The 138,045-nt window shown below is 41.7% G+C and overlaps 1 protein-coding gene and 1 long non-coding RNA gene across 6 annotated transcripts; both read right to left on the bottom strand.

Annotated features, from left to right (window-relative positions):
• Nucleotides 1-44,994: 44,994 nt before the first annotated feature.
• On the bottom strand, nucleotides 44,995-132,677 carry CDC42SE2 (CDC42 small effector 2). 5 transcript variants are annotated; one of them, XM_051642329.1, is made up of 7 exons: nucleotides 132,435-132,677; nucleotides 131,541-131,593; nucleotides 104,982-105,084; nucleotides 72,797-73,110; nucleotides 54,130-54,231; nucleotides 52,135-52,197; nucleotides 44,995-45,108 (listed from the first exon to the last, which is right to left on the bottom strand). In XM_051642329.1, the coding sequence occupies exons 4-7, from the start codon at nucleotides 72,848-72,850 to the stop codon at nucleotides 45,010-45,012; spliced, it is 318 nt and encodes a 105-aa protein (XP_051498289.1). In that variant the 5' UTR covers nucleotides 72,851-73,110; nucleotides 104,982-105,084; nucleotides 131,541-131,593; nucleotides 132,435-132,677; the 3' UTR covers nucleotides 44,995-45,009. The 5 variants fall into 5 exon arrangements, with proteins under 5 accessions (XP_051498289.1, XP_051498290.1, XP_051498291.1 ...); XM_051642330.1 differs by having other exon boundaries at nucleotides 104,996-105,084; XM_051642331.1 differs by lacking the exon at nucleotides 104,982-105,084 and adding an exon at nucleotides 57,185-57,264.
• Nucleotides 132,678-135,328: 2,651 nt separating this feature from the next.
• Nucleotides 135,329-135,958, bottom strand: LOC127395399 (uncharacterized). Its single transcript, XR_007891794.1, has 2 exons — nucleotides 135,742-135,958; nucleotides 135,329-135,447 (listed from the first exon to the last, which is right to left on the bottom strand). It is a non-coding gene; the product is annotated as an uncharacterized LOC127395399 (long non-coding RNA).
• Between the last annotated feature and the right edge of the window lie 2,087 nt (nucleotides 135,959-138,045).

Genomic DNA, 138,045 nt, shown 5'->3' with positions numbered 1-138,045 from the left:
GGACCCGAGCGTGGGGGGTGGCGGGGTCCCCGTGCACAGCTGCCCAGGGCTTCAGCAGCTGCCTAAGGGGCAGTGGAGAGAAGAGGGCGCTAGAAAGAAGCTTCCTTTGGAGTGAGGTAGCACTTGATAGAAAGACAACAAGGGACATTGCTGCTAAAGGAGGTGCTTGGGAGCTGCTTCATTGAAGCTAAACAGCTGTGGTGGGCCTCTGATGGTCTCCTGGGAGAGAGAGCACTGTGGAGCTGCACACCTTGGGTGTCACTTACTGGTCTTCACCATGGTTAAAGAAGAGGAACCTGGGGCAGCAGCTGGTTAAACAGATGGCAGTAAAATCCCTGGGTGCTGTGGCCAACTGCAAGCAAACAGTACGCCATAGTTTCACCGTATCAGATGCTTAAAATCAATTAATTTCATTTCCACACTGACTGAAATGAGTGAAAGTTAGTCTTCTCTTCCAATTTCTGAACTTAGTGATACACTTCTCAAATTCCAAGCTTTACACTGTAAAGAGAAAAAATGTTGTTTGAGACTATCTGAAAAGTCAAGATTTGCCCCTTTTGGTTTTTAGCTGCAGGAGGATTATTCTGTTCACAGTTAAATACTTCTGTGGCAATTGCACCATGCTGGAGAGAAGTCTTGGGCTCCTGGGAGATAGCTGCTACTACCAGCCTCAAAGAATGTGTCTGTTAAGCATGCCACTCCCAGATTGCCCTCAGAAGAGTGGGCCACATAAGGTGTCTTGGTGGGGTGCAGATTAAGTTACACCCCTGCTCTAAACATCAGATACTGACTTTCAGCGTTTGATGTAAGTATGATTGAGAGACTAAGGAACACATTTTGTGAAACACTGGATTAATTGTTTCCAGCTTGAAATGCAGTGAAGATAATAATGTACTAAGCAATAATTCTGGCAGTGAATTTGGAGTTTCTAGCCTGGTTTATCACAGGCTGGGTCTCTCATAATAATTAGCCTGTCCCTATTGTTCATTGGTTTCACCAAGGCAGCTGGTGCTAATTGCTTAATGCTGTACTTCTGACACAAAAAAAATGCGGAAGATGAAGGGAGAGGTCCTTTACAGTAGTGCATTACAGCGAGGAAGAAAGATGAGGAAAAATCATATTGAGGTTATCTCTAAACTTAAAATCCTGACCAAAGCTATTGAGAAAGTGCCTTATGAAATTTCATGTTCTGGAAGTGTTAAATTTTGTCTTCCCCCAGCCTCCTGCAGTTGCTCAGTATTCCTAAGCTGCTCTTATTCTGGGCCTTCCTCATGAACCCACTCATTTTCCATGCCCTGCTTTGAAATCCCTGCTCAGTTCCCCTGGGTCAGCATTGGCATGCCAGTTATCTGCAGTTGTTCTCAGGTCACTCCAGAAGGAGAAAAATGGGACTTACTATATGGATATGAGAAATTTTATTTCTCCTAAATATCACAGAAGTAGCCAGTGCCAATTATGTTTGGTCCTCTTTGCTCTGTTGGCTCATCCTCTGGCTTCCTCATTCTTACTCTGTCAAGTATGAGACAGATAACAGGAGCTAAAAATAGAAGTGAGGGAATGAGGGATGTTAACCCTCTTTCTGCACTCTTGGATCTCCTTACCTCTTTCAGCCTGTTATTTTATCACACAGAATCATAGAATCGTCACAGTTGGAAAAGACCTCTAAGATCTCCATGTCCAACCATCCATCCAGGGAAAAGAAAAACTACAAAACCACTACCACACACTCTGCAAAATCAGCAACACACAACCCAAAAAAACATACATGTTTCTTGAATACCTCCAGGAATGTTGACTGCCACCTCCCTCAGCAGCCTGTTCCTGTGCCTAACTACTCTTTTGTACAGAAATTCTTCTTAACATCTAGTCTAAACCTGCCTTGGTGAAGCTTCAGGCCATTTCCCCTAGTCTTCTTGATACTTAATTGGGAGAAGAGACCAATGCCCACCTCACTACAGCCTCTTTTCAGGTAGCTGTAGAGAGCAATTAGGTCTCCTCCCAGCCTCCTCTTTTCCAGGCTAAACAATCCCTCTTCCTAGGATTTTTTCACTAGGCCCTTTAGACGGTTCACCTAGGAACTGAGGAGAATGGCAGAAGGAAGTGACACACAGCTGTGAGGGGATGGCAGTGGTTGCTACCATCTTGCTTACTTTGCTATGTTGGAGAGAGATGCACGTGGAAGAGCTGGTGAGAAGAGAAATGAGGGAACTTGTGGGAATATGTCCTGAGAGTCATTCACTTTCCCCCTGCTTCCTCCAACCACATACACAGAAGGGGGATAATGGTCAAGGAGATTAGGGACATTAGAGAGTTTTGCAACCATTCTCACACATTCTGGGTGGTGAAAACTTAGCTTGTATTATTGTGGTTTTAGTGTGCCTCCTTGTAACTTGTTGGTGCTGTGGATACCACAAAAAAAATAAATAAAGCATTGAGAAAGCAATCCTGTACTGGCAAGAAGAATAACAGCATAGTACCAATTAGATTTTTTTAGTTTTTGTTCCCTTAAAACCTGAGAGTTAACCAAGATGCTGCTGGCAGCAAGCACAGAAAATGTCCAATGTCAGTTGGAAGCTCAGTATTAAGCCCCAAAATCTTATCCCAACTCCCATTTCTGCTCCCTGGGAGGCAAAAATATATTGCAAGATTACTGTGTGAATGTTAAGAATAACCCGAATATCAAGTTTTGTAATTTACCTGATATGTAGGGGAGGATAAATTTAGTGCTACCTAAAGCCATGAACCACTGTATCTTGGAAGTGTGCTAATCCTAGTTCTATATTGAATTAGCCCTGGATTAATACTACCAGCATAAACCTGATTTAGGTCTTCCTGGGAAACATCTGGAGATGGCAACCTTTGACACAAGCTTTGTGCAGCAGTAAGGGTGCCTACTGGTCAGAGAACTGATGCATTCTAGCTATCCCAAACTGTACCATGGTACCCTGAACAGCTGTAGTGACAAAGTGGCATAAAGAGGAAATGTTGTGATGCTTTCCTGCCATACAATGGGGATCATATTTGACCTCAGCTGTTTGGAGTTAATGACTATTGTAACTGTGTAAGTGTGGCCAGAGTTCTATTCTTAAAGCTTATTCAGCTAAAGGTAGACCTTTGGAACAAAAAGCCAATTTATCACAGAGGTGGATGTGGACACAGCAGTCTGTCTCCTGCCTATGCTTCTATTCAGTGCATGTTCCCCAGGTGGGCTTGGCAGCACTGGACTGAGCACCTAAGTTTCCAATACACAGCAGAACTAAGTGTCTCAAAATGGAACTGACAACAGATAGGCCCAGTTATGTGATGACTAATGAAAGCTTGTATTAGAAATTTGTAAAAGCAGCACAGCCCAGGCTAGTTTTACCACTAACAGTGCAGATGCTGTTTAAATGGGAATGTTTGCTTTGCAGAGAGCCAGTTACGTGTATGCACTGTTGCAATACTGCTGTTGCAGAACTAGATTTTTTTGTCCTGTGTGGTTCAATCCCACGTGTTCAGATTGGTGGTTTTCAGCCCCAAACTTTCTCCTGGGCTGGTTTCCCATACTGAAGAAGGAAATAGATGGTGGCTCATCTGTTTCTCTCCCGCAGCTCAATATGCAGCTGAACAGATGTCCATCCGTTACTTCAAAACCTCAATCCAAATGGCAGCTGACTTACTCCCAGTTGTCAGTTTAAATCTCACTTATTGTAGAAACACAAGTGCTGTATTAAACAGAACAGCTTGGAATTTATGTTCTTCACTTCTTCCAGTTGTGGTCACACTGAATTGACAATTTGCTGCTTTCCACAGCCTATTTGAACTAGAAATATGGCAGGCATGATGGGCAGACTTGTACCCAAAGTTGTTTTGATGAATTTAAAGCAGATTGATCACGATGAAGTTGGGATCACTTCAGGAAGATAATTCAGCCAAAATAAATAATGCAGCATATTATGACATGCTATCAGTTCTTTGCATGCAAATTGTCCAAACTGACTAGATTCAAATAGTTGTGCAGAGTGATATGTCACAAAGGTATGTGTCTGCATGAGACTGAAAAACTATTTTCAGGCTTAAAAGTAAGTTTCATATGCTGTTTTTAGAAAGCTGTCTAGTAGCTAATCTGACATGAATTTTAGGAAACTCACATAGTATGCAACATACGCAAGGCTGAGCTTATGACCTGCCAGATGAGAAAGATAAACATGATTGGCATAAATTCTAGACATTCGTAAGGTGGCCAACAGAAGCTCGTGAGGTTTGGCTCCAAATGTTCACATTCCACACCTCCTTTAACTACCACTACACAGCCTTCTCTTGTGAGGATGAAACTAGACATGAGCAAAGGGATATTAACCGTGAGTCAAAATTTGCCTGAAGATTTGGACTCCAGTCTAACACAAGATATCTAAGAAGCTTTCTTATTAGCAATGTTTTCCATGTCTTCTATTTTGCTGTAGAAGTTTTAAATGAGGAGTTCATCCTCTCGTGCTCTGAATAGGAAAAAAGCTGTCTCTTGGGGCAGCCTGCATAGCCATGTGTCCTTACAGAAAGGTCACAGTGGTTTGAATGAACCCCTCTACTTTACAGTACTGTTATAGCTGTCTGTCTTAAATAACAATTAGGTCTTTAATGAGTGCTGTTACAACAGCAATCAGTGTTGTTATTTGCAGATTATTGTGATGCCCACAGCCTTAGGCATTGCAGAGAAGCAGAGAAGTGTGATGTATGAAGCCTTCACTTCACGTAGTTGCAACTAGATGCCTCCAAAAAGGATGCTTTAAAATAAGTAAATGAACACAAAACTGCACATTTAAAGTTGTGAGTGCCCTGGTATGCTTTAAGTCCTAGATGGAGGTGAGATTTGGTTGTCCTACTGAGATGCTAGAATATTTTGAAGACACTTAAGTTTTTGTGGGGGGTTTTGTTGTTTTTTTTTGGTTTTTTTTGTTTGTGTTCTTGTTTGTTTGTTTTGTGTTTTTGTTATGGAGCAGTGTGTACTATAGATTTCATTTGCCTGCAATTGACCAGGCAATTACACAGTCATTGTGTTATAGGTAGGCGACTACCTCTTATTTCAGGTTCAAAGGAGGACTTACACAGAGCCTGTGAAAGACTGTGTTTAAATCAGAGAAAAGCTCTTTCCTGCGCTGGGCTGTCACTGTAAGTATTCCTGAAAAACTCAGGTTTAGAGTGTGATACATGTACAGTGAACCTTATGGGAACAGCGTGTACTGGATTTAAAGCTGCATTTTTAAGATTAAAAGGCCAATTTTGGCATCTTGATACAAAGAGATGCAATAGATACCTATTTTCCAGCACCAGCCTTAATTAATTGGTTTTGAATCAAGTATCACAAACCTAGTTCCTAGTCTTAATTTGAATGCATGTTAAATCCATTTAGGTAGCAGACCATACTTAAAGATTAACAACAGATTTATCCTCCTCGTTTTTCCGGAGTTAATTGCCAGCAAGTCTTTCTGATGAAAAGTAGAAAAAATCTATTGAACTCCTTCAGGCTTGCAATATTCAAGAACTCAGATCAAAATTGCCATTAAATTTGGGCATGTGCAGTCACTGATTTTGTTGCCCTTAGGAAGCATGGAATGACAGCAAGTAGTTACAGATTTTGGTGAAAGCAAAACTGTGTTGCATATAGCTCAATTTCTGGTAGCTTCTTACAACCATGTAACATCATGGGGCATTGAAGTATTTTAGTATCCCATGCTACCTTGCATCCTCAGACTGTCAAAACTGAATGTTTACTCCAAGTTTTAAGCAAGCTTCATGAACCATTTCTAGGAGCTTTAGCTTTCTTCTAATATCTAATCTAAACCTCCCCTGGCACAACCTGAGCCCATTTCCTCTTGTCCTATCACTTGTTACTCGGGAGAAGTGACCAAGCCCCAGCTTGCTACAGCCAGTTGTAGAGAGCGATTAGGTCTCATCTCAGCCTCCTTTTCTCCAGGCTACACCACCCAGTTCTCTTAGCCACTCGTTGTAAGATATGTGGTCTAGACCCTTCACTTCTAGTCTCTTCTCTGCACATGCTCCGGCACCTCAATGTCCTTCTTTTAGTGAGGAGCCGAGAACTGCACAGAGTACTCGAGGTGCAGTCCCACCAGTGCTGAGTACACAGGCATGATCAATTCCCTACTCCTGCTGGCCACACTCTTCCTGATACAGACCAGGATGCCGTTGGCCTTCTTGAACGCTTGGGAACACTGCTGGCCCATGTTTAGCTGGCTGTCAACCAGCACCCCCAGGTCCTTTTCGTCTGGGCAGCTTTCAAGCCACTCTGATCCAAGCCTGGAGCGTTGCCTGGGTTGTTGCGGCCCAAGTGCTGGATCCAACACTTGGCCTTGTTGAACCTCATACAATTGGCCTCAGCCTATTGATCCAGCCTGTCCAAGTCCTGCTGGGATAAAATTATAATGCTACGAAATTGACTGAGAAAACCTCTGTGCACCTCTTCCACCTGAAGTAATTGTTGAAATGTGACTTTCAGAGGGACCTGAACAGTATGGTTAATCAGGGAATTGAGACAACAATGGAGTCCTTGTTAGAGGGTGAATCTTGGTGGCTTTATAAGACAGATTTTGATGTTTCTGTCACCTCTGAAGATCAAAGTGAATGTCTGCTGGGATAAAAAGTAATTTCTTGATGCTTTTCACAATTACCCAGTACACTCTTCAGCATTGTGAAATACTTCCTGTTTTTGTAGCTTTCCTTCTCTAGTGTTTCCACTGGAAGACCAGTCTGCTGCATGCAGTTGGTCACATCAGCTGCTGAAGCTAGTGCACAGTTTCAATGAAAAAACAGTGCTATGTCTGCATATCATCCTAATGTTTTCTGATGATCTAAATGATGATCCTTTCTCTTGAAGGAAATGTCTGCAATTTTTTTCTACAATGGTACAATATTGTAAATAAATATTCCATATATATTTATACCACTGTTTTACTTTAGAATTCATATTGAAAACAAGGACAGCTGATGCCTTAGAACAGTCTTCTGGGAAAATGCAGTGGACTGTAGCTTGCCTAGCTTGTGCTCTTTTGCTTTGGAAAACAAGCAAGCTGATTTTCATTTGCTATTTCTTCTTTGTGACTTTTATTTCTGTACTCCTGTATTTTAAAAGATGACACTAGTCTTAAAAAACGTGAAAGATGATAAAACAACTTAAAATCTGTTGGTCTTTTCTTAAACATAGTAACGAAGTGGAACAACTCTCCAAAGATTCTGATTTATTTTTCCAGGAGAAAGAAGGGACAAACATGTTCACTCTCTGGGCAGTTATCAATAAGAGAATGTGAGATGAAAACGTACTTCCTCTGGCCAGTATCAATAACAGGAGCCACTGATTGATGCAAATATTTGATTCTTTGGGGAAGGGGAAGAAGTCTGCAGAAAAATCTAATAAATGCTTCATTCTTGAAAAAGATTCTATTTGCTAAATCTCTGTGCAAAGAAGCTGATAAACTTTATCAGCTCTGATATTTGGTATCAAATCCAATAAGTAATCCAATCACTTTATATCTTGCTTGGTTTACTGTGTTTTTTAATTATACCACATTTACTTTTCATCAAAAAGAGAAAACTATTGAGAACATTTAGAAGCACTTCTAAGCAAAACTTCGTTCTTTCTGTACCCGAGCGGTAAAAGGTCTCTATCTGATTATTTGGATCATGTCTATATTTATGTAGAAAGAAAACAAAGCCATTAAGTAGATTCTCCAGTATTTTTCTTTCAGCAGTTCTTTGGATTTGTGTGTTCATTTTTGTGATTCTGTAACGTTACCTGTTTTTCCTTTTGTTCCAAGCACAGCTGATGAAACAGAATCCTACATTGTTAAGTGGCCCAACAGTCTTTATGTGAAATGGGCAGCTTGAGCAACAGAAGTTTTTACAGTCAATTTTTATTTCAAGACTTTTTGTATATGGATCTCACCAGAAAGTGAGTGAGACAATAACAGTTTGGAATTGTGCTACCAGCATTGCCAGACACATCTTTATTCCATATGAAGAAACAAATGTGTAAAAACCATTTTCAAAATTAGAATAAATTTGCCACATTCTTTGGGGTTTTTTGTTAAATATTAACCACAATTGGACAAATGTGGTAGCTACAGAAGAAAGGCTTTTTTTTTTCCCTCTTAACTGCATTTGTATTGCCTCATAGAGAAACTTGTGCAAAATTTCTGTATGAGATCATTGTCCCTAAGACTGCAAAGGGACATGGCAGGTTTTGAAGGAACATTATTATTGGCTAGATTCTGAGACCCACACCATCAAAGCAATTATTGGTGAGTGTTGTAAATGTAGAACTCCACCTAAGTATCCCTGACAGCTCATAGGGGCTGTCTGTTGTAATTGACTCAAGAAGATTACCCCTGCTTCCACTAACTTAGAAGAGCTGTAGTATTCTAGTAACAAAAGCTGTGAACTTAGGCTTACTTAAAGTTGTGCACACTCAGAAATTAATTCTGCTGCCTTCAGAAATGCAGGGTCAAGTACAAGAGATCAAATAAAATATTTTTCAATTAGTTTACTTGCTTTCTGATTTAGATCTCTATCCTGCCAAAATGAGGATCTGAGAATGGATGTTTAGGTGCCCAATTAAGAAAAGTTGTGTATTAGAGAGGAAATTTATTTAAATTCCAGCCACGAAATCCCAGTAGGGTGTCTTTTATGGATTGGCTCATTATTTTTGTGGAAAACAGGCAAAATTAACTAAGACTAATCAGCCTAATTTTCTTTGTTTGAAAGTAAAAAGTAAAAACTGGATTGAGATTTACAAACTTTTGAGATTTTTATCCTTCGATTTTGCAGTTGTGTATGTAGAAGCAATATATTTTGCGTATTCCCAGACCTTCGTGGAAATAAGGTAAAAAAAAATTATGCTGTTCAGCAGATTAAAACTCTTCATGTAAATGTGCAACTTCTAGGTGTTTTTTACAAATGCAAGGTGATGGGCACAAGGGGACATCTGCTGCCAGCAAGAGGCAATACACTGAAGCCACCTGATGTCCCTGAAGATCCTGAAAGCCTTTTCACTCAGCTAAGCGAGGTGCTAGCCTAACCCTAAAAGGCTTCTACACGGAACAGTTGTTCACTGCTTGTAATCAGCAGGACCAGAAAGTTACCAGTTTGAGTCTAAACCGGCAGTGGGCCCATCACAACTAAGTTATTTTTCAAGTATATGTGACTTTCATATGTTTGGTTAGCAATCTTGAGCCAGTCCCTAGCAAATATATCAATGGTTGAAATGCAACAGTAATACTGACAAACTCTTTCTAAATGTATTTAGTGTGGAAAGAGCATTGTTAGAACAATTGTCGGAGGGATTTTAGATTGGTGCACATTGATATTTCACTGGAAAAACTATATACTATTTATTCCTGGCACCTCATCTATTTGTAGTTACAGAACTTTTGGCTGACGCAGTTATGTTAGTTTTCCATTTGGAACCATTTCTCTATTTTTATGGTGTTTACTCTTTGGAGGGACTAAGAGTGTCTTTCCTATCAGCAAGATTATTCCTGTTAGTAAGGACATTTACCCTAAAAGATAAACAGGTTATTGTATAGACAAAACTAAGATGTGTATTTCTCATGTTTGCCACAGGTTTTTTTCAAGTGTCTTTTGACTTCCCAGTGTAACACTTCACCGATGTATTCCCTATCATAATTGTAACAGCATTTCATGTGCTCTGCAGATGAAAATGTTATGACAGTCAGGAACTGTTTAAGCTTAGCTAGCTAAAGCAGTTTCAGAGAAGCTAAACAAAATAATCACAGGGATCAGAAAAAATGTGACACTGATACCAGTACTCTGGACTATATGTGGCTGGCTCTGGGGTTTGGTTTTCTGGTTTTGGTTTTGGGTTTGGGGTTTTTTGGTGGGTTTTGTTTGTTTGTTTTGTTGTTTTGTTATTAAACAGAAACAAAAAAACATGAAACAGTGTAGGAGAAGGTTCAGGATACAAGATGCACCCCCTTTGTTAGATATTAATCTTGTTAGATGGCCACTGTGATTAGGTGTATTTTCTGTGTAAGTAAGATGAGCCATCATGACAGAAAGAAAATGCATACAACACACAATTAGGCTCCTATAAACACCATACATAGATCTTAACCTTAATACTAGTTAGAAATTGAGGAAGTATCTATAATATTGAGGTAATTTTGTGTCTCTGAATTTCTACATGAAACTCAGGGTCTTGGGGTGTGACCTCTGACACTTTGATGGGTGGGGATAAAACCATCTCCCACCTACCATGTAATACTGCAGTGGTGATCAGGCAGCTCTTGAGGTGTGCTTTGCCATCCACAAAGAGAACTTTGTTGACTTGGCAAAGCTTGTCAGGCTGAGTCTGAATGAATTTCCCTTGTCTGGGGCCAAAGCTCTGATAAGTTAATTTTTCACATGTGCTACAAAAAAACCCCCACAAAAACAACTGCAGCAACAAAAACAGATCCCTGTGAAAACAGAACACTTTATGGCATGTTTGCTCCCCAGGGAAGGGATGAGAGTACAAACAACATATGGCAGATGTTAGCCATGCTGTTTTAAGCCCTACCGAGAGCTCAGACACTACATGGATAGGTGCTGAGTGAGAGCATGCAAGCAATAGGAAGTGGTCTTCTCCAGGTGATTTCTGAGAGGGGTTGCACAGTGCTGAAAAGGAAAGATACACCAGTGTTGCAGAAAGCTTTTATGCTTGGCTTCTAGGGAAACAGACTGTTGAAGTGGGAGCTTAACATGTGTAGCATAAGTAATTCATTACCTGTTTACCTTTTTTTTATTATTAAAGTCACAGCAGTGGGGACAAAAACACTTACTTGATGTTTAATACACTTTAATGTTTCTACTGCTGGGATAATTTTTTCTTTTCTTTTTTTCTTGCAGAGGGGGAGGTTGGTTTGTTGAGGTTTATTTCAGGAGCAGAAGAGTTGGGATATGTTTTGTTATAGTGCTATTGATTTACATTCTAGTCAAGGAATTAGTTAAAGTTTTATTTGGATGAGGAGAAGTGGATGGAGAATTGCAGTTGCCAAATTTCAGTTTTGGTAATGAGAGAGGACCAGAATGAAAACCAAGCTATTATCTCATTCCAGGCCTAGTTTTTGGGGTTAGACAGTCAAGACAGTTTTCCATTCTTATGAACCATGCTTTACATTTTCTTACAATACTGTAAACATGAATATTCTAAAGCAATGAATGCCCCAAACCCATTATCTTTTATCCTTGATCAAACTGCCAATTATCTTATACTGTCAAGAACAATCTTTGTGTAATAGTTTAAAATTAGAAGTAACTAATCGCAGGAGGAAGATCAAGATAGAAAAGATTAAATGTTGGCACAATTTAACTGGGAAAATACCTACTTCCTGAATCTGACATACTGCCCTACATTCTTCCTGTGGCTCATAATTCCTAACTGTCCTGCTGTGAGGCATGTTACCACAGCCACAGGTGGTCGAGGACATTCTCCTCCACCAACCCTCCCCGGCTGCCAGCTCTCTGCTGGAGAGTTCTACACTGCCAGCTCTGCCCGGACAATGCTAAGTGGATTGGCAGATGGCACATGATCCACTGGTCACTGTACACACTCCAGGGTACATTATAGTAGGGAGAGGAAGAGGAGGGAAAGCAGGGGGTGCGAGAGGTAGGAAGGCAGGGGAGGGGAAGCCAGACAGCTGAGCACTGCCTAGCAGGACAGCCTTGCCATTTTGAAAGACAAAAAATTAAAATTTTTGCCTAAAAAAAAAAAGTGATGTTCTGTAGTTTGGAACTGAGATACGTCATTGTCTTCTGATGGCAGACTATAAGATTTCCTTGTACACCTACCATGTGTATGTACACTTACCATGTGTATGTACACAGATTAGCCAGGGAACAGCAGGTTCTTCTGTTTCTTTAAACTGTCCCAGGAAGTTCAATTGAAAAATTCAGATAAGTTATCTGAAGTAATTTTTTCTACTGAATGGGAAATAATCTTTAGCTTTTCTTATAAACTTGTGTTTTCAAATTTAGCATCAGTCCCGATGTAAATTTTTCTGGATGTAAGTTGAATCAAGTTGAGTTGGTATCACCTGACATCGTAGCTTAATCCTGAGCCAAGGTGGGTTTGAATTTAGTAATGCAGACTTTTTTTTTCATGCTGTAGAATAATACTATGGGTAGAAATATCAACACAAGCCTGAAGAGTGCCCATCTAGGCTGTCTTTGGGACAGAACAATAACATGTCCTGTTCTTTCAGAATGTAACAGCTTACTTCCCTAGGCATTAGTTTCCTACAACTACTTGTTTTGCTTGTTTGTTTTCCATACAGAAAACAAAGTACTTATGTCAACTTCACCCAGAACTTTATTGACTTTGTACAGCAATCAGTCATATCAGGAATCTGCAAGTACTGCAAAATACAAGGAGCAAGGACAAACACAAAACAGCCTTGTTGCTCCCTGTATTTCCCCCAGCAGGTCATCCTTTTACACCGTGTCAGCGTAGAGCATTTTGGCTAGCTCGGCAGTTGCTGCCCTGTGGCGGCTTCTGTTACGCAATCCAGTCGGTCTCTCTCCCACACTCTGTTAATTATATTCAGCTGTTGTCACATTGTTCCTTTAGATTGCTAGCTGTTTGGAGCAAGGATGAGCTGGTTTTCAGACAGAACTGTTGCCTAGTTACAGTATAAGAAGTGCCAATGGGCAAGGAGGAACTATTGTGCACTCCTGCAAGACAAAACATAACAGGGGGAAAGTGCTAAAGAATTAGCAAACTATATGTGTTCTTTACCAGCAGGTGCACAGATTATACAGATGTGTGCATTTGCACATCTGAATGAGTTTTTGGCTTGGAAATCCAGAATTGGATCTTAAACTGATGTAAACCTTTCACTGCAGTGCCTACAAAGAGTTTCCAAAAGCTGTTGGTCTGTCTTACCTTCCCAGGCTTGAGGGCTGGCAATTAAGAAATCAGTGTGCTCTAAGAAGGCTCCATTTGTCATGAAGTGCTACCTCATTTTGTGTGTTAACCCACTCTTTTTCTAGTCTTTCTCATATTCATTTTTCTGAGTGTCTGAGAAATCCACCAAATACCATACAAATAAATTGGTATAAGGAGAAGTCCAAATACTTCTTAAGTCACTTAAATCCTCTTAACTCCTTATAAAGCTCAAATTTATCCTGCAATATTCTTTCAAGTATCAGGTCTGTTGGAAGCTATGGCAGAACTTGTCATCACCCTCCTTTCTGTGCCAGCAGTTGAAAATGCACACCTAGCTGCTGCTGAATTTTTGCATATTAAAATGGGCAGGTTTGGGTAGCCTTCACTTCCTGGACTGGAAACTGGCAATTGATCCCTCAATCTATGTGTGTATTTCAGCCAAGTACTGACATGTAGGAATCATGGTCAATGTAGCTATTCTATTGTAGTTTAATCTACTAGGGTTCATAAGTGAACACCCATTTATGTGTGAATTACTAAAATGAAGAATGGTAGCTGAAAAGCTGTAAACAATTATGCTACTCAGCCTAATATAAACATAATCATAATTTCAGGAGCTAATAATAGGGTTTACAAGCCTCCACAGTGAATTGAGTAGAATCTCTTAAGTTCAGTTGGGCAACATTTCTTCCCTGTGTTTCTTGAACTCTCTCTCAAAAACTTATGCAATAAAAGATATAACTGGGAAACTGTTAAAATTACCTACTTGATGTCAAAGTCTTTATGGATGTAATTTTTAATTAATTTAAGAAACAAAAATAAGTAACTGATGTTAAACCTCTTGACAAGAAAATGGGGTAGAAGAAACATACAGACATAAAAAGAGGTACTAAAAACTTAAGTGGGCTGATTACCCAAGAGGCTTGGCTGTACTGCATGAATCTACTAGAAATGTGCTCTTTAACATGACTAATTTTAATCTGAAAAAAAACACCTCCAGAAGTTAAGCCCTCACCCTCTGAGCTTGTGTAGTAAAATTAAAAGACACTGTACCTTTAAATGAAGGTGAGAATACCCTGCACCGATTAGCTTTAAAATGAGTGATTGTAAGCACCCGTGAAAACCTAGTGAACAAGAAATATGCTAAAAATGTAAATTTACAAATCTAAATGTATGACTGTTCCAATGTTGTGTGTGCTAGTTTTTTGGGAATACCCTCTAGCACCCCCTTCTGTTTGTAAAGTGCTAATATCTCGACTCTGTCTTTATTGGCTGGCACACCAGGTAATAAAACACCATTTTGGAACAATAGGTATTGCTAGCTCCTATTTCTACGGTTACTTCTCATCTTTCAGGGGAAAAAGTGTTACTGACATAACATGCATGTGCATGGAGACTTAACATTCCAGTCTCGTAAGCTTTCAAGCTTGCTGATTTAAAACTGTCCTGCACAGTTCACATCAGCAGTAAATTTTCTCTTTGTTTCGTAAAATTTCTTCTAATTATTACCCAGCCTACCTCTAAGGTGTTTTAAGTGTATATTACAAAAGATTGATCTGGTACTGCCAGAGAAATGAACTAGAGTTACGACATCTAAATAGAGTTATATATTCTTAGTTTCAGTTGCTCAAAGTTTATTTGTTTTTATTTTTTTAAATTCCCCATTCTTGCAAAATAACAATGGGTTGTCTTCATTACAGCAGGATTAACTAAAGATTTTCTTGTAAAATTGGTGTAGTGATTTTTTGCCACTAGAGAGCAGATGTGCACCATGAAGTCTGTATCCTCACCAGATATGTCAAAGGGCTGGAAGTAGGGTTCTGTAAAAAAATCTTTCAAATACAGTAACTTGGTAACATGTATGTGTGACTGTCTTGTTCTCAAATGGACTTTAGAATCTTCCCTGATCAAAGTATGTATGTTGGAGGATTTCATTGAAACTCTTCTGGTTAAGCTGAAATTCAGGAAAGAACAGAACGTTAATTCATACAGTTTTTAATGAACTACTGTATTAGGTCTCTGTGGTGAGGCTTTGGTAGTGGGGGAGGGTCCAGCCCTGTGGTTCCAGGGAGAAGCTCCCCTGGCTCCAAAATCCAGGCTTGGCCCCTCAGCTAAGGTGGTAACACTTCTTCTATTAACATATTGAGGAAGGGGAAATGGAAACTATTAGACGTGCAGTGCAGAGGAGAGGCGGAGGTAAGAGCAACATGGGAGCAGAGATACCAAAGCCATGGAAGAAGGAAGAAAGGAGGTGCCCCAGCAGAGTTTCCTCTGCAGTCCATGGGGAGACAGCAGCATATCCCACCTGGTGGGATATGACAATGTGCTAAAAAAGCAGCAAGATATTTAACTTCAGCTGCAGAATTTAAATAGCTGCACAGAAGAGCCAACAGAGGAGAGATCATTATCCTCTCTTTACCTTGTAGATGTTTAAGTACATTGAAATAAGCCACCTATAGTAGGTGTGAGTAAAATCACCATAGGTAATGTATTATCTGCAAGCTTTCTTAGTATTTGTAGCATACAAAAATAAAATTGTGGTTTTGTTTATCTGACATACCAGTATATTTTTAAAATGTTTTCAGAGATTAACTGTGGGCTTTGTAGGCATTATTTCTATAACATTCCCGTCCCAAGACAATTTCAAATAAACTGAATAAGTAGTGTTATCTGCCATTATTAGCAGTCATATTCCTACCATGCTTCCATTCACTTCGCCATTTACATGTTGAAGTGAGCTTAAAATTATATATTCATAGAATCTAGGCCACTCTTTTGTACCGTGCCTTAGACTTAAACAGTTGCGTGGTATCAAAGTTATTAAAACTTCTCAGATACCTTGGTCTTTTTCCTTTGAAGCTAATGGAAGAGTTATTTTTAAACCACTAAGAACAGGTAAGTATTTTTAAAGGGCTGTGAACTTCCTTTCAGCAGTCCCAGTTCAATTTGTCCATATAATCTCTCTGTTATTTTTATTACACTCATGATTTACACTATTTAGTGTTGTGAGATGGTTCTTTTGAAGAAATGCATTAGATTTTATTTTTTTAAAGTGTAGTAAAAGAGTGATTGTGTGAAGTTAAAAACCTTCTGTCTACTGAGTTTCACTCATAACTTTAGAAGTCAAAAGCTTCTTTTACTTGCTCTAGACACCTCTCCTACCTCTGCAGGTTGCAGGGCCAGTTCTGCTTTGTCTAGCCTAGGTCACTTGTTCCAAAAGCGACTGTGGAGAAAGGGCAAGTGCCTACACAGATAGCTGTGGAAAAGTCATTATAAACTTATGTTTAGAGGCCCCTAAATAAAGTTTTGTTTGGTTTGGTTTGGTTTTTTAAAAAGCCCTTTATGGGTGTTAGCGTCCTTTACTAACGAAATAGTTTACACTTATGCATGTTAGTGATTCGTGATCGTGATCCATGTACACAAACCTGGGAAAAATGTGAGAAAACATTATTCTCTTAGCATTGATCTCACTCAAACCAGAGATCCAGAAGTTTTGGGTTTTTTGAGAATCTATGGCTATATGCTCTAGTGCTTTATTGCATTTAAAATAAGACTTAATTATAATTAGCTCTAAAATCCAGAGCCACCTCCATATGAGCACTGTTTAAGTGGAAGGGTGACCACACTTTGATGTTTTCATAATTAAGCACTTTAAAACTAGAAGATGCACTCAGGTTGTGTGTTGAAGGGAACTGGGAAACCTGGCATGGTATACCTACTCCGAGAGTATTTAATGTGTAGCATTGGAAGTTTATGGCAAACTGAAAGGTCAGTCCAGCTGAGAGCAGGATGCCTTCTACCTTGGTGATAGTTAGGTCCAACTCCCTCAAAACTTTACAACCAAAAAAAAAAAAAATAAAAAAAAAAATTTAGTCTTATTTACCTCCTGTGTCAAGCACAAACAGCAAATGCATGAAGCCCAACATAGCTACACATCCTGAAGTGCACACCAAACGAGCAAGTACCCTGTAGCCATCAGTGGGGAAGAGGATTCTGCCAGATCAAAAGCAGTGAAGCTGCGATCAGTTAGTGGTATTTCTTGCTCCTGCAAGCATGGGATATTGGTGAAATCTGTCATCAAGAATTAAGAGATTCAGGACCAGATCCATCTCTATAACTCATGGAAGATGAAAATAACCAGAACAATCTAAATGTGGAGCATACTTCTTCTGCTTTGTCTGGTGCTGCCACTAAGGAACAGGAAAAATTGTTTATATTGCCATAGAAAGCACAAGCAGGATCATGACAGTTGTCTAATACTGTTTGTGATAAACCCTGTATTATTGTTCCTGTTTCCAGCCTCTAGCTTTTGTTTGTTGAATTTTTTTTTCTTTTTGTTTTTAAGAAATGTCTGGTCCAAAATAAGGTTTCAGTATTAAATTGGGCTATGAAGGACACAGTGAGATTGAAGATGTGCTGAAGCCTTGATCTGTGTTAGAGAAACTAAGACTGATTAGAGATTTGATTGTCATCCTTCTTTTTAGTATCTTGTCAGCTGTTGCAGAAAAAAACAAATATCATCAACCTTACATCCCCTAGCCTGTTCCTTTTAGAAACTATCAGAAGTATGGTTTTACTGCATTGTTAACTGTGAGGAGCTCGTCCTTTTCTGGGTGCTAAATACATGCAGGTTTTTTGGCAGCCTTTCATCCTGTGCTGGTTTTGAAAGGATACTTGGCTGAAATTGAATTTTATCTTGCAGCAACATTTAATTAGCCTTTGTCCCTCTGAGATTAAGATTAATAACTGTCTGTACATCTGTTACCTACTTCAGTCTTACAGCAATTTTTTCACAGAGCTGACAAAATACTCCATCAGAATATGGTGAATTTTGGTAGAAATCTGAGATAAACTAATAATTCCTAGTAAATCTATAGGGGCAGTAACTAGTGAAACAAACATAACCATCACACTCTTAATATCCTGTGTTCATCTACTACTGACCAATCAAGCTCCTTTTCTTCACACAACAAAGTCAGGATTATTAGCTAAACTGCACATCCTTTCCCACTTAGTATTGTAAGTACTGTTTAAGACACAATCCACAGCCTGAAATACTGCAAAGGGTGAAGCTGTTTGTCTATCCTAAATAACACAAAATGCTGAGTTAAATGCTACATCACGTTATTCCCAAATTGTGTCAGTACTACGTTATAGCCCTGTCTCAGCAAAGATGACTCAGCATTTTAAATAGTGGAATAATTCCCTAAATTGTAATTTAGCTGTAGAAAGTGGCATGGATTGCCCAGAAATTACAGAGGGAGGCAGGAGGAAAGAGGAGTGATGCAATAACTTCCCCAAGTTTCTCCCTGATTTTTTATTCTTTTGGTTTTTGCAGTCTCCCAGGATGATTCTGTTAAGAAACACACTGGGTATTTTACTTGTCATTGTGCAACCTGACTCCAGTGACTTCATTTTCTCACAAACTCTGGGGCCAGTAGCCATCTGCTGTTCTTGGTGACAAGTCTGCCTACCCAGAAGATTTCTGTCATCTACAATGAAGCTGCTCTATATAAACCGTATTTTAATAGATGCTAATCTGGCCTGCTGACTCTTTCTTTTTACTGTAATATCTGTGGGAATTTGAAACAGAAATTGAGAGTATTATTGTCTAAGCAGAATTATTCCTTCATCACTTGGTACGAATACATAAAGGGAGTAGCAGGACCCAATTTTTTGCCTGTTATAGCACCTCAGTGATGCTGACTGACACAGGAGAAGGACAGTATTAATCACAGAATATATTTATGACTTTTTTTCTGAAAAGAGGTTTTATTCAAGAACTTAATTGAGTCACATGAAAATGCTCAGTCCTTAAATTTGTGTATTGTTTGCTTTCCCTGTGAAAAAAAAAGTGTCAACACATGCATGTTTGCATAGCCTTTCTAGGCATTTGGCTATCTCAAGAAGTTTTAGCAATTTTAACAACAATATTGTTTGTCTTCTTTTTAAAAAACATTATGGTAAACTAGCTAGTAAATTCAGTGCAGAATGCAATGCATACAAGTTTTATGCTTATGCAGGCTGCCAGGTTACATATCTGGAAACATCTTCTGAACCTGAATCAGAAACCATTACAAAGCTAGCTAACTCTCTGTTTGAGGGCAATAAAGGTCTTCTCACTAAATGTAATGAACTGGCAGCATGTTAGATGCAAAATTTATGCAGGCGGTCATTTAGAAGTGCTTCTCTTCCAGGCCCATTGACTTCACTTGCATAGAACTGGTGTTACTGCTTGAATATAGCACAAGAAAATGCAGGTGCTCAACTTCAGTGCTTAGTTTTTATTTACATTCTGTGCATGCACTAAGGGTCACAGTAGAATTTTGCGTATAAATGACAAATGCAATGTTTTAAATGTGACTCCAGTATTGTACAATTTTATAAGTATTCTGTAAAACAAAACAACCCCCCCAAAAAAAAAACAAAAACAAAAGACAACAACAAACAAAAAAGCCCCACAAACCAAACAAAAAACCCCATGTAATTACTTTTCAATACTACATAGCTATTAAAAATCTCCACTGGAAGCTGAAGGACACTATCCTACCCTTTCTTCCATCCATGCATCATTTACTTGGTACACTTTAGTGAATTGTTGTATTTAAAATGCATTTTGATTTTTCAGATTGGTTTGCTTCTTTTAAAAATATAATGGGATTTTAAGGTTTTAATGCTTTCATTGTTACGTTTTCAGCTGTCCTCAAGAAATAGTACTTAAAGCAATATTATCTTTTCACACTGTTCTTTGATTTCTTTTGTCTGATTTGTCTAATGGCAACAAATTGGGCTGACATCTATTTTTCAGATTATGTATCAGAAAAAGAAAATATTAAAACATAATGTTATTTTTTTTTTTTTAGTTCTGGCCAAGTGTTCCTATTTTAGATGTAGTTCCCAGGATCACTACAGGAGAAAATCAGTTAGCATTGTATGGGAAAAATACCGCTTTGTGCCTTCCTCAACCTAAGCAGGAGGAAAACATTCTTTACAAGGAATAATTTGTTACTACAAACTCTCACAAACAATAGTTTAGAAATTAGGCAGTCTCACATGAATGATGCAACGTAGTGTGTGATGGAGCACAGAGCTCCAGATTCCCCAGGAATGAGCTGAGGCCTTACCACCATAAACTAATTGCCTACTGCTGGAATATTAATTACTTTCAATAAACACTGTTGCGAGCCGGTACTGGGGGGCTACGGACTGTCAGGTGCTTTTGCGACTCCCCCCCCCCGATGTGGAGGGGTTTGTGAATAAGACCGAGGGTCACACGCGGCGCTGCCTCTCACAGAGGAACGGCCATCGCGGGACCGTATTTCAGGGTGGTAGTTAAGAGAGCACCCCCACCCACCATGCTCAGAAATTGCCTCTAAACCTAAGGTTTACTCCACAAATTAATGGGTTTATTAAGGGTTAACACAAACCAAAGGATGATGTTTAGGGACAATGCAAATGTAAATGGCTACCAGGGATATATATATACAGTGAGAAAGTGTCCTTTAGGGAGGCAATGCAAGAGGTCCTGTGCTTTTAAGGGAGAGGGTTAAGGACCAAAGGGAGGAGGGAAGGAGGGAAGGAAGCCCGACGTCAGTCCCCGAATGCTCCGTTCCCAGCGGCAGAGTTGTTCGGTGGCCCCGCCTCGCCAGGCAGGACGGCAGGTCCGTGGTGTCGGAGGGGCAGCCTCTCGGCAGCGGGTGCAGCGGCCGCTGGTTTCCCCTCCACTTGAAGCAACACGGGGCGGGGGCTCCGGCCCCGACCCCAGGGCTCGGGACCCCGGCACGCTCGGCGCTGAGGCTCAGGCTGGACCCGGGGCAGGCAGGCAGGCAGGGTCCCAGCACCAGTGTCCACAGCAGGGGGGTGTCCCACGCAGAAAGCGTCCGAACGGGCCTCAGGGGGGAGAGAAGGACTCACCTGCTGCCCTCGCTGCCTTTGATACCCCCCTGACCCACCGGTCCAGTCAGTGTCACTGTGCAGAGCCAATGAGCGTCCATGAGCCCCACTTTAAGGCAGTGACTACCAGGGGCACAGGATGGCTTGTCACCCATCCTTTCTGTCCCGGACCACATCTGTTGTTTTGGGTTCAGTTGTCCTTGAGAAGCAAGTCTGTTTTAGTTCGTTAGCTGAGGATAATCAGGAGAGGCCTTTGCTGGCTTAAAAGGCATTTTGTTTAGACTTACGTGGGGAAGACAAGAACAGTTTCCCACAACACTTCAACAAAAACTGAAAGAAATTCTGTTTAACTATAATAAACCTTTGCCTGCTGAGAGTGAGTTTTTTGGGAGGCAAGGATGTTTTCAGGAATGTGCAAATGCCTCTTGCCTCTCCCCACCCCCAGCAATTCCCTCAGCATCTCCTTAGTGCTGAACAGTTCCAAAATGTCCCAGAGCTGCTGGAGAGAGCAGCAGAGCAGACAGGAGCTGAGGGGAGAGTGATGAGGGTCAGGAGTGCATGGGCCTAGAGGTCGACAGTGATGGATGGACGGAGTCCTCCCTGGATGCCAGCCATGGATGGAACAGAAGGGAAGAAGAAGAAAGAAGGGAAGAAGAAGAAGGAACAAGTTGTCTTCTGTGATCCCTGACCTTACACTGAGCTTACATAGATATATGGAATGGAATATCTCTGGCCAATTTTGCTGTCCATCTAGTTCAGCCTGCCCTACATGGGAGTCATAGTGGGACAGATACTGGAAAAGAAATGTAAAAGAGAAGGTCCATAGTATCCTGTCTAAAGTGGTTTGAAGAGTATTACTGACTTGAAAATATTCCTGAACAACTTGGTTTAAATTTGAGACTGTTTCCTAGGGAAGACCATATTACACAAGAAAATAAACTTCCAGCATGTACAAATACACTTTCTTGTGGTACATCCACTCCTATTTAAGTGAAGCATATGTTAATTTAACTCAAACAAATGTACATATCTTCTATTTATTTGTTCGAATATCTTTGACATCTCTCCTGTGTTCCAGAGTGAGGTGTTAGTCCAGCTTGTGAGACAGTAAGGGTACTGATCACAGAATGGGATTTAATTTTAAAATAGGTGTTGTGTATTTCTAAATATGAAAAAACATTGCAAAATATTCCACAGTGCTGGAATTGCATTCTTAATTCGAAGGAACCCAAAGTTACCTTCTTTGTAACTACTTCTGAATCAGAAAGGGCTGATGAATTTAACTTTTTTTGGAGGTGAGAGAAAGGAGAACAATTTTTTATAGGCACAGATCCTTGACATAGGCCCAACCTTGCTGTTCCCACATAGCCTGCTTGTGGGGAGAAAAGCAGTATGTGACCAGCCTGTGTCTGCCCAGCCTGGGCAGATGAAGAACAATCTGCCTCAGTCTCCTTTTAGGCTGCCACAGGGCAACAGATACAGGATACTGCTCTAGTCATTAGCATCATGAGAGAAAAAATGCATAGCTTTCAGTTTCCTCATAATTAAAAATCTCAGATGTGCCTTCATTGTCTTGTTGATTTGGTCTAGAGAGTAATAAATCTCTGCTTACTTTGGCGCTAAGTTGTGCTACACAGTAAGCTCCAGACTATGCTAAATTAATTCTATCCTAAAGGAAAGTAAACACTAGACATTAAAAAAAGCAAAGCATTTTTTTGACATACACTCACCTTCTCAGAAGATTTCCCAAGTCTTAAATTACAGTTATTTAGAAATATGTTGCTGACTAACATGACACCTTGAAAAATTGGAAGGCCAGTTCTAGATCTAGGTTTTGTCACAGTCATTAACTAAGCAATAAAAAAGCCAAGTGTACTTCTTGGTGGTTATTTCAATACATTTGTTTCTGAAACAAGAAGCAGAAGACTAATTACTTGAACCATCTGAGAAAGTGTAAGAAGCTGTGTGAGATTATCTGCATGGATTGTTTACTGCTCCTTCTGAACAAGTGAGCTTTTATACTGGAAAGATAGCTTCTACTCCTCCTTACTGCAATAAATATGAAATTTACTTGGACCTTCCTCTGCATTACTGTTAATGTGCCTTTGAAGCCCAGAAGGCAGGAAAAGGGTAAGTTAAGGTTTTTTTGCTTCCCTTCCTCACAGAGAAATCTTTTAATCCAAGTCTCTATTTTTGTGTGTGAGAGAGATATGGTTTAATTTGTTTTCAGGTCTTTTTCATCCTAAATAGTCATACCAGCCTTCTTTTCCCAAGTGCCTCTTACGCTGTAACGACATGTAGCGTCTTTAATTTTCCAGAAATTAGCTATTCTTGTTGTTTTTGCTCCCCCACAATGACAGTTTTACTGCCAATTACTATCATCTGTTGCTGCCTGAATTCTTGCTGTGTGGTACACTGCTTCTATGTATTTGTTACTTCCTAATGGAATGCTATAAAAGTCGCTAGCAGTTGGACTGAAGCAGTAACAACAGACTGACAGGATAGAAACTGGCCGAAACAGTACATATGGAAAGCAACTCCAGAATATACAATGGGCAAAAAGCTCCTATTTGAAGGGGTTTTGTTTATTTGCTTATTTGTTTGTTTGCATTTTTTTTTCTTAACTTCTATCATGAATAGTTGATGTTGGAGAAAATATATTTGCTTCATCAAATTTTCTCCAGTCTGTTGGCCTCCAACAGAGCTCAGTCTTATTGTTTCTGTCTAATCTCTAACAACAGAGGTCTGAATGGGGCAGAATGTGAATACATGCAACACAATGATGCTGTGATGTTTCCCGAAGATTTGACCTAAGGCTTTATGGCACTTAAAGAGCTGTGTTTTCCCTTTGGATCAAGCAAGTCACCTAGCCAGACATCCCATGAGAGAGTTAACTTCTTTCCCAGCAGGTTGTCTGTGCTAAAATTTGTCTATGTATAGCAGTTGGTGGGATATCAATTGTCTCCAACACTGGGGAAGCCATTTCTATTTGTATTCAGATTCCTGTAACTATTTGATAACTATGCATCAAATGCACTTGAACTAAATTTTTCACATTTAGTAACATGAAGATGCAACAATGTGACTCATGTCGTTCATTGCCTTTAGGAAAAGTGGCAGTTGTCAGCCAAATGGAAGTCAGTGTGTCAAACTTTTAGAGGTAGCTTTAGTCTACTAAAATGTCAACATATAAAAATTTAATTATTTTAAAAAATAATTCTATTTAGGAGCTACTTTATTCAAGTTTGGTTAGGGAGTGTTTTTGTTTGGTTAGGGAGTTCACCCTGTCTGCCAAATTCAATTAAATTTAGTGTAATATTTTTTAACCAACCAATTTTTTAACTCAACAATGGAGCTGAGAATGCCAAATTAAAATGTCAGTTGGAAACCCTTACTGGAAAAAAACCTTACTTGCCACAGGGTTTAGATAAGCATGAGAGGCTGAAAATCAACAGTATCATGAATTTATATCTGAGTTGCAAAGTGGGGTGCTTTTTTTTTAAAAAAAAAAAAAAGCTTCATCTAACTCAGATTTTAAGTCTTCAGTCAATTGTGCTTTTTAAGTTTTGGCTTGTTACTAGTGAACTTTCCTTGCAGTTAGTATTTGGCTGTTTACCAGCAGGATCAGTAATAAAAGATGTCATGATTTTCCCTACTGAGCTCAGACTTACTTTCCTAGCTATTTCTAAGCAGTTTGTGAGGAAACTGCCACTCTCTCATTGATAATTCCTAGCATTTGAAGTTTTCAATATTAAATCTGTAGTATTTTCAATATACTTTGTAAAGAAAAAAAATAATGAAGAAACTTCTCTGCATTAATAGAACTTTTTAAAAATTATTATTAAAAGGTCTTTTACCATTGAAATATACCTCTCCCTAGCCTTCTGATTAATTCGTTCAGCTTGAAAAAAATCTACATTTACAGATACAAACTTTCTTTTCTAGATTATTTTTGTAAGGTAAATTACCATTATTAAATTATTAGTAGTATTTAACTCATCATAGTTTGGAAGAGATGAGAAAATCAGTGCAAATTTTTCTTGATTTTCCACCCCACCAGCACCACAGGTGTTTTGTGGCATCTTACAATAAAAAAAAAAAAAAAAAAAAAAAAGTTTCAGCTTTTGTGCTCATTTACTGGACTTATGCCTGCTTGTTCTTACAAGTTGGAGACTTGGGTCTGTATATTTAACTGCATTCTAGAAGCTAAAGAAGTGGCACAGTTTTGGTAACTTGATTTGATTAGAAAGCTAGAGTGCAACCAATTTAAAACTAGTCTAATTTTTCATCTTTACCTGAGGCTAAACATCTGTCCAAATGGAAAGCAGAGCTTGCTTTTCACTGAGGTGAGAATAGTGAGACTACTACTTGTCTTTAAAGTTTTAAAAATCTAGAGAAAAAGAGGCTGATTTGGGATCTCATCAATGCTTATAAATATCTAAAGGGTGGGTGTCAGGATGATGAGTCCAGACTCTTCTCAGTGGTGTCTAGTGACAGAACAAGGGGTAATGGCCACAAACTGGCACACAGGAGATTTAACCTGAATATAAGAAAATACTTATTTACTCTGTGGGTGTCAGGTTTTGACTCAGGATCAACAATTAAACCAGAGACAACAATGCTATCAATCCCCTCCCCCTCCTGCCCAGGTAGACAAGGAGACAGAAAATGAGAGAGAGACTCTCTAGATTGAAAACTAAACTAGACAGCTTTAATTACACACTAATGATAAGAAAAGAAGTACAATTACATACAAATGTATTCAGGAATATGCAAACCCCTGTTGCCCCTCCCCACCCCCAGCAACTCCCCCAGCATCTCCTTAGAGCTGAACAGTTCCAAAATGTCCCAGAGCTGCTGGAGAGAGCAGCAGAGCAGACAGGAGCTGAGGGGAGAGTGATGAGGGTCAGGAGTGCATGGGCCTAGGGGTTGACAGTGATGGATGGACAGAGTCCTCCCTGGATGCCAGCCATGGATGGAACAGAAGGGAAGAAGAAGCAGGAACAAGTTGTCTTCTGTGATCCCTGACTTTACACCAAGCTCACATAAGTGTATGGAATGGAATACCTCAGGCCAATTTTGCTGTCCATCTAGTCCACTCCTCCCTATGGGAGGGCTGCAGATACAACTCTTCTGCTCCTCTAGCATCTGAGGCTGCAGATTCAACAAGCAGAGCAAAGTGACCTTGAAGTTCTGGCAGCAACATAAACATCCCAGTCTTATCAGTCCACTAGCTGGAAAACTTGCTGGTAGTTGAAATAGAGCTCTCTAAAGAAGGGGGGGGAGGGGGAAAGAAATAAAAAAATCAGTAAAAGGAAAATTGGCTTCATCCTGCCTTAAATGAGGACATTCCACTCCTTATTCCATACCATATATTATACGTAGACTCTATATTCTACCAACTGTCAAATTAAGGATTCTCCCCCAGACTCAGATTACGTTGAGGTACATATTGTATTTCACCATCCTCCATCATCACACACCAAGTATGTCCAGGTCCCTGAGAAAAAACAACACCCTGGACAGTTTTGTCTTTACCCGAAGCAGGAAAAACCCAAACACTGTTCCCAACAGATTCTTTTCACATACCACAGGGACTTTATCACCACCTACTGCATGTAGAAGGTCTAACTGAGCAGGACCAGGCTGACTGATGGATCCTCTGGTGTTAATTAACCAGCCAAATTTTTGCCCCTATTTTTAAAAGTTCCACCACCAATTGCCTTCAGGGTAGCTTTCAACAAAACATTGTACTTTTCAATCTTCCCTGAGGCTGGTGCATGATACAGGAGATGGTATATCCTCTCAATACCATGTTCTTTGGTCCAGTTAGTCACAAGACTGTTTTTTAAATGGGTCCCATTGTCTGACTCCATTCTTTCTGGAGTACCATGTCTCCCCAAGATTTGCTTCTCAAGGCCTAGGATAGTATTCCGGGCTGTGGCATGAGGCACAGGATATGTTTCCATCCTGTGCTTGTTTCCACCATTGTAAGCACATAGCGCTTACCCTGGCGGCTCTGAGGAAGTGTGATGTAGTCAATTTGCCAGGCCTCCCCAAACCTGTACTTTGACCACCTCCCCTCATGCCACAAAAGTTTCAACCGTTTCACCTGCTTAATTGCAGCACACGTCTCACAGTCATGGATCACCTGCGCAATAGTGTCCATGGTTAAGTCCACCCCTTGGTCATGAGACGATTTGTATGTTGCATCTCTGCCACGATGACCTGAAGTGTCATGGGCCCATAAAGCCAGAAAGAGATCACCCTTATGTGCCTAGTCTAAGTCTATTTGGAACACTTGAGCAGCCTCATCTGCTCGTTGGTTGTGTCGATGTTCCTCAGTGGCTCGACTCAGAGGCACGTGTGCATCTACACGACACACTTTTACCACCAGCTTCTCTGCCCAAGCTGCAATGTCTTTCCACAGGTCAGCAACCCAAATAGGTTGACCTTTTTGCTGCCAATTATTCTGCTGCCACTGCTTTAGCTAACCCCACAAGGCACTTGCTGGCATTCGAGCTCACTGGGTGATTAATGCAGTCCATTTACTCCAAGTCACATCAGTGGCATGATGGGTAGGGGAAAGGTTACTCTGGAACATGAATCTCAGCACTGGTAATCTGGGCACCAGGAGGAGCTGCTCTTCAGTGCAGATCACTTCCGAAGCAGCTCTAACTCCTTCATACACTGCAAGTATCTCCTTCTCAGTTGTTGTGTAGTTGGCCTCAGAACCTCTGTAGCTCTGGCTCCAGAGTCCCAAGGGTTGACCTCGAGTCTCCCCTGGTGCTTTCTGCCAGAGGCTCCAGTTGGGACCATTGTGCCCTGCTGAGGTGTAGAGCACATTCTTGATGTCTGGCCCTGTTCAAACTGGTCCAAGGGCCACTGCTGGCACAATCTCCTTTTTGATCTGCTCAAAAGATTTCTGTTGGTCAGAACCCCATTTAAAGTCACTCTCATAGAGAGGTTTCACAGTTTCACTGTAACCTGGAATGTGCATTCTCCAGAAACCAACAGTCTCTAAAAAGATTTGAATGTCCTTTCTGTTAGTCGGTGGGGCCATATCTGGTATTTTGTTAATCATGTCCATTGGGATCTGGTGATGTCCATCTTGCCATCTAATTCCCAGGAGCTGGATCTCTCGAGAAAGTCCCTTGACCTTGCTTTTTATTGCAAAGCCAGCATCCAGAAGAATTTGGATTATCTTTTTACCTTTCTCGAAGACTTCTTCTGATGTGTCACCCCACACAATGATGTCATCAATGTACTGCAGGTGTTCTGGAGCTCCACCCTTCTCCAGTGCAGCATGGATCAGTCCATGGCAAATGGTTGAGCTGTGTTTCCACCCCTGGGGCAGTCAGTTCCAGGTGTACTGAACTCCCCTCCAGGTGAAAGCAAACTGTGGCCTGCACTCTGGTGCTAGAGGAACTGAGAAAAAGGCATGAACGATGTCAATAGTGGCAACACCACCTGGCTGCTTTTGACTCCAGCTCATACTGAATTTCTAGCATGTCTGGCACAGCAGCCCTGAGCGGTGATGTCACCTCATTCAGGCCATAGTAGTCCACTGTCAGCCTCCACTTGCTATCAGGCTTTCACACTGGCCAGATAGGACTGTTGAAAGGTAAATGAGTCCTGCTGATCACTCCTTGGCTCTCTAATTGTCAGATCAGCTTATGAATGGGGATCACAGAGTCTCTGTATTGTTGTCTATGCACTGTTGAAGTGGCAATTGACATCTGCTGGTCTTCAGCCTTCCAACCCCACTAGAGAAGGGTCACCTGAAAGGCCAGGCAGAGTATGCAGCTGTTCATAGTATCATAGAATCATTAATGTTGGAAGGGACCAGAAAGATCATCAAGCTCCAACACCCCTGCCATGAGCAGGGAACCCTACCACTAGACCAGGTTGCACAAAACCTCATCCAAACTGGCCTTAAAAACCTGCAGGGATGGAGCATCAACAACCTACCTGGGCAACCCATTCCAGTTCCTCATCCCCCTTCTAGTGAAGAATTTCTTCCTAATATCTAACCTAAATCTCCCCTTGGATAGTTTAAAACCTTAGTTTAAAATCATTACCCCTTGTCCTATCACTGTCTTCTCTGATGAAAAGCCCCTTCCCAGCTTTCCTTTAGGCCCTCTTCAAGTACTGCAAGGCCACTATAAGTTTCCCCAGAGCCTTTTCTTCTCTAGGCTGCACAGCCCCAACTCTCTCAGCCTGTCTTCATAGCAGAGGTGCTCCAGGCCTTTGATCATCTGGGTAGCCCTTCTCTGGACCCTCTCCAACAGGTCTATATCTTTCTTTTGCTAAGGGCACCAGGCCTGTACACAGTATTCCAGGTGGGGTCTGGAAACTATTACCTGAAAATAATGTTTTCTACATGCACTACTTGGAGTAGTCCTGCAACAGGTTGCAGTCTAAGGAAGAATTAATAGATACATATCCTGGAGTCAAACGTACCATGCTGTAATTGAGTAATCTCTGTTACTCGTCTGAGAGTAACTGCAAGACCATACAAAAATTGTAGCAGTAAGTAACTAAAGAAATGTTACATAATGTGATGACATCTGAACCAAATTTGTATCTAGTTGTATGAGCATAGTACTGCTCATATGCATGAATACTGAAATAAACTCCAATCAGTACAACTGCAGTGTGCATTCAGCACAGCAGGCCCATAGTGTGCACTGGGATCTAGAATAACTTTCCAGCTCATGTGGCAGTGCAGGGTCAGGCCAAAAACACTGACCTGTTTGGAATACCAGTAATGTCAGTGATCTGCATGTTTTTTTCTATAGAAAATGCAAGAGTAGGGGAGAAACATACCTAGAGCAGCTAACTTAATATTTAACATAGCAGGTCCCCAGCTTGGGTCCAGAGCATAGCTAATTTGGTCTTTTTGGAGGCACAAAAGTTATCTACAGGTTTTCTCACTGTGAGCTGTCCAATAGGCCTTAATAAATTCTATTAGCTACTCTTTTCCCCACACAGACTTACCTCTTCTAACATGTAACCCTCTATGATCATGTTGAGCCAAAAAAGACTGTAAAGCTCACTGGGATGAATTCACTAACTGCTCTGGGCTCCAGCAGAGGAAGCAAATGCATATTGTAAAGATGGACTCCATGTTTCTTTACTGTGTTTTCTGTAGCTCCAGTGAGTGGAACAGAACCTAACCTATTGACTTTTTTTTTCAGTTCAGTCTTTTCATGTGTAATGTTACTTTTTTGAACTAATAATCAATTGCTTTAGTGGGAATAGAAGTCACAACTGCTGATGCCATTTCTTCTGGCATGAACGAATAAGAGATCTTCAGAGCAAATTCTTACTCAAGGAACATCAGGAAATAGGGAAGACTGTATGCTATGCTCAAGCCCTAAACAGCCAGGTACATCCTGAAAGACTGAAGTGATGGATGTCATCTAAGCTGTCCAGAAACAAGACTGCAACACCTGATCAGTGTGATTATTTGCAGTTGTCTACATATGCATAAGGAAAGTTGTTCTGTCTTACTACACTTATGTACTTTAAAAAAGTGTTCCTTACAAAACTATGGCAAACAGATTGCACTGGTTTGTTTCTGGTGAGCAATGTTGCCATTATAGCAGCAGAGGGAAATCTGGAGACGCAGTCAAATCAGATGTAGTTTTACAGAAGTAAACCTTTTTCATTGCCCGTCTCCTGTGGAAATAAGACAGACCAATGTAAAGGTACATCCATAGGGGATTCTGCTGACCTACTTACGTTGGCCAGTGACAGGAACTTAATTTACCTGAGCAATGCCTAGCTGCAGAAATCTGTAATGTAAAACTAATAATGTGAAAACAGAGATTCCTGAGTAGTCAGGAGAGTGTGGAAGAAGAATTAATTTATTAATAATTATTTTTATTATTATTATAGATACTTGATTATTACTTTATTATTGTTAAATATATAGAAACTGGAACAGAAATCACCGCTACTGGGTTGCTTAAAATTAATTTAGTCTTACGTTCTAATGGGATAAAATAAGTCTGGTGAAAACCACCCAGAATCAAGATGGAATTATTCTCAAATTATGGGAAGTAAAATTTTTGCAAAAGCAAAGACAGGCTCTTACCAAATTTACTGTGCAAGTCTTGGCTTTTTGCAAAATCCCTTGCCACAGAATTGCACTCCAGAATTTGAATTTTTATTTTAATACTGCTACTTTGAAAAGAAAAAATAAGTATGTGAGAAATTGAACCAGATGCATAGTGCTACTTAAAGCCCAAGAGCACTGACTCACCACCACAAGGTATTTCAGCTCAACTTCAAGTTGATTTCTCTTCCTCTCTCCAGCCCTCACTAGAGCACTAGAGGAGCAGCCAAGAACATGTAGCTGCTCCTTATTCTCTGTTCATAATATAAGATAAGGTCATCAGCAATGAACACATGTCAGGCTGGAAGCAATGATAGAACTCCAAGGAATGTTTCATTCTCACTATAGAAGTTGTGGGTCAATGGATGGGATGGTTTTTATTTGCTTTTTTAATAGTTGTTTTTAGCCTTAGTAAATTCTGTGGTTTGGTGGCTTTAGAATCAGTCTCACAAGCTACACAACAACCAATACTGGGGAAAAGGCCAGATGATGGGAAGGTAGGAACTGCTTGCATTGTTTTTGCCAGGACAGGTCCGTATTGCCACAGTAAGCAGCAGGGCAACGGATCGTGACTGTGGCTGCTTGTTTGACTGCAGCTGAACCTACTGCAGGTATAGTTAAATGATGTCTGTCCATTCAACAGCATTTGTCCCAAGGATGTCTCTGTCCCAAATAATCAGTCCATAGCAATTTGTGTCCGTAGTCAGCTGCTCTGCAGAATACCTTGCTCCATTTACAAGTGCCTTCTTGAGTGTTAAACTGCTTTTACTTATGTTGAACTCGGAAGCTGGGTGGTTTTGAAGACCATCTTTAGGTTTTCTGTGTTCAATTCACCATCTGTACATAAATCTGCATTAAGCTAAACACATACATGAAAAAAAGACCACTGAAACAAATTGCATCATTGTATGCTTCATTTTAAAAAATAAGCAACTACATTTTCAAATGTAGTTTCTGTTAGTTTCTGACTTGTAATGCTGAGGTGACTTGTGATCTCCTCAAGCAATTTTACTTTACTCCCGAGACCTTCAGCTGTGGTTAACACAGCAAAACATTTTTACAGAATCCTCTGCCAACCCAGATTCCTGTAAACTGAGTATGTGAGAAGTTTGTCTGTCATGTAAGTTCTGAGGTGCTCTTACATAGAAATGCCCTTTTCTTGAGTCCTATTATCTGAACTGCACAGTAGAGCATATTATGTTTTGTTTATATATAAATGAGGATAAACTCCTGGCTTTACATATGGATCAAGTAGATGTAATTCACTTTTTAATTGCTGCTCCACACTTAATAGTTAATGAATATACCAAGTTCATTGTAACTATGCATGAGAAAATGTGCTATTTCTGCATCACCTGGGAAGACCTAATTATTGAATTACCCAAAAATGGGCTAAAGATGAGTCAGAGGTCAAGGAGGATTTTATATCTGCACCAGAAAACATATGTGGGCTAAGTCAGTATAGTATAATTTCCTTTTGCTGCTGTCTTAGTCTTTTGGGTAGAAGAGTCTTTACTCCACATTGTTGGCAAGAAACAAGCTATCTTGCTGTGAGGTAGTATGCCAGAAATTATCCAGAATGTGCACTTTAAGATAGAGAAGCTAGATAACAAGTGTTCCTAATTCACAGTGTAGCCCAGAGCTTTGGTTTACCTGAATGAGGAATTAGTGCAGTCTAACACTTACCTGTGGTTCCACAAGATAACACTTTGCTGTACTGGACAAAGCCTATATCTGATCAGCAATTCTACTCTATCTGCAAGTGCTAAATCAGCAGATTAACTTGTGACTATTTTGTCGATTCAGGAAAGCTAGAGTTATGTCTCACGAGTTTGTATTTTTAAGACAGAAGTGTGTTGAGGTCAGTAAGTCAAAGGGCTCAGAAAAGCATCCCGATATTGTTTCAGTTCCTGTGTCAGCAGAGTGCTTTATGTATGCTTGTAAGTCAGGATGACAGCCCAGTCTTCTGACAGTGTTTGGAAGTTTAGCTAGCTTGAGTAGCTGAGGAAGATTTATATATGAGCCTTCAGAAGTGTACTTCAGAAGTGTTACCACTGTTAGTTTGTGACACCAAGCTCTTGTATTTTGGGCTTGCTTTTAAACAGAAAAGGAAGCATGGAAAAAACAAAGAAAAGGTTACAAAGACCTGACCTGGCTTTGAGTTGTGCTCACTTGGCCAGATACAACAAACCTCTGTTTCTCTCTCAGTCCTTGCCCTTCTCTACTTCCCCCACCATCCCCAAAACTAGCAACAAGAAAGAGCCTCCAAGTTTCACTTGAAAATAATTGTCCCTTCTCAATCTGCTTTCATTTTAGAGCCAATATTGTAGTGTTCATGGATGCACATGGGAATGATTTTCTTAATTTGGCCAGATTAATAGTAAACTTTCGAGATATTTGTTAGCGTAGGTATTGAAAGTGCAACTTAAAAACCCAGAAACTAAGGAAAAGAAAAATCAAATTAAACCAGAACTATACTTCTCTCATTTTTGGGAGAAATGTATTTTTCTGAACCTCTGGCTCCTTTTGTGACACTATTCAAGATTTTTCTGTCAGCATACTCTTGCCATCTATCAAAAAATATCACATAAGGTGTGCAACACTTTCAGAAGTGTCTCAAATTAGTATCCACTGGTGTATGGTAGCACTGGTTGCTAACCACTTCATAGAGTATGAGGATTACACACCTCTATTTCTTACTGCCTTTACTAGTGTGAGGCATGGGAAAAAAAAAAAAAAGGAATGGGTGCTCCAGCACATTGTCAAAACTGCAACAACCAAGTTCCTGTTTGTAATAACTATTTGCTTGCATATACATATTGTATACAGGCAGATTCATTTTAGTCTGACATGATAGGTGAGTATCTTATGAAACACAGAAAACCCAAATGAAGAAATACCAAATAAAAGCATATGGCAGCTGAAGTGTCTTACTGGCTGATGAGCCTCAGCAGAGCTTTAAAAATGCTCCTCTTCTGGTAACTTCATACAAGCCTCTTCAGTCATGTTCTGTGTGATGCAGCTTGTGAGGAAGATTGGACTGGTTTTACCACTGTAGGAGGAGAGTGGGAGTAAGCAGGCTGCTGGAGGAGAAAACAGCTGCTGCACAGTTGCCTTGAAGTTTGTCTTGCTGTAGACTGGCACAAGAAAACAAGCTTTATAGGTATATCAAATGTATGTGTGATATTTGCCATGCCCTGTATCTACAGCATACCTTGCTCTGCTCCTTATTTTATACTGTACTATCTGCATTTTTTCTGCAGGGAGCAGAGGCCTCATCTGTATGATATATGTGCCTGGCAGCTTCCAATAGCCTAAGATGTGTAGGTTTGTGTTTAACAGGGAGTGCAAAATTGGGTGCTGTGTAGATTGATGAAACAATTGCTCCCAATGGTGGCACTGCCACCATTTTCTGTGTGAAGGAAATGGCCCAAGCAGCAGAGCTGCATGAAGCAGCAGGTAAGCCAGACAAGAATTTGTGGAAAGACCTCTCAGTTATAGTAGGCATGACTGCAACATCTCTCCTTCCACTGTTATCCATACTTCTCCTGGAGGTGTTGCTTGTAGAAACCAGAAGAAAAAGAATTATCCTGTCTAACTGTGCCATTTCCTTAGTCTTTCCTCTCGTGATTTGGTGCTTCTTCCATCATGCTAAGATGTTGGTAACAGAACTGTCCCTCTGCAGAAACTTGGCAGAGGATAGGTCTCATTCTTATGTCCCATAAAATTAATATTTTGGTAGAAGTGTCTAGAAGCTGTATCTGAAGCTGTATTAGCAGTGGAAGGTTCTCTCTCTGCTCACACAAGTCACCGTAAATGCTCTTACTGTCATAAACTAGAAAAGTAAATGTAAGATGCAGTGACCTCTACAGAGGCTAGTTGTCCTATCCTGGCTTAGTTCTTGTGTTCTTTTTTCAAATAAATTATTTCATTAAAACAAATTAGGCTTTTTGGCAATCATACTATCACCCTTTTTACTTTTCTCAAAAGATCTATTTTTTCCTTCTTGCCATAATTGCTTGAATCAGTACAGAACTCTCTTGTTACCCTGCTGCTCTGAAGCAGTCTTATCTTTCTGGGTACAGAACACAGGCAAGGGAGAGGACAATTACTTTATGAAAAAAAAATAATTATCTGATTAATGTAATCGTTAATAAAAAATGGATTAGTTTTTCTTTTTTTCCTTGTGTGCTTGTGCACCTCACTAGAAAGTTCTGAGATGACCTTTCAGTAAGTGCTACTGAGTGAAGAGAGTCCTGGGATGCCAGTCCCCCAACACAAGAAGGACATGGAGCTGTTGGAGTGAGTGTAGAGGAGGCCACAAAGATGATCAGAGGGCTGGAGCAGCTCTACTATGAAGACAGTCTGAGAGACTTGAGGCTGTTCAGCCTGGAGAAGAGGAGACTTCAGGGAGACCTTAGAACAGCCCCTGAAGGGGCAACAGGAAAGCTGGAGAAGGACTCTTTACAGGGATAGGGAATGATAGGATGAGGGTGAATAGCTTTAAACTGGAAAAGGAAGATTTATATTAGACATTAGGAACAAATTATTCACTGTGAGGGTGGTGAAACACTGGAAGAGATTGCCCAGGGAAGCTGTGGATGTCCCATCCCTGGGAGTGTTCAAGGCCACGTTGGATGGGGCTATGAGCAACACGGTCTAGTGGGAGGTGCCCCTGCCCATGCAGGGGGGTTGAAACTAGATGATTTTTATGGTCCCTTCCAACCCAAACCATTCTTTGATTCTTTGAACCTCTTGTTCTTTCAATACAAGCCCTTAAGTCAGTGTGACACTATGCAAATTCGCACATAGGAAGGCAGCGGTTTCCCAGAAATGTAATGCAAACAACTTGTTTAGTTTGGGATGAGGCTGGGGCTGTCTCAGTTGCCCCTGGAGCAGGGCAGATGCTGCAGTTCCATGATTTTCAGTGAGTTTCACCATGGCAGACCCCCACTGGTCCGACCCAGAAGCTGAGCTGGGGGCACGGTGCTTGCAGCATGCTTTACGTGTCAATGGCTTCAACACCTGCAAGCATTTAAATAGCTCCAACTATGTCTAGCCAAAGGGTTTTGGCAGTTTGTTGGGAAAAAATATCTGTCCTATCAGTGCTGCACTGGCCTCTGCATTGCTGCATGAAGGATATTTAAAGTGCTTCTGAGTAGGTGGCAGGTGGATGCTTCATATAGCAGCTAAGTGCCTTGTTCCCCAGAAACCATCAGGCACTTTCTTAGAGGAAAATATCACTATGTGTCATTACAACATGTACATTGAGGACAGTATTGGCTGCTGCATCTGTTGTAGGTCAGAACAGTTTAACTTACTGTAAGTGTTTGGATATGCAAGCATAGTCTGAAAGAGGCTGAAAATCCTATTTAAAATTGTTTTAGTAAGTAGTCATCTTGATGTAACTTTGCAGTTCCAGGTTTTACAAAGCTGTTGCATTAGCCACAGTGTTTCCTTCTGTTAGATATTTTGAGTGCTTTGGTTGTGATTCACAGAATGAGTGAGGAAGCTCTTTAAACAAAGCATGGCATAGCATTGGCCAAACTGGACCTGTCTCTGAGGAAAACAGCATCTGTGCAACTGCACATAGATGTAAACAGATAGAATTGGGTGTTTCTCATCAATAAAAAGAAGTACAGGGACTTGGGCCTGTACCAGCAATATCATCCTCATGTTGTCCAGCTCAGGCAAATGAGTTTGGAAATGGACGTCTGAATATTTTTTTGAAAGATGCAGAGCTGCACAGGTATCCATTACAACTTCCTATTAGATCCTATCCATTATTACAGCATCCTATATTCACATTAGGAAAAATAGTTTGCATTTAACACAGACTTTGGAAATTGTAAAAAAAGTTTCCCCTTTCCCAGCTCTGTTTACCATGCAGCCCTGTTTCCCTGGGCTGTTCCTACCCAACTTGTTATGACAGATCCTGCTTATGCCAGCATGTTCTATTGATACTGTAAAGATGGTTTTCTTAGGAAAGCTGTTTCAGAACAGCCATTTCACTAGTGTGTTACCATATTTCATGAAATCTAAGGACCTAAAAATTAATTCAAAGTAATAAAATACTCTTCTTCCTCCTAGAAATTATTTTTAAAGAACTGGTCTTACATAACAGCCCCCCTCACATATTTGATGAGGGATCACGGTGAGTGACAGCAGATGGAAAAGATAAACCCCAGTTCCTTTGTGGTGCATGAGGGCTCCTCACATCGTTGCTGTATCAACAGAAGTCTTTCATCTGAGCTTCCAACCAGGAAATGCAGAAATGTAAAATATGTTTACAGTGCCCAGCAGGTATTTCAAATCAATGATAACCTACAAAGGCTGATGTAATGGTCACAGATTTAGAAAACAACCCAAAAGCCAACAGCGCCTTCGTGACAGTGAAGGCATAGTATGGGCAAAACCAAGCATATTATAGGATCATAGAATGATTTGGGTTGGAAGGGACCTTAAAGATCATCTAGTTCCAGCCTCCCATTCCTGGGAAACAATTGCCCCTGGCTCTCATATGCAGAGCACAGGCAGAAAACCAGCACTCCCTGAATGCTGACATTGACATATGTAGCTTTCTTACATGTATTCATAAAGTGTGGCTCAGAATTTCATGCTGAAACATCCCCTACCCTCAAAGTCACTCTTGGACTGATAAAGATTATCATGACCCTTGCATATACCAACATCCTGATCTGTTGGAAAATCAAAGTAAGGTAATCTCAGTGTTATCTACCAGATCCCCAGCCCTCCTTTGTGTGTGTGTCAGAGCCCACTAGAAGTGTCTCCTACTACAACCCAAGTCCAAAAGTGAAGCATCCACTTCACCTGAAAGAACTGATAAAGCAAACATACAACTCTACTTTTATTTTCCACTAATAGGCTCTGTCACTATATTGTGTCTAAAAACTGATAATAATTATTTTTAGAAAAAATATAAATTTGGCAATTCACACCATGAAAAGCTCCCACAAATCCTTAAATAGCTATAACAAAATAAAACATTTTTTTAAAAGTGCCTTTTGCATGACAGCCCAATCATTCATAAATGTGGTTACATGATTCTACATCTTATTTAACTAAACTAAAGTCACTCCAGTCTTCAAAATGGGCAAAAAAGAGGACCCAGATTGGTCAGCCTCACCTCCGTCCCTGGAAAACTAGAGGGAAAATCTTACAGGGATGGGCTGAGGGAGCTGGGGTTGTTTAGCTTGGAGGAGACTTAGGGGGGACTATCACTCTCTTCAACTACCTGAAGGGAGGTTATAGTCAGGTGGGGCTGGGCTCTTTTTCCAGGCAATGAGCAACAAGACAAGAGGGCAAAGCCTCAAGCTGCACAAGGGGAGGTTTAGGTTAGATATTAGGAAGCAATTCCTCATGTAGAGGGTGATTAGACATTGGAATGGACTTCCCAGGGAAGTATTGGAGGCACCATCCCTGGATGTGTTCAAGAAAGGCTGGATGTGGCACTCAGTGCCATGGTCTTGCTGATGTGGTGGTGTCAGGTCATAGGCTGGACTCGATGATCTCAGAGGTCTTTTCCAGCCTTGGTGATTCTGTGACTCTGTGAAAGGTGATGGAACAGCTTGTTCTTGGTGCCATCTCAAAGCATGTTGAGGAGAAGAGGGTCATCAGGATTAGGCAGCATGATTCATTAAGGGGAAGTCATGCTTGACCAATCTGATGGCATAACTGGATGGATAGATGTGGGGAGGGCAGTGGATGTGGTCTACCTTGACTTCAGCAAGGCCTTTGGCACTGTCTCCCCAAAACATCCTCACAGCCAAACTCAAAAAGTGTGGATTGGATGGTAGAACAGTGAGGTGGATTGGGAACTGACAGACCTCAGAGAATGGTAAGTAGGGCAGAGCCTAGTTGGAACCTGTGTCTAGTGGTGTTCCCCAGAGGTTGGTACTGTGTCCAGCCCGGTTCAATATATTCATCAATCACCTGGACAAAGGGATCAAGCATACCCTCAGCAAGTCTGCTGATTACACAAAACTGGGAGGGGTGTCTGACACAGAATAAGGCTGTGCTGCCATCCAGCGTGACCTGGACAGGCTGGAGAGTTGGGCAGGGAGAAAACTTATGACATTGAACACGGGCAAGTGCTGGGTCCCAGACCTAAGGAGGAATGGCCCCATGTATCAGTACAGGTTAGGGGCTGACCTGCTGGAAAGCAGCTCTGTGGAAAAAACCTTGGAGTCCTGGTGGACAACAGGATGACCATGAACCAGCAAAGTGTCCTTGTAACCAAGAAGGCCAATGGCATCCTGGGGTGCATCAAGATGGGTGTGGCAAGCAGGTCGAAGGAGATTATCCTGCCTGTCTACTCTGCCCTAGTGAGGCCACATCTGAAGTATTGTGTCCAGTTCCGGGCTCTTCAGTTTATCAAGGAAAGCGAACTGCTGGAGAAAATCCAGCACAGGGCCACTAAGATGATTAAGGGACTGCAGCATCTACCATATGAGGAAAGACTGAGAGAGCTGGGTCTGTGTAGCCTGGAGAGGGAGACTGAGGGGGGATCTTATAAGTGCTTATAAATATCTAAAGGGTGGGTGTCAGTAGGGTGGTATCAGTCTATGCTCTCCAGTGTCCAATGACAGGACAAGGGGCAATGGGCACAAACTGGATCATAGGAGGGTCAAGCTAAACATAATGAAAAACTTATTTACTGTGAGAGTAACAGAGCACTGGAACAACTGCCCAGAGGGTTTGTAGATTCTCCTTCTCTGGACAAGTGGAGAAGCTCCCAAAAAGTGGAAGTGGCTTTTTAGTAGAAGTACTCACAGCTGCAGCTGTGGCTAAGTTTTGTCACTAGGCTGAATGTTCTCGGTTGTTTCTTTCTTTTTAATTCAGAAAGCTTGATGCTCTTCCACAGCCAGGTTAAACTATGCTCCCCATAACAGATTATTTCTGATCCCATGCCACTTGCTCCCATGATCACCCTAAGAAACTCATCCAGGTAGAAACTGACCAATTTGGCAAACACTCCAATCTTTACTTTATCTGTCAGTAGCCAATACAGTCAGCTAAGCAGCCAAATCAGTGGCAGTGCTAGCACAAACTGTGAGAGTAAGTAGATGAGACTTACCAAGAGGCCTTTGAAGTACTTCTACTAATCATTGGCAGAGTCAGGACATTTTTTAATCAGCTTTAATGTCACAGTTACTGCATATGGATCTACAGTCAGGACTGCATAATTATTATTCAGGATGCTAAAGACAATTAAATATTTGTAAATTTATTTTTTAAACAGTGCACATTTAAAAATAATATATAGCAGATTTAATAATATTAAGTGACAAGGTGCCCATATATGAGCACTTTACTTCATGCCATGAATGGTGAAAGCAAATGGGCTTGCTTCTGAAATCCTGAAGACTACATGCAGTTCTCTCCATTACATAAACTTTTAATATAAGCTCACCAAAATAATGTTCTCATATCCGCCAATATTGTGTAACATAGGACATCTATCAAGAGAGAGAAGGATGTTATTCTGTGTTTTGTCTGGTCATGTGCCTGTTGATTTTCAAGGAATCTAATCAGAGCTATACATATCCATTGATGATTCCATCTATATGGCTTGCACCTTAACAGTGTAATTTGCTCAAGTCCACGAGAACTTCTAGTTATGTTGGCTTATTGTGTCTTCCCACAGATCACTCCTCATCCTAACAGCAAATATTGAAAGAACCATCTAAAATTTACCTATTGCTACTTTGATACACAGCTTTTGCCAGCAGGAAATAGTTTTATTTTCATTACATCTCATTCTGGGGAATCTTACTCACTGCTTGGCAATTCCCTCACTCAGTATCAATTTGCTTCCCAGTACCACATGTTACATGTGCTATCCATCTCAGGCAGGTGAACTTTTTCAGAAACAAGGTAGTGCCTCCTGCTTACAATTTTTAAATCTTCTTACTATTAGTAGAATAGTTTTACAGTGAACTTGTAGCCTAAGGTTGCAACCATCATGTTTTTATAGACTTAATAAAAAAGAAGCCCCAAACCCACATTCCAAATGCTGAGCCTGTAACATTTTCACTCTGGAAGTGTTTTGTGTCCTGATAAAAACTATTTGTGCTTATGGAATTGCATCAAACCTCTAAATCTGCAACTTAGTCCATATTTCATCAATCTATAATGTTAAAACTGTTTTTAAGGAATAAGAAAATGTTACAAGTAAATAGTGAATTTAATAATAGCAATAATAATAATATTCATTATTGTGCATAGTCTTCCATGAGTAACTATCATCATAGCAAAAGGGATATGGAATAAAGAATGGGAATTTTACTGTTGAAATTAAAATGTGATTCTGTGATTCTGTAAATGCATTATTTTGAAACTGTAAGATGCAGGATCGCAGTAAGTTTGAAATCCTCACCAAAAGCTTTTGATCTGTGTCAATGTGTACTACCAGGTCTCTTCCATTAAACTGTTTTCACAAATATAAAACCTAAAAAACTTTCTTTGCTAAACCCTATACTGATTCCTACTAGTTTCAGAAGGAAACACAGTAATTTTTATTTTTTTAATGCATATAAAGAGAGATCTTTTGAGTGGCATGCACAGGGATCTTCATGGAAGATGGAGATCAGGAAATACAATGAAGCGCTGAAGTACTACAGAACCTTTATGAAGTTCAAAAATCACTTTCCTTTCTCTGGGAAGGGGCCCTATTCACATGCATACAGACAAAAAGACTAAAAAACTAACTTTCTGCATCTGAAGGGTGGGGGTTTTTTGGGTATCAGAGTACAATGCTACTTGGAACCAAGACTATGTTCAGAGACTTGGTTTCTAATGCAGCACTCTCTTGCTTAAAAATTTAAAAAGGTACAAAAGGGATTGACTCATATAGCTTCTTTAGACAGGTAAACAGACTAAAGACTAAGTGTAAATAGGCTGACTCCTTCTTTAATATGTTATTAAAACATCTGCCCTTCAAGACACACCTTTGTAGACAGTACTAAGCTTCTATAACCTCAGCAATGAAAGACAAGAACCCTCTGGTTGATTGGTATCTCATGGTTTTATCTTGATCTTTTTTTCCCTTTAGAACTATCTTTTTTCCTCAACTGTAAATTTCAATAACTTGCCATGAGCTTTAAAATTCATTACCAGTCTTCAAAAGAATTTAGCATGAAGTTTAAAGTTGTAAATGAGTTCTTACAGACTTAACTTGGAGAATGGCAAACATAAAAAAGTGAGTGAAATACAGAGTAGACAATATTGTGCCTTGCAGGTGTATTTAATGCAGATGTGCATATTTTGATGATGAGCTGTACAATTAAGTTTTCTGCTACTCACCACAGTAATCTGCATCACAATCAGGAAAGTAACACACACACCAGCTGCAGCCAAAAGGAAAGAAATCCTGTATATTAAGGTTTCCAATGTGTTTTTAAAAGAAATCTTCCCTTGAAGATCCTCGCAGAAGTCCCTGGTATGCACTCTAAATCAAGGCAACAAAATTGCCAGTAAAATTAAGGTTTAACCCACTGGGCAGCAAAAGGGCCAAGCGGGATGAAAATAAAACCAAACATGCAAATTACTTATCGACACTGATAGGTTGCTCTTCAGAGAATTTTCAGCACAAATATGTCCACAGGCTGGAAGTGCTTTTCTAATGCAAATGTAACTTAAAAAAAAGAAAAAAGGTAGGCCATCAACTGAAAGAAAACATTTATTAAATCAAAGACAATACTTTTCATTTTAGTATCTACAAGTCAACACTGAACTGATTTTATTGAAGAATGAACAGAATGTACAAAAAAAGTATGTCTGTTATAAAAATATGTCATTCTTTTTTCTGGCTATAGAAATGAAAACATTTTGACAAGTGCAAGATAGGTTTGGCAAGCAAATTTAAGCAGCTATTACTGAAGACAAAGTTTTAATAATTATGTAATTGTAGTATATTTAGGACTCATTTATAAAGTGGCACTGGAAATGCTGACCCCTAAAATAAATATCACTGCACTGCCATGTGTTTATGCACCTAGACATTTGGATACCTTGACCTTCTGTTCTAACAAATCAGTACCTTTATCAGTGAAGACCATCCAACCCAATTGGAACTATTCAACCAGATAACTGACACCTATCTTACGGAAGGCAAACTACCTCCACAGCTCTGTATTTTGTTTGTTTTTTGCAAACTGAGAGAGAAGATTAGGTAGGTTCATACATGTTAAATTATACTGACAGCTGTTGCAATAAGAAATCAGGGAAAGGTTGAAAAAAGAATAAAAAATAATCTATGACAGTAATCTATATTTATGAACATGTGAGTTTTAACATACAAAAATGGATTGGACTAGGCTCAGTTATGCTTTATTTGTTAGAATGGTTTTTTTATCACATAAAAATTTAACTCAACCAGGACTCAAATCACTGACTTCCCTCAAACCATCAGCAAAGAGGAGGAAAAGGGACCATTTATAGATAAAATGAAAACAACACAATATCACAATACAATTTCACAATGTGTAAAATAAACATGCTTTGGAACCTGAGCAAAAGACATTTTACTGACTTAGTAAAAAGTTACCCTGTATGTTGTTTTCATTAGCATCTGTTCTGCCAGATTATTTTGTTGCTCCTAGCAACTTCCATAGCCCCATAATATTTAGTACACAGAAACTGCCAATTACTTTGAGAAGTCTACTAAACTTTTCGGCTAATATTGCAGGCAGTCTGACATGCTGCTACTGGAAATGACCATACAACCCCAAATTAAGAAAAACTGTAGAAAGAAAAAGAAGCAGCCAAACATGATGCTTTTCTTTTTTTAAATAGCCTAAAGAACTTCCACAACACTTAGATATGGTACTACACTGGTTTACAGTCTCAAGGTCAGCTCTTTCAAAATAAATATACTGAACATTTACAACAAATGCCTCATGAATGCAAGCTCTCTCTTTACTATTTCAAGACCAGTTGAATAAAAACTAAAATAAAGACATAACTCTGAAGCAGCTAAGTTACAAGTCCTTTTTCAGAAACAGGCAGGAAGTGGTGCTACAGAAAAAAATTGTCAGCAGTCTGCAATATGCATTATTTTTTATCTTCTAGCACCAAGTGGGCCACTATATGAAGTCATCTACTCAGCTGATTTTGTATAAAATCACTGTGCTTGCAGGTCCCAGACCTTTCAAAAGGGGATATGAAGAACAGATGATTTAAGATATTAATGGAAACTCATTAATTTCTAAATTAATTGACTGGATAAAAGATTTAAAAACTAAAAAGCAATGGAGTGTTGTGCATTAGTATTTGTGAGGGGTGAGGGATGCTAGGGTTGGTGCTTTCATTTGCTTTAAAACAAAATAAAAAAAAAAAGCTAAAACCAATCCTAAACAGCTCTATGTCCATGATATCGGTAGAGGCCAACATGTGTATGCCACTGAAAGGCATGGTCAGACCAATCTGAGAAATGGCATCATCAGAGCAGAACAGGAACTTTTAACTGCAGTAATCACAGAGTAAACAATGAGCCATCACTTCTCTTGCCATGAGCACAAAAAGCAGTCACCAAGGCAAAGAGGGGACACAGGAAAGAAGATACAGGAACTCAAATAAACCTGGAAAACAGAAAACACACATTAAACTGAGTTTTGAACATTCTGAGTGACCATTTTCCTACTGTAACATTGCTGTTCCTTCATTTAACATGTATATTATGTTTACATGGTTGGAACTGTCATAAAAATGGTACCCTAATCATGTAACAAAATGCTTCTGAAATTTGTTATACAACTAACTTGACTTGCAAAGATTTGCCTACAATATCATCTTAGGTATAAAACAGGCTTACAGATGAATGATACAGTCTGCAAGGACAATCTCTTGTTCATTGTGTAAAAAAATAAACATGCCTACATTATTGAATTTTTTACTTAGAAATGCACTTTTAAATTGGGCATCATAAAGGCACAGCTATTTATAGGGAGCTAATTATGAAGTAGAATGCTTTTTCTTCCTACTACTCTTAACAGTGCCTAAAAAGCTGAGTGCAGTACTTACTGGAAAGGTTTCCCTAGGGTTATCCTGCCTTTGTATCTACAAGCTGCATCTGAACATTTGCAGACATGCCACCTCCATATCCCCCCTTGGACTGCATTTGGTTCTGAATTGAGCTGACCTGGAGACAGAAGCAAAAGTGGGGTTAAAGAAAACAAGGAAGGCAATTAGCAACTTATGGCATCTTACTTCCAATTTTACTTCTTGTTCAGGTCTGTTTTCCAAGTGCTCCTTTACCATTAAAGCTACATTTACTTTTTTTCATGAGAATATGTGCAGTGTAGGCTTATGGGAATTTTCACTTCTGCAGGCAGCACAGCAGGAGAGATGGAAGAACTTGTTCTCAGGCAGTTGTTTTCTCAGGCCTTCCCTGAGCCACTTTATTACTAAAAAAAAAAAAAAAAAAGCCAACCCATAAAAACTCTTACTGATAACCAACTTCTACAATTTATCCTGCAATATGGAAAATGTACTTGCTGAGTATGATAAAGTAAACAAGTTGACACCATTACTTAAAAAATATAATAGGCAACTTGCAAAATACCTGGGTAGTATCTGCACTATATGGCTAACTTCACATAATTAAAACAGGACTTACTAAAAAAAAAATGAGCTTTTGGTTTGTGGAAGGTTTTTTTATTTATCTGCTTACATTAACAGGACACTGTGCTTTCCTTAATTGCTACTATTCATTTAAATGGCAGGGCATTTATTGCTTAAACCATACTCAGTCTATCAACTTCACTGGAAATAGCTTATTTGAAGGTAGCCTGATGCAAATACATGCATAAAGAAAAATTCCCCCCACACAAAGACATGCAGATCCCTCTATGACTTCCGTTACATTTACCAACAAAAAAAAAAGGGAATCCATAGTTTTTCCCTGCTTGTGCTGCATGAGTGAAAATAACCAACTCCAAGTTCCTGCAGGAGGAAAACTTCAATCCTTAAGGTTTAGCCTTTCTTTCTCTGCACCCCAAGGCATACATAACAAGTACACAATGAGCACAACATTAATTCAAGGCCAGAGCTTCTGAAATAGAATTTGCAGCAAATCCTATGCCTGCAGGGCACCACTTGCAATTATTACATTTATGGTCCTTTACAGAGACCTCAAAACATCACTAGCAAGCTGTATTAAAACAGCACTGGTGAAATATTTCTAAGTAGCTTGCTCAATATTTTTTCTGTCTACAAAGACAAAAGACTGCTTCTCAAATGAGTGGGAAAAAAAACAACCTGCTTTAGGACCTTTGCCTTCAATCGTATGGCATACTGCAGTGCTGTGGCAGAAGATACAATCTTTTTGTGTAGTTAAACAGCACAATGTAAAACCATTACTTCGCTCAATTAAGTGTTGCATCTGCAGCAACAAAATGTCCTATTCACATTTTTCTTCAGGGAAAAGTGTTCAGAGCCAGTACTCTAGTGGGTCTTGACATCAGAGACTACAAACTCAGTAAGTAAGTGCAGAGAAATGCAACTACATTAATGATGTTTAAAAACTTGCACATACAACTATACTGGTAATCTCCTTCACCAAGCATCTTCTGTTGCTCCTCAGAACAAAAGGAGCTTGAATTTCATCTTTCTTTTCCTCAGAAATTAATCTAGATGTAAATGTATTCAAAAGAATGACTTGAAGATGGCATCAATTTCATGTGAATGAACTGTCTGGTGAAAGAGAGCTAGAAAAACATATCCAGGCCATGTCATCTTCTAGACTAACTACTTGCTATAAAGCTTTAACATTTTGGAGAATAGCAAATCAACACAAATTGTAAGGCTCAAGTGTAAGTATTTATGACTACTTCTTCTTACGGTTAGAATAATTTCTCTGGTACTTCAGTCACACAGATATAGATGTTTGTTTTATGGAGCAGGGGGGGATCAGTCTAAAATGCAGAGGCTGTTGCACTTAAAGTACAGAGAATCCAGCAAATTAAACTTGACTGCATTAACAGTTCAGTGGTCACTTCAGAAGAACTATAGAATGATTCAAGTTGGAAGTGATCATCTATTTCCAGTCTCCCTGCTATGAACTAGGGACACCTTCCACTACATCAGGTTGCTCAGAGCCCCATCCAACCCAGCCTTGAACACTTGTAGGGGTGGGGCATCCACAACTTCCCCGCACAAGGTGTTCCAGTGTCTCATCACCCTCACACAACAGAATTTCTCCCTAGTGTCTAACATAAATCTCCCTTCCTCCTGTTTTAATCTGTTACTCTTTGTCCTCTCACTACTGCCCTCTACGGATTTCCTGTAGCCTCTTCAGTTACTAGGAGGCCACTAAAAGGTCCCCCTGGAGCCTTTTCTTCTCCAGGCTGAACAAGCCCCACTTTTAGCTTGACTTCATAGCATTAGTGCTCCAGCCCTCTGATCACCTTTGTGGCCCTCCTCTGGACTCAATCCAGCAGTGAGTGTTGGACTCATTCCTTCCTGTGTTGAGGACTCCAGAACTGGACACAGTACTCCACGTGGGCTCTCACAGAGCAGCAGATGGGGAGAATCACCTCCCTTGACCTGCTAGCCATGTTTCTTTTGATGCAGCCTAGGACACGGTTGGCTTTCTGGGTTGCAAGCACACATTGTTGGCTCATGTTGAGCTTCTCATCAACCAACACTCCAAAGTCCTTTTCCTCAGGGGTGCTCTTGCACTTGGAACTTAGACTTGGAACTTGCACTTGGCCTTACTGACCCTTATTAAATATGCACAGGCTCACCTCTGTAGCCTGTCAGGTCCTTCTCAATAGCATCCCTTCCCTCAAGCATGCCAGCCACACCACGCAGCTTGGTGTCATCAGCAAACTTGCTGAGGGTGCACTCACTGTCTGTGTCACTGACAAAGATGTTAATCACTGACAGTCACAATACCGACCCCCAGGGAATGTCAGTAATCACTCATATCCATTTGGACATGGAGCCATCAAACACCATTCTCTGACTGCAACCATCCAGCCAATTCTTTATCCATTGAGAGGCCCATCCATTCAATCCATATCTTTTCAACTTAGAGACAAGAATGTTGTGCAGGAAAGCATCAAACACTTCGCACAAGTCCAGGTACATGATGTCAGTTGCTTTTCCCTTGTCCACCAATGCTATGACCCCATTGTAAATAGCGACCAAATATGTCAGGCATGATTTGCCATGGGTGAAGACTTGTTGGCTGTCATCAATTACCTCAGCATAGTTTCCAGGAGGACCTGCCCAAAAATCTTGCTGGGCATAGAGGTAGTTCCCTGGGTCTTCCTTTTTTCCCTTTTTGAAAACGGAGGTTATGTTTCCCCATCCCCAGTCAGTGGCAACTTCAGCAGACTGCCACAGCTTTTCAAATATGATGGAAAGCAGCTTTGCACCTTCATCCACCAGTTCTCTCAGGAGGTGTGGATGGATATCACTGGATCCCATTGACTTGTGCACTTTCAGGTTCTTTAGATGATCTCAGACTTGCTCTCCTACAGTGGGCTGTCCTGGTTTGAGCCAGGATGAAGCCAGTTTTTCTTTTGCTGATTTTTTTTTATTTCAGTGAGCTTTCTTCAACTAGCAACTGCGTGTTCTGCTAGGTTGATAAGACACTGGAATGTTTTTGTAATTGCTGGGCTCTCAAGGCCGTGCCTTTGCTCTGCCGGCTCAGACACTACGGGGGGATCTGTGGACCCCCCGTGGGAGGCTGGGTTAGACGAACAGCAAAACTGGCCAGAGATATTCCATTCCATATATCTACGTAGGCTCGGGGGAAGGTCGGAGATGACAGAAGAAAACTTCCTTCCTTCCTGCTTCGCTCTCTCGCCGCTTCACCTTGCCTGTCTATCTGCCTTCCTTTTTCTCTCTTTTCCTCTTTCTTCTGTTCGTGGCCGGCGTCTGGGAAAACACCATCTGCCCATCATCGTCGAACCCTTGACCTCAAGCCCTCCTGACCCTCGTAACTCTCTGCCTTTCTCCAGGAGCAGCTTCGGGATTCCTCGGAATTGTCTCATCTGAGGGAAGTGCTGTGGGAGTTGCTGGGGGTGGGGGGAGGCGAGAGGCTTCTGCCACACTTTCGTATAATCACTATATATATATATATACACTCTAATATCACGTATTAATATTCTAAATAAAGTTGCACGGTTCAGTTTTCAATCTAGACAAGTCTCTCTTTTTTTTCTCTCTCTCCTTCCCTACCTGAATAGGAGGGGGAGGGGATCGAGAGCATTGTTGTCCAAGTGAGTCAAACGTTGACATGGGCAGATCTCCTTTTCTCTCTGCAACTTGGGTGGTGTGGCCAGAGCCCCTGACAGTGAAGAGTGAGGCAAAAAAGTAATTAAGTACCTCAGCCTTCTCCATACCCTGGTCTCCTGGAGAGGGCTCACATTTTCCCTAGTCTTTCTTTTATCACTGATGTACCTGTAGAAGCCTTCATTGTTCCCTTTCATGTCCCTGGCCAGATGGAATTCTACCAGGCCTTTAGTTTTCCTAACCTGATCCCAGGATGCTTGGGTCACTTCTCTGTATTCCTCCCAGGATACCTGTCCTTGCTTCACCCTCTGAAGACTTCCTTTTTACACCTGAATGTGTTCAGGAGTTCCTTGTTCATCCATGCAGGCCTGCTGGCATTCCTGTCTGCCTTCCTCTTTGTTAGGACACATTGCTCCTGAGCTTGGAAGTGATCCTTGCATATTGACCACATTTTTTTGGATATCGCTCCCCTCCAGGGCTTTATCCCATGGCACTCTACGAAGCAGATCCCTGAAGAGGCCGAAGTCTGCTCTCCTGAAGGCCCAAGCTAGTGAGCTTGCTTCATACCATCCTGGTTGTCCTAAGGATCCTGAATTCCACCATTTCATGGTCACTGCAGCCAAGGCTGCCCTTAAGCTTCACATTTTCCACTTGCGCATCCTTGTTGGTGAAAACAAGGTCCAGCATAGCACCTTTTCTCATTGGTTCCTCACCCACGTAAAGAAGGAAAACGTCATCAATACACTCCAGGAACCTCCTGGATTGCCAGTGACTTGCTGTGTTGTCCTTCCAGCAGATGTCGGGGTGGTTGAAATTCCTCATGAGAACCAGGCCTGTGAATATGAAGCTGCTCCTGTCTGCCTACAGAAGGCCTGACACACTCAGTCAGCTCCTCATCCGCCTACAGGTGGAGCTACATGGACTCCAGCTGGTCACTGATGCAGAGGGCAACACCTCCTCCTCTTCTCCCCTGCCTGTCCTTTCTAAAGAGCTTTTACCCATCCATGCCCACGCTCCTGTCATAGGAGTCAACACACCATGTCTCAGTGATGCCAGTAACATCATGCTCCTGCAGGCGTGCACATCTGTAACTTCTCATTTGTCCACCACGCCACATGCATTTGCACAGAGGCATTTAAGTTGGGCCCCCATCAGAGTTGTTGTACTGACTGGAATTACATTATCCTGGATTTTAGGTGTTCTGCTGGCCTGTCATCCTTCTTCAGGCCCAGAGCCAAGTCAAACATTTCAGAAGCCGTAGAAGGACAGAATTCTGAGTAGTCTGGGAGATCCAAGCCGAGATACAGTAATTATCTATATAGTAACAAAGAGGTGTCTTCCACTGATATCACCACTTAAATCCAGGTTCAGATTTTTAGTACAATTCTCTTGGGTTATGTAGAGCTTGGGCTATAACTTGGCTCCATTTAATGCATTTCAGAATTTTTTCTCTATGCTATTTTAACTGGACTATAATCCCAATCTTCCCCAGAACTGAGAGAGAACTGGTAAATAGTATGCAATGCATATTGTCTATTTGTCCAATAATTATTTAGTATATTTCAGCTGGCACTGGATTGGTCTGTCCCGCTGCCCTGGGATACAACCTTGGGCTATCAAGGAGATTTTTCTTGAAAAGATTAAAAAAACCCAGCACTATTTCTTCATAGTGCTAAGCTGTCCCCCCATGGCCTCTGGCTGCTCTCAGTCACATGTGCATGCACTGGCCTCAAAGTGGTGTCAGTGGGATGGATTCAGGATCCCGTTCCCTGGCAAGGTTTCATTTTGTATAAGAAAACATACAGAAGATGAAATTTTTAAAAATCTGAGCAAAAAGCAGGTCTAACTATTGCAGGCTTGTAAGGTAGTATTTTTTCTGAAGCATCTTCCTTTTGAGGGAGTTTGAGCTACAAGAACGAACATCACAAAATGTAATTATTTTTTCTTTCCCAAAGATACTATTGCCTTCCTTTAATGATACATAACAGCAAGGTTCTTCTCTCTCATGCCTAATTTAAATAGATTAAGATTTTGGAAGGGAAAGAGGATTGCACCAATTACAGATCATACAATCTGTTGTACTGCTTATTTTTCTCATTATTTTCCTTTTCACCTTTCCTTTTAGAATTACGAAATAGCAGAGGGTCCTTGAGAAGGAAAATAACAAGAACCTAAGGACAGAAAATAAGAAATCAAGGACTAAACAGAGGATTAGGAAGCAGAAGAAAGTGAGAGTTCTCACCAGGAAATATGAAGGTAAAATAAGAAAGTGAAAAGAATGAGAAAGAAACAGTGGATAGAGGGGTCTTGCTGTTTAAATATACCTTTGACAAAGAAACAAGGTGCTCTACAGAGAAGGCAAACAAAAAAAAAGTGAGATATTTCAGTAGTCAGAAAACTATTGTAACTCAGAATCATAAGGTCATGTAATGAAGAAAAATGCTGATGAAAAAAGGCACAGAGCAGATAGTGGATGATGAACCACATACATTCGGGAAAAGCTAATGAAATTGCAGGATGTCATCCTAAGATGTTCAGAAGAGAGAAGGAATAAGAAAGTTCACAAAGGAGTATAATGTCCACATTGTAAAGGAGATTAAGCAGCAGAAAACCCATGTAAATTAAAGCCTTGATCTCAGAATTTATGCTGTGAAGAATGAACAAGGAAGCTGGATGGAGTATTACCACACTACGTCACCTCAGAAGAAACAGGAAAATAAGCAGTGCGAAAAAGCAGATTTGTGCTTCTGAAGAGAGAGACAAGAAAAAGGATTATTTTTGGCATACAGATTCTTTCTGTCTGGGACCAGAAAAAATATCACTCTGGCCACTGATGCAGCACATTACCCAAATTAAGAAAAGTGAGAGAAAGAGACAACCAGTTATGAGAATTCAAACTGTGTAGAGAGATAATAATTATTACCTGCTCTCTGGAGATGAAATGGATATGATGCAAGGCAAAGGAGAGGGCAAGCAGGGGTATAGTCTGAGGTGAAAGAACAAAGCTTCAGGCATCACAAGAAAACTTGTATTAGGCAGCTCAGCTGTGAGAATGAGGAAGGTTCTCACAGAAGGAACAACAAGCACTTAAAAAGAAAAAAGCCATGCTAAAACAAACAAACAGAAAACCCTACAAAAACCCGAACAAACAAACAAAACACAACAAAACCAAACCTACTCATTTTAGTATCACTTTATTATTTCAATTTATAATGGCTTTAAATATTAAAGTAATATATTGCGTTAAACAGGTAATTAGTTTTAACTGAATGCTACCAAGTTGAAGCTGTGTTTGTCCATTTAATTTGCTTACAGGTATTTTAGTACAAATCACTTCTAATTCACTAGGTTGTTTCTGGGAAAATGCAGTATATTGTTGGTCATGTAAGATTTTCCAGCTTTGCCCTCCCCCAATTCATACTGTAGTACAAAAGTTTATGCTGGATCACAATGTGCTGTAACCTAGTTGAAACTGCAAATGACTTCACTTGCCTACATTATAGCCGCCTCTTTCCTTTACAGCTCTGCTTTCTATTCTGATGCCTCTGACAGAACTCTTTCTTCTCTTTTGTCAAGATGTATTTTTCATAATTTTATTCTCAAAATATTTATTTTTCTATAAAGAGTATTATTAAGGTCAATGAGTATTTTTCATCATTATCTAGGTCCCTTGTAGGTCGAGGGAGCTTCTCCTCCCCCTCTATTCTGCCTTGGTGAGACTGCATCTGGCGTATTGTGTCCAGTTCTGGGCCCCACAGTTCAAGAAGGACAGGGAACTGCTTGAAAGAGTCCAGCACAGAACCACAAAAGTGATTAAGGGAGTGGAACATCTCCCTGATGAGGAAAGGCTGAGGGAACTGGGTCTCTTCAGCTTGGAGAAGAGGAGACCGAGGGGTGACCTCATTAATGTTTACCAATATGTTAAGGGCGAGTGTCTGGAGGATGGAGCCAGGCTTTTTTCAGTGATGTCTAGTGATAGGACAAGGGGCAATGGGTGCAAACTGGAACACAGGAGGTTCCATGTAAGTATTAGAATAAACTTCTTTACTGTGAGACATAGGGCTACAAAGTATAGAAAAAGCTCAACAAGGACACATAAAAATATTTGTAAGCATCATAAATCAAGGTAAGTTAAGAGTTTTTTATGAACTACATTTAAAATAGCTTAAAGCATTTAAGGTAATGCTTTAAGCCAATTTAATTTAAGCCAATTTAAAGATGACATTTTAAAGTTTTCTCTTCAATACTCTAGTAAAAATATACCTTTATTTTGGTACATAAAAGCCTTCAGAGCAGCAGAAAACAATGTGTTACAAACTGACCGTAAACCCCACTACCTGTTGCCCTGCACTGCTGGGGAGAGGAAGCAGAGAAACAAGGAGTGAAGTAATTTGGGCCTGGGAAGAAAGGAGGAGTGGGAAGAAGGTTTTAAAGATCTTGTTTTGTTTTCTCTTTGTCCTGCTCTGATTTTATTTGTGATAAATTAAATAGATTTTTTCCCTAAGTTGAGTCTGTTTTGTCCATGACTATAATTGGTGAGTGAATCCTCCCTGCCCTTGTACTGATCAACAAGCTTTTAGTTAGATTTCCTCCTGCCTGTCCCCCAGTGTGGGGAGAGGTGAGTGAGAGGATGCCTGGTAGTTACTGGCTGGGCCTAAACCACGAAAATTCTACACATAGCCTATATAATTTATACAGCATCTACTATGTGTTGTCAATGAATACAGGAATTTTAAAAATTATATTCCACAGTCTTGGATGCAAGTGTTCAGGGCTTAGAATTAAGACGCTAGCAGGTTGTATCTCAGTTTTCTAGATGTTCTTTCTTATAGTTGAAAGACACATTGCTTCAGCCACAAAATGCATTCATAGTGTTCCTGTAACTAAGATGAAACGCTCTTCATCTGCTCACACTTACCGAATTCATTCCACTGAACAGGTCTCCTGATCCAACATGAGCTGTGTGAACAAAGTTTGTTGGCTCCCCAATCATGCTTCGGTCAATCCGTCGTCGTCTTTTCTAAAAGGAAGGAAAGGACACTCTCACTGATGGTAATTGGAAATGCAAAACCAATGTAAGTCATAAATGTAAAAGTAAATTGTCCCTAGGATATTTCATACAAAGTAACATATTTTCATAGAGTCAAAAAGCAAAGTCTAAATTCCCAGGTTAACCAAAACATCTGTGATACTGTTCTTAGTTTTTAATAAGGGGATCTATAGCAATCATTAGACCTGCACCGATAGCACTCCTAACATTTAGGCCAACAAAGTATCTGCAAATAACCTTACTACATTCAATGGTTTATTAAGCCACATTTGCAACATTTCATACAGTAACCTCTGCCTATTTTTGTACTTAAAACATGTGAAATATCAAATTTGAGATTTAGTAATTCAAAACAAGAATTAATGATCAAATAACATTAGTATAGTCTATGAAACGCTTAACTTACAATTTTTATTTATTTATTTGCATGCCGTGAGAACTTTTCATAGAATCATAGAGCTGTTTGAGCAGGAATGAACCTTAAACATTGCCTAGCTCCAACCCCCGTGGCATGAGCAGGGACACCTTCTACTATATCAGGTTGCTCAGAGCCCCATCCAACTTGTACTTCCTTGGGCATCCTGTCCGAGTGTCTCACCAACCCCACACAAAAGAATTTCTCCCTAGTGTCTAACCTAAATCTCCCCTCCTCCTGTTTTAATCCGTTACCCCTTGTCCTGTCACTACTTCCCTTGTAAAAAGTCCCTCTAGAGATTTCCTGTAGGCCCCCTTCAGATACAGGAAGGCCACTAAAAGTTTCCCCTGGAGCCTTCTCTTCTCCAGGCTGAACAAGTCCTACTCTCAGCTAGTCTTTGTATGAGAAGTGCTCCAGCCCTCTGATCACCTTTGTGGCCCTCCTCTGGACTTGGTCCAGCAAATCAAGGTCCTTCTTGTGTTGGGGGCTCCAGAACTGGACACAGTACTCCATGTGTGGTCTCACAAGAGCAGCTGAGTAGAGGGCAAGAATCACCTCCTTAACCAAAAGAAGTGGCCACACTTCTTTTGATGCAGCCCAGGACACAGCTGGCTTTCTGGGCTGCAAGCACATATTGCTGGCTCATGTTGGGCTTCTCATCAACCAACACCCCCAAGTTCCTTTCCTCAGGGCTGTTCTCAATCCATTATCTACCCAGCCTGTATTTTTGCTTGGGATTGCCCAGGGCAATGTTCAGGAATGTTCTCTTGGCCTTATTGAACTTCATCAAGTTTGCATGGGCCCACCTCTCAAGCCTGTCAGGGTGCCTTGGGATGGCCTCCCTTCCCTCCAGCATCATGACCATACCACACAGCTTGGTGTCATCAGCAAACTCACTGAGGGTGCACTCAATTCCACTGTCCATGTCACTGACAAAGAAGTTGAACAGCATTGGTCCCAATACCAGCCCCTTAGGAACGCCACTCATCACAGATCTCCACTTAGACATCAAGACATTGACTGTATCTCTTTGAGTGCGAGCAGCTAGACAATTCCTTACCCACTGTGTTCCACCTGTCAAGTCCACTTTGAGACAATGACGTGATGTGGGACAGCATCAAATGCTTTGCACAAATCCAGGTAGATGACATCAGTGGCTCTTCCCTAAACCACCAATGCTGTAACCCACTACAGAAAGCCTCCAGATTTGTCAGGCATGATTTGCCCTAGGTGAATCCATGTTGATGTCATCAATCATATGTTTCTTTGCCAGCTGCCTTAGCATAGTTTCTACAAGAATCTACTCAAAGATCTTGCTAGGCACAGAAGTGAGACTGGTCTTTATTTCCCTGGATCTTGTTCTTTTCCCTTTTTGAAAATGAAGGTTATGCTTCCCCTTTTACAGTCAGTGGAAACTTCAGTAGACTGTCATGACTTCTCAAATACGATAGATAGTGGCTTAGCAACTTCATCCACCAATTCCTTTAGGACCTGCAGATGGATCTCATCAGGTCCCATGGACTTGTGCATGTTCAGGTTCCTTAAGTGGTCTCAATCCTGATCTGCCCCTGACCTTGACGGGTTTTTCACTCTCCCAGTCCCTGCTTTTTCTTCTGTGACTTGGGTAGTGCGGTTTGAGCATTTGCCACTGAAGACTGAGCCAAAAATCACTGAGTACCTCAGCCTTCTCCATGTCCTGTGTGACCTGGTCTCCTCTTTCCTTCCAGAGAGGGCCAACATTTTCCCTAGTCTTCCTTTTAATCAGTGACATATCTATAGAAGCTTTTCTTGTTGCCTTTGATGTTCTTGTCCCAGTGGAATTCAATCAGGGCTTTAGGCTTCTGTGGCTGCTTGGACTTTTTCTGTATTTGTCACCAGGCCACCTGTCCTTGCTTCTACCCTGTGCAGGCTTCTTTTCTGTGCTGGAGTTTGTTCTTGTTCATCCTTTTCTGTATTTGTCACCAGGCCACCTGTCCTTGCTTCTACCCTGTGCAGGCTTCTTTTCTGTGCTGGAGTTTGTTCTTGTTCATCCAAGCTGACTTACTGGCTGGAGCAGCTGAAATTCCTTTGACGTACTTCTCCTGGTGCTTCCCTGTTGGCTCCTATTATGTCAGGAGCCCCTGGCTCATTTCTGTAAGAATTCAAGTGTACTTCAGTGTGTCCAGCACATCTCAAAGCAAGAGGCTGAGGGCCCCCATGAGCATCCCACTCCTTTAGCCCTGGCATGTTGTCTCATGGCTTGTCACCAGGAAGCCTGATATCCTCCCACCCCTTCAAATCTAATTTAAAGCTCTGCCAATGAGCCCAGAAAGCTCCTGAGTAAAGTTGTCCCTTTGAGAAAGGTGAATCTCATCTGACACCAGCAAGCCTGGTGCTGTGTAGGCCATCCCAATATAGAAAAACTATTTGTAATATACTTCATGGTGATGTTCAGAACAATGCTTTGAGTTTGATCACGGTTACTCAGAGACATATCTTTACTGAACCCCATATACTCAGAAAACTTACAGTCTGCATGGTTGTGGAGTGTGAGCAGACGGGGTGGAGTCTGATAGTAAGGCAGGATGCCAGATCATGGACTTCAATTTCTGTGCCATAAGACAGAAGGCGAGAATTGCTTAACTTTTGCCACCCCTTTCTCAGAGTCACAGACTGAATTTCCATTTAATGTAATAACATGCAAATAAAAAATTGGAGGCACCAAGGACTTAATCTATCTACCTCCATTACATCTACATCCATTACACCTAAAAGAATAAACCAAGAAATCCTTATCTTCTTATTTCTTAGGCCAGAGACAGGGAGCTTGCACATAGCAAACCATGCAGTGTACAGTAATTAGTGTTAGATATTGTAAACGACTGTAGGTGATTCTTTGCTAGTCTTTAGCTAGTCAACCAGTGTCCACTAGTTAAAGTGAATTGCCATCAAACTGTTTCTAAACTCAAACGACTTTCTTATCAGAGACCATCAGCCAGTTACACCCTGGCATGTGATCTCCTTGAAGCACTTGAACAGTATTTAAAATATCTACTATATTAAGACCATAAAGCAGCTCACTCTGAAAGCCAATCAAACATTGTTTGTTTTTTTTGCAGCAGGAGCACCCAGTTTGAGTTTCCATTAGTGTTTTAGTTTGGACCATGAGCATGCTTTTGAAGCAACTTCGCTAGTCCCCATTCACCATGCTTCAATTTTAATTTCAGAGTAATCTCAGGGTAACTTAATTGTATTTATTTAGGGTGATGCTGAACTTGAAGTCTAGCGAATGCACTCCCATAGTTCACAGACATTGAGGCCAATCGACCAGGTGAGCTAGTTTGAAGCAGACCACAAAAGACATCTAATGCACATGATACTCCCCCAAAACTAACTGTTCTGCTCTACTGTGTAGCTGCTCCTACTAGAACATGACATTTCCATAGACATATCCTCAGCCAAAAATGAAATTATGACACATGAAAGGGATGTTGGGAGCACTGTAAAAAGTCACCTTTTTTTAACTCAGGAAACAAGAGTAGGGGACCATGCCTGGAAAGGTTACAAAGCTTTTTCAGAGGACATGATAAACATTAGTTTTGCCAGGATTTTATTGTGAGATTGTATATTCTAAGCCTGTGTATCTGTAAGAATACACGAATACATACAATACTACTGTTCTATAAACAGTAAGAATTAACACAGAGATTGATTCTTCAGTAAATTTAGAATAATAATTTGAAAGAAGCTGAGAAGCAACACATTAATCTCTTACATACTAAATTAATTATACAATTATGCTAATTTGCCTGTGTATTACTTGTGCCTTTCCATGCTTGTTTTTACTGCAAGTCATGTGCCTGAGGTGAGACAGCCCTCCAGAAATTCCCACTACCCTTCACCCATGCCTAAAAGGCCACTTGATAACAGACGATAAATAAAATGACAGCTGAATAGAAATGTGATCTATAAAACACCTATATACTTATGATACTAGTGCAAAAGACTTCAATATACATACACCTGAACATCTGTATCATAGAATCATTTAAATGTTTGTTTTGTATAAGTTTCTGATGAACACATATACGTCCCAATTCTGGCAGCCCAACTGCAATTAGACCCTATGTCCTGTAACTGTGTTTTTTGTGGATGTTTTATTAGCAAGGCAGAATGTAAAGCAAAGCACCCACATTATTATTAGCTAACTTGTCTGTTATCTTCCTAGTAATTTTTGGTCAAATTACTGAAAAAATTGGTATCAATGGGACAAAAAAAATTTAAAATCCGCATTGCAGCATTTGACTTTTTTTTCCACCTTGCCTTGGCCCAAGGGACTCCCCCCTTCACTAAGGGAGGAAGGAGTAGGAAGCAGCACAAAAGAGGTGAAATGAGAGGAGACCTGTAAAAGGATCTTGCAAGTGGAATATGAAATGTCGTAATTTAACGGCTTTACTCCATTGTTCCCTTGACAAAGATCTGCAGAATTTTGCTTGCAAAGTACACACCAGGTAAGTTTTACACCACAAAAAGAATAAATAATCTTTAAACAGAAGAGATGCAGGTTTCATTCCTCATTTGAGAGGAATGGAAGGAGTCTGAGGACCCATCTCGGAAGCTTTGTTTTTGGACATACACTAACTGCAATAAAATTAGATCACGATTCAGTAATGAAGACTTGAAGCCTCTTCTATTCTTAATCTGCGCCTGATGCTTTGCATCCCCACAGGGTAGCATCTCTTTTAGAGAATAAGATCAGAATTCAGAAAGTCACAACAGTGGCATCACTCAGAAATAATTTTGACCCTGCAAATTTCTATAAACTTTTGACAAACAATTTTAAACTTCTGTTAAAAAAATTAAACTAATCATACCATGTATTCAATTGCCCTTCAGCAAAGCCACAAGCTTTACTGTTTTATTGAAACATCATTTTCATAGTTAAAAAAACCAATGTACTGCAAGAAATTCAAAACTTTAGTTTGTTTATTCAAACAGATATTTGCCATGGGTGGGTCTAAAGGCATGTTACACTTCCTCTTTATTCTCCACTATTTTTGGCTTGCAACTTTTTTAATTCTTTAAAAGGAGTGCAAACTGTGTAAATGCAATGTGTACTCCACATTAGAATGGGCTATCATAGCAGCATTTCAGGCTTCAGTGGGCCCTCTACCTGCCAGGATTGCCTTCATCAAGTCAGCTACTGCTGGCTTGCAGGAACAGTAACTTAGCTAAGACAAAATATAGGGGTTTTTTCCCTTTTAAAAAATTACTACTGTCATAGAACAGGCCTATCTCTCTTGTGAAAGAGATAACTAAGGATTTTTTTATTTAACTCCTTACCAGAAAACTTTCCCTGATGAACACAGAAGTGAACAATTCAGCTGGACACTATTAAGAGTTGCTTTGCAGAATGAGTTTCTGTGGTCAGACATGGACCACTTACATTTATTGCCTCCAAAATTTGTGCACTTTTCTGAGAAGAAAGAGGACTGTGAATTCATAAACACTAGAAAGTTACACAGCTTTTAAACTTGTCTTCACAACATGAAGGTCAGTTTTCCCGGCTGCTCAATCACTGCTATCTCAGTTATTAAAATAATACCAAATACAGTAAGAAGCAATTAACTTTCTACAATAGCTCTTTGCAAGCTTGACTTCTAATTAACAGCAGGGTAATTTGAACATAATAAAATATAATAGCTTTTAACCACATCATCTAATCCTTTGCCACACTAAGAGATCTAGAGCTAATACATCTTTCCATACTAAAACAATCCAAATCCCACACTCTCCTAAAGTGAAATAAATCCCAGGAGTGTCACCACAACCGCTATTCTTACAGTAGGAAGGACAAATGCAAAGAAGGAACACACTCTTAGCTCTCCTCTGTGTTCCTGATATGCCTTTGTTTTCATTATAAGGATACACATTCCCAACTGCTGGCCTTTCTGGCAATCTTCCCATCAGCATTTCCTTGCTAGTTGTTCACCTGTTTACTCAACATTATCTCTGGGTTCTCCTTGCTGCTCCAAAGGCATCCTAACCAGCTACCTCATCAGCAAAGGCGTACTGTCACACAGTGACACCCTGACCGCCTCATTTTGCACTGTAGAGAAACATTCATAAACACAGAATCATGAATTTTCTTCAGCAGCCCACTTCTTGCTCCTGTGAGGACTTCTGCAAAGCACCCACATTTTACTGTCAGCATTGAAAACCTGTTTGACTTAGGTATGTCACTGGAACAAGTGCATCCCAAAATATGTTATGATGTAGTCTGTCTTTGATTACTCTTGAAAGGTCAAAGCAAAAAGGAGTTGCAACCTACAAAAGGGAAGCAGGAACAGCCTCCCATATTCTTCCCATACTATGAAAAATAGTCAAGCATTAGAAAGGTGATCCCAGGAGTGGATGTGGAAATGATGGCATTATACACAAAATAATAAAGAAGACAATTAGCACAAGCATCCAAGACAACTGAGCAATGATGGCCAAGTAGTTATTTTTGGGATGCTTGGATGCCAAATCCACACATAGCATGGCTAGAAGCATCTCTGGAAGAGCACTCTATCAACAATGCTTAAAAATCAATAGCTGTTCAAATTAATGGCTGCACTCAAAACTAAAAATAGCTTTCTGCTCAGCTTCTGACATATTCAGAACAGCATCTGACACAGAGCAGCAACATCAAAGACTGTGCCTGAAATGTGGTAAATACTGCCAAAAAATGGAAGCGAAGTTATCTGGAAGGTAATTAACAACTCCCAACAGAAGCACGGGGCCAATGGAAGTGCAACATGGTGTGCCACTGCAAATCTGTAGGCTTGAAAGATACAAAATGTAGAAAAAAGGCCATTGTAAGGAAAAACTTCTAGGAAAGCACTGTATTCCTACCTATTTCAGTTCAAGAAGGAAGATAAAAAGGAAGTCCTTTCAGGGAGTATTCTGCTTTCACTGGCAAAACAAAGGAATCCTTGCTGCCTTGTCCAACCTCCTATCAAAATGAAAATACCAGTTCCAAGCTTGTACAGTCACTTTTGCAGTCTAGCTGAGGCATGCTACAATTCTATAGGTCTTGAGTATAAACAATTATTAACTATATAAATTTCAAGTCAGGAAGTGTCCCATATTTCTAATCTATTTATCAAATCCTACTCATCTAAATACAGCCTCTGCGAAAAGAAGTACTCAGGAGCAGTAGCAATAGCTTCTTACTCTTCTACTAGCTACACTAAGACACAAATTTCATGGAGACCAAAGTCTTAGGTTGTCCTGGCTTTAGCCAGGCTAGAATCAATTTTCTCTTCGTAACTTCACTTTTCAGTTAAGTATCTTCTAAATAGCTGCACTTGCTGAAATTAACATAATGTTTTTCAGTCAGTGTGTGCTTCTAGGACTGATAACACTCAATATTAATAGTTATGGCTAGAGAATGTATGCAGAACCAATGGCACTGCTTGGTTCTGCTAAATATCTTATGCTCTGCAAACAGAAGGGAGGAAAAGGGTCACACCTGAGACATTCCTGTGGGGAAAGCAGACCAGACCAAAATTGACCAAACAAAGTATTCCAGCCCATATGTGTCATACTTGGTACAAATCTGAGGAATGATGATGGTTAAGCTCTCTTCATCCATGGCCAGCATCCTGACAGAACTCCATTTCTTTGTCTGCCTATGAGCCCGATCCATGCCTTCCTGAATCTGTGCATTTCTGCATCCAGCTCCTGCCTGCCACTGGACTCCAGGAGCCCAGTCTGGGACTTTCCCAGGGACTACCCTGCAGCCTCGGTGGTGATGTGCGCATTACTTCAGGGAGCATGATATTGGTTCTGTATATATCTATATATTTCATTATTATCTTTTTTCATAATTACTATTTCATTAAAGTTGTGTAGTTTAATTTCCAACTCATAAGTGTCTCTTCCTTTTTCTCTTTCCCTTTCTGGGAAGGGGAGGGGTTAACAGAGAGCATCTGTCATTTGTTTAATTGCCTGTCCAGCATTAAACTGTGACACATTTACACTCATTATTCACAATTTACTGCCACACTCATGAGTAGGATCAACAACACATCACACATTCACTTCTAGAGGCAGTGTTGCTGCTCATCATGTTTGGAAAATCTTTCTACTTACTAATGCATTTCTGTAGCAAGCCTATCCCTCCTTGTCTTGCAGTTCTTCTGCAGTAAGTTGTATATGATAAATTTATTACTGTGAAAGCAGAATTTCTATTTTTGTATTACTGTGTCTTTTATTTGCTTACCTTTTGACACCATTCCTTCAGTCTAGTACTGGCACTTCTAAAGTTGGATTCACTGTAGAAATCCAGGAAATATATTGGCTTTCTTAGTATAACACAATAAGCCCATATTTAGGAGCTTCTTTCTTATGGAAAGATTAGGATGATTAAGAAAGCATGGTTCTTTAGCAGTCAGTGAAACAGGGCAAACTTTGGCATTACAACACTGAGCACCATGGAGATCTCTCAGACTCCTCCAGGTTCCTGCATTACTGGCAATTTCAGGGCAATTGCTTCCCAGTTCAACAAGTATAGTCAGATTCTATCAAAACAAGATACAGTTAACAACAGCTGTTGGCTGCAGATCTACAGTCACCGGCAGTTCAACAAAAATTCAGAATGAAGAGAAAAAGAAGCAAAAAATACACAGAACAAACCAAGATTTTTCTAAAGCCCTGCAGGCTGGGAATTTCTAAACTGAGTGCATAACTGTACATTATTTACAGTAAGTATTTCTCCTTTTACTCTTCAGTAAATGCCTCTCATACCTAAAAAGACGGGTACACCAACTCCATCTTTCCAACAACTAGAGCTATGAACACAGACTCAAATAGTAACTGTTGGTAGTAAAATAACTATTGTTCCTAAATGAAAGAAAAAAACCCACAACGTATGTAAAGCATATCACCATCACTCCATTTCATAGCCTGAGTGTCAGGTACCCTTTACCAACACACAGGACTCCAGTGGACTCCGGAAGCTGTGCCAATAAAACAAGTTGGTTTTGAACAGCTGGCTCACCAGCATGCCAACTACCAAAATCAGATTGTATCAGGTTAAGAGTTCCCTGTGCCACAGTGTCATCAGGCTACACCACCCAGGAATACACTTCCATAATTCCAGTTTTCTCTGAGTTCCTGGATGGTTTCTATGCTTAATCTGCTTTTATGCAAAGCCAAACATTACAGCTTTGGAAATGACCCCTCTATAACATCATTATAGACAATTTTGTACATAATTTCTTAAGCCTTAATGTGTTAATTTCAACATATTATACTGGAAATGCAAATACAATTTAGGTAGACATTATTAATCAAATATTCTTTAAAACTCAACTGTAAACATAACATCCCTCCACTAAAAACAGCAGAAAGGATTTACGTGAATTTTCAGCTGCAAAGCTAAAAAAGTCAGCAGAAAGACCCATGCATTATGAAGACATGCAACATACTTCTTTGGGATCACTAAAGAAAAAATTTAGTAACTCAAACAAAACTCAAACCTTTCTGCCCTTCCCAATTGTTTCCCTGTAGGTCTAATTTAAAGACCACTCTACTGTGTTCTAAGACTGTATAGTTAAAGTTGATTTTTGTTTAAGAAACTAAAACATTAACTAGCATAAAACACATGCTGAAACTCAGGTGTGGCTGTTTATCTGGGGAACAGTAACAGCATGAGCCATACCCTGACCACTAAATGCAGTAAACAACAGCTCTCTTCAGAGTACACCCGAGTAGCTAAAAAACACTCTAAAATTATTTGAAAAACAAAATGTTCAGAGAGGCAGTACTTGCCTGAATACGCACCAGAGTGAGGCTCACAGTGTCAGCTTTTGTGCCTAAACTCCTCTCCTCTAATTCCCTCACTCCATGGCAGGATATTGATACCCAAAATTACAGAAGTCAGCATTTTAGAGTGATCAGCTAAGCCGCTCTGAAGATGAAACTGAGAAAATAATTGCAAGTGATTACATATTAAATTCTAGGGCTTATGGCGTACCTTATAATTTCAGGATCTCTGAGAATACATGAAGAACAGCTACAATATAATTCCATGGGAACACTATATGCATATCTTATGCATAAGTAACGAGTCATGATATGAACTGCATAACCAAAAATCTGAGAAACTGAAAAAGGAAAACTTTCATTATTGTGAAATTATGGAAATTAATCTAGTGAATTAAAAAAAAATATTACTGCAGGCAGACATCTTTAAAATATTAATTTAAAAATGTATATTGTGTGAGTTGCATATTAGTCCTAAGAACAATCTCCAACAAAATATTTCAGATCCATTACAGACACATCACAATAAAAACACAGTGAGACAGCACCAGAGGAAGCTTCTACTCTCAAAACTTCCTTTCACATCAAAAACAGTTCAAAGGCTGAACACTTAGCTTCAGGGCAACAACTGACTTCTCTATACAGTAATAAAAAGAGTATTTCCATATGGAGAGAGTGAAAGTGCACATCTGTCACAGTACATCCAAGCTACCTCTGCCTATAGATGCTGGCAAGTAGAAATGCATCAGAACCTACAGCTTGCCCATCTCCCCTGCTCTGACATGACGAGCAGAAGAGAGGAAAAACAACTGAACTCCCACCAGAAATATCATGGCTTTGCACATCCAACTTCCATTAAAAAAATTACAAACATTGCACTGGATTTGTTAATTTCACAGATCCTTCAGCACAGTCTCAAAGGACGGCTGCAAAACTATCAGCTTGTGGCAGCTCCTTTTGTCAGTGACTTACACTCGGTTTTGCTCTTCTGATGTCTTCTCACTGAAAAATTTGGAGATTTAAAAGAAGCAAGCCATCCAAGGGTGCTAACGATGTCCAGATCAAAGAGCCCGATTTACTTCCTTCCTATGTTTAAGAAGAAAGCCTAGGGTCTGCAGAGCCTGTAGATATTAAAAGCATATGTCACAGTTTGACTTAGGATTGACAATAATCCTCTCAATCTCCTCCCCCTCCCACCCAGGTAGGGAAGGAGAGAGAGAATGAGGAGAGAGACTCTCTGCGTTGAAAACTAAACTATACAACTTTAATTAAACACCAATAATAAAAGAAAATATGTACAATTATATATAAATATGGTCAGGAAGGTGCAAACCCTGAATGTGTCCTTCTTCAAGTATGTAGATAATGGCAAGACACTTTCTTATCAACAGAAAGCTGGCATAACTATTGTTTCCACCCCACAATGATCTATTTTTCATCCAATCAACTAGTATTATGTTAAATAAATATCATCACTACAGCTAACCAAGAGGTCCTAAAAATACCACAGCCATACTAAAGGACTGCAAAATATTCAGTTAGTTTTCATGGAGATATTTATACATAAACACAAAATACTGCCATTTTTGTTTTCTTTGTAGACATTTCTCCTGGATTGAGCCAGGATGAAGCCAATTCTCTTTTTACTGATTTATTTTTTTTTTTTTCCTTCAATGAACTCTCTTCCAAGCAGCACACAAGTTTTCCAGCTAGTGAACCGATAATGCCTGGATGTTTATAGTTAGTTCTGAGAGACCAAGGACACTTTGCTCTACTTGTTGAATCTGCTGCTTTGGACATTAAAGGAGCTGAGCAGCAAAGTTGGCAAACGAAGGTATTCCACTCCATGTATCTACATAGCTCTCAGTATAAATTCAAGGATCACAGAAGTCAAGCCCTTCTACTTCTTTTCTTCCATGTATAGCTGGTGTCCAGGGAGGACTCCATCTATCCATCGCTGTTGATCCCCAGGCCTGTATGTTCCTGACCCTCATCACTCTCCCCTCAGCTCCTGTCTGCTCTGCCGCTCTCTCCAGCAGCTCTGGGACATTTCAGAACTGCTCACAGCTCAGGAGATGCTGTGGGAGTTGCTGGGGGTGGGGGAAGGGCAATAGGGTTTTGCACATTCCTCCATATACTTGTATATATTTGTACATATTTTCTTTTATCATCAGTATTTAACTAAAGCTATCTAGTTTACTTTTGCAGTCAGGAAAGTCTCTCTCCTTATGCTCTCTCTGCTTTCCATAGGTGAGGGGGGAGGGGATCAACAGCATTGTTGTAATTGGTTTAATTGCCAATCCTGAGTCAAACCCTTAATGACAACAGTAATGACAACCTTAATATCACAACAGGCATTTTAAGATGTGTGAGGGCTAATTTGAAGGTAAAAGAAAAATCTGAAGAGATCTATCAGGCTGAAAGCACAAACAGATCAGGTTTCAGAAATAAAAGCCAAGCATTTTGCTGCTTATTTAAGCCTGCCCCCTTTGATAAGGTGTTCCCTCAAGTTATTTCTACAACAGCACTGAACAGGAAAGGAAGGAATTAGAAACATCTGAACTGGCAGCTCAGTATGTAATTCAGAAAGATAACCCTGAAATCTGAAGGCTCTAGTCTAGAGTTGTCACCTCTTACATTTGAATCTTTCATAGGCTTACTGAAGTGGCAAGCTGATAAAATATAATTTTGAACTAGAAGATGCACTTGCACAGCAGTGCCATATTGAACCAAAAGTCTGGCCCGGTACTTCATCAATAGCAAACACCTGGTTTACTGTGCATACTTACTGAGGTTGATTTATTTTGCATTTGTTATGCATACTGAATGCTACATTATCACTATTGCCTTCAAGTTTTTAAGAGCTGCATTAGTAAATGTATCCTGAGCTATACCTATGACTCTTCCTCTAGAGAAGAAGCTACAGCTGACAATATCTAACAGTCATTAATTTCCTTACATAACCACAGACAAAATAATTTAAGTCTTCTGTAGTATTCAATCCAGTTCATAAATAAAGAGGTATGTGTAAAGTTTTTTCTGCCTGTATTTTAAGATATTAAGCCTCTCCGTTCTAAATACACAACTGTTAATTCTCTTTCATACATCAAAAAGACATTAAGGAAATTTATTCTCTTACATCAGAACAGTAATTTTACTGCAAGCTCAAAAGAAACCAAATTGCTCAGCTGTACTGGGAAGTGGCCCAAAGCAGGTGGAAGTGTACCAGATCACGACCCAGGGCTTCTGGGACCAAAAATTAAATTTGCAACTTAAAAATGAAACAGGCAGAGAAAAAAAACCAACAGATTCCTGGTGGAGGTGATAAGCTCAGCCTAAGAGAAAAAGCACAGATATGTTCTCTCAAAGCTTGCAAGATAAAACTCTCTAAACTTCCATTGCCTAGCAAGGGATCTGGTAGTGAGGACTTGGCAGAGCTTACTGAAAATAAGCAAATGGGATGATAGCACATATGAAGCATGGGAAAAAAGACTCATCTTGTGACTGGGAAGTGCAAGATCAGGTTGCAGATCCTATAAAGGGTACTCAGTGGGTGGTGTAAGAAACCTGATGCAATCACAGAAAGTGCTGCTCTTCTCAAAATAAAAATGTTTTGGATTAAATCATAAGCAATTGAATACAGGCTACTTAAACAATAAGAAAACCTGAACATAGTTATTATGAGATTAATATCACCTCCTCGGTATCACGAAAACACATACAAAAACAACTAGTTGTCTGAAGTGTTCATAGTGGTAATTATACTTTTCAAAATCTGACAAGAAAACTACAGTTTTATAAGAGAACACCTTTTCTTGGGCTTTTGTTTGCATTTTACTGTGGCAAAGACATCAGGCTATTAAGAAGCAAGACCCACTGGAACATGTTTCCTTCACCTGTATCACTATTAAGTTTTGTTTCTTTGCATACTGAATTTCTTAATTTATTACCAACCTGTCAGCCTCACCTCTGTGCCTGGACAGATCATGCAACAGATCCTCCTAGAAGCTCTGACAAGGCACATGAAGGACAGGGAGGGGATTCAAGATAGCCAGCATGGATTTATTAAAGGCAAATCCTGCTTGACCAACCTAATGGCTTTCTACAATGGAGTGACTGCATCAGTGGGCAAGGGAAAAGCAGTGCATGTCATCTATCTGAACTTCTGAAAGGCACTCCCCTACAACATCTTTCTCTCTGCATTGGAGAGTGATGGATTTGATGGGTGGACTGTTTGGTGGACAAGAAATTGGCTGGATGGTCGCATCCAGAGGGTAATGGTCAATGGCTTGATGTCCAGATGGAGAGGGGTGACAAGTGGTGTCCCTCAGGGGCCTGGGGTGCTGTTTAATATTTATATCAGTGATTTGGACAGTGGGATCAAGAGCACCCTCAGCCAATTTGCAGATGACACCAAGCTGGGTGGTGCAGTTGAAATGCCAGAGGGACAGGATGCCATCCAGAAGGATCTGGATAAGCTGGAGAGGTGGGCATAGGTGAACCTCATGAGGTTCAACAAGATCAAGTGCAAGGTCCTACACCTGGGTACGAGCAATCCTTGCGATCCATACAGGCTGGGGGATGATAAGACAGCAGCTTCGCAGAAAGAGACTTGGCGGTAGTGGTGGATGAAAAGTTGGACATGAGCAACCAATGTGCACTCGCAGCCCAGAGGGCTAACCACACCCTGGGCTGCATCAAAGGAAGTGCGGTCAGCAGGTCAAGGGAGATGATTCTGCCCTTCTACTCTGTTCTCGTAAAGCTTCACCTGGAGTACTGTGTCTAGGTCTGTAGTCCTTTATGCAAGAGGGACATGAACATGTTGGAACGAGTCCAGAGAAGGGCCACAAAAATGATCACTGGGTTAGAGCACATCTCATATGAAGACAGGCTGAGGAAGTTGGGATTGTTCAGCCTGGAGAGGAGAAGGCTCCATGGAGACCTTATAGTGGCATTCCAGTATCTGAAGGGGGCCTGCAGGAAAGCTGAGGAGGGACTGTTTACAAGGGTGTGTAGCAATAGGATGAGGGGCAATAGCCTTAAACCACAGCAGGGTAGATGTAGGTTATATATTAGGAAGAAGCTCTTTACAGTGAGTGTGGTGAAGCACTGGAACAGGCTGCCCAGAGAGGTGGTAGAGGCCCCATCCCTGGAAACATTCAAGGTCAGGCTTTACCAGGCTCTGAGCAACCTGATCTAGACAAAAAGATCCCTGTGCACTGCAAGGAGGGCTGGACTAGACGACCTTTAAAGTTTACTTCCAACCCCATACATCCTATGATTACCCTATTTAAGAGAAGCATAGAGACCCATGTTCAAACGTGCCCCTTCCATGACCTTATTATGAGTACTGCAGTCTTGGAAATGATTAAAAAAAACATTTATCAAACAAAATAACATTAGGAGAGAGAGCAGAACACTGTTTTCCAAGATACTTGTTTTATTTCACAGCAACACAAGCATTCAGTTGGCACTGACAAAAGACAAAAAGCTATGCCATGACACATTTCAATAAAAAATGATGGCAACATGAATACTGTTCATTGCCATAAACTTTACAAATCTTATCTAAAATGAAAATGCTCTGGAAGGCATACAGAGTATTGGCGATAACCTAGAAAATGGCTTGGTGTACAGCCTTCTTTGAAATTGACTGAAAGGACTCAGAGCACATACGCAATTTTCATTTTAAGGGTACTATAGGTTCAAAGAATACACATGCCATACTGAAGATTCCGAATATATATTCTAGCATATATAATATGCTAGAATTATGCCAAAATAAAAGAGACAGAGACAGTTCCTGCATCCTGGATTTCAAGACAGGAGAGAAACTCCTTAGCTCAATGGAAGCCATAAATATCAGAAACATGCAAATACTAAAAGTTCCAGGGCTTTTTTCTTCAGTGAAGAGACTTAAAATTTATGTCACTAACATTAAAGTTGTTCCAGATATAAGTGCCTAGCAAAGACAATGAGAAAAAAAAATCATGTTTCAGAGAACGTAAGTTTAAAAAAAAAAAAAAAAGTAAAATGTTATGCCTTTATCAGAACAAGTAGCTAACTATGTAACTTCCCTGCTTTCAAGGTCTTAATTCTGAGAGGCTGGTGGTTGCTAGTATTGCAACAAGACCACATCAGTCCTTCCACAGGAGGAGTAGCTGAGGCAGTGTTAGTTAGGCCATGAAGAAGTTGACATGCAGGAGGCAAAATGAAAGAAGGCACAAGAAAGAGATGAAACTGGGAAGATAAGGCACTTCTGAGAAGCTGGGCTAAACTGACAGATTGAATGTGCAGTAGTGGACAGACAAGTAGCTTTTACGCTACATCAGTACCAGTAACCAGTAAACAAACAGGTTTTTCAGCATGTAAGTCTTTCATATATGCAACCACACAGCACCTGCAGAGACAGGGAAAAACTGCTTCCTTATGACTTCTCTGGTTTATCAGTTTGCTCACACTGACAGCACATGCTTTGCTACATGTCAGAGAAGAAAAACACTCCTGTACTTACTGAGATGTATCTTATTAAATGCTTCACTTACTGCAACAGAGCATGGCAGAACAATGGCTGTACAACACAACACTGCAAAATTAAATGAATAAGTGCAGGGGAACGACACCTAAGAACTATTGTCAAACATGACAAGGAGAAGCCCATTACTTTTTTTTCTGAGAAGCATCCTGAAGAATTTGGGCACTTCATAATGAACAAGGCTCCTATAACATTTGAAAGGCAGGTTTCAGGTACTAGGTCAATGCTTGTCAAGGTATCTTAAACATAAGGATGGTTTCAATTTTCTTAGTAAATGCATACCCCCAGATCAGCAGAAACACTAAAATGCATTGTTTCCATTTTCTCCACTTGTGAAGCACATTCTCCAGCCTTTCCATGCATGAGTCAGGATCCAGAGATCACAACACGCTGTACATATGCACATACTGTGCACCTCCTGGGCAGTTGCTTAACTGTATAATAAAGCTTAAGTGAAGATTTTACAAGGACTGAGCCTCAGAATTCTTGTAAACAACCAGAACATGCCATTTTCTATCTCACAGATTTTTTAACAGCCATACTTTCCTTCTAATTTAAATTGAAATACATATTCCAAAAACTAGGCTCTTTGGCTATATATGGACACAGGAAATATTTTAAACGGCTGCATGGTATTCAAGAAACAGGAGAGGACTGCATCTTCCCATGTTGATATCTCAGTGTTCATCTCCCACAATTCTGCTTAACTAAGAGTGAGATAAAGTTGCATTCATTTGTTAGAATGTTAATGGCCACACTTCAGTATTTGTATCACCACCCAAGGATTCTGGCATTCATGCTTTGTGCAATGTGAATGCCTAACATCAGATATATATTTTTTTAATCCTTTAGGTCCCTAACGCCAAATATTACCATCAGAGCATATTACTGTGAATTTGCTCTATTCACTGTGGGATTCTCTTGGTCACTGTAATTCCAGCATAACCTTAAGTAGCAACTGGGCTTTTTATCACACATTTGCAAGATAACTGTCCTTTCTGTACATCCATCTATCTTGATCTGGATGCCACACCATACAATGATTTTTCTCACAGTACTAATCAATATTTCCTACCTTCATGCAGGCCAACTTTGTCCCAACAGCACTGGACTCAGGAACACACTTTAAAAGTACTTAAAAGTACAAAACACATGTCTGTACTTTCTATCTTACTTATGTATGCTTTGAAATGTTGTTTTATCCAGCTGTTTGCTATGTACTTTTTCACACCACAGCTGTAACATCCTATTTTTAATAAAGTATTTATGGTACAAGTGTATCCCTTCACTCTCCTAATGTTTCATCTAAAATATAACAAAACAATTAAGGCTGAAATCCTTAATTAAATTAAGGTGAAGGAGGACTGGATTTCACTCTGGACTTTTTAACAGAATCATTTCCTTCCTTCATGATTGTCCAGCCACACTGAAGGCAGGCCTCAAGCCAGGCAGAAGACAGGACATTTACAGACCTCCACTCAAAAATTACTTATTTTAGAATGGTAATTTTGGTCCTCCTCATCATTCCTCTTCCTTTCCCCTCCTCTTCAATTCAAACAATAAAGGTTCTTTTCTTCACAAAGACTTTGGATAGATATGATCTTAAGAACAGGAAAATATCTGCATAACAATAGACTAGAACAGACAATTTTTTGCTCCCATTAAGCCAGGATGTTAGTTAATTCCTTTATTCTCATTGAGTTTGGCCAAACAGCACTAATTTTAAAAGCCATAAAAAATGAACTATGTAGTTACTTATATAAAAACAAAGCCATACCAGTATTTATACTTACAGGTTGAGGCTGTTCAGCAATACAGCAGTTGAAACACAACCAAAACTCACTCATTGTTTACAATCTGAGGTGGGAATGCAGATGAAAAGCAGGACTCAACCTCTGTATCCAGGTAGGAAGTTCTTTAAATAGGTTATTTAAAATGGTTCCAATGTGAAAATCTTTTCTCTCTTGAGTTCTTCTCCAAAGACAAGCCAGTTCCAGGACAAACAACTTGAAGGCAATAAGTTATTTTAGATTCTTCCTTCAGAAGGTTGGTCCCAGCACCACAGAAATGTTATGTATACTCCTTTGGTCTCTAGTGTTACATGAACCTGAAAATAGAAGTACATTACATCAAAAAGAAAGAATACAAAGCATCTTGAGCTCCCAGCCAGCCACCCACACCAGTGATTTCTTTGTAATATCTTAAACCACAGACTGAAGAGACACAAGCAAGGAAGTCATATGCTTATTTCTACAGTGACCACGAAAACTTGAATATACCAGAAATTCATATAAAGTTTATATTGCAGCTATGGTGAGATGAACTGGTACCAAGAACTGGTGTCCAGTCTCTGATCTGATTATGACTTTCAAATGTAACTTTAAAAAGTGACAATTGCCCATATATCCCTTTTAACTTCTTAGGGAATTGTGACTTATTGCCACTTCATAATTCTCAGTGGAAAAGTTACCCAGTCCATTTAAAGCAGAAGCTTAAACAGCATTTAACCTGAATCCCATTGCACAGCTATCAAGCAAAGAGATGCTTTTCTAAATGTTGAGTAAGCAAATAAATTCATATATATGAAAAACTTGCAAAACCTCAGCATTGTCCACATCCTGTGTGACGAGCTCTCCTGCTTCCTTCTGTAGAGGACCCATTTTCCCTGTTCTGCCTCTTTTCATTGATGTACGTGTAGAAACCTTGCTGACAGTGCCCTCTGCTCCCTCATTCAGGTAATTTATGAATATATTGAATATACTGAATATTACTATTCCCAGTACCGACCCCTGAGGGACTCCACTAGATACAGGCCTCCAACTAGAATCGGCCCCATTGACCACAACTCTCTGACTTCTTTCCTTCAACCAGTTCACAGTCTACCTCACTACCTGATCATCCAGACCACAGTTCCTCAGTTTAGTTATGAGGATGCTGTGGGAGATGGTCTCAAATGCTTCACTGAAATCAAGATATGTCAGAGTGTCAGCAGACAGTGAACTTCTTCATTTTGTAACAAAGTACTTTTTCCTGGTGCCCTAGAGATGGCTACTGAACTACTAACAGTACATTTTGTTGTTGGGATACCTTTTGCATTCTAACCTTAGCTTCTGTTCAAATATCCCAGTTTCCCTACCATTTGAATCTGCTTGTGCCTTTTACTTTAAAGAATTAAGACCCCAGCGTTATATGCAATTGTTCTGGTTTGAGCCAGGATGTAGACACTTTTCTTTCTATTGATTTTTTTTTTCTTCTTTCTCTTTTAGGTACTAGCAAGTCTTCCAGCTAGTGAACTGATAATGGTGGAACGGTTATAGATACTGCTGAGACACCAAGGACACTTTGCTCTGCTTGTTGAATTTACTGTAAAAATCAAGTCCATATTAAGATGAGCTGAATTTTTAAAAAGTTATTGTAAAACCAGCCATTTCATAGCCAACAACCCCACAGGATGCAACCACGAGGGACAGATATCACAAAGGAGCACCAAGATAGTTCTGGGACTGCATCAATGCTCCTTCTCCTCAGCAGTGTTCTCAATCCATTCTCGGCCCAGCCTGTGTTTGTGCTTGGGATTGCCCCCACCCATCTGCAGGACCTTGCACTTGGCCTTGTTGAACTTCATGCACTTTGCACAAGCCCACTCGTGTGTTCCCACAGCTGCTTCCCTCTGGGCACAGGCTGCGGGAAGCTGCTGCCAACCAGGACATGTCCCTGGGTGCCTCTGAGGTGTGAAAGTGGAGAGGGAAAAAGGACTCTGGGCATCTTCCATCCCTGGAGCCACCTTCAGTCCATGGGGCGTTGCCTAGGAAGAGGCAACATCACAACAGCCCCCCCTGTGACAACAGCCCCTGCCCTCACAGAGCCCTGCACTTGCAGGTCACCTTAGCACCTGTGTCCCCCCTGCTCAGATCACTTGCTGTGGTGAGGAGGAGGAGGAAGGCTGCAGGCTGTCCATCTCTCCCACTCAGTCTCGTTTCCCCCAGCCAGAAAGGCTCCCGTCCTCCACAGGACTGGGTCTGTGTTTCTGCTCAGGGAAGCAGTTGGTGCATTCACTCTGCCTCGTCCAGCTGCTGCGCTGCTTCTTGGACTCGCTCGAGTTCGGCATTGCCGGCAGCACCAGGTCACCTCTGTGGCCACGGACATGGGGCAGAGCAACAGGAAGATGAAAGCGTTTGGGAAGAGCATCTCCAAAGTAGAGGCTGTGGCCGGTCCCCTGGGGGCTCCCCTGCCTGACCCCCTCCTGCAGGCTCTGCGCTGCCCATGCCTGCCCTTCCACCATGGGCTGCCTTAGGCCCAAGCTCCCGGCGGCATGTGGGGCTTCCCGCAGGAAAGGGATGGAGTTCTGGGAAGGAAGAGCTGAGGCCAAAACGCTGCTCTGCTTGCTCGGGCTCCTCCCCACGTTGCCCTCCTCAGCAGGTGGTGCTGGGTCCCGGGGGCCCCGGGCTCTGCCAGCCACAGGCTCAGCACCCCTGGGCCTCCGCCCCCCCACCCTCCATCCCTGCCTTCCCCACCCCTGAGCTCCAGCCAGGCCCTCCCCTGGGGCTCACTCTTGCCACCCTCCTCTCCCAGGGCAAGGCCGTGTTCCCGCGTCTCCAGAGGGACAGCAGGAGGATGGCGGCAGCGCGCGCCTCCTTTGAAGAGAGCTCTGAGAGCATCCTGGAGGCGTCTGCCTGGGTGAGCTGCTGCCAGCGCTGCCGGGAGGGAGCTGGGCCCCCAGCCCCTGCCGGCCCCTCTCTCTCTTGCCCGGCCACCCCAGCCCCGGCCCCGCGGCCACGGCTGTCACCCAGCAGGAAGGAAGGGAGTCCCAAGGGCCTCGCTGGGTGCCGGGCAGGCCCAGGGCTCCCTGCCCCTGTCGGTCTCTCTGGAGCTGGCAGCTGGGCCAGGGGCCCGTGGAGGAGGGAGGTCTGGGGGCAGAGCCCGGCACTGTGCCCCAGGAGATGGGTTCCACAGCCTGCACGGGGCTGCTGCTCCCGAAAGGCAGGTGCAGCCCCTTGGGCTGGGAAGCAGCTCAGGCCCGGCAGGGCTGGGGCAGGGAAGGCCACGGCGAGGGAAAACAAAGCCTTGCTGGCCTGGCCCGGGGAGCCACTCGGGGGGCTGCTGGTGTCCTGGCTCAGCTGCTGAGACTCTGCAGGCCCAGAGGCCACCACAGCACTCAGGGGGCTGGGGAGGGGCTGGGGGCTGTGGCCTCGGCACCTGGGGGGGTCTCCACACCCTTGACCTGTGGCCTCTCGAGGGGTACACTTGAGTTGGGTCCAGTGAGGTGGTGGGTGGGTTGGGGACAGGGGCTGGGGAGACGGCGGGTGGCCCTGGGGTCTGTCCTCACTGCTGCACGGCAGCCTGTAACCCTGCTCCCCTTTGCCTCCCCTGCCCAGGGCTCTGGGGGCCAGGCAACACCCCCCATGCCTGCCGTGTCACTCGTGGACGCCCAGTGGCTGGCCGCCTGGGGGACCACCATCCCAGCGATGGAGACAGTGTCCCACGGCACCCAGACGATCATCACACTGATGAATCCAAGGCGTCGTGGCATAACGACAAGCATCCCTGCTCTCCACGCTGTGTCCCGTGGCACCCAGACCACCATCCCGGGGATGAAGACACGGTCCCATGGTGTGAAGACCACCATCCCAGGGATGCAGACAGTGTCCCGTGGCACCCAGACCACCATCCCGGGGATGAAGACAGTGTCCCGTGACACCCAGGCCGCCATCCCAGGGATGCAGACAGGGTCCCCTGGCGTGAAGACCACCATCTCCGGGGTGCAGACAGTGTCCTGTGGCACCGAGGCCATCATCCCAGGGGTCCAGACAGTGTCCCGTGGCACCCAGGCCACCATCCCAGGGATGCAAACAGGGTCCCCTGGTGTGATGACCACTGCCCCATGTACACAGCCAGGGTCCTCTTCCCTGCAGGGCCTGCCCAGCCAGCAGCACTGCCAGGAGAAGGTGAGCTGGCAGCAGTCCCCAGGGGGGCTGCTGGATGCTGTGGGCCTTAGGTGGGCAGGGGGCAGACAAAGGGCCCCCGTGCTGGGACAAGGTGGGGGGCCATGCCCTCACTGTGTCACTGCTGTTGTTCCCAGACCAGCTGTCCAGAGGACATCCTTGGAAAGCTGGGGGTGGCTGGAGTGGAAAGGAATGTCAGCGACCAGATCAACCAGCAACTGGGGTAAAGGATGGGAGAGGGTTTTCTACCCTGTGTGGCTTTCAGGGAGGCTGGGATGGCTGGGGGAAGCCTGCTCTGGGGGCAAGAGACACACCCCCTGAGAAGCCCCACAGAGCCTAAGTCTGCCCATGCCTCCCTCTGGCTGCTCAGGTCCATGCTGTCAGAGCTCAAGCTGAGAGAGGTGCAGAGCAGGGTGAAGCTCGAGCAGTTGTTCCGAATGATGGAGCAGCTGAAGGAGCAGGTGAGGCCGGCGGGGAAGAGCGCTCGCAACACCCTGTGCCTCAGCAGGGTGGTCCTGGCTGTTGTCCAGGCCAAGTCCCCTGGCTGGATGGGGCCATCGAGCCTCCAGAGCACCAAGGCAAGTTGGCCACATCCATCCTATCTTTGAGCCAATTCCTTTTCCCCTTCCTGCAGATGGACAAGCTGCAGGCGAGAGTAGACAGCACAGGCCAGGCGCAGGACAAGGTGCAGGCAATGGTGGAAGGCATGGGGCAGGAGAAGAACAAGCTGCAGGCGACAGTGGATGGTGTGGGGCAGGAGCAGGACAAGCTGTGTGTGGCGGTGGAAGGCGTGAGGCAGGAGAAGGAGAAGCTGCAGGCAAGGGTGGATGGCATGGGGCAGGAGCAGGGCAAGCTGCGTGTGGCAGTGGAAGGTGTGAGGCAGGAGAAGGCCAAGCTGCAGGCGACGGTGGGAGATGTGGAGAAGGAGCAGGCCAAGATGCGGGCAACAGTGAAACGTTTGTGTAAGCAGCAGGACAAGGTGCAGGAGATGGTGGAAGGCGTGGGGAAGAAGCAGAACGACCTGCAGGCAACAGTGGAAGGCCTGAGGCAGGAGCACAACAAGCAGTGTGCGACTGTGAAATCTGTGGAGAAGGAGCTGCACAGGCTGCTGGTGATGAAATACATGGAGGAGGATGAGGAGGAGGATGAGGAGGAAAAGGAGGAGGAGGAAGAGGAGGAGGAGAAGAAGGAGGAGGAGCTGGCAGAGGAGCAGGCACTGTGCCCTTCCCCCAACACAGACACCAGCCCGCAGCCGGAGGACGCCCTGCAGAGGTACAACAGCCCGCAGGAGCTGGTGGAAGCCTCATCGCCGCAGCAGGCAGTGGACAAGGGAGCGAGGAAGAAGCTGCAAAGGAAGGGAAAGGTACGAAAGCACCAGCGTGGGGGACTTGGGGGGCGGCTGCCAGGACCCCCTGGCTGGTTGCGCTTGCTGCCCCCAGGTTGGCCTGTCCAAGTCAGCACCAGCCAAGCGGGTCCTGGGCAGAGTGACAAACAGCCCTTGTCCCTTGGGTGCCCGGTGGCAGAGCTGGCCGGGGGGAGGGAGGCTTTCCAGCCCAGCCGCCGTCCCTTGCCAGGCCCCTCTGCAGCCCCCCGGGTCCCTTTGGCGGGTGGCCCCGACCTCCTGGGGGCAATGGGGCAAGCGGGGCCACAGAGCCGTGTCAGCCTCTGCCCCGACACAAGCTGGCCCGGCCCTCCTGCCTCCATCCCTTCCCCAACGCTCTCCTGCCTTTCCCCATTGCTAGAGAGGCAAGAGAGCCAGCCTGGCTGGCGCAGTGGGTCAGAGCCACTTGGAGGCCACGAGGGAAGAGCTCATGGATGAGTGGCAGTGCTGGATGCTTGACCAGGAGCAGGATCAGATGGAGCACGTGTACTGGGACGTGAGTGGTTGCTTGTCCCCACCACCCAAAAGTGGCCCCTGTGGGGCCTGGCAGCCGAAGGCAGCGTCCCTGCCACGGTCTCCCCTCCTGGCTGCTCCCCCCATGCATCCAGGGGACTAAGATGTCCCATCCCAGGGCAGCTGGGTGAGGGTGTTTGTCAATCCCCAGCTGGACTACCTGGAGCAGGAGCCTTCCTGTGAGCAGCTGGAGGAGCTCGGGAGGAGCTCAGAGACAGAGGCTGATGCTGCTGCTGGGACGAAGGAGTGAGTAGGATGGGGGCAGAGGGACCTGCCATGGCCACAGGTCCCCGGGACCATGGGGACAGAGAGGATCCATCTGGGCTGGGTGGGTGGGGGTCTCCTGCAGCAGTCAAGAGGGCAGCCAGGAGGGATGCAGCCCAGCAGGGAGCACCTCCCGGGCCTCGCCCTGGCGCAGGGTGATGCATGGGGTGCTGTGGTGCTGGGCACTGAGCACCCCCGTGCCCCATCCCACAGGGAGCAGGCGGAGCTGTCTGGAAAGCTGAGGGTGCCGCAGGACTGCAGGGGCCTGGACACCATCACCCGCCCATCGCAGAATCTCAGAGACCTCAAGCCCCTTCCTCCCATCGGCGGGGGACCACTCCAGCCCCTTCCTCCCATCGGCGGGGGACCACTCCAGCCCCCCAGTGAGGTAGGGATGAGGGAGGGAGAGGAGACGAGCGGGGCTGAAGGGAGACACTGCGCGTCTGCAGGGCTCCCTGCCTCAGTTTCCCCAGGGAGAGCTGGGGATGGGAGGGTTAGTTGGAAAGGTGGGATTGGGCCCCGGCCTTCAGCCAGCCTGCGTTCTCCTTCCCAGCAGGGCAAGCTGGAGCTGGTGGGCCAGGATGGCCGCCTGGACAAGGGCCGAAGGGACAGGCGGCCGCCTTCGCTCGCGGCCAAACCGGCTCGACTCCTGCCGCTGCGGAAACAGCAGCGGTGAAGGGCTCGGCCCCATCCTCCCTGCCCTGCCAGGGACATCCTCCTGGCCAAGAGAAAGGGCAGGGACCGGCAATAAACAACTTCCACCTGTTCTTTCTTGGTGGCGGCTTACGTTTCTTTGCTTGGATTGGTTTTGCTTTTTTTCAAGTGAGATTCCTATGAAAACACAATCCAAAACAACAACCCCAAAACCAACCAGCTCCCCCGTCCCCAGGGAAAGGCCATGAAGGGCGGTCACAGGGATGGCGGAGCACCACCTTGCTACATCACAGCCCCCCGTTCTGCTTCCCCCTGGCCCTGGAGGGGTGCAGGGAGAGGGAGGGCAGGGGCAGGGCGAGGGTCCAGGGGCATCCGCGCAAGAAGCCAGGCTGAACTTGGGAAGCCAGAGGAGAGGCAGCTTTGCTGCGGGTGCTCAGGACCACAGCCCGCATCATCCTCAGCCTTCGCTTCAAACTTCACCCAGAGTAGAAGCCAAAAGCAGCTGGCTAAGCTGAAACCCAAAGATGCTCACATCTCCAAATCCCTAACTGCTTCAGGAAAACTGCACTGGCAGTTTCCATCCGCTGCTTTGGCAGGGTGCCAGGGACACGACGAAAGAATGCGCTGTTACATCCCATCAAGATTCACAGAACACACGGTGGTAACCTATCTGAACCCGAATTTCATAAGGCCCCAACTGCACTTAGCTCTAAAAGTCAGGAGGATTCTTTACATTATCCATTTTTGAAGTGCCTTCCTTGACATACCCCCTTTTTGGTTGCATCCTGCTTTCTCTTTTGACTGCCATTGGGCCTAGATTCTTCCTCCTTTTTGTCAGGTGACATCGCTTCACTACAAAGAATATTAGGACAGGAGTTCTTCCTCAGAGGGCTATTCCAAAACTAAGCAGGTTGCCTAGTAACTTCATAGGAAAACTCAACTGGGCAAGGCCCCGAGGAACTTCATGCAGCTGCTGCTGCTCTAAGCTGTGCCTGGAGACCTCCCGAGATCCTCTCCCGCCCACATGATGCTGTGAGCCTCTGCCCTTTCTTCTCACTGAAGGAAGGCCAGAGTTGGGCCTCCTGACCTGCCTGACCATGGCTGCCCTTCTTGTCCCGCCCCGCCTGATGGGAGCTGTAGGCCCGCAGGGCGGAGGGCGCGCCCGCCAGGAAGGGTCGCACCCGCAGCGACCTGGCCCCCTCAGCCTCCTCGGAGCCTCGGCCCCAGCAGTCATGTCAGTCCCTCAGCCCCTTCTCAGCCCTCCTCAGCTGAAAAAAATGCTTTGCTAGTTGTTCCTATCGCTAACATCACAAAGAGCAAAGCAATTTTATTCAACAGAACAACTTGAGGGAAAGAAAAAAACTATTTAAAAAAACCCACACAACCCCAAAAAAATCCTTCTACACTACCTTTCCTTTGTCAGATACCTAAAATAAGATCTTAGAAAAGTGCTAATGTGATGTATTTTCAATACTTAAAAGATTTTTTTTCTGACTCAAAGATGATCATCTGAATGCCATATATGTGTCAAGAAGCCTCGGTAAAACACGGGAATTATCAACCAAACGTGCAACACTTCACAGCCAGTTGTCTGCTTTGTCATAAGATCAAGCATAATATACGATTCTGTTAGCAAGGGTTGCTGCATTTGTCTCTGTAAATTGGCCAGATTGAAGGGAGGCTGAAAAACAGGGTTTGACAACACCGCCATCACTCTTTGATTTCACTCTCTACACGGTTCTATGGTGCTCTAAGGGGCAGAACACTACACAGCTCAGAGGTGAATGGTGAAACTCCTATTTGATTTTCCCAATTAAAAATCTGAATACAACTTATTTTAGCGTGTACAATTCACACTGCAAAATCACACTAGACTGTTATGTGACAACTCTGTCACATTTTAAGGCTTTTATACCTTATGTATGACTTTAATTGCCTTTATAGAAATGTTAAGTAATACCAAGAAATTAAGAAACTAAAAAGGATATATTGTTTAACATTTAAAGAGAAAAGCAATAAGATAATTTAAACTACTCTGAAATTTATTCTACAGTAGTTAATCTAACTCAAAACCAAAAAACTACTGCTTATTGTTACATACCAATCATAAAGGCGGCAAGTACAAAATTTGCTTTAACTGAAAGTGGGGATGGAACACATCCTCTTAAAGCATCAGCATTTCTCTTATTAAGGCAGTATTAACTTTTCTCTATGAAAGAAGCAAGGAAATAAACAGAGTACAAAAAGAGGAAGGGTCAAAACAGAAATCTCAATCTCCCCTCCAAGCTCTTCACATTTACTGGCAAAAAGGGGGCTAATAGTGAGCATTTACCTGAACTGGTCCAAACAGGAAAATGCTGTGTGCTGTGGAAGGTCAGTTAGAATAAAGCTACATAGTAATTATATAGTTTAAGAACAGTTCACTGTTTTAAAAAAAAAAAACAAACAACCACCAATTAAGTTCCTGTAAATGTGAACCCTCTATATTGTTTGACTACATACTTATTCCTGTGGCTTCAAACAGGAAGTGCAGTAACAAAACTCTTTGACAACTACTTGAAGCAAATAAAACCAACAGGAAGAGAAAGAAAATGTCTGCAGGTGTTAACGCCTCCATTTAACTAGATTTTGTCTGAAGCTCAGAGTGCTACTTAAGGAGCAGGGTGGGGAAATGGACCATGCACAATGTCATGACTAAGTATGTCATGACATGACATGAAGTATTATGACATAGAATCATAGAATGGTTAAGGTTGAAAAGGACCTTAAAGATAATCAGGTTCCAACCTCCCTGCTATGAGCAGGGACACCTCACTAGACCAGGCTGCACAAAGTCTCATCCAACCTGGCCCTGAACACCTCCAGGGAGGACACATGTTGTGGTTTGGGCCCAATACAACAACTAAGGAACAGCCACATGGCCACTCACTCAACTCCCCACACATAGACACAGACTGGGCTGAGAAGGACAAAGCTCATGGGTTGAGACAAAGGACAAGGAGGGTTCTTAACCGATTAAGGTCCCGGGCAAAATAGACTCAACTTAGGGAAAAAAATAGTAATTTAATTTCACACTAATCAAACACACCCAGGACACAGACAACACAAAGAGAAGGGCTTGCTTATGTTACCCCACCCCTCCCTTCTTCCTGGGCCCAAATCACTTTGCTCCTGGTTTCTCTCCCTCCTTACTCCCAGCGGCACAGGGGGACGGGATGGGGTTTAGTCAGTTCACAGGCTGATGGTTCCTGCTGCTCCTTCCTCCTCAGGAAGAAGGATTCCTTACAGTCCTCTCCTCCTTCCCACAGGGTCCCTGCCATGGGAGAGAGTCCGCCACAAACCTCTCCTTCATGAGTCCTTCCCACGAGGTCCAGAGCAAGCTGCTCCAGTGTGGGCTTCCCACAGAGTCATGGGCTGCTTCGGGAACAGTCACCTCCCCTGGCATTGGGGTCTTCCAAAGCTGCACAATCCGAGTCCACAGGCAGCAAAATCCTAGTTCATCCCTCCCTGCACCTTCAGGGAATGTTCCACCACATTCCTCCATGAGTGCAGGGGGAAAGCCTGCCATCTCGCCATGGGTTGCAGGGAAACTTCTGATAGGGCACCTTCTTTGCCTACTTCCTCCCCAACCACCAGCACCACTCTCCTTCCCCAGCACAGCTCCTCTCCCTGAAATGCCTCTCTGCTCAGGTGTTGTATCAGTTCTTTTTTATGTTAATGGCAGAGGTGCATCTATTGTCCCTCTAATGACTCCTTGGCTGGTTTTGGAGCAGGGGGAAGCTTCTCAGCTTCTTACCAGAGACACCCTGGGGCCCTTCCCCCACTACCAAAAACCCACCAAACCAGAACAGGGCATCCACAACCTCCCTGCGCAACCCATTCCAGTCCCATACTACCCTCATGGTGAAGAATTTATTCCTGATGTCTAACCTAAATCTACCCTCTTTCAGTTGAAAACCATTACCCGTTGTCCCATCGCTACCCTCTCTGATGAAAGCCCCTCCCCAGCTTTCCTGTAGCCCCGTCAGGCACTGCAAGGCTGCTATCAGGTCTCCCCAGAGCCTTCTCGTCTCTAGGCTAAACAGCCCCAAGACTTTCAGCCTGTCTTCATTGCAGAGGTGCTCCAGGCCTTTGATCATCTTGGGGGCCCTTCTCTGGACCCTTTTGTTAGAAATGAATGGTAGTGTTGATTTTGCATTCTAGTGTTAGAAATGTAGTGTTTGGTTTGGTTCACATATATATATTCTAGTGTTAGGAACATATAGTATATTTTAGTGTTAGGAATATAATTGTTTGTTTGAGAGATATCTACACATTCCAGTGACACCTGGAGTGGTTTATGGGCCAAGAAACTGAGGGACTTAATTGGGCTCCATCTGGGGGATCTGAACATGGAGAAGGATTTATGGCCCAAGATAAGGCCGAACAAAGCTACTTCTATGTTGCTCCTCAGGGCAGGATGACACCAGTAGATTGTTAATTGGGAAGACAGCCAAGGGGGCAAGAAAGGTCAAAATTTTACCTTAAAAGGTAAAAAGTAAACTGCTAGAATGGAATGTGTAAACAGGGGCGGGAAACTTATAGGATAATTTGAAGCGTCGGATAGGCTGTAAACCCTGGAGTACTCAGCCAGTGGGGAAACAGGGGAGGGAATTTTGCGTCGGGAATAGGGAATATAAACCGTTATTCACCTTGCTATAGGTGTGCCTACTTGCTTAGGTCACCCATTCTTGCAAGAATGTAAATAAACTGTGCTTCGCTGAAGGATCTGTGTGGGCCTGCTCATTGGCGCAACAAACGTTTCTCACAAATTTGGGGGCTCGTCCGGGATCAAAGTCATCATCCAGGGAGTCATCGTCTCCGAAGAACGGAAAGGTGCACCCCGTTGATTTCAGCGGTTCCGTGGATCGGCGGCGCTGGCTCCAAGGAGACTGACCAAGACCCGAGACCAGTTATAAACAGATCCCACGAACCACAGAGGGGGAAATAAAGGATAAAAGGAAAGTGGGCGCCTTGATATCGACCAGGCAGACTCTGTGCATGGACCAAGGTGAGAAAATTGACTGTTAAGTATTGCCTTGGTGGTCGGGGCCGGGGTGAGAAAACTGACTGTTAAGTATCACCCTGGTGGTTTGAGACTCTTGTGTGTGTGTGTGAGTGAGACGTACATTAGTACGAAGCGAGTGCGGAGTCCAACTTCGCGGTTCTGTTCTTCCGCGAGGAAAACAGCCGGAGAAGGACGAAGCGAGAGCAAAAGAGTGCAAGGAGAGTCTCGGGAATGAAATAAAAGCGCTAGGCCTAGGGAGGATAAGGGAATATCCTCGGGAGCAATTCCTCCATACAGTCCTTTAGGGAGGATGCTGCAGTACTGGGAAGTACTGGGAAGACATGTCAGGTATTAAAGGGAAGAATAAGAAAACAATGATAAACTATTGTGTGTTTATCTGAACATGGGAGCCCATACAGGGGCGGCATGTATTTTGGCCGAAGTATGGGTCAGATAATAGCTGGCTGTGCCAGGATTTGCTTTTCTGTGTGAATGCAAAAATTCCTTTTTCTTTGGAGGAGTGTGAGTATGCTCTGTGCTGGATAACAGAGCATCCCCAGGACCGTCCTGTTAACTCTCCCCCACCTCCTCACAATCCTAAGCCCCAGGAGAGTGTTGTAAATCATTCCTCTACTTCACACACTCCTGTGAATTCCTCTCCCCCTTTACAGCACCCTGAGCACTGTGACAGCACTTACAAGGAAGGTGCAAGTGCTGCGAGTGCTTCTTCTTTGACAAATTTTCCAAAATTGAGAAGAGAATTGGAACAATGTAAGAGAGATTTGGAGAGTTTTCTCATACAAGGGGGCAACCACTGACGGGCAGGCTCAGTGGAAGTTATGTTTCGCCTCCGGGAAGTAGCTCTTGGTCCCGGACAGGTGAGATATGTCAGTGCCCCGCTGACAAGCACTGAGGTGCGGAACTTTAAAAAGTAAATGAAATCATTGATTGAGGACCCTGTCGGCTTATCCGAACAATTAGATCAATTTTTGGGTCCTAATTATTATTCCTGAGCAGAATTAATGTCCATCATGAATATTCTGTTTAGTGGAGAAGAACGGGGAATGATTAGACGGGCGGCTCTGCAAGAATGGAAAGGAGGAACCCTCCCAGGCAAGGGGTAGTTCCCGCAGAGCAGAAATTCCCCAATGTGGATCCCAATTGGGATAATAATAACCCTGTACACCAGAATAATATGAAAGACCTGAGAGAACTAATAATACAGGGAATTAAAGAGGCTGCCCCGAGATCCCAAAATTTTATTAAGGCATTTGAACTCTAGCAAGGGAAGGATGAGTCCCCATCAGATTTTTTGCAAAGGTTATGGGATCAGATGAGGAAATATCCGGGCATGAACCCTGAGGATCCGGTGGCCCAGGGTTTGTTAAAAGTACATTTTGTTACTAAGGTATGGCCAGCCATTCAAAAGAAGGTACAGAAAGTAGAAGGCTGGAGTGGGAAACCGCTTGAGGAGTTATTGAGAGAAGCACAGAAAGTGTATGTGAATCGGGAGAAAGAAAAACAGTAACAGAAGGTTAAAATGATGGTTTTTATAATGGCATAGTGCAAGAGAGTGGAAACAGAGCTGAGGAAAGAGAGAACAGAGAATGAGAGCGAGAAGTGTAGAATGAAGTAGAAAATTATCAGGGCAAGGATTGTCCGGTAACCTCCCTTCAGCTGGATGTTATAACTGTGGCAAGCTGGGACATTTTAAAAAGCAGTGCCCAGACTTGAAGAGAGAAGGGAGGGTGATGTCACTGATGTATCTTGAAACTCAGGGGTTCTATCAGTCCCACCCAGAGCCCTTGATAAACATAAAGGTGGAACCCCAAGAAGAGGTAATCTTCTTGGTGGATACAGGAGCGAGCAGAACTTCTTTAAACTATGTTCCTCCTGGGCTAAAATTAACCTGTTAACTAATGTTTGTTTCAGGAATAGAGGGAGAAAAGTTTGGAGTTTTTACATTTGAACCAACAACGCTTAAAATTGGAAATAGAAAAGCCCAGGAACAGTTGCTATATGTTCCTGAGGCATGTGGTAACCTATTGGTCAGGGACATGATTATATGATTGGGTTTGTAAATCAGAACTCACTCAGAATGTATGGTTATTTCTATGAATGTGTTAACAGAACAAGATAAGGCTGGAATAGATAAGGGAACGGCAAGAAATAAAACAAGCCACAAATTCACTTTTAAATTTTTTGGGTAAGCAGGGCTTACAAGTCTCAAAGACAAAACTCCAATATGTGGAGGAAGAGGTTAAATATTTGGGACACCTTATTTCAGAAAGAAAGCGGAGAATTAACCCTGAAAGGATTCAGGGAGTTGTAAATCTGCCACTTACCCGGACAAAAAAGGAATTGAGAAAATTTCTAGGTTTAATTGGATATTGTCGCCTGTGGATCGAAGCCTATACACAAAAGACAAAATATTTATATCTTAAATTATTAGAAGAGGAACCTGATGTTCTTATTTGGACTAATGATAAAGTAAAACTAATCCAAGAACTGAAGCAGAGTCTAATAATGGCCCCTGTCTTGGCTCTGCCATCTTTAGATAAACCCTTTTGTCTGTTTGCCACGGTGGATAAAGGAGCAGCTCTGGGAGTTTTTACCCAAGAATGGGGGGGGAAACAACAGCCAGTGGCTTATCTGGCTAAACTTTTAGATCCAGTATCCCGGGGTTGGCCAGAGTTTGTGCAGGCAGTGGCAGCAACTGCCCTTTTGGCAGAAGAAAGCAAGAATTTAACTTTTGGGGAGAAATTAAGTGTAAGCACACCACATCAAGTAAATCCTGCCTCCTTTTTATGAAAAGGTGATAATGAAAACTCAGAACATAGTTGCTTGGACCTAATAGAATATCAAACCAAGGTCCGACCAGATCTTAAGAATATACATTTGCATGCAGGACTTTAGTTATTTATAGATGGTTCTGCAAGAGTAATTCAGGGAAAGCGGCACAATGGATATGTTATTGTAGAAGGGGTAAACAGTGAAGTTAAAGAAATGGGGCGGTTACCTAATGAATGGTCAGCCCAAACATTTAAGTTATATGTTTTCAATCAAGCACTACTGATGTTAGAAGGCAAGAAGGAACAATTTATACTGATTTTAAATATGCCTTTGAAGTAGTGCATACCTTTGGGAAAATCTGGAGGAGAGAGGACTGGTAAACAGTAAAGGGAAGGAGTTGGCCCATGGAAAACTTATTCAGCAATTGCAGCAAAATCTGATGCTGCCAAAAAAAAAAAAAAAGGTAGCAGTAGTACATGTTAATGGGCATCAGAAAGGAAACTCCCCACAAGCTAGAGGTAACAGGCTGGCAGATGAAACTGCTCGAGAAGCAGCCATGCAATCAGAAGTAATAACAATGAATTGTCTCATTCCTGAGATGCCAGCTCCAAAGACAACTCCAATTTTTGAAGAAAAAGAAAAAGAGTCAATTAAGAAACTGGGGGCAACAAAACAGAATAGAAAATGGTTACTCCCAGATGGTAGAGAAATGTTAAATAAACAAACCATGAGGGAAATATTAGCTGTTCTGCATCAAGGTAACCATTGGGGAACACAAGCCATGCGTGACCTGGTGCTACAAAAATATGGGTGCATTGGAATTTATACAATAGCTAAGCAAATTTGTAAAGGATGTATGGTTTGTAGAAAGATCAACAAAAAGGTGCTAAAAAGGCAACCAACAGGGGGGCGAGCTCTAGCTTTAAGACCTTTTCAGAGTATTCAAGTATCAAAGATAGGCAGAGCTAAATATTTACTGGTTCTAGCAGATCATCTAACAGGGTAGGTAGAAGCATTTCCTGTCAATATGGTTACTGCAGCAACAGTGGCAAGGGTAATCCTGGAACAGATTATTCCCAGATATGGAATAGTGGAAAACATTGATTCAGATCAGGGAAGTCACTTTACCTCCAAAGTGTTGCAGGAGTTAATTAACAGCCTGGATAAACTAAATTGCCTTGGACTAAGTGTCAAAGACATAGGGGTGTCACCTTATGAAATGCTGTTTGGACTACCATATTTAGGCAAAGGTGATGGACTTCCACAGTTTAAAACTAAAGATGTTTTTCTGAAGAACTGTATACTCGGGTTGTGGTCTTCTTTGTCCTTCCTTAGGCACCAAGGGCTCTTGGCGCAGACTCCGCCCTTGGAATCTGCAGTGCATCGATGCCAGCCTAGAGACTGGGTCCTGTTTAAATCTTGGAAAGAAGCCAAACTCCAACCAACCTGGGAAGGACCATTTTAAGTTCTGTTGACTACAGAGACTGCCATCCGGACAGCTGAGAAAGGGTGGACTCATTATACCCCACTCAAAGGACCAGTAGAGGCTCCACCTGAAAAAGAACAGTGGCGGGCCTACCCAACTGAAAACCCCTTGTGCCTTAAACTGAAGAAGCACTAAAATTGATCCATGCTAACTGATTAAGTAGAGTGTGTAGTAATTCTGGTTATTGCAGTTATTGGGTTAATGTTTATTTGTTGTGTGGAAAATCATAGGTTCTGTGGCATAAAAGGAGAAGAGAGCCTTTTAGTGAAAATGAGGGAGATCATCATAATAGTGAGTTGTCTGTGGATCCAAAAGTAGTAACCTTGACAGAGGTCAAGGATATAAAGCAAACCCTTTAAATTGAAACTGGATATGGAGATACAAATGCCTGGGTAGAATGGGTCAAATATACAGTGCGAAGTTTGCCATGTTTGTGTTTCAGGGAGGCCTATGAAACAGATAGTTCCTTTTCCATTGGGGTGGAGCAAAGACCCACAGGGAATGAAATGCATGATTGCTTTATATCAAGACACAACTGCATGGGGTGATGAGGCTTGCAAGTCTCTATCACTGCTTTTTCCTGCTGTATAGATCAAAGACCTCAGTGTGCCTCCTGCTTTCTCTGTAGTGCCCGGTAACCATACAGCTTGTCTCTCACGACAAGATGTGAATGCTGCCAGGTATCTCGGAGATTTGGAGATGTGTGTTGAGTCACTGAATGTGACTGGTGACAAAGCAGGAAACTACTCAGCTACGAGCGTCCCCAGAGCAGATCTGTGGTGGTATTGTGGAGGAAAAATTTTAAGGTCTATACTCCCTTACAATTGGAAGGGTACGTGTGCTCTTATTCAATTGGCCATTCCATTCACCCTGGCATATGTAGAAGAGCCTCATGTTGAGAGACAGAGAACAAAGAGAGGTCTAGGGATATCATTTGATGATAAGATTTACATTGATGTTATTGGGGTTCCTAGGGGAGTTCCTGATGAACACAAAGCTAGAAATCAGATAGCTGCAGGATTTGAATCCTTCCTGTTCTGGTGGGTAACAGTCAATAAAAATGTGGATATGAGGGATGCAATCAAAGGAATTGCAGAACAACTGGATGCCACCAGTAGGATCGCATGGGAAAAATAGAATAGCATTAGACATGATATTGGCAAAAAAGGGGGGTGTATGTGTAATGCTGGGGAATAGGTGTTGTACTTTTATCCCAAACAATATAGCCCCTGATGGTACAATAACTAAGGCACTGCAAGGACTCACTACTCTGACAGATGAATTAGCAGAAAATTCAGGAATAGATAGCTCACTCACTGGATGGCTAGAGTCTTGGTTTGGGAAATGGAAGGGGATGATAATTTCCATTTTAACATCCCTAATTATAGTGACAGGAGTATTAATCGCAATAGGATGTTGCATAATTCCACGTGTACGAGGCCTTGTTTAACATCTCATTGAAACTGCCTTATCAAAGCAAATGCCTCTAAAGCCGCCATCATACACTGACGCAATGCTATTATTAGATGAGCAAAATCCAGAAGAAAGATGTGAAATCATGTTGTCTGAACTAGAGGCGTCTTACAAAACAACCTGAGATAATGCAAAAGCAACAGTAGGGTAAATAAAAGAAGGGGGAATTGTTAGAAATGAATGGTAGTGTTGATTTTGCATTCTAGTGTTAGAAATGTAGTGTTTGGTTTGGTTCACATATATATATTCTAGTGTTAGGAACATATAGTATATTTTAGTGTTAGGAATATAATTGTTTGTTTGAGAGATATCTACACATTCCAGTGACACCTGGAGTGGTTTATGGGCCAAGAAACTGAGGGACTTAATTGGGCTCCATCTGGGGGATCTGAACATGGAGAAGGATTTATGGCCCAAGATAAGGCCGAACAAAGCTACTTCTATGTTGCTCCTCAGGGCAGGATGACACCAGTAGATTGTTAATTGGGAAGACAGCCAAGGGGGCAAGAAAGGTCAAAATTTTACCTTAAAAGGTAAAAAGTAAACTGCTAGAATGGAATGTGTAAACAGGGGCGGGAAACTTATAGGATAATTTGAAGCGTCGGATAGGCTGTAAACCCTGGAGTACTCAGCCAGTGGGGAAACAGGGGAGGGAATTTTGCGTCGGGAATAGGGAATATAAACCGTTATTCACCTTGCTATAGGTGTGCCTACTTGCTTAGGTCACCCATTCTTGCAAGAATGTAAATAAACTGTGCTTCGCTGAAGGATCTGTGTGGGCCTGCTCATTGGCGCAACAAACGTTTCTCACACTTTCCAACAGCTCTATGTCTTTCCTGTGCTGAGGGCCCAGAATGGTACACAGTGCTCCAGGTGGGGTCCCATCTGAGCAGACCAGAGCGGCAGAATCCCCTCCCTGGCCTTGCTGGCCACACTTCTTTTGATGCAGCCCAGGACACAATGGGCTCTCTGGGCTTCAGTGCACACTGGTGGTTCCTGTTGAGCTTCTCATCTGCTACCACCCCCAAGTCCTTCTCCTCAGGACTCCTCTCTATCCATTCTCCCCCCAGCCTGTATTTGTGCCTGGGGTTGCGCCAACCCTGGTGCAGGACCTTGCACTTGGCCTTGCTGAGGTTGGCACTGGCCCACCTCTCCAGCCTGTCAAGGTCCCTCTGGATGTCACCTCTAGGGTGTCAGCTGCTCCACACAGCTTGGTAGCATCAGCAAACTTGCTGAGGATATACTCAATCCCTCTGCCCATATCTCCAACAAAGATGTTAAACAGCACTGGTCCCAGTTTTGACCCCTGAGGGACACCAGTCATCACTTGCCTCCATTTGGACATTGAGCCATTGACCACAACTCTCTGGGTGCGGCCATCCAGCCAATTTCTTATCCACTGAGTGGTCCAACTGTCAAATCCGTATCTTGTCATTTTGGAGACCAGGATTTTGTGTGGGACAGTGTCAAATGCCTTGCATAAATCCAGGTAGATGACGTCAGTTGCTCTGCCACTATCCATTATCCATGCATGCATATGCACAAAGTCATGAACAGGACTACTACTAGGTTTTTAGCTTCCGGTACTTTATAAGAGAGAAATTTACAATTATTCCTGATATGGAAGTAACATTCCATAAAAGACATGTAAGTAATTTATCCTTTTTTTGTTTGGTTTTGTTTTGTTGTTTGAAAGGCCCTGAAAGAACTATAATTTGTTTCAAGCCTGCAAGCTATAAGCAGAAAGTTATCATTTCAGAGTGTATTCTTCTTTCATATTTTTAACTTTAAATCTCTATTGTAGCCATACAATTTCCTCTTGCTGGTTATCAGATAGATTCAAGTGGCAGAAAGAAAAGAGGGGGTAGGAGGGTGGGAATTAAGGCATGTACAAACCAGCAGAGGGGTTGTGCTGGTGCACATTTCCATACACTTACAGCTGTAGCAATTGGAGGATACTCTCCAGCTCTCAAAGGAAGTATTTATTCCTTTGCCAGCCTCATTTTTTGAAATAAAACTATTTGTACAAAAAGTAGTAGAGGTTTTAAACAAACAGTACCTATAGGAAATTTGTCTTCATGCACAAATATTGTAACAGAAACCTTCTCTTTGTCAGGGCAATGAACTTGCAGAAGCACTCTTCCTCGCTTTCCCCCTGCCTACAGCAGGTATTTCTGAGGACTATTGCACTACTTTTAATGCACCGATTACCTTTTGCATTTGTCAGATTCTGAGAAACCTGAGCTACAAGTAAGTTTAGCAGGCAGTACAGTCTCAGTGAATGAGCAGTGCAGGCAACCTTCTCCCTAGCCCTGACATTTCAAAGCTTCCTGTTTCTCCAATTAGTAATTGCTTTCAATATACACGGGTTTGGTGCAGCTTTCTGAAACCGTTGATACATAGCTCATACTACTTCCCACACATGTATGCAGACAGGGACCTACTTCTCTGAAGTTTTAGGACAAAGGAAAGGAATAAGTGGTAACAAGTGAAGAAAGGCCATTAAAAATGTCAGAAGGTTCCATCCTGGTTTAGGCCTAGGTGGCAACACAGAACCATGGAGCCAGTCTCTCACCCCTCTCCCCACTGTGGGATGGGGAGGAGAAAATCCAACTCATGGGTCGAGACAAGGACAGGGATGGTTCACTCATCGATTATGGTCACAGGCAAAACTGACAACTCAGGGGAAAAAAAATCAATTTACTTTGTCACCCACAAAATCAGACCAGAACAAAGAGAAAACAAAATCAGACCTTAAAAATAGCTTCCCTCCTTTCCGGTATCAAACTACTTTGCTCTTGATTTCTCTTCCCCTCCCCAACAGCGGCACAGGGGCATGTGGAGTCAGGTTTCTAGTCAGTTCATCACGTTGTTTTCTGCAGCTGCTTCCTCCTCAGTGGAAAGGACTCCTCACAGTCTTCCCCTGCTCCATCATGGGGACCCTCATATGGGAGTGGGTCCTAAATTAACCTCTCTGACCTGAGTCCCTCCCATGAGCTGCAGTTCTTGAGGAACAGACTGCTCCAGTGCAGGATGCCCACAGAGTCATGGCCTGCTTTGGGAACAGTCACTTCCTCTGGTGCGGGGTTCTCCACAGCTACAGGTCCACACCTGCTCCACCATGATACTTCATGGGCTGCAGGTCCACATTTGTCCCACCATGGTCCCTCACAGTCTGCAGGTCCACATCTGCCCAACAGCAGCCCCTCACAGGCTGCTCCACTGTGCTCCTCCATAGGTTGCAGGGGAACAGCTGCTGTCTCACCACAGGCTGCAGGGGAACCTCTGCTCAGACTCCTCCTCTCTCTTCTTCCTCACCCACCTTGATATATCTGCTCTGGCACTGCTCTCACCTCCCCCTCTTCTCTGCCCTTCAAGTCTTTTAACAGGTCCCATCACACCTTTTTCAGAAGCCCTTCAACATCACTGTTGCTGATGGGCTCAGCCTCCACCAGAGGCCAGGTCTGCATTTTGGAGCTTGGGGAGCTTTCAGCGTCTTCTCACAGGTGCTACCACTGTGGATCATTCCTTGCTATCAAAGCCTCATCACACAGACCCAACAAGTTCACTGAGGCAAACTCTCACCAGTACCCTAAGTATTTAATGTTAAACATGGCAAACAGCTTTTGCCTTGCAACAGAAGTCTGACATTGTATCTAAAGATTTTTTAATCTTTAATTTAAGACATTTTAATGCACTTCAGTAGATTAGTGCTGTCACTTTCTCATCTTCCACTCAAGTACAAAACAATTACAACATCAATTACAGTAAGCAAGGCAGCATCAGATTTTGTGGGACTAGATAAGTTGAGCTTATTGTCACCCAGTAAACAATAGCTGAGGTCCACATTAGCTGGTTCAAAAAGCCAGATGAACCACCTCTGTTGAAGCCTTCCTTGGCTTGTCCAGATGAGATCTTGTAAATGGGAAGAGTATATCAGCGCAAGCAGCACAGTTCTGCCTTAGCTTTCAGTTTCATAGCTTGCAAGCAACAAAATAGCAATAGTTTTGTATTCAATGTGTAACAGAACAGTATTTCTTTAGATTTCTTCTCTAGCCCTTTTATCATTACCCTATTATTAGCTACTTTAGACGACTTGAATTCTGTGTGTAGACCTGCATGTGTGAATGTGGGAGAGCACTCAAAGAAACTTAAAAATTAAGATAAATCACATTTTCATAGCTACTTGGATCACTCTAGAACAGAAGGGGAAATTAGGACATTTGGAGGATGCACTTACATAAGGTTTAGGCAGAAATCTATTAGTTCATGTAGCCCATCTTCTAGATATTCCAGTTCCCAGTAGCAGTGGAGTATATTGTATTATCAGTGCTCCGATTAATTCTCCTAAATGACCACTCTGCAGCTTAATACAGATCACATGTGCTGACTTCAACTTTTACCCTCTTCAGTGGTTGCTCATTTAAACAGCACTCACACAACTACACATATGCAAGTCTAAATTAGGCTATGACTGGTCTAAAGTGTTTTTTTCCTGACTAGACTCTTAAAAGCAGTTTGTTTATTTATTTATTTAAAATGTCACAGGAAGTCCATCTTCAGATAAAAAACAGAGCAGAAGTAAAAGCAATACCACCCAAGGTAGGCAGGAAAAGCAGCATGCTACTGGAGCTGGCAAGTGCTAACTGGCCCTGTTAAGATTTCACTCTAAAGATAAACACAGGGAGCTGCACCAGTAGACTGAAAAAGCAAACCTTCAAAAGAGTGCTCTAGTGAGAAATATGTGTACATGTAAAAATGTTTACCACAGCTACATGTGCTTTCAGATCACAGCATGTGGGAGAAAAATAATTAAAAACTGATAAATTGCCTGGAGTTTTCCTCTTGTCCCATCAATAGGCAGAGATCTGCCAGCACGGTTCTGTGTAACATGTAACACGAAGTGATGCCCAGCCAGGAGGGTCATGTTTCATCTTTATCTAGCAGCATACAGCACGAGATGGCTCTGTTCCTTTGACTTAATACATTTCTTATGTCACTTAAGGCACAGGAAAATCTAAACATAAGTGGAGCAACAAGGTAGTTGGGTTCCTGTATCATAATTTAAACATGCCATAATGCAGAAGAGTGTCCTAATTCTATAATCCTTAAACAATTGCAAAAAACCCCAACAATTTAAATACACCTAAGAAGTATGCTTCCCCAGCACAGATAACCACTCTTACTCACTTCTACACACAAGAAGCCTATGAAATACCATGACAGTATGTGCATGCACATGTCCATATGATGGCATATACACAACCTGTAATTGTCTTACTGCTGCAATCACAAAGTATTTAATTCCTACACTGTCACGGTTTGGGCTGAACTGACAAGAACCAGCAACATGGCTGCTCACTCACACTCCCCTCCCAGCTGTGGCACGGGGAGGACACAAGCCAACTAGACCCTCATGGATGGAGACAGAAAATTATCGTCACAGGCAAAACTGATTCAACTCAGGGAAAAAAATATCAATTAATTTATCACTAATCGGATGCAAACAGGACAAAACAAAAAAAGAACAGTGCTTAAATACTTTACCCCACCCCCTCCCTTCTTCCTGGGCCTAAATTCCTTTGTTTCCGCAGAGAAGGGGACAGGGGACGGGGTTCAAAGTCAGTTTCAAAGACTTGTTTTCTGCCACTCCTTCCTCCTCAGGGAGGATTCCTCACAGCCTTCCCTTGTATCCCTGCGGGGTCTCTCCCATGGGACAGTCTTTCATGAACCTCTCCAACATAAGTCTTCCCCATGGGGTGTAGTGCTTCAGGAGCAGATTGCTCCAGAGAAGATTCAAGGGCTGCTTCAGGAACACTTGCCTCCCCTGGTGTGGGGCCCTCCATGGCTGCAGACTCAAGTCCACAGGCTTCAGGTGTACATTTGCCCCACGTGCACTTTCATCAGGGGGTGCTCTGCTGTTCTCCTCCATGATTTGCACAACGACAGCCTGCCCTCTCGCCATGGACTGCAGGGGAACTTCTGCTCAGACATCTCCTCCCTCTTCTTTCTCACCAACTTCGGGATCTCCACTCTGGCAATGCTCTCACCTCTGCTCTCCACCTCAGCTCTTTTCCTCCCCCTCTGCTCTCAGATCTTATATCCTTTCTTCCATATGTTAATCACAGAGGTGCATGTATTGCCTCTTTAATATCTCGGCCTGGCCAGAGATTTGGAGCTGAGGGAGCTTTTCAGCTTCTTACAGGAGCTGCCCCTGGTGCCTCTCCCCTCTCTGCGAAACCCATGCCACAACCTAAACCAGCAGATATTGCTAAGGTTATCCTGCTATATACAGCAAGTATAAAAATAACCAAAAAGCTAAAAAGCTTTTATCTTTACAAACCTCAGGCACTTAGTATGTATCAAAGAGAATAACTACAAACTGAAAAAAGTTTATAGGGTCAGCTTGTAAGGAAAAAAATCAGAGTTGCAGTCAGTATGAAATAGCATTTTGCATGTCAACATTACATTTTTTTGCGGAAAGGAACACTCATTTTTCAAAACAGCATGAGACTGAAGGAGGGTAGAACATGGAGAAAAACTCTTGAGATGGTTTTTATCTCTACATCTCAGACTAAGCTGGTACACATGCACACATAGCTCATTAATAACTGTAACACCAGTACCTATACAGAGTTGTTTCATAAAGGATATCCTGTAATTCAGTCCTATTTTGGAAACACCTTCAGACTGCAGCTCGCTTCAGATACTGCACATGAATTATGAAGAATTGCTTCTCTTCCTTCTCCCCTAGCTAAGAGTCACTGCAAATGATCCCTAATATTCAGTTGAATTTGAGTATTTATTCTTTGGAAGATAATCAGTAACCACAGAAAAAAAAAACACAACAAAACTGATAAACTGTTTATCTCCACAAAGGCAAATCTATGAAAAATGTAACTGCAAACAATCATCACTAATTTTCATTTTGTGATAGATATTTGCTTATTAACTTTTTGATTGGAAGTGCAGATCAAGTTTCTTGTTTGGCAAATCTGTGACAGATACATCCACTCTGAGTGATCAGTGCTTTGGTTCAGGCATTCCCAATACGAGGTATGACTGAAGCCAGCCCTGCTGCGTGATCCATGAGAGCTGTGCTAGGATGTATCTCCTCAGGGACTAAGGAATCTAGGCCATGTCTTATCAGGAACTAACAGTACCAGCCTGAGCTGAGACTAAACAAAACTAACACTGCTACACCTGCCCGTACAACTCAGAAGAACACTGTGTGAGACAATATCAAAAGCTTTGCTAAAATCCAAAATCCCACATCTGCTGGCTTTCCATGGTCAACTAGATGGGTGACGCTGTCATAAAAGGAAACTAAGTTTCTTAAGCAGGACTTTCCCCTTGTGAACCCATGCTGGCTATTATCAATGACTGCATTGTCTCTCAAGTGTTTTTCAGTAACTCCCAGAATAACCCTCTCCACAATTTACGAGCCACTGCAGTTAAACTGACAGGGCTGTAACTACCAGGGTCCTTCCTTTTAGCCCTTCTTGAAATTTGGGTTAAATCACTGCTTAATTACCATTCAATTATTGCTTAATTGATTACCCTTTATTTTTAATTCAGTCATAGATTAATTGTAATTTGATAATTGCTTAATCATTAATAAAACCCTTTTAGTTAACCCCATAATGATTACTTCTCTTAATTCACCTGCAATATGCCTTCTTATACACTAGACAGCATGAACAACTTTACCAAATAAATTTTAAGTTAATAAAATTTAAAGAATCAGAGAAATGTGCAACTTTAAAACCAAAAGACATTATGCTGTAATGTATGTAGAAAAATAGCCAAGCATACATATGGTCAGCTTAAAATAAAATTACATGGTGCACAAGACAAATCTTGAACACTGAAATGCAATTTCAATGGAGATACCAGAATTACTGACCTAGTTAAAAAACAGTGCTGTACAAAAAAAGGGAATTTCAAAATGTTCCAGAAACATTTTAACAAAGCACATATTCTCAGCAGAAGTTACTGCTTTCTGAAGCTTGAAAGCACAGGAAGCTAAATTATCTCCTCAGAAGTTAACTGCCTGTCTTGCCATGAAAACTAAATTGTGTTCCCTGTGTACCCATAGAAAGTTCAAGGCCATTACTGTTAAAAATGCCCATTTGTAAAATGCCCATCTGTAAAATGCCTTGTAGGTCAAATCTCAGTGGTGGTTAAGTCACCTCTAGTTTTACTGCCAATGTAAAACCACTGTAAATCTCCCCAGAAACGCCCATGTATACAATGACATTTACAGGTATTCAGTGAGCAAAAAATCTAGAATAAAGGCATGTCAAGAGTTAAGAGTTATTTTTCCAACAAGTTTTAAAATAAGTTGTTTATACCTGTAAAAGCTGAACAGGTTTTTTTCAGGTCCCCAAACTGAAAGCTGCTGACAAAACCATAAGCAACTTGCGATGCTTGTCTACTAAACATGAAAGGAACTTTATGTATCTTGTATTCTTAGTCAGAGGCTCTTTATAAGGAAGTAAACAGGCAATGTGAAAAGTGTACTCTGACAGCAAATAACCACAGGATTACACTATTTGAACTCCACAATGAACTTCTACTTACATTAAGTACAGCTATTCAAAACTGTTTTCTCATGTGATAGACCCCTGTAGAATCTAGTTAGAAACTTTACTTCCGTACATACTCTTGAAATTAAAACAGGCATATCACAGATCGGATCTGATTTTCTGGGTGCAAATTTTGGCTGCCAACAATGTAAAGAACATTAATAAATTTCAGAGATTATCCTATGCCACAAACTGTCCAACCTTATCTAAAAGCCTATTAACAGAATGTGTTTTAAAATGCTCCACAACATAAAAACTGGTTTTCTAAATTCTGAGGTGTTTTGGCTGTTTTCAAAGAAAAACCTCCTCAATTTCCAAAAGTCATTAAAAAACCACTCCTGTGGAATGAGTTGTGATAAATAGAAACGTTTTTCAAACTAAAGACCTTTCTGTTCTTTGTGAGGCAAAACTAATATTTTTTTACATATTACACTAATATGCAAGAGAGGCCTGAGACATTACACCCGGCCACTTACAGTTTCTTCCTCAGGACACAGACTAACTTTTCAGGATATGTCTGGATCCAGTGGATGGTCTCTTGCCTGCTCTCATGATACCCACATTCTTAGTTATGCCTATTTTGCCATTAGTTTGAAAGTTTTCTGTGAAATAGAAGCATTTGGTTTAAGACTTGGGCTATGTGCCAGCAGCAGCTGACAGCAAGATGAGCAGGTAAACTGGCACAGTTTGGAGCAGCTTCTTGGCCAAGACCCCATGAAGGCTGATGGGCGCAGCCACCTGGTATCCAGCTTGCTGCAGGCAGACCAGCCTCACACAGGGAGCAAGCCCTGAGGGCAGGGAAAACCACTCATCTCCTGTGACAGCCCCAGGGACAGTCCCATTGTTGTGATGGATACTAATATTACTAAGGTTTTATTTTTCTCCCCAATAAAAAAAACCTGATTCACCTGCAACATAATTGCTCATTTATTCTGACTGCAAACATACTTGAGTTGGCTTTGGAAGTACTCATCAGCTGCTGTTAATTCTTTTCCTTAAAAACGCTGCTTGTTTTTTTTTTCTCCTAAGCATACTTCGAGCTAGAAGCACTCTTGCTATTCATTTCCAATTACATTCTAGACTAAGTGCTCATGTCACACAAGAAAAGCTGTATTTACTAGAGGCAGAACTACTGCATGACATTTGCAAAGCAGAGTCATGCCAGCTATTCAATATGACCTAGTTGAAAATTAATGAGAACAGTATTTTTTTTTTCCTCCTTAAAGCACAATCTTAGGGGGAACAAAAACACACACACCCCCCACCAAGAAAAAAAAAAGGAGACCAAAAGACATTAAGAATCATATGAAAGAATTCAGGCCCCAATCTCAATCTAACCAGGGAAATCAGAAAGAGAAGGTACATACTGCTACTTCTTCCCAAAATCTCATTGCTGCAGCTTTCAGTGCTGCACATGCAAGAACACTGCAGCATGAAAAACAAGCTATCCTAAAGCAAAGAGCACACACAGTTGTAAATCTGCTCTGCAGGAGCAAAAGATTCAAATAGCGTGGTATTTATTGCTCAATTTACCTTCACAGTCACTGGTTTAATTGTTAACCTTCTTTTTGGTAGAAAATTGGTTTTATACACTTAAACACAATTCAAAGCAAAGCTAGCTATCTGCTTTGTAATTTAATGCAGTTTGAAAAACAGTACTTTATGTCATACCACCAGGTGTTCAGAAATAGATGTTGTGAATACATAGTCAAAAACAGTGCTTGTTCTATCTGGACTAGGATCTGTTTTCACTGAACACCAATTAACAAGCTGCCCAGCTCTTCTTATCAGCCTTGGTTCCCAAGACTGACCAGAGAGCTCTATTCTGGATTAGCAAGTAGCTATCACACCACCACAAAACCTTCCCAAAAATCCTTATCTCCCACAGAAATTCTCAAAAAAGCCACACCACAACCCTCCCCAGCCCCAAATGTGGGTACTTCATTCTTTGGCTCAAAGCTAGACAGCATTTATTGCTTACTTCCTGTAAGTTTCAGTTACAGTTACGTTCTTATACTGACTTCTGCATTTGAAAGTCCCTTATCTGTTAATTATATTAAAACCAAACTACCTTATTAACAAATAAATCAGACAACCTGTTCTGCAAAGAAAAGAAAAAAAAAGGGCAACCAAGAACATGCCAGATATGAAATTAGATTGGCTATTTATCAAACACTGTGTCTACAGAAGGAAGAGGCTGGTGCTCATTTGTCAGAGAGAGGATTTCATGCATAATCACCATGTTGCACTTAATCCACTTTGTGTGGACAACTCAGGAGGTGCCGAGCATGGCTGTATGTGAGGAAGCCAACTTTCACAGGCAGAGTGCTGGTACTGATGCCAGACATGTTTTGAGCAGACTGTACACATTAAGCTACCACAATTTCTGCGTACAGATATGACCTAGACTCACCTAACCTCAGAGAACAGCCCCTTGCCAAATCATGGAACCATTTGGGTTGGAAAAAACCTTTAAGATAATCAAGTCTTTTCCCTCCTCTCACAAGCTCTGTTCCTCAATCCCCTCCATGAGCATCTGTATGGAAAAGGGGATTGATTTTTGTGCAGCTGATAGATAGTTCTAACTTTGTTTTTAATGTACAGCCTACAATGCAGTGTAGTGCTGTCTTGCATGAAGGAATCAAAGCTGCCCCATGTCAAAACTAAATTAGCTATTTCCAGGCTATTTTAAAAACAAACAAACAAACAAATCCAGACTTAATAAAATTGGGGGGGGGGGGGGGGGGGGGGGAGAGGGAGGAGTTTGCTTATTGTTTTTTGTTGTTGTTGTCTTTTTGTTTGGTTTTGTGTTTCTTATTCTAGGAACTTCCTGCATGGAATGTGTTCATGGTACAGTGCTTTTATAAAGTATTTACTGATTTTTCAGTAACTAGTACGTCAAAAGAACCTCAAAGCACTCAGCCAACTCAGACACTTTTGTATGATGCTTCTTATTTCAATTTCATGGGAAAATTCTATTGCCCTGAGGAGAAACAGGTGTTTTTGCTGAACATAGACAAGAATTTCTTATTTAGTTGATACTAACTAGAAAGCCCCCTACATATTACATATGGCATGTAGCCATAGGACAAGGAGTAATGGCTTTAAACTGGAAGAGGGTAGGTTTAGATTTGACACTAGGAGTAAATTATTTCCTGTGAGCGTTGCCCAGAGATGTTGTGGGTGGCCCATCCCTATAAGTGTTCAAGGCCAGGTTGGATGGAGCTTGAGCAACCTGATCTAGCGGGAGGTGTCCCTGCCCATGCAGGGGGGTCAGAACTAGATGATCTTAAAGGTCCCTTCTAACCCAAACCATTCTATGGTTCTGTATTGAGTCAATACTTTTAATCACCAAAAGCAATTAAGACACCAGTGTGTTTTGACCAATGAATGAAAAATCTAAGTTACAAAGAATAAGCATGAGATAAACTAATTTAGCTTATTTATCAAACATGGCAGGTTTTTATTTGCATAGTCACACTTTCAGATGATAGATGAAAGCATAAAACATTATTTAGGAAAACTTGTATTATGCCCAAAAGCATAAATGACATCACCGATACAACTGGGTAATTACTCTTTTGAAGATATGTCTGCAAATCAGCACTTCTCTACTCTGACCCTCAGCCTCCAGGTCCCATTCCTACTCTAACAGAGATTTACAGCCTCAGTAGGAAAGTGGTTAAAGTTTCAGCACGTGTTATTTAGCATTACTTAAAAAAACAAGCAAACAACAAAATCCCCACACACAAGCAAAGACATTCTCAGATGAATGAGCACGCCTTTGCCATTCTGTTTTTCTTAGTGATGCTGTAGGAAAGAAATCAAAAGGTCTTTAATGTATGTTCAAGAATTGCATTACCCAAAAAAAAATTAAAATTTATCCAGTAACCATTTAAAGACTAGGCAAAAACTTTGAGAACCAGTATTAAGTAGGTAAATGAACTACAGTTTTATTCCTGAACTTAATATACTCCCAGCATTCTAACACAGGCATAACTCTAACTTGGGCCACACTGACTTAATTGATATATTTTATTAAGTCAGTTTTCTCAAAGGATAGTCATAGCAAAAGTTGGTAGTTACAAAAATACTGTAAAAAAATATCATGCGTACATATAACTACCTTTGAGTATAATTCACTATTGTATTTCTAACTATTTAATGGGAATTAGTTTCACTGTTAAAGAAAAGACTAAAAGAAAAGTTAAAGAGGCTTATAGCAGGCATAAGCTTTGCCAGGAGCATTCTAACTTAGAGGAAGTCTCCTGACCTCTTTCACTTTACATGTGTGGGGACACTGAGGCATAATTACAATATTATTTTAGAACACAAGATAGTTAAGGACATTCTTACACGACTTAGTTCTAAGAACAAACATTTTCACCAATTTACAGATTTCAATATGTCTTCTCACAAATCTAGGAAATCCAAAGTGCTCCGGGACGCTAGAGACACAGAATAACCATTTGCCCTGCAAAACTGGCCAACAAATGTTTATTAGTTTTGATAATTCTGTATGTTAATCTTTTAAATTTTTAGGACCACTCGTTGGAAAGAACAAAATAAAAATATGGTATCTTTTCACATAAAGCAACAGGTAAGTTTCTCAGAAGAACTTTTTCTGAACTCTTTTTCACAAAACCCTGAAGTTGCCATAAGTGGTCTGCATACATTGCTGATAACTTTAGTATGTGATGAATTTTAGAAAACCTCTACCCATCTGTCTTGGTATATGCTTTCATTGCATTCAAAAAAATGAAATGCATTTCATTGCATTCAAAGATCATCTAGTTCCCAACCCCCACCATGGGCAGGGACACCTCCCACTAGATCAGGTTGCTCAAAGCCCCATCCAAACGGGCATTGCACACTTCCCAGGAGGGGGCACCCACAGCTTCTCAGGGCAACCTGTTCTAGTGTCTCACCACCCTTACAGAAAAAAATTCTTACTAATAACTAATCTAAATCTCCCCTCTTTCATTTTAAAACAATTACACACACACACAAAAATTACAACTTTTTTTTAAGGAGAGTTTTTCAGTTATTCAATTTTGCTCTTTAGAACAAACATAAAAAGTGGTCTGTTGCAAGGCTGTCCGTAATACAACATGTTGGTTCTCAACTAACATCACTTGAGAAAAGGCTAGTTTTAATCCTTCTTTAGGTGGGAAAGACTGACTGTAGTTAAGCTGTTATTAATATATTGCAGCTGCTGCTGTATCCACAGATACTACTTCTCTATTAGATACTCGAAGTTATAGTATCCACGTGGGGAGGTGGTGTATAATAACTATCATATTTCATGTACTTTTAGTAGTTTCATTTTCTGTATGTCAACCTTGTCTTCTGGATTTATAAAACTGTGCAGCATACTCAGCAGCTCTTTGACAAAATATAATTGTATGACCTTCTTAAGAATTCCTAATTGTTAAAGCAAGTCTTTATTAATATATCACATTTGCTGCACTTACCAATGTTTACTCGCCAGGTAGATGCCAAAGATAATCCCAAAAACATGAAAGAAAATAAGATTTGCCTTCTTTGCTTCAATTAGGCAACAGTGCAGGACACTATAACTGTGCCAAACAGCACTGCACTTCTTAATGTTTATTAATACACAAATTTTGATAAATCACTAGAACTTAATATTTGGAATAGATTTTCATAATACATAACAGGATTTTAAACTGCTTAATGTTTTTCTCAAGATACATACATTACACTTAAGGCACGAGAGTAAAAAATAAGGCAAAAACTTTGCAGATGAGACAAGTTATACAAGAAAAATAAGCTAAAGAAACATAAATTACAGTTGGGAAAGAAAGTTTACTTACTAATGCTGACCTACAGAAGTTAAATGGAGAAACATCATCCTGTTTACTGATGCATGTATTTTCTAGTACATCATTTCTTTGCATCATTGTTCTTTGCAAAGCCCTGTTAAGTTGAAAGTAGATTTTTAATCAGTGCAAACAACAAATAAATATATAATGAAGTCATTAGTTTAATTGTGGCCACAAAGATTCCTCTACTGCTTTGCATTTAGCCAAACTGTCCATTTTCTTTTGTTTGTTTGTTTTTTAAACTAATGGTGAAAAAAAAAGTGAAGTTTGAAAGCTTGTCGTGTAAATACATGCCAGCTACAGTGAAGACGGCCTGCTTCAGAATTCCTAGATACAAACATAAAGGGTGATAAAAGGACCGACAGCTCTTCCAGTCTGAAAAGGCCTGTACAAGGCTGTTACCCAACATTCTATGCAAAGATGCATTAATGTCTCATAAATGCTTGTACACCAGTGCACACAGTATGGGGAATAAGCTGCAGCTGGATATGTGCATAAGGTCACAGTGCTATGATATCATTGATCTCCCTTTTTCAAACATTTTCTCAACTTCATCAATCTTTTAAAAGGCAAGATACAGGAAACAGTACAAATAAGCATCTGGAAGGTGCGTGTATGTGTGGGGGGAGATCACACATTACTTGCATTTTACTATGATTTTCATTATGCAGGACATAATTTTCCCTACTTCACAATCTACCCACCTTGACATTTTTGCAATGTATTCTATATGGTTTTTAAAAAACAAGTTTTTCAGCCTTTTCTCTGTATCTAGCTTCTATAGGATGACCTACCTGGTACAGCTCATATCTTAAAGAAATAAAGATACTGCAGTGAAAGAAGGAACCAGGGATTTAGGAAAACTGAACCCCAAACTAGTAAACATCTTCCTTCTTAATGTTTCCCTCTTGCACTATTACTTTGCTAAGGTTGAAACTGATCTTAGCTACAGTTTTATGCACCTATCAGCTTTCTGCCAATTATTTCAAACAAACAAAGCAAAGTGTGCCCAGCTGACAGATACACTTCTTTATGCTACCTCTACTCTTTGCAGTATTGCACTGCAAAGAAAGCATGTTGCATCCAGAGGGCAGTGGGGAGAGGAGCCAAATGTTAGAAAATAAAATGGAAAGAACAAGCCAAGCAAACCTTTTGTGCTAACTAACTCCACCTCTTCCATACAGTGAAGGTGAAAAACAGCCATTCAAAGTGACTTGAACTAGGTGCTTCTTGCTAGAAAGTCATTTTACACTTATGTTCACAGAAGTTTTGTTTAAAGAGAAGGCCATGTTTCCTTCTCCTGCCCTGAGTTGTTCAGGTCTACACATTAGCCTTCAGACTTTGTCCCTACCTACTCCTTGCTTTCTCATCTGTTCCTCAAGAATAGCAATACTCTCCTCCATGTACCCATATGACAAGGAAAAAAAATTCACTAAATATTGGATTTTGCTATGGTCAAAATACAATCTACTTACAGCAGATGTTACCTGCATGCAATGCAATCTTATTGTAAGACAGCAGAGTAATAAAGCTACATTCTTTTTCCCATTGTGGGCACTTCAATTCTGCTATCACATTACCTGACACATTTGCTTATCCACACTGAATTTTCAAGTACAAAGACTTCACTCTGGAGAATTTGTGTGGGAGGGAGGAAAGGGAAAGTGAATAAATGCGATTATAGACTCACAGAATACCTTGAAGACCATTAAGTCCAACGGTTACCTAGCACATTGCCAAGTCCATCACTAAACCATGTCTGTCACAGTTTGACTCAGCATTGGCAATTAAACCAATGACAACAATGCTCTTGATCCTCTCCCCTTCCCAGCCAGGTAGGGAAGAGAGCATAAGGAGAGAGACGTTCCTGACTGCAAAAGTAGCTTTAGTTAAATACTGATGATAAAAGAAAACATGTACAAATATATACAAGTATGTGCAGGAATGTGCAAACCCCTACTGTCTTCCTCCACTGCCAGCAACTCCCACAGCATCGCCTGAGTTCTGAGCAGTTCTGAAATGTCCTGGACCACCTTCAGAGACAGTGACAGAGCAAAAGAGGAGCTGAAGATAGAGTTATGAGGTTCAGGAACACACAGGTCTAGGGATCAACAGTGATGGATAGATTGCATCCTCCCTGGACACTGACCATGAACGGAAGAAAAGCAAAAAGGGAAGAAGGAGGGCTTGACTTCTGTGATCCCTGAATTTATACTGAGAGCTACGCAGACATATGGAATGGAATACCTTGGTTTGCCAACTTTGCTGTCTGTCTAGTCCACTCCTCCTTACAGGAGGGTTGTAGACATGACTGATCTGCTCCTTTAATGTCCAAAGCAGCAGATTCAACAAGTACAGCAAAGTGTCCTTGGTCTCTCAGCACTAACTATAAACATCCAGGCGTTATCGGTTCACTAGCTGGAAAACTTGTGTGCTGCTTAGAAGAGAGTTCACTGAAGAAAAAAACATAATCAGTAAAAAGAGAATTGGGTTCATCTTAGCTCAAACCAGGGCAAATGTCCCTGAGCACCACATGTACACATCTTTTAAATATCCCCAGGGATGGTGACTCAACCACTTTCCTGGACAGCCTGTTCCAGTGTCTGACAACCCTTTCAGTAAAGAAATCTTTCCTAATATCCACTCTACACTTCCCCTGGCAAAACTTGAGGCCATTTCCTGTTTTATCACTTGTAACTTAGGAGAAGTTATTATGTGCAAGAAAACACCTTTGAAAACGGTATCAGCAATCGTGGCATGGATCAGACATACTGTCTCCGAGCAATCTCTCCTATATTATTTTAGCTACCTGCTTGCACACAAGGAAGGAAGGGAAATAAATCACACACACAAAATACTGCCCTCTTCTTTCCAGCCTTCTGACCTAAACAAAACCTCTAATGAAAGCCTGAAAAATAAACAGTGGTTTGACCATGGTATTTCTCATGCCAAAATCACTAGACATACAGTAGTTCTGCTGATAAGCTTGAAAGGTCCTGAAAAACCAAGTGTAATACTTGTGCTTCCTCACTATTAAAATAATGCTGCTGCCACACAGAGTAAGATCTTATATCTATAAATCAATATAGTGTTTCTCACACCCATCAAAACCATTTGCCCCCTTAAAACAGAAAAATACAAGCTTCTTTACTTAATAACAAATACAGGAGTGTTCCAGACAGCCAGTGCAATAGGCAATCTTTTTGTAACACACGTGACAAAGCCATAAGGAAAATGGCAGCAGCAACCACTGCAGCTCTTCACATCAGGAAAGACTGTCAGGGTTCTGTAAACTATGCTGATGAAGCCTGCAGAACAAGCCACAGACAATGAAGTGATTTAATTACAAGGCTTAGCTCATGATTGCTTTAACATAAGATGCTTCCAAGTGTAGGCTTGAAAGAAGAACACCGTGCCAACTCCGCCTACTCTGTTCTCCGCTGTCTCTTGCCTTATTCTACTCTTTTGACAGGTAAACTTGGTTAATCAGTTATTTATCATGGTGAATACTTAGTTCCCTAGACCACAAGGTAAACACATACTAGCTATTCAGAACGATGATCCTTGCTCCAAGTGCGGTTATGAAGAAGCATGACAGACTAAAATTTCCTAACATATAAACCCACAACCTTTTCTGATACTGCCAGGATCAGGAAAACCTATGGATACCGGTACAGACTCCCCTTTAAATGAGACTATGCTTGGGTTTTAAACACGGTGAAACTTTATCTGATGCCAGTGTCGTGGTTTTTTGGCCGCTCACTCAACTCCCCGCCCTCCGCGCTTCCTCTCCCACCCCAGGGATGGGGAGGACAAAGTCGAGACAAGGGGACAAGGTGCAAGGAGGGTTCGCTCACCATTAATAGTCACAGGCAAAACTGACTCAACTCGGGGAAAAAATAGCAATTAATTTATCACTAATTGGATGTAAACAGGACAAAACCAAAAAAGAACAGTGCTTAAATACGTTACCCCACCCCTCCCTTCTTCCCGGGCCCAAATCACCTTGTTCCCGGTTTCTCTCCCTCCTTCTCCCCAGCCGCACAGGAGGACAGGGGATGGGGTTTAGAGTCAGTTCACAGGCTGGTGGTTCCTGCTGCTCCTTCCTTAAAGTCCTCCCGTTTCCCCACCGGGTCTCTCCCATGGTAGAGAATCCCCCACGAACCTCTCCTTCATGAGTCTTTCCCACGAGTCAGGGGGCTGCCTCGGGAACAGCCACCTCCCCTGGCGCAGGCTCCCCTACCGCTGCAGATCCAAGTCCACGGGCAGCAACTCCACCTTCACCTCTCCTGGCGCCTTCAGGGAATGTTCCACCACATTTGCCATGAGTTCAGGGGGACAGCCTGCCATCTCGCCCTGGGCTGCAGGGAAACTTTTGCTTGGGCACCTTCTTCCCCACCAGTCTCAGGATCTTGACCCCAGCAATGCCTTTCACCTCTCCAGCACAGCTCTTTCTCCCCTTACTCTCTGCTCAGGACTTACATCAGTTCTTTCATATGTTAATCACAGAGGCGCATCTATTGTCTTTCTAACGACCCGGCCTTGGCTACCTGAGCTGGGGGAGCTTTTAGTAGCTTCTTAGAGGAGCCACGCCTGGGTCCACGGTACCGAAATCGTGCCAGAATCAAACCAGCACAGCCAGGATCCCAGCAATTCGGGAATTAAAGCACCATGTAGGACAACCGCTTCATTTTCTCCTAATAGCTGCTGTGGCAAATGACCAAGAATCAGGAATTAAACAGACAAGCTTTGCAAAGATAAAAATAGCCCAGATCAGCACACTTTCATTTACAGAAGATGTAAAATTACTTTTTTTTTACTTTGAAAGAAGATGAAGACTAAGATTCTCTTCAGTCCTATCGAGACTTTTGCCCTTTCCTCAGTTTCCTTGAACTCCTAAGGACTTTTGCAGCCACTTTTGACGAACAGATTTTAACAGCTTTGCACTATATACAATTTATAAGTATTTTCATACCAACCTTTACAAACTTCGTGGTGAGCATTCTTTCACCACTCTACAGGACTGCAAACTCCATTATCACTGAAAATTTAAGCTGTAAAATTCAGTGAAAACTCCTCTGTTCAAGGTAAAAAAAGAGAGATCTTTTCTGCCTTCAAATTTTTCTTCGTTCTGTTTGAGTTTTGGGGTGTTTGCTTTCGTTTTCTTAAAGGTATTAAATAAGTTCATAGTATTTCATTTGTGTAATCCTTTCCAGTGAAAGGTCTGGTGATGAGTCAGTAGGATTTTGCTGGAGGATACAATCAAGTCTGCATATAGAACTGACTTAAGGAAATCAACTCAAATGAAAAGCAAGCAGCAACTACCTTTGACTAAATTATCAAATAATTGTACAGTGACAATTCAGTTTACCACACAAATTTCCTTATTCTGAATGAGATTCTGTCTCCTCCAATGCCACACAACTGCTTTTTCTCTTCTGTGTGTGGGTGGGGACTGCTTTCTCGAATCTTCTGTCAAAGATGTCCTGTGTATATTTGGAAGCAAAAAAAACCAAAGCCACACACTAATTCCTTTGCCTGCAATAACAATTTTTATCTGCAAGTTAAAATTAGACTAAGACATGCATTTAGAGTAAAGTTACACTTGCTTTTTAACCTGTTTTTCCATTATGGTTGCTCTTACTCAACTAAAGCAAAGGGCTTTTAAATGGTGTGTCAGGCTCTTCAAATTTGTAACTTTGCTTTCACTATCAACTTCTACGAAGAGCACAAGATAACAGTGGTTAAATCTAGCATGTAAGTACAGCCTCAAACCCTAACCCAGCCTAAAACATTTTCCTAAATTTTCCTATCTCTCACAAAAACACAGAGAATTCTACAATTTGAGACTCCGGGTGTCAATACTTGGAGACACAAAGTCTCAAAATATGTTGTAGTTTGAACACAGAACAAGTGAGGAAAAAAGCAAAATAAAGGGGGGAGGGGGAGGGGAGGGAAGCCAGGAAACTCCAGGAAACTACGAACTCATCCAGTCTACAATAAAACTCCAGTAAACCTTGCTTGAACAGTTTTAGATTATGTTGTTCTAGCTTTCCATCCAACTTCTGCACTGGACTGTATTGCAGCAGTCGGCAGACGGGAATGTGCTGCTGACTTGTGGTTGCACATTGGCCTGATCAGAGAACATCCAGGAATCATCACATCTGCTATTCTGTTTGCTCTGGACTCTGACTCACTGCCAGCTTGTAACACACACGTAAGAAAGTGAAAGAGGGAAAAAAAAAATATGCATCTATCTTGCAGAAAAGGGCTACTACGTTTGTCAAAACAGAAAACAGAAATAAAATAACCAAAATTTACAGGTCACCATTCTTCATTACAATAGCTAGATGAGCAGGGTGCAGTAACAGTGCCATCACTGGCAAGGTGAACTTGCTTCCTAAGTGGATTAGATCTCCCCTTTTTCTCGCTAAAAGAAGGGGTGATGGCTCATGTGCAAGGCTCAGCATGAAGATTAGATATGGCTTTGATCCTCTCATTGGGGACCATAGTTACTTCCCAGAAGCCTCCTTTGTCCACCACTCAGCTACAGATCATTTGGTTTAAGGTATTCATTATTCACTCTCTCCCCCAAACAAATACCCACTCTCTCCCAGACATGCAGCAAGAGTTGTGCCTATGAATCACCATCCACATCTGGGTAATTAATGAAATGTATTGTATTCACATCAGCAGCGTTATCCCAATTCATTCACAGGACTGCCCATACAAATAGATCAGATTGCCATCTTACAGATGAAACATTTAACATTTATTTCATCCATCACAATAAGCATAACCGCTTTAGAAACACCAATGCAAATCTTGTAAATAGTCTCAGGAATATATATATATATATATAAAGAATAAATTAGGTTGCTGAACCACTGCTTTTTTAATTATTATAGGCATCTATACTACAAAAATCAGCCCCAACTTAATTCCTTCATGCTTTCTAACTGGTGACAATGACTTGTGTACTGTATCACACAGCACTGTGAACTCTCCAAGAAACACACTATCAAGTTAAGACTTTAAAACAACAACAACACAACCCACAAGCAAATATTTTTACTACTTCTTATGAGAACACACTTACAGTATTATATTCAATATGAGAAGCCCAAAACAAGATACAGGTAAAAGCAGAACAACACAGGAAAGTGTTACGTTTCTCTATGTATTAAAAAACACGAAGACTTCACTCTAAGGGTTAACATTTAAAAACATCCCTAGGAACAATAACAGGCACACGGGTTCTTCTAAATACTATGCTACTGGTTTAATTTGCTCATTTTGTAATGCGGGCTGGGAAGCTGCCCTCATTCTGCTCTCATTCGTTTCTCCAGCCCGTTGTTGCCAGGGCTGCCGCTGCACGGCCCATTACGTCTTTGGAGGCGGGCACAAAGGGTTTCATTATCTGCTCCTCCGAGCAGGCACAGCACCGCCAGAATAAAGCGTTCCCCCGTTATCCTCACCAGAAAGTAGGCAGGCTACACAGCCACTTAGCACTGACCACTTACAAAGAGCTGAAGCAGGCAGCCGGTGACCTCCCTGACTGCCTGCTACCACCACAGGCTGCTCCCCTCTGGGTAAGGGTCTTCAGAAGTTTCTCCTTGATAATCCAGTCCTTTAGTCACGACTTGATGGGAAGTTCACACTGCAGTTCGACTTAAGAACTAGTGAGATGAGATTTGTTTTTTTAAAAACCAGTAAGAACAAGTCTCTTAATATTTCTCATTTTCCAAAAAGAGTTGTGTTTTCAAGTCGCCCTTTTTCAGGACACAGAGACTGAAGACACTGAGGGGAAAAGGGCACAGCCACCAAATCAGCACCATGCTGTGGTCTACAGTGGTGTTCATTCATACTGAACTGCCTTCCCAGGGCTCAATTTAAATCTTCATTGGTCTTTACAGCTGGATTTATTCTGTGATCACGTTTACACATTTGTGTGACTTGTGAAGGTGGGAGTGGAACATCTCCCTTATGAGGAAAGGCTGAGGGAGCTGGGTCTCTTTAGCTTGGAGGAGACTGAGGGGTGACCTCATCAATGTTTACAAATATGTTAAGGGTGACTGTCTGGAGGATGGAGCCAGGTGTTTTTCAGTGATGTCTAGTGATAGGACAAGGGGCAATGGATGCAAACTGGAACACAGGAGGTTCCACGTAAACATCAGAAAAATCTTTACTGTAAGAGCGACAGAGCACTGGAACAGGCTGCCCAGAGAGGCTGTGGAGTCTCCTTTGCTGGAGACATTCAAAACCCGTCTGGATGTGTTCCTGTGTGATGTGCTCTAGGTGATCCTGCTCTGGCAGGGGGGTTGGACTAGATGATCTTTCAAAGTCCCTCCCAACCCCCAAGATTCTGTGATTCTGTGATCCTGGCAAGGTTATGCACTCTAGTGCACTCCCAAAGAGTCAGTGGATTATAACTTCCAGACACAGTCTGAAATTAGAAGGCTGAGAACTGTCCCATGAGCTGACACTCATGATCTAATACTGGAAAGACCACAGATACAAGTATTGTATTTCAACTCTGTGTCAGTGTAGGACATATGCAGACAGTCTTGTCTATTTCCTGGTAACCTTTCAGAAAAAGGTCACATCTTCTCTAATATATTTCCTCTTGGTACTTCTGCTGAGGTCTTTGAGCCACCTGTGGTGATTTCTGAATTGGCACGAAGGAGGGTAGAGATCAACAACCTTAATTTCTTCAAGGGAAGTTCCTATTTTGAAAAAAGCAACACATCTTAAGTTAGCTGTCTCAGTTTTGTGTAAAGCATTTAATAACCAGCTGAGGGGGTGCATGGAAATGGTCAGGTGTTTAAATAAAGAGGTCCTGAAGGTTACAACTGGTATTATTTGAGTACCATCATGGTCACTTACCGAAAGTTCCTTGTTCTAATCCAGCATTGCAATGCATTAGCCTACAATTGTGGGCTTTCTTCCATGTGATTATCTCAAAAATTTGAAGGAGTGTGTTGGGTTGGTGTGGCACAGTTTTGGTAGCAGAGGAGGGGCCCCAGGGGCAGCTCTTGGGAGAAGGTGCAGAAAGCTCTCCCGGTGCCACCTCTGGCTAAAGCCAATCCCATCAGAGACAATGGGGCCTCTACAACTAACATGTTCAAGAAGGGGAAACAATTGCTGTAAAATCTCAGGGCAGGGAAGAGGGGCAGGTGAAAGCAACACAACTGCAATTCTTGAATATGCAATGTAATGAATAATGCTGTATTTGCCAAGAGAGATTGAATCTGCTTTCTGTCATTACCATATCAATTTTTGAACATTTCAAATTAACTAGTATGTGTGTATATTACCTTTATAGACACCTCAATCATTCTGATTGACTAAGTAAGATGTTCACAAAGCTATTGCCCTCAGCTTTAGGGTAAGACTTCAAAACAAATGTTGATTTATTTGCTTTATAATAGACTTGATATCCCAGACAGCTGCAAAATTTCAACAACACTAATAACATCTGTAATAATAGTCAATGCACACTGGTTAGCAATTTTCACTCAGTAATTCTATACTGGTACTTTGATGAGGAAAGAGACAAAGTTTTTGGCATTTTTGCAGAAGTTCTGAAATCAACAGTCTAAAATACTTTATTCCACTTCTTCATGAATATCTTATTTTACCATGATATTAAAATGCAATCTCTCAAAAATAAGTACTTTATAAAACACAACACATATATAGCACAACAATGAATTAGTGAAAAGCCTTTCAGAAGCTTATCTGAGAAGTTACTGGTCCTGTTGTGAAGCAACAGATTTTCCTTCTTTACATAACTGCTTCTTACGTAAACAATTCAATAGCTGTGTCATTGAATATCTCACAGAATCACCTAAGTTGGAAAAGACCTTCAAGATCATCAAGTCCAACCATTAACCCTACTCTACTAAGTCCAACATTAAGCCATATCCCCAAGCACCACATCTAGATGACTTTTAAACACATTCAACACTACTGTAGAAGCTTCAGAAATGAGAGCATATTAGGCTCAAGAGACAGGAACACGCATATGCTTTTGTGATAGTTGGTTTTTGGGACATAGAACAATGTCAGACTTTCCTGCAACACAGCTTTCCATCTAGGAATTTGATGCCTATTTACAAGGGGCAAGCCACAGCAATGTGATACATACAAGTTAACAAAGAGCATCCAAGAGCCTCCATGACTACCTTAGTAATAAGTCCCAAGCCCCTCATCCTTAAATGGCACTACAGTCAGTTTTTGCAGAGCTAGCAACTTTTTCCAAAGCTTTTAAAACAGAAGTAGTTACAGTTTTCTCTCATGCCACCCCACTAAGAACTTCATAATGTAACTATCTGAGCAGCATTCAAATTCTGGGACCATCAAGCAGCATTGCCACAGTGGTAGTGACCACTACAGCTACTTTGAGATGCAGGCAGCTGAAAGCAACAGGAAGTGACAGAAAGGTAACAGGAAAGCTTTAGTGGTATATTGGGGGCAGGAGAGAGGGAGAGAAAAAGCAAGGCAGAACAAAAAGAAACTGTTCTCATGAAACATGCCTGAAGTTTACATACAATACAAAAACTGGCTGGGAGATTTGGGGTCTTTTTAAGTACACCAAAAAAAAAAAAAAAGGGGGGGGGGGGGGAAGTAAAAGCATTCAAAATTATTCCACAACAGATAACCCACTGCATTAAGCAGCTTTGCATCTGAATATTAATATATATTTCAGCAAAGATGAAATAGTGCAGGAGATACTGAATAGGCAGCTGGAGACCAGAAGAGGTTACAGAAACAAAGGATTTATTGTATTTATTAGAGAGCACTCATTGACAAATTAATTTTCCAGACTCGCTTATCTGAAGGTAATAATGAAATTTTGACAGTAATCATATTATTCTTCTATGGCAACTCTGTTAACAGTGACAAATTTCAGCCACCTTCCACAAGTTTGTTTTCCGTACAACACACAAATCAAGTAATGACATCTATGTACAAACTAGTCAGGGGATCTGCACTTAAAAATCAGCTGGGACTACTATTTACTTAAGTCATAGTCCATGAAGAAGCAGAAAACACTGAACACAAGCAGCACTTCAGTCTCTTTCAGCATCCCAAGTTAGAAGCCTTATATTAGAAGCATCTCAAAACTCAACTGAAAGGTGAAGTAGCTAGATTTTTCATAAGTACCAGGTATTCAGTAGATTCCATTCAAAGCCTGCCAGGTATCTGAGAAACAGGTGTTACCCAACTACACATGTGGCTTGCTGTTTCACAATACAAACAATTCTTCTGGCACTCCTGCCCCCCAACAAATAATTGCAATGCTTCTCCATGCCTCTACCCCCTCTTCTGCATAAGGAAATTAACATATTTTCATATACCGGTATAGCAAATAACTATCATCCACACACTCCTCTTTAAGAGGCTATTTCACATATCCACCTAACCATACTAAAGGCATCTCCCCCAAAAATACTGGCACTAACTTAAAAAGACTATTCTTAAAAAGGGAGCTAGGCTGACATTACTATCCTCCTTTTTTATTTCACTCATATAACTAAAAAGCAAACTAAAATCCCAGTGAAGCCATTGCATCTACCCAACCACTATTTTCCTGCCTGAGTCAATTCAAAAGCAGCAGTTCTCTTCTGCTTGTTAATGGAATTTAAGAAAGTTACAGTTTGAGGCCATTCTTCCAGTTCTTCAAACTCCTGTACCAATGAGTCAATGTGCTCAGGATGTGCAAATACACATGTTCAGCCTCTGAACATGATTCATACTTAAGGCTGGTTGACCAACTTGAATGACAGAATAACTGTTGACAAATATTTGGAATGAAGTCTTAACAAACTAGCCTGAAAAGAATGGTGAGTCATTACAAATCCAGCCAGAGAGAGGCACGGATCTATTATGCAACAGGAATAATGGAAATATTGGCCTGCTTCTCATTCCTCTTCCAATTAGTAACAAATAACATTACTGGTAGGATTAATAACTGGGAATCAAGGAAGACTAGAAGGATTAAAGATTGATATACATTTTGATACAGAGAAAGACAGAAAGACAAGATGTACATCTTCTCAACTGCATCACTCAAAAGAAGAAATAAAATTCTTAAAAAATGTTGCAGCATTTCTCATGCTTAAGGAGGCAGGAGCAGGAAGAAATTACTTCGCTCACGGCATTTTAAAACAAAAATGACATCGCAGAATGGTGACTTGTAAGAAGCTTAATATGATTTAATTAAGCATATTTTAAGAAACTGGATCAGTCTCTCCTTGACACAGACTAGCATCCAAATACCTCAACCAAACTGCAACAATTCTGGACATGAGTAAACATGCAGACTAGGCGTCAATGAAACTACAGAAAGGAAGCGGGAAGTCTGTGAAATCTGAGTGTCCAAAGCTGAATGTCGTCAGGATTTTCGAAACAGTTTTTTGAATCTATGTAACAAAGTCCTGAGTAAGTGTTTAGTGCAACACATCACTCCTTCAAGGGACATAGTTGTAGGTGCTTTTCCTATTAAACGAGTACTCGGTTTTCTATACATAATATTAAAAAATAAAGCTAGAAGATAATCCATTCTATGTCCCTCAGTGTGCTGTAGCAACTGTTGGCCCAAAAGAAGACATCAGAGTGGAAGAGTATTTCCTGTGGCAAAGGTGAACCTGAAAGTTAAATTGGACCATTAACAAAAGTCTGTTCATTACTTTGTTTACCTTCTTGATACAAGACTGCTAATATGGGACAGAATATTATCCTTTTTCTTCTCTGCCTCTAAGCTACCTAACTTAATAGATTTTAAGTATCTCAAGTAATTTAATGCTGTAGAATAGGGTCTCTAAATTATTTGATAGCTATAGCAATCTAATTTGACTATATAATGCAAGCACATTGTCTGGTAGCTTTTCTGAAAGGATAGGTATTGCACATTGCAGGGTAACTACAAATCTGATGTAGAGAAGACAGACAGCAAGGACTAAACAGTTTGTGGTAAGGACTATTAACACTCAGCCAGGGCTCTCCCAGGAAACAGAACATTAGCGTTCAAGTAGTCCCAGGACATTTGTTGCTGGCATTCTCACTGCTGACAGCACTTTGTCCTGTGTATTACACACCACATTGGTTTTGGGTATTTTCTGTGGGAATGTGATTTTTCATGGTGGTAAAAGCCAAAATTACATTATAAGGCTTATTAGGCTTTTTTTAATTACAAAACCACAGATTTTGTATAAAATCACATACAAAAATAAAAACATTACTGTAGAGTACAGTGTGTGCAAGAGGGCAGGAAGCATGTACAGGTTTGTCAGGATGTGGTATTTCACAGTGTAAATAAATTTAGTCAATTTAAGATTACTGCATATGACTGTACTTCCAGAAAGAAAACAAATCTCATAGAACAGAACTTCTCGGTTTGTTAGAGATACTTTAAGTATAATAATAAAGTAGATTCCATAGCTAGTTAGAAGTCTAAATATAAAACCTCAAAAAGGAAAGATCTCGTAAAGGGGAACTTAAATTTCAATGAATTAAGTGAACTAAAATTTCTCTTTTTGCCCAAAACTCATTAATCAATTATTCAACTGGAAATTAAAGTAATACAAACTTGATGAGCATGGTAGAAGTCTAAACGCTTCCTTAGACAGGAAACTAAAATCCATTAAAATCTTAGTCAGAAAAGATGGCTCATGAACCAAATTTGGAAACAATGTACTATGAAAGCAAGTTAATAGAAAAGACATATTTCAGGTTTTGAAGATACACAGGCTTTTCTGTAGTAGACACAAACACAACACTTCAACAGTCTGCTAACGTTTTAGGCTTGGACTTAGCGCTACATATGAATGGAGTAAGGGGTTTCCCTGACAAACTCAAGCAATTTACTGGTGTAGAAACATTTATCTAAAAATCACTACCACTTTAACACTACATCCAGATGAAGAAAATAATTTTTTTCCTACCTTCTCCACCACCCCAGTATTCTAGATCTTTAGTGAATTAAGCGATAAGCAGCAATAACAGAAAAGTTAAGGAAATAACATTTTTATCTTTTTTCAGATTGCTCTGAGTTTGCTCTAAGCTGTTGGAAACTATACGTTCTGGAGTACCACGAGGTAAGATGAGTATACTACCTGTGATGAAGATCTGCAAGCCTTAATGCCTTCTCTTTCATATGACTGTAAGTACATCCATACACCACATGGCTAAAGTCATGCAGGAAAAAACACTGGGTATGTGAATGAAGATGCAAGTCCAGTCACAGGAGAGGGAAAAGTTGCAGAGTTTTGCATAAAGAGGCAGCAGAAAATGGTCCTCGTGCACTGTCCTGCATCAATGTCTTATAAACCACCAGTTTGAACTTTGAAACATTTAAGATAAATAAAGGAAAATATTAGAACTTCTAGCATGTGGATTTTTTAGGCCAGAATAGGACATATTCTAAGATGTTTACAAAGATTTTACACTCATCATTTTCATAGCTGCCAGTGAGACAAGTCAGGAAGGCTGTGCTTCTTTACCTGTAACTGAAACTTCCTGCAGGCACTCCTTGGAGCATGTACAGAAAGGGGAGACAATGGGTTGGGAACACATCCCCCATTTCTGGCACAATAACGAAATACAAGTATTTTCACACTGTAGAGTTCTCTTTGCTCCCTGCCTTCTCCTGCTTCAGGGGGGACCAACACTGACTGACACTGTGTTCCAGGAGAAGTAATGTCTTTTCCCCACTTGGTCTTCCTGCATCATCTCTCATCCATGCATATACTCTCCTACTGCTGCTTGCGTTACAGCCTTTATTCTACTCTGGTAGTAAATATTCCTCCTCTGTTACTCTCAGTCATCTTCTAACAGATATCACCATCTTTTACCTGCCCCTAACATACCTACACCTGCTACCCAACTGCTTGTCTGCTCTTCTCCTTCCATCTGCCTGTGGGGTAGTGTTTTTTGGTTCTAGGGTTTTATGGGCTTGGTTTAAAATTTATTTCAAAATTTCCTGATAGGGTTACTCTCCCCCCTCCTGGCAAGAGTCTCAAGGACAGAGATTTCCCACCCCCACACCCTGTTCTCATTCTGCAATGAAATATTTTTTCACCAGGTGGATATATAAACATCTGAGGGTGCTCCTGAGGCATAGCAGCAATCAGCAGGCCAGAGGAAGAACCGCAGGGCCAGTAGAGAAGACTGCAACTCTTGACCCCACTTTGGAATGCCACTTACACTTCTAGTTTCACAGGCTAGTAAAAAAAAAAAAAAAATCACCTCCTTGTCACATACTTCTCCAGGGTAAATTCTTATAGAGACTTCTCCTTCCCCAGGCTCTCTGGCAAAAAGATTTTAAAAGTACTCGTGAAATCACAGCTGAAAAAAACACACATGTGTTCATATGTGAAGGATGAGCTCATCAGTCATAATGAAAACACTTCAGTTATCAAAGGAATGCAGGGCAAGGGAGAGAGAGAGAAGAAAACAGAAAATGTAATGTTAGCCATTTACCTGTATTTAAATGAAATTCGGCATACTTTGAGTATTTTTAGGGAAAAGCATTACTTGAGTATTACTTGAATTACATAATTCACGAATGGAGCTCAGAAGGAGTAAGGCAAAATAGAAAGATACTTATTACAGACTACCTGAGTACAGGCTTTGCTCTCAAGGCAGAGAATTGTTCAATGTGTTCCACCTGTTACACCTCTTTTTGAGGAAGCAGCATGTGTAAGAAATTTTTATGCATGTTTCTTGAAGTACTGTTACGTAACAGAATCCTTCTCCACAGGTCATTTGGATTTTTAGACAGTAAAATATGAAACAGTAAAGGAATCACAAAGAATCACAGAAAGGAAAGCATTAAAGTAGAATTTACAAGCTTCTAAAATTAAGGTTCCTGTACAGAACTCAGCTCACAAGAAACCAGTAGTTTTCAGAGGTAACTGTTCCATCAGTACTCATATAATCCACAGAAATTAACCCTTCATAAATAAGCTGCAATTGTATTATTTACTAAAGCCAAATAGGAATAGATCTATCCCAGAATTCTGCTGGAAGCAAATTCAGCTGATTAAAAACACTGGCCATTTATCTATGTTATTTAACACTGTCCTGGTTTGAGCCAGGATCAAGCAAATTTTCTTGTAACTGTTTTTTTCTTTTTTTTTTTTCTTCAGTCCACTCTCTCCTAAGCAGCACACTTGCTGAAATTAACAGCAAAGTTTTCCAGCCAGTGGACTGATAATGCTCGAATGTTTATAGTTACTGCTGAGAGACCAAGGACACGTTGCTCTGCTTGTTGGATCTGCTGCTTCAGACAATAAAGGAGCAGAAGAGTCATATCTACAACCCTCCTGCAGGGAGGAGCAGACTAGACAGATGGCACAATTGGCCAGACAAACTATTCTATCCCATACATATGTAATTCTTGCTGTAAATTCAGGGATCACAGAAGTGAACTTCCCTTTTCCTCCTTCTTCTGTCTATGGCTCGTGTCCAGGGAGGACTCCATCTAGCCATCTCCTCTGATCCCTAGGCCTGTGTGTGTATCCCTGTACCTCTGCCCTCAGGTCCTGTCTACCTTGCTGTTATCTTCAGAAGTGGTTCAGGACTTTTTTCAGGACTGCCCCAGCTCAGAAGAGTGCACTGGGTGTTGCTGGGGGGAGGCAATAGGATTTTGCACATTCCTGCACATACTTGTATGTATTTGTACATATTTTCTTTCATCATTAGTATTTCATTAAAGCTGTCTAGTTTACTTTTCAATCTGGAAAATCTCTCTTTCTATTCTCTCTCTCCTTCTCCTACCAGGGTGGGAGGAGGAGAGGATAGAGAGCATTGTTGTCATTGATTTAATTGCTGATCCTGAGTTAAACTGTGACAAACACCACACCAAAGCATGTGTACTTGATGGGAATTAGAAGGTAATAAGGTCAAGCTGGATAAGTCCTTTAAAGCTGAGCAAACAAGGATAAGCAGTAGCACATTACAGTAAATTGCAAGTTAAATTATTAAAGCCAGCAAAGCTATCACACAAAGAACACCAAAGGAGTGTTGTCATCTTATTGAAGATTTAGGTATTGGAGATGTTTTAGACGACTTACTTTGAACAAAGGAACCAGAATGTGAAACTGCCATAAAGTAATTATCAAATCCATCAAGGATATACTTCGGTAAGAAAATTAGAGAAGGAAATCTAGATGAAGTATACATGGCTGTGCATATGAATACCAAGAGATCTTTTGGGGCAGCAGGACAACTGCTGTAAAAAATAATTTGTTACATTAGTTGAGGGTCACAAAATATCTGGACCCCCTATCAAATTTAGTCTGAATTAGATATGAATACTAAGAAATGTTTTTATTAGCAGTACAAAGGACATTTGTGTACCATAATTCTGCTGGGCTTCTCATCAGGGGCTCATCAGCAGGGAGGTCCTGGAAGCACTGCTTAGAATTCACGAGAAAAGGTATGAAACTGGATTCAATCTACTTAAGGTTAAAATCCCCCTTATGCTTGGATGGTTTTGGTACCACAACAAATATTCATAGATCTGTCATCTATGTTTACCTCAACATTTAAAGTGAAAAAGTAAACTGACATACCTGAATTTCACAACTTCAGTTACCCTACTCCTTTCTTTCAGCAGCAGGTTATTCACTGAAGAGATCCTCAGTTTTACAAAATAGTAATAATAAAAAAGTAATTCTCTATACAGCTCCCAAAGCATATTATTTGGAACAAAGAGCCAAGTAACTTCATTTTAGCAGAAAGAAAACAGCTAGCAAGAGGGAGAGTCAGGAGTTTCTCCAAACCTTCTCCTTTGCAGAGCACCACAGGTGTCAGAATGAGACAAATCAAGGATTGGAGGTTACCTGTTGTTCAGTGCAGTGTTGGAAGAAACCTTCACTGACTTGTGCAGTCTCAGGTGCTCTTTATACTTATCCTAATATGTTTACATATAGTTTTAAATATATACATATAAAAATTGTGTGTGTATACAGTATGATGTACTTAAAGGAAATAAATAAGGAGTATGTGTTCAAAAGCAGTTAACTACTTAGTTTTGGCTGCTCCCTTTGCTAGGTTCAAACCTTAATTTTAGTAGGGGCTGGTGGAAAAGCCCTAAACCAGATGTGTATTTCAACATTGTGTGCAAGATTGGTTAAATAAACCTTCTTAATTACAAGCCTGAGTTCACTGGCAATATAAAGTAGTTAAGGAAATAACTGGCTTGTACTAAGTACCCAGTAAAATATGCAACTTGGCAGCTAAGACTCAAGATGTGTGAAGTTTAGCAAACCAGTTTGTTATTAAGTTATTGTCCCTGACATCTGCTACCAAGCTCAGCAGTTTGCAGTAACATGAAAGATGGATTGCAAGGACTACAGGCAATAATACAAAGAGGTGGTCTAGTGACAGTAATCACTGCTCTAGAATCTGCTATTTAAGTAGTGATAGATTATTTACTGGTGTTTAACCTCTATTCAAAAACAAAACAAAACCAACAAGCTGGAACATCCCAGTATTCAGAGAGCATCCACTTGTAATGATAAATAATTTTGACTGCGTATATATATCAGAAGTAGTCTTCAAAAAACAAAGTAGCCTTGAAGCACAGAATGCCAAGTGATCCAGTTCGCACTTCAAATGTTCATGTAGAATAAGGTAAAAGTAGTAGTAAATTATATTTTATACATCAGGAGATGCATATGTTAGATAGGGCAATGGTTTGTAGATTTTATCTTTTAAAAAAACACATCCCCACCTAAAAAAGCCAAAAGTAATGCAAATCAAAACTCAACTCTCCTCTGCTATTGAGCTTCCTGGCATTTATCTTTCATGCTACGTGGCAAGACATTTGCTTGCTGACTTTCACTGAGGGTTTCTTTGTCATATTTCAGCCCTTCCTTCCTCACAAACTAGGGAACAGAGTTTTCTGTTTTTTCTCAGACTGACATAAGCCAGATTTAAAACGTAATTATTTTTTTTTTTAACTTTTATCCCTATAGTTTTCAGAAAAGACAGTCAAGAAACTTTACAGACCATGAACAAAGAGCTGAGGAAGATGAGAGCAGGTGATACAGACTATAAATGAAGAAGGTGGCCAATGGAATCCTCAGGTGCATAAAGTAGAGTGTGGTCAGTAAGCAGAAAGAGGCCATCTTCCCCCTCCTCCCTGGTGAGGCCACGTCTGGAATACTGCATCCAGTTCTGTGCTCCCAGTTCAACAGAGACAGGGAACCACCAGAAAGAGTCCAACAGAGGGCAGTAAAGATGACTGGGGGATTGGAGCATCTCCCTTATGAGGAAAGGCTGAGAGAGCTGGGACTGTTTAGCCTGGAGAAGAGAAGGCTGAGGGGAGACCTTATTAATGTCTGGGGTGGGTGCAAGGAGGATGAAGCCAGACTCCTTTCACTAGTTCCCAGTGATAGGATGAGAGGCAACAGGCACAAGCTGGAGCACAGGAAGTGTCATTTAAATATGAGAAAAAACTTCTTTATTGTCAGGGTGACAAAGCACTGGAATAAGCTGTCCAGGGAAGGTGTGGATTCCCCTGCTCTGGAGATATTAAAAATCCACCTGCATGCAGTCCTGAGTAATGTGCTCTAGGTGATCCTGCTTTAGCAGGGAAGTTGGACTAGGTGATCTCTAGAGGTCTCTTCCAACTCTGGCAGTTCTGTGATTCTGTGAAAAATGGTAAATCAAGAGAGGAATGCTGGAGAGGAAAAATGAGAAGCAAAAAACTTGTCTGGACAGCATTACATGTCAGACTGAGAAAGCTTTGATCACCTTTTTTGTTAGACTAGAAATCTGGGTGGTAAAAAAGAAAAAAAAAAAAAGAGACTTCACGACAATGAATTACAAAGAGAAATAGTATTAGGAATTGGCTATAACTACCTTCGCCAAAATAATGTTTGATGATTGTATAGCCCTAACAGTGACACAAGTATATATATTGAATACCTTTTTTCCTCAGACAACAGCAACCTTACAACATTTCAATATCTAATAATGTTTACATTTACCTCCATTGTCCTCCAGAAATCTTCCCAAGAAAAAAAACAAATAATCCTCTTGGAAACTACTGGAAGTCAGACATATAGAAGGCTGACCTCCGTGTCATGTTTATCTGTGCTGGCATCAAGTTTTCCTATTTCTTCTCTGTTCTAATAAAATTATTTGGCTTATCAGTGACGAAGGTGTGTCTACTGGGATGATGAATGAATAACATTGTATGAACACACTAAGGAGAAGACCAAGAGATACTTGAGTCAGATGCTGGAAGTGCAGAAATTCAGCTATGTAAGGCATGAAATCTTGGATTTCATTCCAATTAGACCCACTGAATTTTTATTATGGAGAAATTCAGTATGCATTACAATGCCTGAGAGGCTAAGACTTTCATAAACAGCAGGGAAAAGTATCTGTGCGCTAATACTTCTTTCTTAGATTTTTTTTTTATTACCATGTAACCTAAATCTGACAGTCATCTCTCACTATATAGAAAATATTTCCTTTTTCATAAGGAAATGGCCAAGTCTAATACTTTCACAAGTTTTGGTGGGAAGTAGGTGGGAATCTGATACTTGTCTCCTTTAAATCATATAAGTATCAATCTACCTGTGTGCTACTACAAATCCTGTACATAACAGAAGTAGACAGGTCAAAGTAATCAACCACAAAAAAAAATAAAAAAAAAAATCACCCAAAACTACAGTAGATCATTGTTTGAAGTCCTGTTGACCCTGAAGTTTTGCCTTTTAAAGAACTGGAAAGAGAGACATCCTGTTAGTGGACATTAAATATCTTCTTCAACAAGAAAATAAAGGACCTAGCTACACACACAGCTCCACTCCCCACACAGTGGAGTTCAGCCTTCACAAAAACAGCCTTGAAAAACTGCAACTTGTTTTCCTATGGCAAAGACTTTCAAAGTCAGCACTTACCACATGTACCCTCTCAAAATGAGGCCTGGCATTTTGAAAAAAAACCAAGCAACAAATCAACATAGTAATAAACACACTGCATATTATAAGTTAATGGAGTTATTAGAAAAAAATACACCATGTGAATGCACATACAGATGGCTCAGACCTACAGCTGACTATGTCAATTCAGGTCACACCAGTCTAAATACTCTACTCTGCCAGTGGCATGAGTGTCTTTCCTGAGCCTCCCCTGACTCATCTGGATTCTGATACAGAGAGAACATTTTGACTCCATAATCCCCTTAGTGGTTTTGCTATAGGGTTTATCCATGCAATAAAAGAGTAAAAAAGCCCATTGTCTCAGGCCATCTAATACAAAATTAATTATAACTTAGTCTGCATTTTGAACCAGTATCAATGCCTCTGCAATTCTCAATAGCAGTGGGCCAGTATTTTTAAATTAGTAAGATACTGTAACTCATTAAATTATATAGTAATAGGGAAAACAATATAGTAATAGGGAAAATAGTAATAGGGAAAACAAATCATCCTTCTCCAAGTCTACCTTTTTTTTTCCACTTTAGTTAGACTACTGTAGTCATGAGTCAATAGATGTCAGCTTTAACTTCTCCTGTTCCCCACACAAAAAACCAGCCATATAAATTCCTATAAATTCATCAAAATTTATAAGTGTGTGTTGTCAGCACTGAGTGAATAAAGGTAATTTTTAGGAAGCAATTTCAGCACTCAAGAACAGAGCACAGTTCCTCTTAATTTTTTTTTATTATTTATTTAAACTAGTAGTGACTACATAAGAAAACTAATTGTGTAGCTAAGGCAACAACTGCATGTACAAAAGCATTCAGACAGGCTGACCCAAAACCAAGAACCTTAAACAACTGCAATGTCTCGACAGAAATCACCACAACATGAGCTGTCAGTAGCAAGTGTCCTTGGTATGTAGCTCCAGCAGTAAAACACTGACTTTTAAGCCCATCTATAAGTTCTTAGAGAGGCAAAGACATTTTTAAGAATCTTTGCAAGATTACAAGATTCTCATATGCCATTTTCTGAACAGAAAGATGACTCATTGATTACCCACATATCTGATTATTTCAGTGGATTAGTTTCAGAATCACGCCAAAAAACCACTCTACTATAAGCAGTATTAGCTGCCTCACATTACTTTGCTTTTAAGCAAAGAACATATCTACATCAAAGAACAAGCAGTGCTAGTGGAACTGAGCATACGCAGTATTAACAGACTCTGTTAATACAGGTTCTGTCTTCAGTCTTCCTCCCCCTCCAACACACGCATGTATTACCATGGTGATTTGCAAAATCTGCTGCCTGGGATTTTGAAACAGTACAGTATTTTAAATGCTCTCAGCACCTTTAAATAGATACAAACACAACTTAAGTTACTTTAAAAGGGACAATAAGCCACAAATAGTTTGATAAAGCTGTCTTTACAGAGGAACACTAGCAAAAATGCCTTAATATGACCTCAACCAGTAAAAACAAAGCAACAAAGCTTTCACATTATGCTTTCTGTCTCTAAAAGAAAGGGAACTAAGTTTAAGGATTTGATAAAAGAAACAGTATACATTCAATATAAAAAGCATTATCTAGACTTGTCCATTATCTCCTACAACACTTGAGTAGCTATCTGTGGAAGTGTTCCTTTCAAAACAATTGATTTTCTTTAAAGGAATTCTTAATGTATATACTGTTTCAGTAAAATGCACATTTGTCTGGACTACAATGGGTCTATACGTGTTGTGAGCATTCCACAGGTGGGATCACTCTTGATGCAGTATCCTTTCATTTATTACAATTTTCAACAGAAATTTTTAAAAAACACAACACCATCATCTTAAGAAATGAGGATCATCCTGCTGTGAATAAAAATATATCCTGACAACACAGAGACCAACAGACTGGCAGCAAAGGCAAGTACCTGGCTCTTTGTGCCCCAGGTAAAAAACAGGTTAAACAAACAAATCCACCACAACCTTTGGTATTTGTATTGTCCTATATAGAGAATGAATATAAACTATATAAATCAATGGTTTGCATTGGAAGGGACCTTTAAGATCATCTAGTGCCAAACCCATCTGCCACAGGCAGGGACACCTGCCACTAGACCAGGTTGCTCAAAGCCCCATCCAACGTGCCCTTGAACACTTCCAGGAAGGGGACATCCACAACCACCATGGGCAACCTGTTCCAGTGTCTCACCACCCTCACACTACAGAATTTCTTCCTAATGTCTAACCTAACCAAAATCTACCCTCTTTCATCTTCAAAACATCAGCCCTTGTGCTATCACACCATCTCCTCATAAAATGTCTGTCTCTGGCTTTCCTGTAGCCACTTAAGTTACTGGAAGGCTGCTATGTACACATAGCTTTAGCACTCTCAACACAACTGTAACTCAGCAAGACACAGATAATATAAAAAAAAATCCTTCACGTTAACCCTACCAAGGGTGCTTTAAGAATTGATAAAATTGCATTAAAAAATGGGCATAGGTTTAACAGCTGCATTGTGGAGTAAACAGCAGCCAATTCCCTGCAAACCTTCAGCATGTAGAAGAATGCATTTATTTAACTTTTTACTTAAGGTATTAGAAGTAACTAATACCTTCACAACAGCCTCAGCTCTTTTAAAACTCAGTTATTATCTTTACAGGCTAATAATATTAGGAGACACAAGAAGCCGAATATTAAACAGATATGGTAGATATTAGCAAACACATTTTAATGAATATGATACAGCAAGGTACAGCAAAGCTCTATGAAGTTTCACACTAGTCTTCACCCATTTTCTCTGAGCATACAGAGAGGTGTTCAGTGAGAAACAGATACCCAGAGGTAAGGCAGTGACCAAAGATAACTGGGGCATTCAGACACATGTTTATGTACAGCGACAGTCGTTGATACAAGCGAGAACCATATCTAGCAAAAACATGCACTGCAGTAGTAACTTCTGTGATAAATAGATATGCAGTTTCTGGGCTCAGGTTGTAAAGTAATAAAGAGTTGCAACTAAGTTGCTGAAAGCTAATTTGAACGGTCCAAGTATCCATCAAAAGTAAGTCAAAGTAATTCTATACTAGTACTCAGTGACACTGACCAGAACCCAGTAGGTTTCTGCACAGAATAGCAAGAATCACAACACAGTTTGCAAAACAGACTGGCAAGAGATTATTCCTAGCAACATGGAACGGTAAGCTTACATATAATCTGCCACTCTGCAAGCTAAGTTCACCAAAAATAAAACAAAGCAAAGACCTGCAAGTACTTTTAACATTATCAAGTCATTTAATTCCACATTATGTCTAATGCTTAAAGGTTGGTCTATAAGTCATACTAACCAAAGCAAATGTCTTAATAGTTGGAAAAAAAAATATCTTTAATTCCAAGAAACTGCCACCTCAGCCATGCACAACAGAATGCAAGCTTTTTGCCTTGTCATCCATATGTCAATAGTGTAAAGAAAAACATAGGTGTTTTTATAGTAGTGCTGTAAATCTAGCAAGACATCCTAACCATAGAGGCAAAAAAATAATCCCCTTAACATGCCACCTTTGAGGGTCAAAAGGTCTGGCACAAATATCTAAAGGGTTTGTGCAAGTTTGTTCTAAAAGGCTTGCTCAAGTTACCAGGTGTTACACAGGAAGACTCCTCTCCAGTGGACATGGAATTATGGCAGCAGCTGCTGATTAACATCATTTCACAACCACAAACTTCTTCTATAAATGTAAGACAGTGTTGATTATACTTCTTGCTGGGGAAAACCATGAAATGCTATGTTTAACATTTCTTGTTTACTGTAATGCCTTCATAGGACATGATCTGATTTCTCAACAATACTCTAGGGTTAATGTTTTATCACTGCAATGAAAGCCCTGATATGTAGGTTAAAAAGTCACAGTAAAAGATTTAGAAAACCACTTGGAACACACACAAACACAATTTCTCTACTCCCCTTCCTATACCTAAATCAACTCATCTTATTTTTTGGACAGCAGAAACTATTATGAGATGTTAAAAACATTTATGCCTTTCCCCTATCATGACAAGCTATCATGTCCACAAAGCTGCCCACATTGCAAGCCAGCACAGAAGTTCTAACACCCTCCTAAGGTCAGAATTACTATATGTTTCAGAGCAATTTATTTTGTCCAGTTACACGGCAGTGTAAGTAAACTGTCTATTTTTCAATGAAACAGCTACACAACTTTGGTCTGAATACACAGAAATTTCACCAGGAAGTTTTTTGAACACATATTAAATGATTCTCTGCTGTGCAAAGGATACCAGCTTTTCCTTAAACCAGAAAGTGTGTAGAAAGTGTTAGCCACTAGCAAAATAATTTTAGGTATCCAAACAGCTACATCCAGATTCTAGTTTCTTAACCAAGCTAAGAGAAGAAATTAAATTTAATACAGTAGTGATGCAACTATTGACATAAAACTAAACTTACGTGCATACTAGAATTTATACAGTGATTTATTTCATTGCTTATTTGAGCTGTTATTAGTGGTTCTAATCACTTGCTTGATCACCTTCTACAACTTAATCTACAATAGTCCCTTTCATCCTTCAAAAATTGCTAAAATAGAAATCTAGTATTTTATTACATCTTTCAAAGTTGCATCTGTATTTCAATAATGAAACACATCTGTAACTTCAGGCTGGAGAGGTGGGCCAGTGCCAAACTCATGAAGTTCAACTAGGCCAAGTGCAAGGTCCTGCACCTGGGTTGGCACAACCCCAGGCACAAATACAGACTGGGGGGAGAATGTCTGGAGAGCAGTCCTGAGGAGAAGGACGTGGGGATGCTAGCAGGTGAGAAGCTCTCTACGAGCCACCGTCAGTGTGTGCTAGAGCCCAGAGGGCCAACCACATCCTGGGCTGCATCAAAATAACTTTTCACCAGAGAGGGTAGTAACAGGACAAGGGGTAATGGTTTTAAACTGAAAGAGGGGAGATTTAGATTAGCTATTAGGAATAAATTCTTCACCATGATGGTAGTAACACACTGGAATAGGTTGCCTCAGGAGATTGTGGAAGCTCCCTCCCTGAAGATGTTCAAGGCCCAGTTGGATGAGGCTTTGTGCAGCCTGGTCTAGTGTGAGGTGTCCCTGCTCACAGCAGGGAGATTGGAACCTAGTGATCTTTAAGGTGCCTTCCAACCTTAACCATTCTATCATTCACTGAGCTATTCATAATCAGATTACCTCAGCAAATTAATTGATTAAACATCCCTTGTGTGTGAGGAAAATGTATAATCTAATCTTAAGTACTTTGGTTAAATACAAGGAAACATACTAGTATTACACTTACAGGTGTTTCCTATACATTGATTTAAGCTTAAAAGTGACTGTCAGCCCTTGAGGATTAAATAAGACCCATCACCAAAAAAAACCAATCCCTAAAAAAAGGAGCTTAAGGCAACTCCTCCTCCAAGACTTTACAGGTTTTCTTTACTTTCCTATTTTTTAACCAATTATCACAGTACAAGAGGGATATGTTTGCAGTGGTCATGGGAGAAGTCTGGTTAGGATTTAGTTAAGTTTAGTTAATCACTCCATTCATCCATTGAAGTCCAAAAACAAAATCAGAAGACTTACAGTTTAATGCATATCCAACTTCGCAGCTCAGTATCACAGGACCTCGCGTTCTCCTGGCGTAGGAAAGCAAGATTTATAATTTCACTAAGAGCACAAGCTTGTACTCACTGAATAGCTGCCTAAAAACCAAACAACCCAGAAGACAAGCGCTACATTTTCAAACAGCGGCGATAAACACGACTTCATCCCTCGGGATGCGCCACAGAGCCACCACAGCTGTCACAGGGGCAGGGGGTCCCGGGCAGGGGCAGCCGGAGGAGCCGCAGCATCCTCGGCCGGGCACGGCGCCCTGTGCCCGCTGCTCTGCCTCTCGCTGCCCACCCACCTGCTCACAGCAGCACCTCTCCTCCCGCCACACGCTTTGGCAAGGAACGGGGGGGAAAAAAAACCAAACACAAAAAAGAGAAGCCCTCTTACTGTCTTTTTAATCGCTCCCGTCCTTTTTGTCCGAGTGCCAGTCCTACGGGACGGCTGCCGAGCTCCGCTCGCCGTGCCCGCCGCGCTGCCCAGCCCCGCTCCCGCCGCGCTGCTCAGCCCCGCACCCGCCGCTCTGCCCAGCCCCGCTCCCGCCGCGCTGCCCAGCCCCGCACCCGCCGCGCTGCCCAGCCCCGCACCCGCGGCGGCGCTGGAGGCTCCCCCGGAGCGCCCGTCTCGGCTCCCACCGCTGCCGGGCACCTCGCTCAGCGCTCGCTGCCGCTGCTCGGCCGCGGGGACTGCGGTGCGGGAGGCACCGGCGGGCTCGGGTGGCAGCCCCGCCAGCAGCCCGGCCCCCGCCGGAGCCCCTGCGCCCGCGCGGGGAAGGCAGCGGCCGCGGCGCAGCCTGGCCCGCCAGCAGGCACCCTCCCCGCGGGACGGCGGGAGCGGAGACCCCCGCGCCCTGCCCCTGCCACTCACCGCTGCCCACGGCGGCGCCCGCTCCTTTGTCTGCGCGCCGCGCCCCGGCACCTCCGTCCCCTGCTGCCCCGCGCCCCTCCCGCCGCGCCGGGGCGGAGGGGAAGGCAGAGCCGCGGAGGAGGCCGCTGCCGCCCGGCGTGACGCGCAGCCGGGGCGCTCGGCGCAGGCGCCTCCCGCGCCTGCGAGCCCGGCCGGGAGGTTCCGAGGAGGAGGAGAGGGTGAAGATGGCGACCTCGGCGGCGCGGGGAGAGAATCCCCGGGCTGAGCAGCTGCTCTCCGCGGGGCCGGCTGGGTTGGGCAGGCCGGGGCGGGGCGGGGACAAAGCAGGTTTGGCTGCAGCAGAGCCGGCTGCCGCTGCGTGTCCGCGCCGGCGCTGCGCCCCCTGCCGGCCCCGCTGCGGCAGCGCCCCCTGCCGGCCCCGCTGCGGCAGCGCCCCCTGCCGGCCCCGCTGCGGCAGCGCCCCGGCGGGCACGCGCGCGGGGCGGCGGCGCCGGGTGGCGCGAACGGGCCCCCTGAGGTGGGACCTCCCGGTCGTAGGCGGGAGAAGCCAGAGCTCAGAGTCCTCCGAGGCGGGCGGAGTCATCCTTCCAGTGCTTGAAAGGGGCCTGCAGGAAAGCTGGGGAGGGGCTCTTCGTCAGAGAAGACAGTGACAGGACAAGGGGTAATGGGTTTAAACTGAGAGAGGGGAAATTTAGGTTAGAGATTAGGAAGAAACTTCACTACAAGGGTGGTGAGGAACTGGAATGGGTTGCCCAGGGAGGTTGTTGAAGCCCCATGCCTGGAGGTTTTTAAGGCCAGGTTGGATGAGGTTTTGTGCGGCCTGGTCTAGGGGTAGGGCTCCCTGCTCATGGCAGGGGGGTTGGAACTTTGTGATCTTTGAGGTCCCTTCCAACCTTAATGATTCTATGATCTCACATCCTCAGATACTTTTCCTGTTCATCTGGGAGGAGACTGCGAGCACAGAGGCAGTCAGTACAAATGCCTGACTGTTACAATGTCTGTCCAAAATCTTGTACTGCCACCGCACACCCTAAAGAGGTGTGGAAAGCAGGTCATGGAAGCTGTGTGGTTAAGGTTTGCCCTCTAGGACAAGAGAAGGAGCACTGACTTCCCAACCCCAGTTACTGAGAGCAGCAAAGCCCCCCAGCACATTGGTAAACTTCCCTATCCTGTGTGCCCCCCAGGAGTCACTACAGTCCGTGACAGCCATACGAACCTGACCTTGCGAGGAGGCTCATTGTGGGTGTTCCACACTCATAAATGATTTGCTGATTCAAAATAAGTATGGCACCATTGCAACTCTTGAGGAAAGTTCTCTCCATTCCATTCCACTGGACCATATATTGACTTTTAAAAAAAAAAGATGGACAAAAGCTAAAAGTGGCAAACATGACTCAAATTTGAAACGCCACCTAGAGTGACCTGGACAAGCTGGAGAAGTGGGCCCAGGTGAATCTTATGAGGTTCAGCAAGGCCAAGTACAGGGTTCTACACCTGGGCTGGGGCAACCAGACGTATGAATAGCAGCTGGGGGAAGACATGCTAGAGAGCAGCCCTGTGGAAAAAGACCTGGGGGTAGTAGTGGATGAAAATCTGGATGTGAGCCAGCAATATGCAATTGCAGCCCAGAAGGCCAACAGCATCTTGGACTGCATCAAAAGAAGTGTGGCCAGCAGACAGGTTATTCTTTTGCTCTACTCTGCTCTGAGTTGATTGCAGATCCAGTTAGTCTAACCAGAAGTTCCTTCTCAAGCTCTGTTTCTCTGGACTCCTCTCACTTAAAAATTCTTGGAAGAAGATGCAAAACAGTATTGAGGAAGACACGCTAACAGAAATTCTGTTGAGCTCTTGCAAAAAAAGTGTAGTTAAATTGAAATGTTGCAAGTAGACGCAGTTACATGTAAAATTTCTCCAGAAACATTATCCTGGTTTGGTAAGTGTACAAACCGAGAAGGGGAACACCGTGCAACATTTTGCCTAAATATTGTGCATTTAAGATACATGAAACAAGTAAGAATTTCTGGCTGTTATTTGCCACATTTCACACAGGAGCAGGTGAATCACAGGAACATCACAGGAATCTTAGGCCAAAGCTGCTAACATATTAACAATTCCCTTGAAGAACTGCCCACTTCAGAAGTACCACTGTATTCTGAAGAGCTGTGGCATTTTCATTAGACCCTGTGGTAATACACAGTTAGAACTGTTTCCCAGAGTGATTCTTGTCAAGGAACAAAGATGTGTCAAGTGGTGGCAGCCACAGTCATCTGTCTTAGATTATTCTGGTACACCTTCAGAGTTTCAGGCATATCCTCTGCCACATGTTTCCACAGACACTAGAGTGCCCAAAGGCACATTTTGTAGCCCAGGAGCATAAACTTGTAAGAACCCAGCCTCTCCAAACCAGGTCCAGCAAGCAAAGTCAGGGGAAAGCATGTGCCAAATACTTGTCAGAGGACAAGTCATGTGCCAGGCTGCTTCTGGCAGCAATGGTTCTTATTCAGCTGCCATAGTTTCTAACAAAGTACTAATCAGTACTGAGAAGAAACAAGTCAGCCATGCTTGCAAATGAGCTCAATTAAGCCTTCAATAGATTGAACTGAGTTGGACAAATGTACTCTGACCAATGGTTTGTACTCTGTTGTTAATTCCTCAAAGGCACAGTCATGCTGTCTTTACCACTATGCAAGTATCTCTTGTGTTCTTCTGACTAAATACTGACAATTCTTCTGGTTTCTTCTCTGAGTTAGAGTCTTGCCCATATTACTGGCTACTTTTACTAATTATTTCCTCTATAACCAAATATAGGCAAGACTTCATATTTCAAAAACTTTCCCCTCTCCTGCTGTTATCAAAGCCTCAAGCCAAAGCATGAAGAAATGGTCAGTCAGAAATAATATTTATGTAAATCTTTAATGATGTATTACATTCTTCCCATCCTGTGGGACAGAGAGCTTGCTAGTTAGTATAGCCAACAAAACAAATGGAGATCCATCATAGCAGGCTTTGATGTCTGTGGAAAAAAAAGAAAAAAAAAAAAAAAAAAAAAGGTTGCTTTTAAAAGGGAAAAATTACTTTATAATTCCAAATTTAACAATGCATTCTTCCCTTTTTCAAATTAAAAATAAAATTTAATTGTTAGCTGTAACTAAATAGGAGTAGGTGGCTATAATACTCATAAACTCTATGGGATTCCTCTGTTTCTAATGAAGGTTGTATACAAGTCAGTGAAGGTGTGGACCAGCAATTACAAGTGGCTAAGGCAGCTATTCACTGAGCTGTTTGCTGACCAACTTACATTCCTTACCTCTAGCAATTGTATACCTTCATGATGGTAATCCAGGCAAATGTGGGGTTTCTTGCAGTTGCCCTAGGCAAACAACCAGGAGTACAGTACATTAATGTGGCTCAGCCTACAAGAAACAACATATATGGTCTGGTCATTCAGTCCGTTTCCAGGGTCTGCTTGTGACCAACTCTGCAGGTGAATCTAGTCATAACAGGCAGCTTTAGGAGGAGTTCAACCTGATGAGCGGAGGTGGTAAGCGTGGAGAAGCAAGTATAGCCTCTTGCTGGCTTTCTCCTCTGCTGAAAGAGAAAGCTACTGGGGATATTCACCATCCAGTGTTTTCTCTAAATGTTTTTTCCTGGTGAACAAGTCCAGGTAAGGGATAAATGGCTTTATTTCCAGAAGAGGCAGAAGTTTCACCTGGAAGTCTTGGCAAACACTTTGAATCTGCATGGGTTTTGGATATAAGCCCCTCTAAAATGGTCTGAAAACAGCCCATGTGGAAACTGATGCACTTACGACCTTCTGGGTAGCCTGTGTCTCTCTCTGAATTAGATCCAGAGACCTGAACCACCAGCTAAGGTGCTCTTTCACCGAGTAAAGGGAGACATATTTACCACTCACCAAAGAAGTGTGGGAAGAATGGAAAAGAACATGTGTCCTCTTGACTCACTCACCTCTCACTCAACATGTAAAGACCTGAACTTGGCAAAGTAGCTCAGAGCTTTTCTGCATAATAATAACAAGATTCTTGAACAAAAGAAGCTCAACAAATGAAAATTCAAAGGGATTTTCTCAGATACTAGTACAGTTTCTATCAGAAAGGTTCTTCACTAAATAACTGCAGTGATATAGTTACTTCATCGTAAGCCTGCAATGAAATCTCTGTATGATATTTTGATTATTTGTCCTTTTTTTTCTGACAGAAATACAACCCCATAAAAAAATAACATTTTTTACACTTGCAAGAACCAGGGCTGGTAATCAGGTTTCTAATATATTTTCTGGATATTTCCTTAGTTTTCATTCTGTGCATGTATGTGACTTTGAAAAATCACAATTATTTAACATGTATCTCAGTTGCCTCTTGCAGCTTCTGGCTGTCTGGTCTGTTCAGGTTGAATGTTTTTGTTACGCTTGTGCTATGTTTGCACATTGCCTGGCATTAAGCAACTCCCAGTTTGTTTGGCTTCTCTGCTTGCTATGGTGATACAAATAATAAATAATTCTACACTTGTAAAATTTAGTATCATTTGAGAAGCTCTAGGGATTAACTTTGCTTTCTTGTTTATGAAAATACAGTTTTATTGGTTTTACCAGAGACTGGGGACATTCCATTAGGCACTATATGAAGTAGGCTTTGCCTTTTACAGGCTTTGCAACATGCTACTATGCAATGGGGTAGCACGGTCTGGGAATGTGAAGAAAGCCTCCAGAATCCTCTGGTGTCTAATTTTTTTCACCATTGCTGTTAATATTGCTAAGTGCCTTACTCACATCACGGACAGTTCTACAGAGTTATCTCATTAGTGCTGCCATCTGGGTTCAAGTATTTTCCTAGTTAACTTTTATTCATCCAGGAAAAAGTTCTTTGAAGTCAACAGGAACGTTGGTAAGTGACTTACTAGGTCTCTGAACCATCTACAATCACCCTACAAACACCCAGCCAGCACTTTGAAAGCTGACGTCACTCCTTTGTTTTTACCTAAACTAATTTTTTTCTTTTTTTCTTTTTCTGTTTTTTGTTGTTGTTTTTTTTTTTAATTGCTGCTTCTATTTAAGATTTATACTCAGGTGTTTTTTTTAATGAGACCATACCAGCCCTGTCCTTAACTGCAAACTAAGTGGACTCACATTCTTACTACTGTTAACCTGCCTGTCCCTGCAGCACAGCCATCTCAATTTAACTGTGGAATGGTGCTGAAATTACAGCTCTTGGTCTTGTAACAATATAAATCCCCATTGCTTTTTAGCTTTTTCTTACTTAAGGCTGTTCAAACCTATTGCCCCTCCCCCCTCCATGCCTACCCCCCTTCAAAAAAAGGAACATGAAAAGGAAACCAGCATTCCTAATGTTGGAAAATAACTCAGAAATTTAGAATGATGTGGTTATTTTGTGTAAGGTGTACTCTGTACATATATATATACAAGCTAAAATTGCAGTCAGAGAGGCACACAATTAGTACCACAGCTAGCACTGAGCGAGGGCATCCTGCAATAACTAGGCATTGAAGAAGGTAATTAATCAAGAGATTAAAAGGGAGTCTCATGTAAATCACCAACTTGGCAGAGAAGACTTCAGGTCTATATGGATAATTGGAC

This window comes from Apus apus, chromosome Z (genome assembly GCF_020740795.1).
Source record: "Apus apus isolate bApuApu2 chromosome Z, bApuApu2.pri.cur, whole genome shotgun sequence".
Classification (NCBI taxonomy): Eukaryota; Metazoa; Chordata; class Aves; order Apodiformes; family Apodidae; genus Apus; species Apus apus.
The sequence above is the reverse complement of the archived record's forward strand: the minus strand, read 5'-3'. Positions and strand labels throughout refer to the sequence as shown.

What these genes read in the sequence shown, in the direction of transcription:
- CDC42SE2 (XM_051642329.1), bottom strand. Translation starts at nt 72,850, where the DNA reads ATGAGTGAGTTTTGGTTGTGTTTCAACTGCTGTATTGCTGAACAGCCT. An exon ending in TTGCTGAACAGCCTCAACCT is followed by an intron (nt 54,232 to 72,796) that starts GTAAGTATAAAT and finishes CCTTCCTTTTAG; the next exon opens with AAAAGACGACGACGGATTGA. An exon ending in ATTTCATCTCCAGAGAGCAG is followed by an intron (nt 45,109 to 52,134) that starts GTAATAATTATT and finishes TTCTGTCTCCAG; the next exon opens with GTCAGCTCAATTCAGAACCA.